The following is a 135071-nucleotide window of genomic DNA, read 5'->3' as shown; positions in this document are numbered from 1 at the left end:
GGATAGATCAGATGCTGGTTAAAAAATCGACATCAGTGAAAGTGGAAAAAAAATATTAATAAATGATATTTTTATGGCAGTTTTTGGACATGGCCATTTTTGTCCATTTTGCACCTATGTGTAACTTTTTTTTTGAACGCACAAGGGTTAATGTTATAGAGAGATGTTTGTCACATGACTATGATCAAATGACTTAATAAATGACACTGCTTTCGCCTGTGCTAAATTTATTATTTCCTGAGAGAGATGGAGAGTTTTTAGACTTTTTGGTTGTAGCCATCTGATAATAAATGCTTTTTTAATCTGCAAGAGTGCCATGGTCATTCTAAAGGTTTCTTTGAGAGCTGGGTAGCTTTCATACATCTCATTAAATTGTGTATATAAGATGTATACACGCAGTCAGACGGTTGCAGCACAGAGATGAGGCGAGAGTATAAATAAGGCCTTAACTAGTCTTCAGATCTTTGGTTAAACATCTGGGGCCTCATTTATAAAACTTTCTTACGCACTGATTTGATCTTAGAGTGTTCATACGATCAAATCCACGTCAAAGTACAGATTTATAAAAACCGTCTTTGACGTGGAAAAGTACTTATCTCCATGTCAGATTCCAGCTTGGCGTACGACCGTTTCCTTGTGGTAATGCCTGGTATTGCAGATAGTTCAGCCTCACTATAATTTGATTTCTTGCGCTCCTTTTTACTTGCCATTGTCACAGAGTTTTTGCTTTAGGAATGAGCTCATTTTATATGTTAATTAATTAAGCAGGGGCGTTTCGACGGCGGAACATTCAGCTGCACACAATTCCACGATCATTTGTGATTTATAACCGAATGACTGGCGTACGCATGGATTTCGTGGTACGTTCGTTTCTCTGAATCGCTCTTACGATCAAATCAGAAAAGTTCTTAGATAAAATCAAGGATGGTTTCTACGCAAGTCTTTATAAATGAGGCCCCTGATGGATAGCTATGTATACACATATCTATGGTCTGATGCATATGGCACACAAAATAAGAAACACTTCAGGAATTTCAAAGTTGTCATCTGATCGAATTGTACTGGAAAAATGATGACCCATGTGCTTTTTCCTCACAGCAAATTTTTTAATTGTATGTGGTTATTTTTCCATAGTATTATAAAATGAAAACATCTTTCAGTGACTCATTTTGTCATACAGTAACAGCATCACACATACCTCATATTAAACGAATCCAGTCAGAGTAAACCATAAGTATACAACTGTACATTCACGTATACAATGAGCAACAAATATAGGGATTCAAATTAAACTTAAAATGTAAATCTGGATATACAGTTTGAGAAGTTTCAAAACATGCAAGGCATAAACGAAATATTAGATTCTGCATTTCAGTCACATTAACTAGGCAAAATCAGCAGACATATACATGTTGACATTGTACAGATGGTCACAAGATGCTATTTGGCTCATTCTTGGATTATGCTGAAGAACATGATCAAAAGGTTTGACACAAAATTGTGGGGTTCATGACAGAAATATCATTAGTAAACCTGGTAAATTCATGAAATAAGCAGCTGGATCTCTCTTATATACATGTAAAAAAGCTGTAGCTGCTGTTTATGTCTCAAACTGACTGAAGTTCCTCTCAGCATTACTGTGGTCTACTGGCTTCAGAATCCAGTTCATCTACTAGACGAGGTTCATTCTCCTTCAGCAATCTGTAGAATTCTGCTTTTACAGAATCTCCTCCAGAGTCAAGAGCTTTAAACAAGAGTCTTATTTGCTTTTGGTGTGGTTCTTTAACTTCAACTTCACTGTACAGTTCATCTGTAATCATGTTTTTGGCCAACAGACCATCAGCAATCGCCATCACAGATGAAACTTTCTGAATGAGGTGATGTCTGTGTTTTTTCACAAATTCAGATTCTGATTTAAAAAAAAAAAGATTAAACGTTTTAGAAAGTTTTGTGTGTGACAGAAAAAAAAAAATGAAGAACTACTGCACAAGTTCATACCTGTGAGCTGTCTGTGAGCTGGACGATCTACCTCTTGGTCTGATGTTGCTAACAAAATAGAAAAATCAGTCATGAAAATCTTATTCAACTAGGAACTGATCAACAGGACAATCCAGTCACTTTTTAATATATTTTAATTAAGAACCATTAGAAACATCAACACCAATAATAATAATAATAATAATAATAATAATAAAGTACATCATAGATCACAATATTATATTTAGTTTAAGTCAAAATGTAAAAATTATCATTCGGAATAAAACATTAATCATCTGTATGTCAAATAAAAGTGGAACCCAGGAATGAACAACCCAGGAAAGAAATGATAACTTTAATTCTTATTAGTATTACTGGATGTGTTTTTTACTTTTACATGGCACTAATTATTTTAGCTGTACGGAATAATGTGTCTGAAGCTAAAGCCTACATATACAGTAATTATGTGATATGGGTTAAATCCATTTTTAAGTTAAAGAGATAGTTCACCCAAAAATGAAAATCTGTTATTAATTACTTACCCTTATGTTGTTTCAAACCTGTAAGACCTTTGTTCATCTTCAGAACACAAATTAAGATGTTTTCGATGAAATCCAAGAGCTTTCTGACTCTGCATATACAGCAACACAACTGACACATTCAAGGTAGTAAGGACAATGTTAAAATTTATGAGACATCAGTGGGTCAACCCTGAAGCTAAGAAGCTAAGAGAATGTTTTTTTTTCTTTTCTTTTCTTTTTTTTTTGGTGCACAAGGAAAACATAATAATGACAAAATAATGGCTTTATTCAAGAATTTCTTCTTTTCCATGTCAGTCTTCCGTCTCTGTCTGTGCATTGTCAGAAGCTTTCAGATTTCATCAAAAATATCTGAATTTGTGTTTCAGAGATGAACAAAGGTCTTACGGGGTTTGAAATTAAAGAGTGAGTAATTAAAGAAGTTTACTTCCAGTACAAAAATTTACAGATGATTTACTCCCCCTTGTCATTCAAGATGTTCATGTCTTTCTTTCTTCAGTCATGAAGAAATTATGTTTTTTTTTTAAGAAAAACATTTCAGGATTTCTCTTCATATAATGGACTTCAATGGTGCCCCCGAGGTTGAACTTCCAAAATTCATGCAGAACTAGACAAGACGAGCATTTGAGGTTAAAATGTATATAAATTGTCAACATTTTTTAGAAAATAACCGTTTTGCTAGATAAGACACTTCTTCCTTGGTTAGGATTGTTTAGAGCCCTTAGAAGCTGCATTTAAACTACATTTTGGAAGTTCAAACTCAGGGGCACCATAGCAGTCCACTATATGGAGAGAAATCCTGAAATGATTCCCTCAAAAAACTTAATTTCTTTCCAACTGAAGTAAGACAGTATGACAGTGGGGTGAGTACATTATCTGTAAATTTTTGTTCTGGAAGTAAACTACTCCTTTAAATCTTCCATTATTTATGTTATTTTTATTTCATAACTGGTGTTATAATTATACCCAACTTCATATCCATGATAAATTCTAGCATTGCTAGCAACAATTATTTGTGTCATTCATTACCTGTGAGAAGGATTCGCCTGGGACGCCACACTTGCCTTCTTATAGTGTTATCCATAAGACTTAGCGTGACCTCCGTATTTCTGACATTCACAAACACTTCAAATGTGGGATGATAATTTGGACCAAAATGAAACTCAAACACCTCAGTCTGAAAAAAAAAGAACAAGACTATGAAGGTGATTCTTGGGAAAATAAATTAAAAGACCTGATAAACTAGCGCTAAACTTTGTACTAAAATAATTAGAAATCAGGAAATCATATCAAGAAAAAAGAAAAAAAAACTGAAAAAATGAAAATTTAGTAATTATTTACTCAACCTGATGCTGATTTGTGTGGTATTGCCTTTATTTATTTATTTTTTACTGAACCATGAAAACAGAAATTAATTTTCTCCTTAATTGTGATTTTAGGGTGAACTCTTTAATTATAACAGAATATATTGTAGAGTTTTTATTGCAACTAAATATAATGAATAATGTTTAAATTAAATATGATGTTACCTCTGGCTGCACTATAGCTCTCTCTGGTTGACAACACAGATGGTAATCTGTTCCTGGGGTGAGACAACACTTTGAACTGGTTTTAATATGTTTATTCTCTGCATGCTGGTCCTTAACCTTAAGAAGAAGTTGGGGTTAGAAAGAGGCTGTAGACTAACCAGAGCCTATGGTAACAAAAAATTGTCCCTTCCAACATAATGAGATGATGGCTTCTCATTACTAAACATAATAACTACTAGACAGCCTTTATTTTAACACAATTAAGAAATTTCACTTTAGCCAGGGGCGTTTTCCAAGTTCCAAAATGAAAAAAAAAAAAAAAAAAAAAAAAAAATTGTAGTACAAAAAAAACAACACCAATTTGACAAAAAATAACATTACAAAGTGTCTAAATCACTCTTCTTTCTAAAGAAATACTGTCCTACAGTGACACCAGCAGGTAAAGTTACAGTGGAATTCCGCGTCTCTCTCACCTCCCCTGAGCCCGTTAAGTTTTAACAGATCCTCTAAATCGTGCCGTGAGTTTGGTGGGGGGCAATTAAGAATGAATGGGAGAAAGTCACATGAGAGGAGGCAATGCTTCCATCGTGATATGGTTGGATATGACCGGTTATAACTGGTTATAATCGGTTGTAATTGGTTCATGTAATAAGTGCCGCCTAAAAATAAAGGTACTTTATAGGCATCAATGGTTCCATGAAGAACTGTGAACATCCATGGAACCTTTCAAATGCAGAAAAGGTTCTTTAAAGGTTTTTTAAAATGTTCTTCAAAATGGTTCTTTTAAGAACTGTTCACTGAAAGGTTCTTCTATGGCATCACTGCAAAAACACCCATTTGGAACCTTTGGAGTGTAATGTGTTTGGGCACATTCACAAATCAGTCTGAATGAACAATATAATGGCATTAATGGGAAGACTTATTAAAAAAGTAAATAAACAACTCAGATATAGATATAGCCACTTTGTTACGTCAAAACAAGGCTTAAAATAGCATGAAAACATGAGCTGTGGGAGTTTTTAGTGAGTAATCAGCATGAAGCTCATGGATTTCAAGTAAAATATCTTATCCTATTTGTTTTCTGAAGATGACTGAAGGTCTTACAGTATTATATTATCATTTAAACAAAAAATATTAATACCTCTGACAGTGGAACATTCCATGGAAGCAAATGGACATCCAGTATATTTTCTCTCTGTCTCTCAGTTAGTGGTCGCAGAAAGACAAGTACTTGGGCAATGACAGGGGAAGGAGGAAAGATCATCCTTTTTATGACCCCAAAGATGGAGAGATGTTTGATGTCCATCTTCACATGAGTTTCAGTCACTTTGCGAGGATTCATTATTGCTACGTTACCATCAGTGAAATGTGCTACAGCTAAACAATCCGTGTCTCCCTCTGTCAAACACATAAAAAATATATACATAATTATATTTTATTATTTAATACACAGATGGTGTCTTAATTTTCCAACAGAGCTGATCATTTATACTAATTTAGCATGTAGAAATGACCATACCAGAGAATATTTCACAGTGTGGAAGGTGCAGTCCTGAGATTGACTCATCAAAACAGTCAATGTCATACAAGGGTCCTGCAGGACTCATCTCACCCAAACCATCTAACAGACGAGGATCCCATGAGACAGTTTTATAAGACACCTTTCCTTCACGCTTCATCACAAACACAAGGCTGGTCAGACTGCAACGAAACTGACCAGCATATGGACACTCAAACCTGGAGAACAGAGCATTTTCATGTTATTAAATAATCTTTTATTATGTGACAATGCGGAGTATGGATCAGGGTTTTTTAGTCAATAAACATACTGCATTTGATGACTGAAGTTAACACATAAAAAGAAATATATATATTTTCAATGTTCAATACCTGTATACATTTTTGTGTTTGTCCTTATCATTTCCCTTAAGTATTTTAGGAGTGAAAACTTCTGTATTTTCTGAGGATTGAAGTAAAGAAAAACAAAACACTGGCAGTGTCCAAAATATTCACATACTCAAAAAAAAAGAAAAAAAGATCAAGAGTAAAAACTGGTATTAGAGCGCTACATACAACACTTTACTATTTGGGGTAAATATATAAATATAATGCAGAAATACATAAAGTTATAAGTTCTTCTACTTCTCCAGATACAGACAGGCTCAGTTCCAGAATTTGTGAGGGCACTCTAGCCTTAAAGGTGTCCTATTATGCTCTTTTACAAAGTCTTTATTTTGTTTAGGGGGTGCACTATAACATGCTCTCATGCTTGGTGGTTCGAAAAACGCATTATTTTTCAAACAATTTACATTATTACAATGGATTTCTTCCCAGGCTGGCACAAATGGCTCGATTAGTTCCAGGTTCCACCTTACAAAAAAAACAAATGTTTTGTGATTGGTTAGCAGTTTCACTGTGTTGCAACTGGCGAACAGCTTCAGTACTGCCATGTCCCTTCCCAAAACAGCAAGCTAGATTACAGTGATTCTTACATTTTAAATATGGATATTTTTCTTACAAAAGCACATCGGATCGCTGAAGGAGGTTTTTACTGACTCCCCGGAGCCACGTGAGAAACTTTTTATTATGGATCGACTTATTTTGGACTGATGGAGAGAAACACTTGCCTATGCCGTTCAGTCTATGCCGTTGTAAAGCTTGGGAGTGCCAGGATTATTTTTAATATAACTCCGATTGCATTCGTCTGAAAGAACAAAGTCAAATACACCTCGGATGCATGGAGAGTGAGTAAAAAAAAAGATACAGTATTGTCGGTCCTATCGTCAGCCTGCAAGATCGTCGATACATGATATTATCATTATTGTGCTACTGTATTTAACTATTTACATGCCTGAAACCAGCTCCAGCATAAGGCTAGTGAAGCTATCCACACTGTAAGATGAATAAATCTCTTACCAGACACTGCACGTCTATGGCGCGGCTCTGACGCGTCCACAGATGATCGTCACTATAGTTAATGTTCGTGTTTACAGCACCCGCGGCTCTGCGTGTGTTTCGACCCTCTATACCACACACGTCAATGGTGCGAATCCAGCACGGAATTTCCATAGGCGGGATTTCCCTTGTGACATAATAGCGTCTGGAAACAAACACTGTAGTCCAAAGAAGCCGTTCGTTGTACTTCTTGAAAAGGGTTTTTTTTTAAAACAAAATATCTCCCTTTGGAGTGGACTTTGAGATTTGTAACTTTTTAGATGTTTATGCCCAAACATACACACCACACACTGGCTAAAGTTGTGACAAAAGTGAAAAAGCATATTAGGACCCCTTTAGTGTACATCTATTTTGACATCTTTTTGATATGTCTATTGTTATGGTTATCACTATCATTACACATCCGCATATAAATGTTGCATTCATATGTGGATTTCACTCACTTTGAAAATAGAAACCATAATTTTTCTGATTTTAAATGAAATATGTTTAATAATAATAATAATAATAAGGTTTAATAATGAAAATTTGTTTACGTCAGCTTATTCTTTTCATCAGTGTTTGAACCATTTTAAAAGAAACCACATTTTCTGTATTTCATTTCTGAGTTAAAAAAATGAATGGACATTTTCTGCATTGGAAAGATGGCATTACAAAAATGCGGTAAAGTCAGGTATCGCATCCATCCATTCTCCAACCTGCTTGTCCTTTGCAGGACTGCAGAATTAAAATATTCAGACATCTTAAATACATTATAAGGAGATTTAATAAATATTTAAACTATCGAAATCTTAATTTTACTTTACAAATCTAGCAAAAGCTGTTATTGGATACTGATACTGAAGATTTTCTGGAACTCCTCCTCAAACATTTTCTTCAGCCTGGCACCCATTTGGCCAAATTTATTGTCCTTTAAAGAGCAAGAGAAAAAAAATTAAAGAACAAAATCTGTCTCAACTACGATCATTAATAACGTCCAAGATACGTGTCCACGTATAAGACACTGCAAAACAACTTCACTTCTTTTTAGAGTTTTGGTGATTTTTTTATTATGTAACGTGTTTCAGTGAATCTTACCCCATTGAACTTGCGGCAGTTGCTGAAAATGAGCTGAAAGTCTGAGAAGAATGCTCCTACCGTCTGATACGTACCACTTTCCAACTTCTGCTTTATTTTGTCCAGCCACATTGGCTGAGTTATGAACTCAGAGTATCTGCGCACCTGGAAGTCATTTTATTTCTGGTTTTTAATGCATTATAATCTTTAAGTCATATTTTTCATCACATTTATTCTATTTATTAACAATTTTAAATTTAACTAAGTCATGAAAAGAGCAAAAATCCCCCCTGCCATGCTCCTTCCAAAAGCAGCAAACTAGATTGAAGTGATTTTTAAGTTTTAAATATGGATATTTTTCTTACAAAACCACATCAGATCGCTAAAGGAGGCTTTAATTGACTGCCCCGGAGTCATGTGAGACACTTTTTAGGGTTTCTGCAGATATGAACAAGTGAAATTTAAGACTTTTTAAGACCTTTTTAATACCACCTTATTTGAAAACTAAGTCATGAAAAGAGCAAAATTCTAAAGTCAAGGAAGATGTAAAAGACAGCAAGAAGAAAAAACAAGACAATCTCACCGTTTTGCGTGGATCCTTAACAAACACCCTCTGGATGTCCTCTCTGTACACACACAACAGGAGGTAGCGGCAGTGCTAAAGATGACAAACAACACACATATCCACAATTAGGCCCATAAATAATTATTCTGTTTCTAAACCGGCTGAGCAGCATATGTACTTTAAGGCACTGAATTCTGTTACAGAATGTGAGCACCTTAAAGGTGTCCCATTATGCTCTTTTACAAAGTCTTTATTTTGTTTTGGGGATGCACTAGACTAGAACATGCTCTCATGCTTGGTGGTTCAGAAAACACATAATTTTTCACATAATTTACATTATTGCAATGGATTTCTCCCCAGGCTGGCACAAATGGCTGGATTAGTTCCGGGTTCCACCTTCCGAAAAACCAAATTTATTGTGATTGGTTAGCAGTCCCACTGCGTTGCGATTGGCGAACAGCTTAGACCACCTTCAGCACTGCCATGCCCCTTTCAAAAGCAGCAAACTAGATTGAAGTGATTGTTAAGTTTTAAATATGGATATTTTTCTTACAAAACCACATCAGATCGCTAAAGGAGGCTTTTATTGACTGCCCCGGAGCCATGTGAGGCACTTTTTAGGGTTTCTGCAGATATGAACAAGTGAAATTTAAGACTTTTAAAGACCTTTTTAATACCACCTTATTTGAAATTTAAGACCTAAACCTGTAATGGAAATACACACTATATTATATACATATATGTTATATTTAATGTGTTTAATGTAAAAAGTAAAAAAAAAAAAAAAAAAATATGGCTGTATAAAATTATATTAATTACTATGATATACAGTGAACTTTTCATATAAGCAGATACTATTTCACACAAAACATCCCCATAAAAGTACCACTAAATAATCACTGCGGTCATACCAGTTGCATCTTGAAAATACACGGTCACGCCAGCCGCACTTTTTTTTCCTGCGAGTCTAATCGCGCACTTACGGTATGGCTGATCTGATAGGAACGGTCAAAATGGATGTAAAGAATCTGTTAGAACGGTGTTTTCTTTATGTTTTAACAGATATTTTTCATCAGAACATAAATAAAGTAATGAAGACTGAAGATGTTTTAGCGGAAATGTGACCAAAACTATTCAAGACCTATCGAAACAGAATTTAAGACTTTTTAAGGCCTTTTTAGGAAAACGTTATTTAAGACTTTTTAAGGATCCGCAGACACCCTGTTTTTATTATGGATTGACTTGTTTTGGACTGATGGAGAAAAACACTCGTCTATGCAGTTCAGTTCTAAAGCTTGGGAGAGCCAGCATTATTTTTTACTATAACTCCGATTGCATTCGTCTGAAAGAAGGAAGTCATATACATATAGGATGCATGAAGGGTGAGTAAATAAAACACTACAGTAGGCTATTGTTGGTCCTATTGTCAGCCCACGAGATCGCTGATACATGTTATTATCATTATTGTCCTAATGTATTTATTATTTAGATGCCCAAAAACCATAAGGCTAGTGAAGCTATCTACACCAGGGCTATTCAATTAGATTAATCCGAGGGCCGGATTATCGAACCGAAAATTTAAAGGGGGCCAAGGGGGTGGTGGCTGTCCTGATCTCTTTCTAGGGGGGCCTATACAATTAAACTGAAATGCATATTCACTAAAATGAACTAATATCACCAACACCAACATCTATAAAAGGTTAATATTAGTGCTGTCTGTCAATCAATTTAAAAAAATAAAATAAATAAATAAAAAAATCACACATTTTTCTGTAATTAATCATGATTAATCGCATATTCATATATGAATTTTGTTATAATTTCACACTGAACCTCCAAATTAAGGTAGAAACAACATAAATTTTAAATATGTGTTTAATGGCATCTTTTTACTAAGTAGCCTATTATTAAAGAAGTATTGATATCAATACTGCTACTGGGGTCTCTATTAAATGAATTTTCTCTCAGTTTTACATATTGGCCCGGTTTCACAGACAGGGTTTAGGTTAAGCCAGGATTAGGCCATTGTTCAATTAGGACATTTATGTAGTTTTTAGAAATATTCCTTAGGTAAAAACATTACTGTTGTGCATCTTGAGACAAAACTAAAAATCTGACATATTTTAAGATCAGTCAGTGCAAGTTTCTTTCAGCTGAAACAGCTCAGACTTACATTTTAGTCTAGGACTAGGCTTAAGCCTTGTCTGTGAAACCGGGGGATTATGTCCATTCAACATTCATGTATAATTAAAAGCCAACATTTAATAGGCTCTGAAATATAAAACTACTTTTAATTTAAGAGATTTTAAAACATCTTCACATAAACTATAAATTGTTTATGCATAAACTACAGATTATTATTGCCATATACTGGTTAAAATTGTGATTTGATGTTATTTTAAATTTTACATAAGTGTTTGTTTACCACAAAGTATATTTTGGCCATCAAAAAACACTCAAATTAGATCAGAGCTTTAAAGTGCTGGAAATGGTTGTGCAAAATGCTTGAAAGTCATTGAAAAGTGCTTGAATTTCTCTCTCAAAAGGTTGTACAAACCCTGAAATGAATACTGTAATAACATTCGACTTTGCTTAAGTTGGTGTTACTTCTGGTTATCTGACATACCTCAGCGCTGTTTATAACAGAATTCTGAGCAGAATTTAAACGATTCTCACTAGATTTTGCAGCACCCTTAATTCATTCTGTTCGAATTCAAACACCTCTCACTGGATCTCGCAGCACTGTGCAGTTACAGTTTCGTGAAATCAGCTTTGGTTCCCGAGTAAAGGCTGTTCTGAGCTCGGACAAGTGTGCTTGCGTTGCGGTCTGAGCTGATAAACGTTTGGCTACTCTTTCGTTTCGTTTGCCGTTTAAGTTTTTCATACAAATCAGAAATAGCAGCGCTTATGAGCTGAATAACGCGGTGGTCGCGCCAGTGAGACCGCTCACAAAATGTATTCGCACAGGCAGAAAAAATGCGACTATTTGGTCGCAGTCTGGAGCCCTACCAGCGCTTGTTAAATCTGCCGTTGATGTTGCGGTCTCCGTTAGATTGTTGTTGTTTGTTGGCTCTCTTGCTTTTCTTTTTTGGCTGGCCCGGGTCAATGTTGCCGCCTAGTCGACAAATAAAAAAACAATTCAAGCCACCTGCGCATACTTCTCCCTCGGGCCGGACGAAGATGATTGGTGGGCCGCCAATTGAATAGCCCTGATCTACACTGTATGATGAATAAATCTCTTACCACACACTGCACACGTCTACGGCACGGACCCGACGCATCCACGGATGATCATTCACTAGTTAATGATACATTTACATGTGCACGAATAATGCGATTATTTCCAATAATCATAGTAAGGACTTAATCGCATTATGATGTTTACATGTCAAGAGCAAAGCTCTTCACTCCATTTTACATGGAATTTCCATTATTCCTATTTTTCTTTGGATTATGATCATGTCGTGCAATGTCCACAACATAAACTCAGTGTTTATTCACCGCCATCGTTTCTAATCTGCAGGCAGGCACGGCACCAGAATATTTTCTCTAACGGGGCTAATGGGGGGCTAGACCAATATGTGAGGCTGCAAAGAAAATAATCGATATTCATGATGTTAAAGTTACTTAATGAAGAAATTGTGGTTTTTTTTTTTAAAGAAAAGCAGCTCTGGTACACACCACATTTAACAGAAGTATTAATACAAGTGACCAGAGCCCTGCATTCCAGCCCGAGCCCGACGGGCAGCAGCGAGCATTTTAGGATTGCCTAAAGATTCCTGTTCCTGACCAAGAGCGCCCATCCTCTTTGTTTTTTTTATAGTAAAAGTAGATATTGTTTGTGAGTGCACACAAATAAACATAGACCCTTTAGTTACGAATAATGTATTACTCTTACCTTTACGAGCAAAAAAGTCGGCGTATTTTAAGATGTTTGCAATGCAAGTGATCGCGATGGCTCCTCCATTCCTGCAAAGCTCGCGTTAGCCTCCACTCTCCGCACAAACGATAAGATATAAGTCTTACAGCGCACATATAGGTTAAACATTCAAACTAACATTTTGATATGCTTGAACTGTTTAATATCTATAGATTTTATTTTTGGCAAGTCGTGATGATTTTAAAAAGGCTAAATTGATCAAGCATGTCAACTCATAATCTGCCGCTGGCTGCTTGGTCATTAAAAAAAACCTTATATTTATCAGAAAAAAAAATGCTCCAAATGTTTTTCTAAATTAACTTAATAAAAAACTGAAACGAAATATAATTACATTGCCATTTGGCCTATAACTGAACTAATTTAATAGCTAAAAAAAAAAAAGCTGTTTTGGAAGAAGTGGCCAAAAAGGATCAGCTGTTCGGCAGGGGCGCCGCTAAGGGGGGGGGGGAGTTAGGACAATTCTAAGGGCCCACGCACTTTAGGGCCCCCAGAGATCTGCTTTGGTGTGGTAGGAGGGGCCCAATCTCATATTTTGTCATAGGGCCCAAAATTGCGAGCGGCGCCCCTGTCGGCAAGAGCTGATCTAGGGCCTATATTTCAGGCCTATTCAGGGCTCTACATAAGACGACGAAAAAACCTTTTTACATGCAAAGGAAAGACTGCAAAACTGGACAGCACCACGCGCTCCGTGAGACTGGGTTGTGCGCTCAACATTAACACAGTTCATATGAATGCGTAATCGGAACTGTGCATACTTTACACTTAAACATTAAAGGTGCTATAGAATGCATTGAGAGAATATTTTAAATTGTTCTCTGATATCTACATAGAAGGTATATGGCATAGGAAAGTGCAAAAAATTGGTTTTACAGGTCCATTTACAACCCTAGGATTTGTACATAGAATGAAACAGTCTGTTTTGGCCTTATTTGGGAGCTTCATGAATATTAATGAGCTCTGCTCTGACTGGATGTTTCACAGACAGGCTCGTCTATAGCTCGCACATGGATAAAAATATATATTTAATTAGGAGCTCTAGCCGCTTTTAATATGCGGTTTGTTGAATCTGCCATTTTGAATCGCGGATATTTTAGTTTCATTACTGTGATCGCTCTGTGTAAAGTTATAATGCAGAGGGAGTGCTTCTTACCACACAAGTTGAGCAGCTTGACATTGATTCTCCAGATCTGTAAATCATTAGCCATCATCAGTGCAGTCATCTCTCTGTTTATGTGGTAAGTGAAATCCTATGTATTGTATAGCGCTAGCATTAAGCTAACCGTGTCCCTTCTGTGACTCACGTTGTTTTACTGATGTGCTGATGTTAGTCATGATTGGGCGATGCAAATGTTGGAGGCGTAACTATTAACGATCCCAGGAAAGTTTCGTAACAGTCGGTGTTATGTTGGAATTGACCTATTTTTCGGTGATCTTTTGCAAACACTAGATTTATATAAGAAGTAGGAAACGATGGTGTTTGAGACTCATGGTATGTCATGTCCATGTACTGAACTGTTATTATTCAACTATGCCAAGGTAAATACAGTTTTCCATTCTATGGCACCTTTAAATGAATGCCACATCTCAATCTCAGTGATGATGTAATGGATTAAATGTAGCCTAATGCAGGAAACTGCGCTCACATGACGCGTGTGGCAGATTACTGTGACAGATATGTGCTAACAGCATGGAACAGCACTCTTCTATCTCAGCTGCTTGGGTGGCTATTCAAAATTCTGATGGTGCTATAGCCCCCCCCTAGCCCCTGTGTAGCACCCTCCCTGTCTGCAGGTGCGTGGCACGTCAATCGTGTAAGTCACGAGCACATGCGCACTCTGGTCAAAGCGACAATACTGCGATTAAGGTGTTTACATGCCTGTATATTTCGATTAAAATCGGCATGCGCCACCTATGTTAATACGATTATGCTTGCTGCGATTACGAGCTTAATCGCAATATTGCCAAAATCTCATTATAATTGCATTAAGAGGGTCCATGTAAACGCACTCAATGTTCGTGCTTACATCAGCTTTGAGATTTGTAACTTTGTAGATGTTTTTTATGCCCAAACATACACACCATACACTGGCTAAAGTTCAAAAAGTGAAAAAGCATAATAGGACCCCTTTAAATATGTGTGTTCATCTTCTATATTAAGGTGCAAAATTTGTGTGTGTGTGTGTGTGTGTGTGTGTTTACCAATATGTATTGAGACACTGGGGCATTGAAAGCTTCTTCTTGTTCAGACATGTTACTGGGGCCATGCTGCTGTTGACTGTTTTTTAACATGCAGAAGGTACACATCCATTGCCTACAAGCGAACATGGACATATACAAAATGAATTTACAGCACACTTGCTGATTTAATGATTTCTGTTCTGTTTGTCTCTCTCACCCAGGTGAGTCTCCATCTACAGCTGGTATGTGACAGAGTGAATGAAAAGCTCGTGGACACTGGTCACAACACACAAGATCTTCCTCAGAGTCACACATAAAACACTCGTCGTCATTGTTCTGGTCCATCTAGTCAGAGGATGACGACATAACACGATATAACATATTATCATAATCACAGAAACAAGCTAAAATGCATTTTGCTCTATTTTACAGTCTTGTTTTGATATATAGGAATCTAACCATGTCTAAGTCATATTTCACTTCAAATGAAAAAAAAAAAACGCATTTTGCATCAAGAAAATTAAGCTAATTAAGATTAAGATTTTTTACATGTATTTTTACATTATTTTCATAACCATAAAGGGAACAGAAGAAAGAAACTCATCAATAAAGGTTTAGAACAAGTGGAGGGTGAATAAATGATGACAGAATGTTTGGGTGGACTATCCCTTTCAACTATTATTTTAAGCACTTTTCTTCCCAAATTCTCAGTACTGTAATTCCTAATATTCTCAATAGGCTTTAGATCATTATCACTGTAATGTAGATTTTTTTTTTACTGCATTCCATTAAAATTGCTAAAAAATATTACAATGATCTAAAGAAATACTTACACATATACAGATTGAATATGAATATAAATAGTTTTTTTTTTCACATTAAAATAATGAAAAGGAGTTGTTTTGTGCATATGGTAATGGAATTGCTGAAAACAATGCAAAAAATGTAATTCATACTAAAATAGTCTTAGTTTTCTTCAAGTAGAAAAAGTAAATTTAATCAAATAAAATATAATCATACACATTAATCTACACATTTAAAAGACTGTTAAGATTTTAAGTTAATATCATAAATTATTTTTTACGAAGACTGCTTGTGATTAACTATGTCAGGTAGAGATGTTTCTTACCATGTCTTTTTGAGTCCTGCATTTTACACATTTACACAAAAGGTAATGGATGCGCAGGATTTCTTTCTAGAAATTACAAACAAACAATAAACAAACAAACAAAAAATCGAATACTCATGGTTTTGATATGCTATCTCTCCCATTTGTTACCTCGAGCAAATAATTGAGTGTTTTTCCATGGCACAGTATATCTTTGTTCCAGTGTCCATCAGTGAGAGTCGGTTCCTGCTTTACAAATTCCTCCGGAGTGAACCATCTTTCCTCAGTACGTATACACTTCCCACGCCACCCTGCAACATAAAATAAACATTAACACTTTCCACTCAAACCTTCAACACAGACAAAACAAACTGAGGTCTACTCACAAATATGTGGAATAGCATACCTGACTTAAACCTGTCTTTGTACAAAGTCCCAGTAAGTGAAACACAGGTGACTGCTAAAGAAGGAGCCTGGAAAACAGAAAGATCTGCCATGTCTTCTTCCTCCTCTTCCTCAACTCTCCCTCTAAACTCTGTTCCTCCTCCTCTCCCTCCCTGAAAATCTTCAGGATCACTTTCCTCCACCAAACTGAAGTCTGAGTCTTGAGAAATAAAACACATTACTGCATTTAGACAGACAGCAGAGAGCCCGTAAATGAGTGTAAAAGATCATTACTCACCTTCACTGGAGCTCTCAGATGAGCTGACAGGAAACTGCTCATTCATGTTCTGCAGGAAGGAACAAAGTCACTTCAATGAATGTCAAATGAAAAAAGAGGAAAAGCAAAACCTGACATTGCACATAGAGAGGCAACGTACTTTTTGGACACATGTTCTCTTTTTTCTCACAATTGGTGGACACTGAAGATGGCCTTCCTAAAAAAAAAATTAGAAAGGAAGTGATCACACATGTATAAGAGGAGTCTGCTGTATTTAATGTAACTACATATTTATCTCAAATGTTACACACACATATATATATACAGTGTGTGTGCGTGTGTGTGTGTTTGCATACTTTATCAAAACAGTAAAAATTAATTTTAAAATATCTAAATAAAAAGTATTTTTGCAGTGTACGATTAGATTACAGCACAACCAAGCACAATTTCCAAATCCTTGTTTTTAACAAAGATCCCAGTAATCCCAACAATCTGTAAGTGCTTGCATCAATTACTTCTATGAGTTTCTTAAGTGGTGTGTTTCTGCAGCGGATGCTGGATTTCCAGTTTTTGCACCTTTCCTTTCCTCCAAACTTCTCAAAATCATCTGGGGTGAACCAGTGTCCCTTGGACAAAATACACTTCCCCCCTACAGGAGACAAGGATATAGAATGCATTCAGACGGAACGTTACACCCATAGAAAGTATAATAAATGCATACTGTCATTAGAATTAAGAGAAATGACAGCAAAAACTCAGTGATCGAACCTCCGGGCAGTTTGTCTCGATAGAGAGTGCCTTCTTTGTCCCCACAGGTTACAGGCAGCTGAGTTTTATAAATAGGCCAAATCCAAATCTCCTGCTCGTCTCCTTTCTTCACAGAAGATGCTGAGAAAGAGAGAGTGAAAATACAGAAACAGCACTTTAGGCACCAAGAAACAGTGTTATTTTAATATCACTGAGAAAATATTAACATTTGTATTAAAATTTTGAATAAAGTTTTATTTAATGTAAAAGTATTTATTTTATGTAGAAGTCAGGATAATTATATCCTACTCTATAATTATTTTTCTTTCAGTATACAAATTACATATAAATATTTAATCACAGTATATAAAATACACACACACACACACACACACACACACACACACACACACATATAAAAGTTTAGGCAAATTTTCCTATAACTTAAAAGCCCTGGCCAAAAAGAGGTGTTTAAGTTGAAATCCAATCATCAATCATAGCCCCAATTTTTGTTCAGAGCCGAGTGAATTTAAAAAATAAAAAAGACAAAAAAAGTCTCTCTTAAATAAGTGTGAAAACCAAAAGCTAATTAAAATTTTATTGGTTATGAATAAACTCATCTACGATTAGTCAATAACATTCAGCAGCCGTGAAAATTTTTTTTTTTTTTTTTTTTTAAACCATTGAAGCGCTGCTATAAATGGATCCCCAGTGCATCTACCAACCCCCCAAAAAGTGAAAAAGGACAACCCAGTAACTTTGCTTGGTAAGACTTTCTCTGCAAGCATGCAAAACATTTCCATCTATAGTGCCTGCCATTAACATAAACTTGTGTGTATTTGACAGTTTAAGCGTAATAAGACATGAAAGAGAACTTAGTTTAGCAGTCACATGCAGTGTGACAGTCACTTTCTGTGTGTGCTTTAAATACTGTATATATCAAGTTTAAACTAATATGGTTTTATGGTATTAAAATCAAATGTCCTCTTGTAATCATCTCCACAATAATCATCAATAACGTCCAAGATATGTGTCCACGTATAAGACATTGCAAATCAAAACGCATGATTTCAGCATGATAAACATGATCGAAATGCTACAATTAAAAATTGTATACATCTTATATACATTATAATGAGACCTAATGAATATTTTAAAGCTACTCGGATCTTAGTTGTATCTTTGAAAGATTAGTAAAAGCTGTGATTGTATACTGATACTGAAGATTTTCTGGAACTCTTCCTCAAACATTGCCTTCAGCCTGGCACCCATTCGGCCAAATTCATTGTCCTTTAAAAGAGAACAAAAATGGAGAACAAAATACCAAACATATCTGTCAAAAATCAAATGTCCTCTCGTAAAGTTAATCATCTCAACAATAATCATCAATAATGTCCATGTATAAGACACTGCAAAACAACATTTTCTTTTAGGGTTTTTTTTTTGTTTTGGTGATTTATTTATTATGTAACGTGTTTCAGTGAATCTTACCCTGCTGTAGTTTCTGAAAATGAGCTGACAGTCAGAGACGAACGCTCCTACCATCTGATACGCACCACTTTCCAACTTCTGCTTTATTTTGTCCAACCACATTGGCTGAGTTATGAACTTAGAGTATTTGGGCTCCTGGAAATCATTTTATTTCTGTTTTTAATGCATTAACAATTTCAAGTCATATTGTTTATTACTTTTATTTTATTTATTAACTATTTTTAATCAAACTAAGTCATGAAAAGAGTAAAATTCTGAAGTTAATTGACATGTAAAAGACAGCAAGAAAAAAAACGAGACGATCTCACCATTTTGCGTGGATCCTCAACAAACACCTTCTGGATGTCTCTGTACACACACAACAGGAGGTAGCGGCAGTGCTAAAGATGACAAACACCACACATATCCACAGTTAGGCCCATAAATAATTATTCTGTTTTTAAACTTGCTGAGCAGCCTAGGCAGCACTTTAAGACATTTAAGGCTGTTAAAATATGTGAGCACCTTAAATGTTTATGTTTATCTTCTATATTAAGATGTTGAATTTGTGTGTGTGTGTGTGTGTGTGTGTGTGTGTGTGTGTTTGTTTACCAATATGTATTGAGACACTGGGGCATTGAAAGCCTCTTGTTCAGACATGTTAATGGGGTCACGCCATTGTTGACTGTTTCTTAACACACAATAGGTACAAATCCATTCCCTACAAGCAAACACACATATATAATGAAGGTACAGTACACTTGCTGATTTAATGATTTCTGTTCTGTTTGTCTCTCTCTTACCCAGGTGAGTCTTCATCTACAGCTGGTAGGTGACAATCTGAATGAAAAGCTCGTGGACACTCATCACAGCACACAAGATCTTTCTCAGAGCGACAAACATAACACTCGTCATCATTGTTCTGGTCCATCTAGTCACATGACACAACATAACATTTTATCATCACAGAAATAAACGCAAATGTATTTTGATTTTCTATCTTACAATCTTGTTTTGATTTATAGGAATCTAACCAAAACAAATCATATTTGGGTGGACTATCCCTTTCAACTACTATTCCTAAATTCTCAGTACTGTAATTCCTTATATTCTTAATAGGTTTTAGATTATTTTCACTGTTATGTAGTTTTTTTTTTACTGCATTCCATTTTTTATATAAGAATAAAATGCTACAAATATTACAATAATCCATTAATTCTTACATGAAAGCCAACTGACTATTTTTCCTAAATAAAAAAAATGAAAAGGAGTTGTTTTTGTGCATATGGTAATGAAATTGCCAAATATTTGGTTAACTGACATAAAACTAATGTCACGACGCAAAAAAATAATTATTATATCATATCTAAAATAGGCGTAGTTTTCTTTAGGCAAAAAAAGTTAAATGTAAAAAATATAACAAGACAATTTAACACATAAATATACATATGTACACTTTAATGTACACATTTAAAAGTATTTAAGTTAAAATCATTATTTATTTCAAGCAAGAATGTGTTTATGTTTCTCACCACGTCTTCCTCTTCAGTACTGCAGTTTACACATTCACATAGAAGAGAATGGATGAGCAGGATTTCTTTCTAGAAATTACAAACAATAAATCAACAAACAAATAAATACATACTCGTACTTTTTGTGTGTGCTCTCCCATTTGTTACTTTGTTTAAAAAGTTGAGCGTCTTTCCATGGCACAGTATATATTTCTTCCAGTGTCCACCAGTGAGAGTCTGTTCCTGCTTTACAAATTCCTCCGGAGTGAACCATCTTTCCTCAGTACGTATACACTTCCCACGACTCCCTGCAACACAACATAAAAATAAAAACTTCCCACTCAAACCTTTGACACAAAACAAAACAAAGGAGTTCTGCACACAAATCAGTGCAATAACGTACCTGACGCAAACCTGTATTTGTAGAGAGTCCCAGTAAGTGAAACACAGGTGACTGGTAAAGAGGGAGCCTCAAAAACAGACAGATCGGCCATGTCTTCTTCTTCCTCCTCCTCTTCTTCCTCAACTCTCCCTCTAATTTCTGTTTCTCCTCCTCTCCCTCCATGTTCCTGGAAATGTTTAGGATCACTTTCCTCCACCAAACTGAAATTTGTTTCTGAGTCTTGAGAAATAAAACACATTACTACATTCAGACAGACAGCAGAGAGCATGTGAATAAGCGAGGATGATGGGTACTCACCTTTACTGGAGCTCTTGTTTGAGCTGATACAAAACTGCTTATTAATGTTCTGCAGGAAGGAACAAAGTTACTTAATACATGTCAAATGAAAAGCAGAGGAAAAGCAAAACCTGATATTGCACATAGACATTGACAAAGTATTGACAAAATACTTTTTGGACAAATGTTTTCTTTCTTCGCTTCTTCTGTGGACACTCAAGATACCCATCCTGAAAAAAAATGAGAAAGGAAGTGATCACACATGTATATAAGGGTTCTGCTGTATTTAATAAAAGTTTGCTGTGTGTAACTCTCGTTCCTTGAAGGAGGGAAAGGAGACATCACAGCGGTGACCGATGAATTTTGATCTTGCTTAGAGAGACTAATTCACTTTAAGTGTAAATTAAATGAGCCAATGCACATTGGCATGAGATGATTGCATCCTGCTGCTGATCGTAGGCAGCAGGTGCAGCGCTTAATCAAGTTTTTGCTGAGGGGTCGAGCCAGCAACCTGGCCCCTCAGCAGTGGTTACAGCAGCTGTGGCGACGAGACATTGCGTCTCCATTCCCACCTTCAGGGAACAAGCGTTGCATACGTAACCAAGATGTTCCCTTTTAGTCGGTCATTCTCGACATCACATCTGTGACCGACTGATGCCCCTTCAAGTGTCCTGAGCAAGCCTCCTGCACCCCCTTTCTGGCCTAGGCCGGAGGTTACATCAAGAAGACCAGTCACTGTATACCAGTGTATACCTTCAGTGAGACTGGAACACTGGGAACGTGTGGAAGCCCCATGAAACCATGAAGAAAATGAAAGAAAAGGCTAAGATCCCAGTAATCTGTAAGTGCTTGCATTATTTACTTCTATGAGTTTCTTAAGCGGAGTTTTTTTTTCGCAGCGGATGCTGAGTTTCCAGTTTTTCCACCTTTCCTTCCCCCCAAACTTCTCAAAATCACTGGGGGTGAACGAGCGTCCCTGGGAAAAAATACACTTCTCCCCTACAGGAGAGAAGGATAGGATGCATTCAGACCAAACAATCTACCCATAAAAAGTATAATAAATACATACTGTAATAAAATTAAGAGAAATTATAGCAAAAACTGATGGTGAACCTCTAAGCAGTTTGTCCCGATACAAAGTGCCTTCTTTATTCCCACAGGTTACAGGCAGCTGAGTTTCATAAAACTTCCACTTCCTAATCTCCTGCTTGTCTCCTTTCTTCACAGGAGATGCTGAGGAATAATGACACAGATCAGGATAGAGTGAAAGTACAGAAACAAGACATCAGGCACCAGGAAACACTGTTATTTTAGAATCACTGAAATAATATGATTGTTTTATTATTATTTCTTATTATAATTTCTATCTTTAGATCAATTGTGGGCCCTATGTCTCACCTGGTTGCCTGCTGACAGCAACACTGTCAAGCAACATTGCTCAAAAAGCTGCCCCATGTACTGTATCATCACCTTTATTTATTATTTCAGCTTCGGTTATTTTAGCACAAATAAGAAATGTTTTCTCTGCAACTATCTGAAATAAAATGTTTATATACAGTATCTCGCAAAAGTGAGTACACCCCTCACATTTCAACAACCATTTTAGAATATCTTCTCAAGGGACAATACAATAGAAATGAAACTTGGATATATTTTTGAGTAGTTAATGTGCAGCTTGTATAGCAGTATAGATTTATTGTCCCCTGAAAATTACTCAACATACAGCCATTATTGTCAAAATAGCTGGAAAAAATTTAGTACACCCTAAGTGATAACAGCAGTATGTTGTTTAACCATGCAAAGCCACATGTCCTATTCATCATGTTTATGTTTTTGTCTGCTTGACAGGACCATACAAAATTAGAGCAGTTAAAATTTGATGATTTAAGTACAATTCTCTCATACTGACCATTGGACGTTCAACATGGCATCTCATGGCAAAGAACTCTGTGAGGATTTAAGAAATTGGAATTGTTGCTCTCCACAAAGATGGCCAAGGCTATTAGAGGTTCAGTAACACCCTGAAACAGGCCTTGCAAGGGTAAATCAATGAAGTTGAGCACTCGTTCTGTGCAGGTGCAGAAGCTGGCTTTAAAAAAAAAAAAACTGATTCATGAGTGCTGCCAGAATTGCTTTAGAAGTTGCAGAAGTAGAAGGTCAGCTTGTCAGTGCTCAGACCATACACCGCACACTGCAACAAGTTGGTTTGCATAGGCGTTGTCCTAGAAGGAAGCCGGCTCAAAAACAGTTTGCTGAAGACAACCTGTCCAAGAGCATGAATTACTGGAACCATGTCCTGTGGTCTGATGATACCATAAGATAAACTTGTTTGGCTCAGATGGTGTCCAGCGTGTGTGGCGATGCCCTGGTGAGGAGTACCAAAAAAATTGTGTCTTGCCTACAGTCAAGCAAGGTTGGTCACGGTAGCATCATGGTCTGGGGCTGCATGAATGCTGCTGGTACTGGAGAGCGGTAGTTTATTGAGGGAAACATGGATTCCATTATGATATATTATATCCATTATACTGTACATTCTGAAGGAGAACGTGATGCCTTTCCTCCAGAAACTAGGCCAAATAGCAGTTTTCCAACTTGATAACGACCCCAAACACACCATCAAGATGATAACTGCTTTGCTGAGGAAGCTGAAGGTGAAGGTGATGGGGTGGCCAAGTATGTCTCCAGACCTGAACCCTATTAAGCACCTGTGGGGCATCCTCATGCATAAGGTAGACATGCACCATGTGTCTAACATCCAGCAGCTAAGTGATGTCATTATAGAGAAGTGGAAGAGGATCCCAGCAACAACCTGTCATTCCATCAGTCCATCCAGGATGATTAAGGCAGTGCCAGATAACAATGGTGCTAACACAATATATTGACAATTAAGACAAGTTCACTTAGGGTGTACTGGCTTTTGTTGCCAGCTATTTTGACAATAATGGCTGTATGTTGAGTAATTTTCAGGGGACAATAAATCTGTACTACTATAAGAGCTGCACATTGACTACGTTTCATTTCTATAGTATTGTCCCTTGAGAAATGTGAGGGGTGTACTCACTTTTGTGACATACTGTGTGTGTGTGTGTGTATATATACACACACACACACACACACACACACACACACACACACACACACACACACACACACACACACATGTTGGGTTTACATGTTTTATGGGGACATTCCATAGGCGTAATGGTTTTCATACTGTACAAACCGTATTTTATATGGCCCTACACCTACCCTACACCTAAACCTAGCCCTCACAGGAGATTGTGCATACTTTTACTTCATCAAAAAAACTCATTGTGCATGATTTATAAGCCTGTTTCCTCATGGGGACCTGAGAAATGTCCCCACAAGGTCAAAATCTACTGGTATTCCTATCCTTGTGGGGACATTTGGTCCCCACAACGTGATGAATACCAGGTACACACACACACACACACACACACACACACACTAAAGATTAGGCCTGTCAAATGATTAATCACGATTGATCACATCCAAAATAAAAGTTTGTTTACATACTAAATGTGTGTTTACTGTGTATATTTATTATGTATATATAAATACACACACTTACATGTATATTAAAGAAAAATGTTTTAGATTTATATGGGAAATATTTATAATTCTATATATAGTCTAAATTAAATAGAAGCATACATAATAAATATACACAGTAAACACACATTTGTTATGTAAACATAAACTTTTATTTTTGGATGTGATATAAATATTGTATGAGTGATCATTAATCAGTGAAGCTACATATCATTTCTACATGACTCCGGGTTCTCTAATAGGAACACTGTAGTGCAGGGGTGCTCAACCCTGTTCCTGGAGAGCTACCTACCTGCAGACTTTTGTTCCAGCCCTGTTCCAACACAGCTGTCTGTAATTATCAAGTGCTACTTAAGAGATTAAGAGGTTTAGAGGTTGGAGCTGAACTCTGTAGGATAGTAGATCTCCAGGAACAGGGTTGGGCACCCCTGCTGTAGTGGTTAGCTCACTCCAAACCAGCATTATGTTTAGTTCCCCAGTTCCCCAAGCTCCACCCATCCAATCTCAAGCCAATCAGGACTGTCTCACAGGCTTTATTAGTTGCACCTGTGCCCTCCGTTTGATCTTTTGCGGCATGGCTGAACAGTAAAGAGGACTGAGTTTTGTTCTCTTCATTGTATTTTTCCTGCGTGTGCGTACTTGCGTTCTTTTGTAGAAACCACACGCACAAATGCACACCCCTTTCCACACAAATCCTCCCTGCTTGTGTAATAAAGACAATTAAACTGGATGTGACTAGACCTCTGCTCTTATCGACAGCCCCACTGGCTTCAAGCTATCTCCCTAAGCATTCTTGCTACCTCCTTTTCATTTTAACAAAATTGATATATCCAGTTTAAATTTTTTGCTTCCCAAACTAAAATGGAACACACAGAAGCTTATTTTTCTAGTCAGCATTTATCCAGCTGCTAAGGCATAGGCTACAACATGTATATTATTGTCATCATTTCAAAAAACTGCTATATCCAGCAAAGGGAACCTTCAGAACAGTTTCAATTTCAATTTAATAAAAAATATATATAGAAGCTTTTTAAAATTTAGAATTGAAACAAGTACAATAAGTTACCAATCAAATTACATCAGTATTAACAAAATTTATTTGTACCACAGAGGGGGCACAGAAAAACACAAAAGTGGCTTGTAGGTATATTTTTATGCGGCATGAGTGCAATCAAATTCTTAAATGCATGTTTAGATTGATGTTTTAAATATAAACTAATGAATATAGAAACGTTACATTATTTAAATAACTTAAAAGATAGGCTACTTTAAAAGCTACTTTAAGGCTACTTTTTGACTGTCTTCATGAATGGGAATTTAAATCGTTGACTCTCTAGATTCCTTTAAAAATGCATTTTGATTTATAACGCTGTTTGAATGGAGATGCACAGCGGTGCAGTGGTGACTTGTTTCAAACTATTTTTGATGACGAAATAGAGCAAAATCAGGTAATAGACATTGTAAGTCACTTAATATTAACTTTTTGCTTGTTTAACTGTTGTATTAAATCAATATATTACAAACTCCCTTAAAATCATTAAAAGCTGTCACTCATCTCAGTTCAAGGCAATCTCACAAAGTTTCATTATAATCAACGAAGCTCTCTACACTGCATAATGAATCCCTTATGTACACTCTCTCTACACAATGTTTATGAAAGGATTCATGAGATATTTCCATGATAAATTACTCAACGCTGCAAAAATGCGTAGAAAGCTTTGAAGCTCCCCTCAGTGCAACTGCGGTAGTTCAGAGGGACTTACAGAATGAGTTTTTTTTTTTGTTTTTTTGCCTGGTTTCAGTTGACTGGGTGTAAAAGCAGAGACAAGATCAGGATTATCACTATCGTCACTACTTCTATCATCTTTACCTCTTATACTTTTGTAGCTCTTCTTCTTCCCTTTCTCTACCTTTCCTTCACTTTCCTCCTCTGTCGCGGTCTCAACATCAGGAGGTTTGTCACAGAGTTTGATAGGGCCTGGGACAAAGAAAAGAATAAAAAGATACTGTACATATACACTGCTCAAAAAAATAAAGGGAACACTAAAATAACATCCTATATCTGAATGAATGAAATATTCTTATTAAATACTTTGTTAGCTGAATGTGCTGACCACAAAATCACACAAAAATTATCAATGAAAATCAAATTTATTAACCCATGGAGGTCTGGATTTGGAATCACACTCAAAATTGAAGTGGTAAAACACACTACAGGCTGATCCAACTTTGATGTAATGTCCTTAAAACAAGTCAAAATGAGGCTCAGTAGTGTGTGTGGCCTCCACATGTCTGTATGACCTCCCTACAACACCTGGCCATGCTCCTGATGAGGTGGCGGATAGTCTCCTGAGGGATCTCCTCCCAGACCTGGACTAAAGCATCTGCCAACTCCCGGACAGTCTGTGGTGCAACGTGGTGTTGGTGGATGGACCGAGACATGATGTCCCAGATGTGCTCCAATGGATTCAGGTCTGGGGAACAGGTGGGCCAGTCCATAGCATCAATGCCTTCGTCTTGGGTCTGGGTCTGAGGATCTCATCTTGGTACCTAGTGGCAGTCAGGCTACCTCTGGTGAGCACATGGAGGGCTGTGCGGCCCTCCAAAGAAATGCCACCCCACACCATTACTGACCCACTGCCAAACCAGTCATGCTGGAGGATGTTGTAGGCAGCAGGAAGTTCTCCATGGCGTCTCTAGACTTTGTCACATCTATCACATGCTCAGTGTGAACCTGCTTTCATCTGTGAAGAGCACAGGGCGCCAGTGGCGAATTTTCCAGTCTTGGTGTTCTCTGGCAAATGCCAAACGTCCTGCACGGAGTTGAGCTGTAAGCACAACCCCCACCTGTGGACATCGGGTCCTCATACCACCATCATGGAGCCTGTTTCTGACCGTTTGAGCAGACACATGCACATTTGTGGCCTGCTGGAGGTCATTTTGCAGGGCTCTGGCAGTGCTCCTCCTGTTCCTCCTTGCACAAAGGTGGAGGTAGCGGTCCTGCTGCCGGGTTGTTGCTCTCCTACAGCCTCCTCCACGTCTCCTGATGTACTAGCCTGTCTCCTGGTAGCGCCTCCATGCTCTGGACACGACGCTGACAGACATTCTTGCCACATGTCGCATTGATGTGCCATCCTAGATGAGCTGCACTACCTGAGCCACTTGTGTGGGATGTAGACTCCGTCTCATGCTACCACTAGACTGAAAGCACCGCCAGCATTCAAAAGTGACCAAAACATCAGCCAGAAAGCATAGGAACTGAGAGGTGGTCTGTGGTCACCACCTGCAGAACCACTCTTTTATCAGGGTGTCTTGCTAATTGCCTATAATTTCCACCTGTTGTCTATTTCATTTGCACAACAGCATGTAAAATTGATTGTCAATCAGCGTTGCTTCCTAAATGGGCAGTTTGATTTCACAGAAGTGTGATTGACTTGGAGTTACATTGTGTTGTTTAAGTGTTCCCTTTATTTTTTTGAGCAGTGTACATGAACCAATTCTTGCTCTGTCATTGCATAGTAACACGGTGTGAGCCTCTAGATAACAAAACATAAAGCTGATAATAATCAAAAGTATTGATTGTCCAGCAGACTGCTACTGCGTTGTTGTTGTTTTTTTTAGTTAAGGTTTACTTATAACAAGTAAAAAAAAATGTTTTTTTTTTTTTTTTTTTTTTTTTTACTGGTACTCATGGAATAAGGGTTTTTGTCTGGTTTCTTCAGACTGGGTGTGAAAGCAGAGAAAAAAAATCAGGATCATCACTTTACTCACTACTTCTATCATCTTCACTTTTCTTTCTTTTGTTGTTCATCTCCTTTCCTTTCTCTGCCTTTCCTTTACTTTTCTCCTCCTCTGTCGGTGTTGAAACATCTGGAGGTTTCTCATAGAGTTCGATAGGGCCTGGGACAAAGAAAAAAAGAAAAAGATACTGTACATATATATGAACCCATTCTTGCTCTGTCATTGCATAGTAACACAGTGTGAGCCTCTATATAACAAAACATAAAGCTGATAATAATCAAAACTACTGACTGTCCAGCAGACTGCTACTGAGTTTTATTTTAGTTAAGGTTTACTTTATTACAAGTAACACACAATGTTTTTTTTTTTCCTCTGGTAGTCATAGAATAAGTTTTTTTTCACTACTTCTATCATCTTTACTTTTCTTTTTTTTGTAGTTCATTTCCTTTCCTTTCTCTGCCTTTCCTTTCCTTTTCTCCTCATCTGTCAGTGTTGAAACATCTAGAACTTTCCCACAGAGTTTGATAGTGCCTGGGACAAAGAAAAGAATAAAGAGATACTGTACATTTATATGAAAATACTTGCTCTATCACAGCATAGTAACACAGTGTGAGCCTCCAGATAACAAAACATAAAGCTGATAATAATCAAAACTACTGACAGTCCAGCAGACTGCTAGAGTATTTTTTTTTTGTTACGGTTAACTTTATTACAAGTAACACAAAATGTTTTTTGTTTTTTTTTTCTCTAAAGAATACCTTTTGTTTTGTCTGGTTTCTTCAGACTTGGTGTGAAAGCAGAGAAAAGATCAGGATCATCACTATACTCACTACTTCTATCATCTTGACTTCGCTTTCTGTTGTAGTTCATCTCCTTTCCTTTCTCTGCCTTTTCTTTAATTTTCTCCTCATCTGTCAGTGTTGAAACATATAGAACTTTCTCACGGAGTTTGATAGGGCCTGGGAAAAAGAAAAGAATAAAGAGATACTGTACATTTATATGAAAATACTTGCTTTATCATAGCACAGTAACACAGTGTGAGGCTCTAGATGACAAAACATAAAGCTGTCAATAATCAAAACTACTGAAAGTCCAGCAGACTGCTACTGAGTTTTTTTTTTTACGGAACCTATTATGCTGTCTACACTGGATGCGGCGCGACACGGCAAATCCTCGCCAGTAATCTGCTGCCGCGTTCTATTTATGACATGCTCACACAAAGTTTAAATGTTTTGTAACACTCGCTTTGTCGCGTCCAGTGTAGACAGACTTTAGCTGTTGCGGCGCGACAACTGTTGCGTCCGGGGTAGACACGATGTAAGTCGAGTTGCAAGTCCCCGAATTTAAGCTTCAAGTCCTAAACAAGTCATTAGTGCTGTTTGCCCAAATGAGTGTCTCTGCATTAAATACTACAGTAAATTTAAAGTCAATAATAGTCTATAGTAGGTATAATTATAAAAGATATAATAATTAATGATGTTTCATTGAGGAATTAATCATTGTTTGTGAAAAATATAAGCCTAATTGAATGAATAATTTATTTTAAGTCCACTGTTTCATTTGTTAAGAATTCAGTGATTTTAATGAATCAATTGAGTCAAATATTTAATAACTTGCTCATACGTAATACAGGCATTAATTTATCACCACCTACTGAAACGGCTTTACTGACATAGTATTTACAAAAAATGTATGGTACTTGACACATTGATACAGAGCGTTAATTGGGCAAAGAGATACATTAAATGAAACTGAAAAGTAAATATATAACAATAGCTATCATGTATACAAATGTTAAATAAAAATAAGAAACCATCAGTAAGACCATAAAGACTTGCTGAGCCATAGGGTTCAAGTCCAAGTTGAGTCACAAGTCATCAAATTTTGGACTCGAGTTTGAGTCAAATCTCGAGTCATGTGACTCAAGTCCACAACTCTGCTTGCTTTATCATAGCACAGTAACACAGTGTGAGCCTCCAGATAACAAAACATAAAGCTGATAATTATCAAGACTACTGACTGTCCAGCAGACTTTTTTTTAGTTAAGGTTTACTTTATTACAAGTAACAAAAAATTTTTTCTCTGGTACTCAAAGAGTATGTTTTGTTTTTTGTTTTTTTGTCTTGTTTCTTCAGACTGAGTGTGGAAGCAGAGAAAAGATCAGGATCATCACTATACTCACTACTTCTATAATCCTTACTTTTCTTTCTTTTGTAGTTCATCTCCTTTCCTTTCTCTGCCTTTCCTTTACTTTTCTCCTCCTCTGTTGGTGTTGAAACATCTAGAGGTTTCTCACAGAGTTTGATAGTGCCTGGGACAAAGAAAAGATTAAAGAGATACTGTACATGTATATGAACATACTTTATCATAGCATAATAACACAGCGTGAGCCTCTAGATGACAAAACATAAAGGTGATAATAATCAAAACTACTGAATGTCCAGCAAACTGCTACTGAGTTTTGTAGCTGTTGTTGTGGTTGTTACAGTTTATTTTATTACAATTAACACAAAATGTTTTTTTTTTTTTTTCTCTCTGGTACTCATAGAATAAGTTTTGTTGTTTTTTTTTGTTTTTTTTTTTGTCTGGTTTCTTCAGACTGAGTGTGAAAGCAGAGAAAAGATCAGGATCATCACTATACTCTATTTCTCTCATCTTTACTTCTCTTTCTTTTGTAGTTCATCTGCTTTCCTTTCTCTGCTTTTCCTTTACTTTTCTTCTCCTCTGTCGGTGCTGAAACATCTGGAGGTTTCTCATAGAGTTTGATAGGGCATAGGACAAAGAAAAAAATAAAGAGATACTGTACATATTTATACACATACTTGCTTCATCATAGCACAGTAACATAAATTAGCCTCAAAATGACAAAACATAAAGCTGATAATAATCAAAACTACTGACCATCCAGCAGACTGTTTTTGAGCAAGCGTAGCTTTGGATACAGCTGCAGGATATGATCTTCAAACACACAGCGCCAAAACTGTCGTATGTCCTGAGGTCTATCTTTCTCCAGCGAGTCCAGAACGTCATAGAAGCCCTTCTCCTTCTGTTTACGAGTATGCATGTTTTTCACATTCTACACACAAAAACAGAAAGGAAGATATAAAGGAAGATGGAAGTACAGTATGATCAGACATCTTATGCCTAAATATGCAAAATGATGAACCAACACACTTTGTCACAAAACTTTTCTAAAAAGTATAGTGGAAATACCACAGTAAAGTGATGGTAGTACATGTCTCAAAACATGATTACTATGGTTAAATGCCCCAAAACAATATTATAATGATACCACACCAAAAATATTAGGGTATTACCATACTATATATGCTCCAAAACATATGGTTGAATGTCCAAAAACAGTATTATTATAGTGCCTTGTTCAAAATAAATAAAAAATTACTCAATAAACATCTATTAAATTGCCATAGTACATTCCCCAAAACATTGTATAGCTCTGGTTGAATGCCCAAAAATAATTTTATTATAGTACCATGGCGAAAACAAAACAAAACATGGTATTGCCATGGTACATGCCTCCAAAATATGTACTAAGTTACATAAAACCATGGTAGTGGAACAACATAAAGGTGGGTGTGCTGCCTTCTACCTCAAAATGTTTCTCCGGCACCAGGTCGTGGTCGCGCAGTTGAGTGAGGAGTCTGTGCGGCTGTTCTATGCAGGAAATCTCGGTCTTTTTCCGGTGAAAGAAAAACAGCAACTCTTCATTCGTTTTCAAATCTAACGAGTCCATTTGCCCGCTGACTTTATAGTGCGATCTACAGTGCGACATGAAATCGTTTTAGCTAATTTACACAACAGCATATATTAATACAATGCAACAGTTACAATTGTGTTTTAAATACATAATTCTAAAGCAATGTACTGTATAACACTCGATCGTACCAAATGAATAGGTTGCATTTTGCATGCATATTTGACGTTACCTGTCTCCGACTGAACTCTCTGGAAGAATTTGTGTATTTCTGTAGGGGACTACAGAAACATTGTTGTTTCCAAAATTCCTGCCTATATCTTCTAACCTGTTTAATAAAAGTAAATGCAGAATGTGCGGAAGTGGTGTAGAAAAAAACGAATATAAACCTGTTACAACCCGGATCTTACGTCTGGTTTCTTTTAAAACAATTACAAAGGGCAGGGCGTATATATTACGCAGTACGCACACCGTTTCGACGTTTTATTAGGTTGTTAATCGTAATTTCATGTGTCCCAGTTCGGTAAATTACACAAATACGAATGCTGAAATTAAGTTTAACTTCCTGAATGAAGACCCTGCTAATATTAACCCTTTTACTGCCCCACCAAGAAAAAGGCAATGGAAAAAAAATTTGTTTGCATTTTTTATCTCTTTATGTCACTAACCACACTCAATGTTTTTTTTCTCTATAAATCCCATCATTTTTTAAATATTGACCTCTACCAAACGGTTGATATGTCACTTAATGGTAAAAGTACTGGAATTCAATCTGAAAATATGAACTATAACACTAATTTATTTAAAATTATAATCAAAAAAAAATTTTTTGTATATTGAATCTTCTTTATTTATTGAAGTATGCCATAAAATATTTCAGGTTTTCATTTTATCACGGAAATTATGTTTTCTTGTTTTTAATACAAAAAAAAAAAGAACTCAAATAACTAAAAGTAACAAAACAAAAGACATTCTTTCTGCATTGAAATAAATAAATAAGTAATAATAATAATAAAATAAAATAAAAACAGCAAAAGACAATAATATAATGGCATTTTAGGCTTTTATGTTTCAAGAAACACGCCGGCAAGTGTGGCAGTGCAACAGAATTTTTGTTTCTAGATAAATGAACATTTCTTTGTAAACCAGCAATGTTGTGTAGTGTAAACCAACATTAGAAACAATCCTTCAAACAATATAAAAAACTAGTGATTGTAAAACTTTTCAGCAAACATCTCTTGACAGTGAGAGTGCGCATTCTTTTACCATAGAAACTGTTGTAAAACAATAAAAAAATAAAAAAACACAAACAACAACAAACAAATAAATAACAATCTTAAAATTTTAATGTTAATACACCATTATTTGTCATTTAAGAAGTATCTGCAACTGATCATTATGTTTTTCAAACATTAATTCTATGATTTCATTATATGTAGGCCTACTTAAAAAATATCCAAAAGTGGCAAAAAAGACATACTTAAGAAATGATCTAAGTATATTCATGAGGAAATAACAATAGCAGTGTCATATTCATAACTATATGATCAGAAGTTTATATTTATCAGCAAATAGTCCATTCTGACTGCAGAAATGGATGATTTGAAAACATTAGCTTAGCATTTCTACCTTTACGATAAAGTGAGAAATCAACCGTTTGGTTGAGCACATTTATGAAAAATTATTGAAAACATACTGAAGTTTTTTTTTTTTTTTTTGGCAACAAGCAACGTAATTTTGTAAAGTTAGGGCTCCTACAGTGAAATATGTCAAAAAAAAAATATGCTTAGCTTGCAAAATTTCACCAAAAACAGTTCACATGGCAGGAGTGATTTCTTTGATTCTGACATCCATGAGAGAAGAAGTGTTGTCACAAGTAGGCCTACTGCTGATTGACAAAATGACATCTAGTGGATTTTTTTGGCATAACATAGCTCAACCAGATGGTAGAGATGGCTCAATCAGCATAAGTTAAGTTAGGTACTCCTCTTAATAAAATTTTGTGACTCAAAATGTGCTCAACCATTTGGTCGAGCGGGCAGTTAAAGGGATAATAAAAAAAATAATAATAAAAAAAAAAAAAACATTTTATTAAATGGATCAACCATGATAAAACTCCCATACATGTTAAAAACAAGTTTTCAGTACGTTTTTTTTTTTTAAATTACTGGATTATATACATTTGTAAACACTGATTCAGTTACACGCAACTCAAGTCCAGTTACACAACAGATGCAATGAACCCTAAAGCACAAACATACCAAATTACAGAGATGTAATTAATTGCACTCTGAAAGCATCAAAAGAGTAAAGTTAGCTGAAATATTAGGCTAATATCTTAATTCCCTGGTGAAAAAACAGCTAAAACCAGCCTAGGCTGGTTGGCTGGTTTTAGCTGGTCAACCAGCCTGGTTTTAGAGGGGTTTTGGCCATTTTTCCAGCCTGGCCAGGCTGGTCAGGCTGGTCTTAGCTGGTCAGGCTGGAAAACCACCAGCTAAAACCAGCCTGACCAGCTAAAACCAGCTACTTCCAGCTTAAACCAGCTAATACCAGCCAACCAGCCTAGGCTGGTTTTAGCTGTTTTTTTCAGCAGGGAATTAATACTGCTTGTATGTATCTTTACCACCTATTAACTTTAATTTGTCAAAATATTGCGCCCTTTTCTGCTTACTAAGTCCTTATATGATTTAGCAGCTTCCACACATTTTTCCCGCAATTTAGACAGCATAAAATAGCAGAACAACGTTGTAAACACTGTTCAACCAATTCATATAGGCTAGATCTTATTCAAAAGTACAAATCCGACCACAGTTGAACCGAGACCAGACAGAGTTTTCAGTAAATAGCCTACTCCTTGTTATTAATGCGCCAACTGATATACTACTTAAAATGTTTTATTTATTTTTTTGTGGAGTTTCTATTCATACAGTTGTTCTTTTGTCCACCAGAGTGCGCAAATTATCCAGAATAAAAATGTTAAGAATAACATCATAACTCGACTGTCGAGACACCAGTGCTAAAGGAAAAAGAATGTATAAATACAAAAGGTTACGTTTTTAAAACATAACTTTTAAAATGCACACATTTACAGTAAAATGTTGTTAAAATGAAGCTTTGAGAAAAAAAAGTAGTAAGGAAACTCGTAGTTAGATTCCTTTATTTTTGTTATCAGTTATGTCTATTTTAGTGTCTTTTTTATTGATATTTCTTATGTACCATTTAGTCCATGTGTTATTATCAGTGCATTTTATAATATCAGGTTATATGGAAATGTTTGTCGAAGGATTTACTCACTCTCATGTCGTTCCAAACCTGCATGACTTCTTTCTTCTAACACAAAAGTTTTGAAGAACTCGCTGAAAAAAATGCATTTAAAAAAGCTCAAAAATACTTTGTGTAAGGCTGAAATTACCTCACAAACTATGAATACATCGCTCTTCATATCCTTCCCGTCTTTCTTCTCTTTACCCTGTCTTAAAGCACTCAAATTAACTCAGAATAATTAAATATTACAATGTTAATTTAAGAAAAAGATATTTAGCTCTTAAAAGCTCATGCATACTTTTTGTGCAGATATCATAATGATATGACAACACAACACAGCAATCACTATCTAAAGTCAGACCTGACAGACGTATGTGGGCTCAAAAATAAGCACCATAAGATATACTAACAAACACCTTCTGGAATGATGTATACGCATCTATGAACAAAACCCTGCATTGTTGGCAGATGCCGCATTTTTTCTGTCTGTTTTGGTCTTTACATGTGTTTATTACTCACGGTCTTGTGTCTTATGTAAGCAATTCCCATGTGCAGCACTGTATTCCCAGTCTTCTCAAGCTACTTGGCAACAACAGTTTCTTGCAAGATGTCTTAGACATTACCACTGTTAGTTCTCATCTCATCAAATGGCACGTGATAACCAAAGATACATTTCATTATCATTTTCTGAATATACACTGTTCAAAAGTCTTGGATCAGTAAGATTTAAACAAACAAACAAACAAACAAACAAACAAACAAACAAACAAACAAACAAAAAACAGTTCATGGTAGCAATTGACTTCCATTGTATTTTTTTCCATACTATGTAAGTCAATGGCTACCGTCAACAACTTGGCTACCAACAGGGTGAGTAAATGATGACAGAATTTATTTTTGGCCAAACTATCCCTTTAAGTGAACTGTCCCTGATAGCACACATCCATCTTGGAGACGTCTATTTGACGTCTGCATTCACATCTGCAAGACATCTGAAAGATGTAGTTACCCCTTCAGTCGAATCACTTCGACGTTACATTGGGATCTCGCTTGAGAGACCGATCATCTCTGAGCCTTATTAAAAAAGGCCAATTCAAAAATTGGCGAGTGGACGTGCACGCCGGCCACGCCCCCGTACATACGGGTATATAAGATGTGCACAGTGGTGCCGCGGTTTCCTCCCTGGGCAGACCGGGACTAAAAGAGCAATTTCTCACGGCTGTGTAAAAATGTTCTTTTCAGAATGGCTTTCCGGCCGTGCGCTTCTGGGTGCGGCAGTTACCTCACCTCTCTGGACGGACATGAAAGCTGCTTCACATGTCTGGGCCTCGAACATGCTGAAGCAGCTTTCACGGATGGTTCGTGCGTCCACTGTGAACGCATGACCATGGGGATGTTGAAGACTCGCCGCTCGCTCGCGGGTAGGCCCCCCTCGCGCCCCAAAAGCCCTACGGTCTTCCGCCCGTCAGCATACCCCCGTCGAGATGCCAGAGCAGTACGCCTCCCCGCCATTCGGGCTGGGCGTCTCCTTTGGCGCTCCACAGGAGGAAGAGATATCGGTCGCTGCATCAGAGGGAGAGTCAGGGAGTGAGGACGCTCTTCCGGCGGCGCAGCACCCCTCCGTGGTTGTTGCTCCGTCGGAAATAGACTCCGAGCTCTCGGCTATGCTCCTCCGAGCCGCCAGGGGGATCGGCCTGGAGGTTACTCCATCGCCTGCGGCCGATCCTTCTCGGCTGGACGACTGGTTCCTGGGGAGGGCTCCGGCAGTCAGATTTGACAGCAGTCCCGACTTCACGTGTCCAGTTAGAGTGGTGGGTTAACATCCGCCCTGGATGGAGCTCTGTTCCGATCCCTTCTTAGGCTGTCGGCACACATGCTCACGACGAAGCACATACAAGTATGTTTCCGTCTCCAGGGCTGGGTCGAAGCCATCTACCTGAAGGGCACCCGCTGTCGCGTCTCGATCTTTCCCCGGCGCACACCCCTTCTGCGGTCTGCCCCGGGGATCGAGAGCTTCAGCGCGAGGTGCTTCCATTTGGCCAGTCCCCCTCCTTCCTGCCTTCTTTAGGCCATGGGAGCTCCCCTGTCCCCTCTTCGGCAGACAGGAATTCGCGTCTTCAACCGTCTCTTCGACTGGTGCTTTACCAGCCCACTCGTGAGTTCCGTTGTGCGAATACAGGGACCTGGTGCTTCGGCACCCCCGCCATCTGGTCCTTCAGGCCAACTGAGGGAATCCTTTTCCTCGGTCGGGAGCCCGACTCGGTCCACAAGACGGCCCGCCTTGCTACCAAGAGTGCGCAGTCAGTGCTGTAGTCCCTGAGCTAATCAGGCACAATACAGCGGTCCTCTCAAAATCAGAGGCTCCTGGGGCACATGACAGCTCTAGCCGCTTGCCGCTAAGCTTGTTTCATGTGAGACCGCTTCAGCACGATCGACTCCCATGATGGGCATGGCATCTTGTCTCACTCCGGACTGGCGTTTTCCCGCAGTATTGCCGACAAGTCAGCCCGTGGCTTACCACGGGTTGGGTTGCCATGTACGACAGAGGCTTACAGCTCCTCCCCATCTGCTCCCATGGAGTCCAACGTGGCAGATTTTGCTACTTGCCATTCACTTGAAGCAGGGAAACTCAACCGTGCAGCCGGTCGGTTCCCACGGCAGTCCACCCACCTGCAGAATGGCGACTCCACCCCGTGACGCAGCTAGTTGGAGTTATATCGGCAAGGCCTAGCCACATCTGCTCGCCCTTCCGATTCCTCCCATTGCCAGAGTAACACTGGCACACAGCTGACCTCCGGGGCCCAAGTACGCCCTTCCCCAGCGAGCCTCCTTGCGCAGACTCTGTGCGAGTCCAGGGAGGACGAGGAGTAAGTCTGTAGGTTGCGCTACAAGGATGGCCCACCCGGACTTGGGTCTTAGTAACCATTCCCTCGCGGCAGTCCCTCCCTGTAAGGGCACGGTTTGACACCGTAGACCTCTCCGGCCTTCCACAAGCCGTGATACAAACTATCACTCAGTACTGAGCTCCCTTGACACAGGCAGGCTTACGCACTGAGATGAGGTCTATTTGCTGGCATTTGCAGGCACAGAGATACACGATTGCAGTAGTGCTTCCTTTCCTGCAGGAGAGTTGGAGCGCAGGCTGTCCCCTCGACTCTCGGAATATATGCCGCCGCTTAGCCGCATATCACATGCAGTAGATGGAGCAAAGTAGGTAAGCACCCACTGGTCGTGAGGTCCCTCAGAGGTGCCCAGACCGCACCTCATACCCTCTTGGACCCCCCCGTCGCCCTTCAGGGCCGCGGGGCGCTCCATTTGAGCCACTGGCCTCAGTCGAGCTAGAATTCCTGTCATTAAGACAGCGCTCCTGACTGCCCTGGCTTCCATCAAGAGGGTAGGAGACCTACAACCTTTCTCTGTCAGTGAAGCGTGTCTAGAAATCGGGCCCGGCGACTCTCACGTTACAACCTGAGACCCCGGCCCGTTTATTGTGCCCAAGGTTCCCCACCACGCCTTTCCGTGATCAGGTGGTGAACCTGCAAGCTCTGCCCTGGAGGAGGCAGACCCAGCCTTGCGATGTTGTGTCTATAAATATGTGAAAATGGAATCACTCGGCACTTCAGGCGCACCGAGCACCTTATCTGCTTCGGGATTCAGCAGAAAGGGAATGCTGTCCCCAAACTGAGGTTGGCTCATTGGGTGGTAGATGCCATCTCCCTGTTATATCCAGGGACAGCCATGAGCCTTGCTCATGGCACCTCACTAGCAGATGTTGAGAAGCTGCGGGCTGGGCGACACCAAGTACCTTCGCCAGGTTCTACAACCTTTGCGTAGAGGCCGTTTCTCCCGTGTCCTAACATAAGGACTTACAGGTGAGCGGGAGACCGGCTGGTGTCAGTTTGCTGCGCCATTCCCACGAGGATCTGTGCGCTATTCCCCAGGATGTAGCCCCTTGGTGAACCCTGGGTCCTCCATGCCCCGCAGTCAGGGCTAGATGCGGAGTAGTTCTGACTGTGCTCCTGCCAGGGTCTCCTTCGCCCCGCAGGTTGTGGCTATACCTTTCAATATTTCCACCGGAGGATCCCGCTGTTTCCCTCGTGTATCCCTAAAAACCTTTATGGATATATTGAATTATTCTCATTTCCACATGTAAAATTTTCATGTGCTCCGCCCCCCCAACCCATGCTTCAGTACAACTGGCATCCCTGGAAAGGCCCCCTTATTGGGCCTCAGGGCGTTGGGAAGGTTACGTTACACTCCGCCTGCCGGCACGTATACTTGTCGGCACGTGAAGTTGTGTGTAACGCGGTGCCAGGGTCGTGGCCTGTTCCATGGGTGTCACAGTTATGTCTGTTTATGTATTTGGTTTCGCCCATTGTCTCCCCCTGTTGATCTATGTCTTTTGGTTTAGCCCATCGTGTGTGTGATTTCCGGCACCTGTCTTGGTAATTAGTCACCCTTTATAAGTCTGTTTGGTTCTTGAGTTCTCTGTCGGTCTTTGCAAATGTTTGATGTCGATCGTGTGTGGATGTATTTTTGTTCCTGCCTGTTTCTGCTTGTGATTCTAAAGACTTTATTAAATGTAATAGTGTTTATAGTATACCTCGTCTCGTCTCGTCTTCTCCAGCACGCTAACTCATAACAGAAAGACCGACCTACAACAGTTTACCCGGCACCTTCTCCTGCGTTTATTTTTCCGTTTTCATTTTTCTCAGTGTTTTGTTTTTTGATTTAAATGGACACTACAGTGCAACTTCTCCTCCTGAGGCAGGGGGAATGCTCCCTTGAGGACCACACACGTGAGTTTCTCCTCCTGGCAAACCAGTCTCATTCCCCGCATAGCAGCCTTATCGTCTACTATCACGTTGGACTAAATTCCACCACCAAAGCGCTGCTATCCGGGAAGGGTCCTCTTGGGAGCTTGCCGGACTACATCGAGTGGGTGTTGGCGTCCTGTCAATCATCCTGGACTATCGACTTCGTCGAAGAGGACGTCAGCCACACTCCAGACCCAGAACCCAGCCCAACATCACCCCGACAGGCGGAGTGGCAGCCCGAGCCCACCGACGATGGAGAGCCAGAGCCGAGAGCGACAGAGCCAGAGCCTGAGCCATCGGACCAGGTGCGAGAGCCGGCTGTAACATCCGGGACGGTGGAATGTCAAGTGGAGCAAGAGAGGGCGATAGAGAGCCCTGCCCACTGCACCACCACTGGGGGTGAGCTTGAGTATCATTCTGGGGACTTAATTGACTTTTTCTCCGAAGTGTCTGTGCATGAATCATGTGATTTAATAGACTTTTTCACGGAACCACTGGCAGACATAAACTTCCCACCCACCCACCCACCCTCTTCAGCCCACACCCATGTCTGTCTGCACACCGCTGTCCCCTGACAGCCCCTCAGCTCACCCTCAGTTCACCACCTGTGCAGTGGGCTCGCCGCGGGGCTGCCGGTTTCCATCGGCGTCTAGGTTGGAGGATCCCTCTGCTCCGCCTCCAGCCTCCGAGTCCAGGACTCCGCCTCGGCCCTTCGACCCTGCGGTTCCACCACGGCTCTCGACACCCTCCTCTCCACCATCGTCCGTCGATCCACCAGCTCCACCGGGCTCCATCGTCTTTCCGGCTCCGCCCTGGTCAGTCGTCACCCCATCAGCTCCTCAGGACTCTGCTCCTCCGGCTGCGCCTCGTCACGCCGTCCCACCGGCTCCTTGGGACTCCTCCTTCCTGCGGGCACAGCCTCCATCCTCTGTCGCTCCGGCTCCGCCGCGGACCTCCGGATCTCCGCCTCCGCATCGGCCGCCAGAGCCTCCTGTTCCACCTTGGCCCTCCGGAGCCTCGGCGTCACCCTGGATCTTCGGCTCTCCGTCTCTGCCTCGGGCTCCTCCTCCACCGGCTCCGCCTCCGTCGGTCGGCCCCATGGAGCCGGCATGCATTCTTCCACCATGGTTCCTCCCTCCGTCGGCTCCTCCGTGGGCCGTCATCCTGGCTGTGGTCTGGGTCTGTTCCTCCTGCCCTGGATCCCTCCTGTCTCCTCCCTGGCTCCTCCCACCATCGTCGCCCCCTTGGACTGTCTGTCTTCTCACCTGGACTTTTGTTTTGGTCCCCCTCCTGGGGTGGCGTCCTCCGCCGAAGCCCCCTCCATTATGGACTCTGGTTTTCTGTTTTTTCGCCCTTCTTTTTTGTTTTGTCTTTCTTTTTCTACGGCGCGAGGACGCGCCTATTCGGAGGGGGGCGTAATGTCACAGTTATGTCTGTTTATGTATTTGGTTTCGCCCATTGTCTCCCCCTGTTGATCTGTGTCTTTTGGTTTAGCCCATCGTGTGTGTGATTCCCGGCACCTGTCTTGGTAATTAGTCACCCTTTATAAGTCTGTTTGGTTCTTGAGTTCTCTGTCGGTCTTTGCAAATGTTTGATGTCGATCGTGTGTGGATGTATTTTTGTTCCTGCCTGTTCCTGCTTGTGATTCTAAAGACTTTATTAAATGTAATAGTGTTTATAGTATACCTCGTCTCGTCTCGTCTTCTCCAGCACGCTAACTCATAACAATGGGTCAGTTCCCAATGTAACGTCGAAGTGATTCGACTGAAGGGGTAACTTCTAGGTTACGAAGGTAACCCACGTTCCCCGAAGGAGGGAACGGAGACGTTACATTCCCCTGCCACGCCCCTGGCGTCGCGTTGACGCCGGGTTGATCGGCTCTTCAGCGAAAACCTGTTTGAGTCCACGTCCACTCGCCAATTTTCAATTGGCCTTTTTTAATAAGGCTCAGAGATGATCGGTCTCTCAAGCGAGATCCCAATGTAACGTCTCCGTTCCCTCCTTCGGGGAACGTGGGTTACCTTCGTAACCTAGGCGTTTCCTCACCTGCAATACGTCTATTAGACGTTTCCCATCAGATGTCAAATAGACGTCTATTATATGTCTTTAAGATGTTTATAAATTAGAATGTATGTAAAACTGACATCTTACAGACGTCTGTAAGTGTTTTATCTCAGTTGCAATATGTATTTTATAAGATAATACTTCATGATATTCATAAGTTATGCTGTTCGTGCCTAAATGAGCCTTAACGTTTCTCACAAATTTGAATTGCGATGGGGTGCTGACGCAGAGGTCGCTTTTAACAGGGAAACGTAAGAAGTAAGTTTTTTACTTAATTTAAAATATGTATTTTATGACGTCATATTTATTTATGATATTTATGTGTTGTGCACTTATGAACTTTCTCAGAGCTATATTTTCTTTCACTCCCAATGCGGAGCAGACGGGGAAGCTGGTTTTATTCCAAGTAGGGATAACTGCAGCCTGGAGCAATGGGCGTGCCGAAAGGTGAGGACAATTTTATGTGTCACATACACAGTTATGCACTGTATGTTATGAAGTGAAATGCTTATGACTGCTAATAACCTATGAAATTTAGAATTTAGAGAAGGAAATTCCAGTATAGAAACAGAGAATAAGACAATTTTACAAATTAGAAAAAATAGAGAAATATGGATTAATTTACATTATGTACAATATAGAATAAAATAACAATAACAACAATAAAATAGTAGAAAAAAGTAACAATGGATATAATAAATATACAGAAAATGGAATGTGCAGTTATGGGCAAGACAATGTGCAAATGTATAGATATGTGCAATATCACAGTCACAGTTGAAGTACACAGTACAGATGGGGTACTCGGACTCGAGTCCGGTCTCGAGTACAATTTTTAGCGGACTCGGACTTGTCACGGACTCGGATGCATTTTGACTCGGACTTGACTCGGACTCGAGCTTTTCGTACTCTGGAATTATTGCCGAGTCCAGGGACAGTTGATGGAAATTTTTTACTGACTCGATACATTATTACGAAAGTGACATTCAGTACGTGTTTAAAAGTCTTGCCAGTACTTAAAAGCCTGCTGGTTTCTTTGCATACACAAACACCCAAAGCAGGCTCACCAAAAGCGCCCCTCAGTCAGCATGTGAATGTTGAAATAAGCATTCTTTTGCATGTTATTGCTACACGTTTACACGAAAAGTAATATCAAAAAGTACATCCGGTCTTAAAGCGACAGCAGCGTAAACCTGCAGGAGCAGACTGCGTCATATCACATTTACCTATTTTATCTCACAATCCAGAATTTTTTTATATGTCGTTTATATGTTGTATTTCGGACTTTATAACTCAATTTACCTCAACAGTAGTGAGTTTGTCAGCTATAAGGGAAAAAAATGCCAGAAGTGTGGGATTCATTTATTCATTAATTCTCATTAATTTTGTGCTGAAAAGGGAAAAGGGAGGATGACTTTTCTTATCAGAATTGTGAGATATAATCTTGGAATTGTGAAATTTTTAAATATAAACTCAAATTTACTTTTTTTACTCTTTTATTCTCTGGCTTCCATAGACTTCTACTTAAAAACTGTCATTAACCCTCACAGCCTCATTTTCATCCAAGAAAAAAATAAATAAATGCCATCTACCCTATCTAAGGTCTAACCATTCATCATATAAAACCCAAAACACAACCACAGAGATAAGAGGTTCCTACCCACCCCGTTGAATTTATACATTTACTATATAACAACAAATAAAGTCAAGTCCTGTCCTGCCCTTTAATTTTTCACATTCTGAAAGCTATTTCACTCTGAAATATGTCACAATACATAAGCTATAACTTCTGTTACATGAATTTTTAGTTTGCTAAGCAGGACACTAATTATTATTTCCTCGCTTCTGGACTGACAGATTTCCAGTCAACAATACCTACACAAGTAAAAAAAAAATAAATAATAATAATAATAATAATAATAAACACTCTGAATTAATGCAATAAACTTTATATTTATTTTTAAAAACCTTGTTTAGTTAATAAAATAGTTAAATATATTTAGACAGCTCTTTTTACCATATAAGTTGTGTCAAAGCAACCTTACAGTATTAAAATATCAAAGTAGGACAATAGTGTGTCAATAATGCAAAAGTTGCAAAGTCACATTGAAGAGGACTCATCTGGACTCACCTTCCCATGGCCTTGCACCAGCGGTTGTTTAGGTCAGTGTTAACGATGTTAAATATAAAAATATAAATATAAAAACAATGTAAATGTATATATATATATATATGTGTGTGTGTGTGTGTGTGTGTGTGTGTGTGTGTGTGTGTGTGTGTGTGTGCACATTTACATTGTTTTTATATTTAACATTGTGGTAACCTACTGTACTTGCCATTTAACGAGTCTTTAACCTTATATTGATCAACAACAGTAACGTTAAACTGATTCCTAAAAGCTGCAAGATATAACATAAAGTAAGTTGCATTAGAACAAGCTATCGTAATATAGATAATTACGTTATATAAATCAGAATCAGAATCAGAATGAGCTTTATTGCCAGGTACGTTTACACATACTAGGAATTCGTTTTTGTGACAGAGCTCCACAGTGCTACAGAATGACAGTGACAAGACGATACATATTATAAAAAGAACAATATACAAGTATACAAGACAGACAATGTGCAAAAACAGCGAAGACATTTGAATGGAAGTAAGTATGTGCATTAAATAAATAACTGAAAAATGAATAAAGAGTGTATAGTGTTGTATGTTCCACGATCAAGTGTTCATGAGATGGATTGCCTGAGGAAAGAAACTGTTTCGGTGTCTGGTCGTTCTAGTGCTCAGTGCTCTGTAGTGCCGACCAGATGGTAACAGTTCAAAGAGCGAGTGTGCTGGATATGAGGGGTCCAGAGTAATTTTGGCAGCCCGTTTTCGTACTTTGGATAAGTATAGATCTTGAAGGGTAGGGAGGGTTGTACCAATGATTCGCTCAGCAGTCCGGACTATTCGACGTAGTCTTCTGGGATCAGAATTGGTAGCTGAGCTGAACCAGATGGTAATTGAAGTGCAGAGGACGGATTCAATGATGGCAGAGTAAAACTGTTTCAGCAGTTCCTGTGGCAGGTTGAGCTTCCTCAGCTGGCGGTGGAAGTACAGTCTCTGCTGGGCCTTTTTCACAATGGAGTCTATGTGAATGTCCCACTTCAGGTCCTGAGAGATGGTATTTCCAAGGAACCTGAATGACTCCACTGTGTTTACAGTGCTGTTCATGATGGTGAGTGGGGGGAGAGCAGGGGGGGTTTTCCTGAAGTCTATGATCATCTTCACAGTTTTGAGCGTGTTGAGCTCCAGGTTGTTATGACTGCACCAGACAGCCAGCTCTTTTACCTCCTGTCTGTAAGCAGACTCGTCACCGTCCTGAATGAGGCCGATAAGTGTGGTGTCGTCTGCGAACTTCAGGAGCTTGACAGAGGGGTCTTTGTAGGTACAATCATTAGTATACAGGGAGAAGAGCAGTGGGGAGAGGACACAGCCCTGAGGGGCGCCAGTGCTGATTGTACGGGTACTGGATGAGAATTTTCCCAGCCTCACTAGCTGCTGCCTGTCTGTCAGGAAGCTGTTGATCCACTGACAGACCGACGTGGGCACAGAGAGCTGAGTTAGTTTGGGCAGGAGGAGGTTTGGGATGATGGTGTTAAAGGCTGAACTGAAGTCTACAAACAGGATCCTCACATAAGTCCCTGATTTGTCCAGATGCTGCAGTATGAAATGTAGACTCATGTTCACTGCATCATCTACGGACCTGTTTGCTCGATAAGCAAACTGCAGGGGGTCCAGTAAGGGTCCGGTGATGTCCTTCAGATAAGCCAGAACCAGTTTTTCAAACGACTTCATGACGACAGATGTTAGCGCCACAAGTCTGTAGTCGTTAAGTCCTGTTATTTTGGGTTTCTTTGGAATGGGGGTGATTTCAGAGCGTTTCAGAGAGGCGGGGACTTCACACAACTCCAAAGACCTATTGAAGATCTGTGAGAAGATGGGCGCCAGCTGATCTGCACAGGTTTTCAGACAGGCTGGTGTCACACCGTCAGGGCCTGGTGCCTTTCTTCTTTTGTTCTTTTTGAAGACCTGGCGCACCTCATCTTCACTGATTTGAATGGGAGTTGCAGGAGTGGGGGAGAGGGGTGACGTTGGAGGTGTGAATGGTGTTTTTTAAAGCATAGATAAAAATGATGAATTACACCATATCTTACCGCCGCCATCTTCTCTTGTCTAAATGAAATTACTTACTGGTATGTTTAACGCTAATTGGCCTTCTTCTTCTTAAAGTTTGTTTGACGGTTTGCAAACCAACTGATAAGTGCTTTACCGCCACCTGCTGGTCTGGAGTGTAAAACAAAAGTTTAACGCTGATTGGCCAGTACACTAAAACTCCTTTCACCAATCAGAAACCTTTTGGCACGCCCATAGACCTTTCTCACAACTTCCATATTTTGCACCGGAAATACGCAATTGCTGTGTAAACCTATTTCCGCCGGTATGTCGGTTAAACAACAAAGATGGCGCAAACATCAAACAAGAGTTGTTGTAGCGTACCGGGATGTTCTTGTAATGCCCAAAAGCAACCTTATTTATCTTTTCACTCCTTCCCTGCTAACGAAGCAGTTAAACGAAAATGCGTTCAAACTATTCGGTGGGATGAAGGACCAACTTTTTCAATTAAAAGGAGGAGTACTCATGTCTGCAGCATGAAAACCTGCCCGTCTACTATTACATTTGATACTATGACAAGCAAACACATGAACATAAACACAGACATTGCCAGAGAAAATAAAATGTTAACTGATGATGACAGTATTCGGCTAATGTTAATATTAGGCTATCGTCGCTAGCTGCTACACACAAGACGTTCACTTAGACCAAAGGCAGACAGTAGGTGCGTTCCATTCGACCATAAGTGGACTGCGAAGTGGTCTTCACAGGGTATTCCATCATCTTAAAGGGATAGTTCACCCAAAAATGAAAATTTGATGTTTATCTGCTTACCCCCAGATAATTTTAAATTACCCGGCTTTCTGCTGTGTTGACATTACACAGGAAGTCTGCATACCCTGCGATTGCGTATTTCCGGTTTCTGTGAGAAAGGTCTACTGCTCCAGGCTGCAGCTACCCGTCTCTAAACACTGGGCAATTTGCTGTGTATGGATTAGTTTAATATGAGGTATGTGTGTTGCTGTTACTGTATGACAAAATGACTCATTATGAAAGATGTTTTCATTTTATAATACTGTAAAAAAATCAACCACATACAATTGAACAAAATATTTGTTATATTTTTCTTTAAAAATTTTATCAGATGAATAAACAAAGTTCATCATAAAATGAAGTACAGGTTATTTTTTTTCTTCTTTTAATGGGAGCATGAGGAAATGGATCTCATCTCATGTACATTGACACACTATAAACACACATTGCACGTTCTCTGATAGGTATGTGAAATTGAGTCGTCATTCATTGCCCCTTATGTCATACATAAAGTAGGCATTAAATCATGTGACATTAATGAAAATACATTTTGTAAATGTGTGGCAGCAAAGAGAGCAGCTCATATAACCAATTCAGTGTTGACTGTGAAAATGTGATATTTTGATACCACACAGGATATAGGATATATACTATTAAAAACATTTTTTTTTTTGGTCAATTCGTGAATTACGTAGGCCTAATGCAAGCACATTTTATGTGGCAACTGCAGCCTGTATCATACCTGTTTTTTTCCTGGGATTCTCCCGTATCTTAGGCCTAAAATAGGCCCGTGCTAACATAGCATTTATTATGCTACAGTAGCCTATAGAAACTATAAAATATATTTTCAGCCTTATTCTGTGATAAAGATGTTAAATAAAATGTGTATAATTTTTAACAAATCATAAACTTGCCATTAGGGAAATATAGCAAAAATACTACAGAATACAAATGGTTGTCATCAGTGTATTTTAGGCTATTTCTTAACAAAGTAAAAGAGATAAGAAAAAATAAAAAAACCTGTCAGACCTGACCTTGACTGTGAGTAATAAATGCATATAATACCAAAACAGAGAGGAAATGCAGCACCTGTCAATAATGTAGGGTTTTGTTCATAGATACATATAACATAATTCCAGAAGGTGCTTATTATTGAGCCCACATGCATCTGTCAGGTCTGTCTTTAGATACTGATTGACATGTTGTCTTGTCATATCATTGTAGATATAAAATATTAAACCAAGTGATATCTGCACAAATATTATGTAGGCCTTTCCAAGAACTAGCTAGAAAAGCTTTTTCCTATAAATTAACATTGTCTAACTATTCTGAATTAAATTGAGTGATTTAAGACAGGGTAAAGAGAAGAAAGAGAGGAAGGATGTGGGGACAGATGTATTCATGTTTGATATGTGTTATTGTTTCCTGTTTGAGTTCATAGTTTCTAAGGTAATGTCAGCCATTACAGAAAGTACTGAGCTCTTTTTTTTGTGAGTTCTTCAAAACTTATTTTGTGTTAGAAGAAAGAAGTCAAGCAGTTTGGAACGACATGAGAGTGAGTAAACTATCTCTTCAACACACTGCTTAATTTTTTTATATTTTTGTTTGTCATTCTCCAAAAACAGCCATTTTGGGTTCTATGAAGAGAGATGGGCAAGTAAGGTTGTATGTCATAATTCTTCTTGATGGAACTCATTGCATCCCAGAGGATTGTCCAAAAAGGTTTTGTATAGAAACTTCCAGATGAAAATGGCATAGCCTGTGGGCCATGTGACTGTATATTTTACAGCTATATATTAGGCCTATATATATTTGAGCTAAGTTTGCCATAGCCCTGTAAGTAATCAACAATTAGCTCGCTAACCTTCTACAAATAAACAGAACTTTTATGTCAGGTATGTTTTAATTGTTTTAAACAACCACAACCACAAAGACAACCGTCATGGTCACTGACAACAGTAAGTTCTTAATTGTTCAGGTGTGTCGTCTTAGTTATCCTAGTTTGGTCTGTGTATTTAAGTTCCTGTCTGTTCAGTTTGAGTTTGTCGGGTCTTATACATCAATGTTATATGTCTTTCTCCTTTATGTGCAGTATATGTGTGGATGTGTGTGGATCTATTACAGACTGTTAACCTGGAACTTTAAGAGTGTGGCAAGGATAACATTTAAAAAACTAAAAAAGGTAGGAGTGAGGGCTGTTGAATTCCAGCAGGAGAAATAAACAATGGAATGGATATCTATTTTGGAAAGCAAGACAGCACATACTAAAAGTGTTGAAGATAACTTGGGGACTATATTTATAACATAACATCATTGAAAAATGTTTTGAGGTTTTTATAATGTCATGGTTGATATTTCTTGTGGAAGCTGATTACTATGCACAGAGGACATGATAAAATTGATTGTATGAAAATGTGTGTAAAATACAAAGCAGTATTTTTATAGTATCAGTATATGCTATAGTAGCAGTATTTGTGTCTATTATCTCAGTTTAAGTGATGAAGAATATATAATTCAAGCCATTTCCTTTAAATATGTGACTCGTTCTACAGAAAATATGAGTAAGCATATCAATAGAGACTGAAAAGTCCCACATAACATTGCTTTTTAATAATGTATTTGAAATAGAGCTGCATCTGTTGCATTGCATTAATCTACATGCTGTACAATAGCTAAAATGATTACATGTCGCACTGTAGATCGCACCATAAAGTCAGCAACCCAATGGACCCGTTAGATTTGAAAACGAATGAAGAGTTGCTGTTTTTCTTTCACCGGAAAAAGGCAGAGATGTCCTGCATACAACAGCCGCACAAACTCCTCACTCAGCTGCGCGACCACGATCTGGTGCCGGAGAAACTTTTTGAGGTAGAAGCACACCCACCTTTACACATCCTCTCTCTCATCCACCCCGTCTGATATAGCAAACTCACGCTAAACAATAGGTTCCATACCCTGGTGTTAGTAACTTAGTAATTTTACATACATGTATAGCCTACATATTTTGGGGGCATGCATGTACCACCATGGCAATTTTTTTTTTTTTTTTTTGTACATGGTACCATAATAATACTATTTAGGGCATTCAACCATATTTCTGGGGGCATGTACTATGGCAATTTGGCAATTTCATTGTTTTGTTTTTTTTTTGGAACATGGTACCATAATAATAGTATTTTTGGACATTCAACTATAGTAACAACGTTTTGGGGCATATAGTATGATAATACCCTGATATTTTTGGTGGTATGGTGGTATCATGATAATATTGTTTTTGCATTTAACCATATTAATCCCATGTTTTGGGGCATACCATTTTGTTTGTCATCGTACCCTAGAAACTTCCATCTTCCTTTATATCTTCCTCTCTTTTCTTGTGTGTAGAATGTGAAAAACATGCATACTCGTAAGCAGAAGGAGAAGGTCGTCTATGAGGTTCTGGACTGGCTGGAGAAAGATAGATCTCAGGACATACGACAGTTCTGGCGCTGTGTGTTTGAAGATCATATCCTGCAGCTGTATCCGACACTACGCATGCTCAGAAACAGTCTGCTGGACAGTCAGTAGTTTTGATTATTATCAGCTTTGTTATCTAGAGGCTCACACCATGTTACTATGCTGTGATAGAGCAAGAACGGCTTAATTTATATATACAGCATCTTTTTATTCTTCTTTTTTTGACCCAGGCCCTATCAAACTCTCTGAGAAACTTCCAGATGTTGAGACAGTGACAGAGAAGGAGAGTGAAGGAAAGTCAGAGAAAGGGAAGAAGAGGAACTACAAAAGAAAGAGAAGTCAAGATGATAGAAATCGTGAGGATAAAGCTTCATCACCCAGTCGGGAGAAACCAGCTAAAAAACCCACATCCCGTGAGTGCCTGAACTGCAGCGGTTTTCTTCAGGGTTATAGTTAACACTGTCTGAAAGCAGTAATGTGTTTTATTCCTTAAGACTCAAAAACAAGCTTTGGTTTTGTGGAGGAAAGTGATCCTGAAGATATCCAGGAACAGAGAGGGAGAGTTGAGGAAGAGGAGAAGGAAGAAGAAGACATGGCCGATCTGTCTGTTTTTGAGGCTCCCTCTTTACCAGTCACCTGTGTTTCACTTACTGGGACTCTCGACAAATACAGGTTTGCGTCAGGTACGTTATTGCACTGATTTTTGTGTAGAACTTTGTTTTGTCTGTGTTGAAGGATTGAGTGAGAAGTGTTTCTGTTGTGTTGCAGGGAGTCGTGGGAAGTGTATACGTACTGAGGAAAGATGGTTCACTCCGGAGGAATTTGTAAAGCAGGAACAGACTCTCACTGGTGGACACTGGAAGAAAGATATTCTGTGCCATGGAAAAACACTCAACTTTTTACTTCAGGTAACAAATTGGAGAGCGCATACAAAAAGCATAAGTATTTATTCATTTGCTTGTTTATTTATTGTTTGTTTGTAATTTCTAGAAAAAGGTCCTGCGCATCCATTCCCTTCTGTGTGAATGTGAAAAATGCAGTACTCAAGAGGAAGATGTGGTGAGAAACATCGTTACCTGACATATTAAATCAAAAGCAGTCAACATAAAAATAATTAATGATATTAACTTAAATTCTTAACAGTCTTTTAAATGTGTACATTAAAGTGTATATGATCATTAAAATAATTTTCATAGAATAAAGTCGTGAAAATCACTAACCATTTTATGTAACATTTTCATTTTATTGTTTATTTTTATATTGTCTTTATATTTTCATTTTACATTTTCTGCTTAAAGAAAACTAAGCCTATCTTAGTAAGATTATAATTTTATTTTGCGTAGTGACAACTCCTTTTCATTATTTTTCATACTTTCCATCACTTGTTCTAAACCTGTATTGATGAGTTTCTTTCTTCTGTTCCCATTATGGTTATGGAAATAATGTCAAAACACATGCAAAAATCTACATTACACATACTTAATATCGAATGCCCATTTTCCACAAGTTGATATGATTCTTTAGGGTCTTAATGAAAAGTCTCTAATATACTTTGGTTAAAAAATCTCGATAGTAGTGAAAATCAGCTCTGCAAAATATCAGCTCATTTTACACATGGACCCTTCAAAGATGCATAAAAAACCTTTATACTCACTTCTGCTGTGGGTGAAGCTGCATTACGAACAATTTGCATGAACTAGACGCTTATGTAGATAGGGATCGGTATCCTTTTAAAAATTAATGTAATATTGTCCTTTGACTTTATTTCTGTGATGATAGAATGTTATGTTGTGTCATGTCCTCTGACTAGATGGACCAGAACAATGATGACGAGTGTTACGTGTGTCGCTCTGAGGAAGATCTCGCATGTTGTGACGAGTGTCCACGAGCTTTTCATTCAGACTGTCACCTACCAGCTGTAGATGAAGACTCACCTGGGTGAGAGAGACAAACAGAACAGAAATCATTAAATCAGCAAGTGTACTGTACATTCATTATATATGTGTGTGTTTGCTTGTAGGGAATGGATTTGTACCTATTGTGTGTTAAGAAACAGTCAACAATGGCGTGACCCCATTAACATGTCTGAACAAGAGGTTTTCAATGCCCCAGTGTCTCAATACATATTGGTAAACACACACACAAATTCAACATCTTTATATAGGTGCTCATATTTTGTAACAGCCTTCAATGCCTTAAAGTACTGCCTACATAGGCTGCTCATCAGGTTTAGAAACAGAACAAATATTTATGGGCCTAATTATGGATATGTGTGTTGTTTGTCATCTTTAGCACTGCCGCTGCCTCCTGTTGTGTGTGTACAGAGACATCCAGAAGGTGTTTGTCAAGGATCCACGCAAAATGGTGAGATTCTTGTTTTTTTCTTGCTGTCTTTTACATGTCAATTAACTTCAGAATTTTACTCTTTTCATGAAATAGTTTATAATAGAATAGAAATGATGAAAAATATAACATGAATTTACAATGCATTAAAACCAGAAATAAAATGACTTCCAGGAGCCCAGATACTCTGAGTTCATAACTCAGCCGATGTGGCTGGACAAAATAAAGCAGAAGTTGGAAAGTAAAGAGTATGAGACGGTAGGAGCGTTCGTCTCAGACTTTCAGCTCATTTTCAACAACTGTCGTACGTTCAATAGGGTAAGATTGGAACAGGTTACATAATACATACAACACCAAAAGACAAATCAAAAGTTTGTTAAAAATTAAATTGTTTTTAATGTGTTATACGTGGATACATATCTTGGACATTATTGATGATTATTGTTGAGATGATTAACTTTACAAGAGGACATTTGATTTTTGACAGATTGTTTTGTGTTTTGTTCTCTTGCTCTTTAAAGGACAATGAGCTTAGCCGAATGGGTGCCAAGCTAAAGGAAATATTCGAGGAAGAGTTCAAGAAAATCTTCTGCAACAAATAAGTCTTTCAAAGATACAGTTGAGATCTGGGTTTTAAATGTCATCATTGTAAACATTGCGATAATGTGGTATAAGGTAAAAATATTTTATTAGACATTTTATTAACTGTCAAACTACTCATGTTATTAATAGACTAGAATGTCCTCAATGTAAGGTGTTTTACATTGGAAGAACTAAAAGGACACACAAAGAACACATATATGTGTCACGACGCGTGTAGGGAAGCGCAACGTGTTGTTTTTGGAGGCTATTTTAATTTTAGTTTTAGTCTAGTCTTTGTGTGAAGCTGTCATTTTAGTTTTTATTAGTTTTAGTCACGTTCATACTCTTTTTAGTCTAGTCAAGTTTTAGTCAACTAAAAGTCTGAGCATTTTAGTCTTATTTTAGTCAGAATTAGCCATGACTATTTTCGTCTAGTTTTAGTCGACGAAAACTGATGACATTTAGTCTAATTTAATCAATAAAACTTGTAATTTGTCTCTTTTTTCTCTTTTATTTACCGATTAATTGATTTATTCCTTATGTAAGTAAAAAAAAAAAAAAATATATATATATATATATATATATATATATATATATATATATATATATATATATTTCTTATGGTTTTTGTAGCACAAGTTGATTTATTTTATGAAACAAATTAAATGCTAATACGGATCCAGGATTAAATGAGGACTTGGACTTTTCTCCTTTTTTATAATGTTTTATTATGATTTGTTTTATATTTGAAGTCATATTTCTTGAGTATGAAAATATGCTGTTTTTGTGACTGTTTAATGTTATAGACAGTTGTTTGTCACGTGACTATGATCAGATGACTTCATGACACTGCTTTTGCCTGTGCCAAGTTTGTTGTTTGCTCTCCCTGAAGAAGGCATGTGCTAAAATGCGTTGGAGTGTTTTTAGATCTTTTTTGGATGTAGCCATCTGATAATAAATGCTTTTTTAATCTGCAAGAGTGCCATGGTCATTCTAAAGTTTTCTTTGTGAGCTGGGTAGCTTTGAATATTCATTAGATCTCATTATATTGTATATAAGATATATATGCACAGTCAGCAGGCTTGCAGCACAGAGATGAGGCGAGAGTATAAATAAGGCTTTAACTAGTCTGAGTCTAAGATGTCAAGCCCACAGATCTTTGGTTGAACATCTGATGAATAGATAGATATGTATACACATTTCTATGGTCTGATGCATATGGCACACAAAATTAGAAACACTTCAGGAATTTCAAAGTCGTCTGATTGGTCGCATTCTACTGGGTTTCTTTAACATTTCACCTGGAAACAAAGATGCTGTGAAGACAAACCCCCTCACTGAAGAAGAAAGTCATCAGGTTTACAACTGAAAATGAGCGCTTATCAGGATCAACTAAATGCTGGATTTTTCAAAATATGTAAATTATGCAGTATAGACTCTCTAAAATAAGTCCTACACACCGGTCTGTTAATTTGGGGACATTTTAACACCCCAAACATGACATGACACAAAATGATTGGTTGCTTTACCTGTCAATCATATGGCCTCTTGGGCGGTCCTTGTCATTCAAAGCGGCCAAGGTTCCCAGACCTTCTGCCATTTTTCTGAAGGTACTGTACTTTGTTATTAGAGAAACATTTTGTTTGTTTGTTCTGCTAGAAATGTAAAATGCAAACGAAAAATGATGACCCATGTACTTTTTCCTCACAGCAACTTTTTTTAAACGTATGTGTATTATTTTTCCATAGTATTATAAAATGAAAACATCTTTCATAGTGACTCATTTTGTCATACAGTAACAGCATCACACATACCTCATATTAAACTAATCCAGTCAGAGTAAACCATAAGCATATAACTGTAAATTCACGTATACAATGAGCACCAAATATAGGGATTCAAATTAAATCTAAAATGTAAATCTAGATATACAGTTTGAGAACTTTGAATCAAACATTAATGCATGGCATAAATGAAATATTAGATTCTGCATTTCAGTCACATTAAGTAGGCAAAATCAGCAGACATATACATGTTGACATTGTACAGATGGTCACAAGATGCTATTTGGCTCATTCTCAGATTATGCTGAAGAACATGATCAAAAGGTTTGACACAAACTTGTGGGATTCATGCAAGAAATATCATTTGTAAAACAAGTAAATTCATCAAATAAGCACCTGGATCTCTCTTATATACATATTAAGAAGCTGTAGCTGTTGTTAATGTCTCAAACTGACTGAAGGTCCTCTGTAATGTTTAGTCAGCACTACTGTGGTCAACTGGCTTCAGAATCCAGATCATCTACTAGACGAGGTTCATTCTCCTTCAGCAATCTGTAGAATTCTGCTTTTACAATATCTCCTCCAGATTCAAGATAATCCAACAACTGTCTTGTTTTTTTTTTGGTGTGGTTTTATAACACGAATTTCACTGTACATTTCCTCTGTAATCATGTTTTTTCCCCTCAGACCATCTGCAATGTCCATCACTGATAAAACTCCATGAATAAGTTGACGTCTGTGTTTCTTCACAAATTCAGATTCTGATTAAAACAAACAAAAAAGATTCAACTTATCAGGAATTTTTGTGCGTAACAGAAAAAAATGATCAACAACTGAGTTTGTACCTGTGAGCCTTCTCTGAGCTGGGAGTTCCGCCTCTTGGCCTGATGTTACTAACAAAACAGAAAAATCTGTCATGAAAACCTTATCCAATTAGGAACTGATCAACAGGACAATCCAGTGACTATTTAATATATTTTAATTCCGAACCATTAGAAACATATCAACAGCACTAGTAATAATAAAGTACTTCACAGATCACAATATTCTATTTAGTTCCAGTCAAAATGTAAAAATAATTTTGAAACAACTGGGAAAAAACACTAATAAACCAAATGTCAAATAAAAGTATATCAAATACAAGTGCACAACTCAGGAAAGAAATGATAATTTAAATCTTATTAATATTACTGAATATGTATTTCACCTTTATATGGCACTAATTCATTTAGCTGTAAGAAATACTGTGTCTGAAGCAAAAGCTTACATAGAATCATATGATTTGGGTCAAATCTATTTTAAGTTAAAAGGATAGTTCAGCCAAAAATGAAAATTCTGTCATTAATTACTCACCCTCACATCATTCCAAACCCATAAAATCTTTGTCATCTTTAGAACAAAAATTAATATATTTTTGATGAAATCCAAGAGCTTTCTGACCCTGCATAGAAGACAACTCAACTGACACATTCAAGGCCCAGAAAGGTATAAGAACAATGATAAATAGTCCATGTGACATCAGTGGGTCAACCTTATTTTTATGGAGCTAAAAGAATACTTTTTGTGCACAAAGAAAACTAAAATAATGGCTTTATTCAACAATTCCTTCTCTTCCATGTCAGTCTTTTCAAACACGTTCACATGAGTACCACGACACGTTTCTTCTTTGTCTATGCAGGGTCAGAGAGATGAACGAAGATCTTACGAGTTTGAAACAACATGGAGGTGAGTAATGAATTTACATTTTTGGGTGAACTATCCTTTTAAGTCTATTTTAAAGCTTCCATTATATCATACTTTTTATTTCATAACTAGTGTTATAATTACACCCAACTTCATATCCATGATAAATTCTAACATTGCTAGCAACACTTATTTGTGTCGTTCATTACCTGCGAGAAGGATTTGTCTGGGAGGCCACACTTCCCTTCTTTCAGTGTTGTCCATAAGACTTAGCTTGACCTTCTCTGTTTTCTGACATTCACAAACACTTCAAATGTGGGATGATAGTTTGGACCCAAATTAAACTCAAACACCTCAGTCTGAAAAAAGAACAAGACTATAAAGGCGATTCTTGGGCAGAAAAAACAAAGGCCTGATAAAACCAGTGCTAATCTTTGTGCTAAAATAACTAGAAATAAATCAGGAAATTATATAGAGAAGAAAAAAAACTAAATCTATACTTCACTGGCATTGTTAGTGACATTAAAGAGATGAAAAAATGAAAATGCAGTAATTATTTACTCGAGCCAATGTTGATTCGGTGCGGTATTGCCTTTATTTATTTTTTAGTGAACCATGATAGCAGAAATTAATTTTCTCCTTAATTGTGATTTTTGGGTGAACTAACTCTTTATATAATATTGTATAATAATTATACTGTAAATATAGTGTAGAGACCTATGCGACTAAATATAATTAATAATGTTTAAATTGAATATGATATTACCTCTGGCTGCACTTTAAATTTCTTTGGTTGACAACACAGATGGTATTCTGTTCCTGGGGTGAGTTGACAATTGAACCTGGTTTTAATATCCGTATTCTCCACATGCTGGTCCTTGACCTTAAGAAGAGGTTGGGGTAACACTTTATAATAACGTTCCGTTGTAACTCTTTTATAACTGATTAGTTAATGATGAAATTGTCATTTACAAAACATTCACAAATGATTAATAAGTGATATGCTAACAATTTGTGTGTTTTGTTAATTCATTTACAAGTCATTTACAAGTAATTAGTTAATGATGAACTAATTATTTACAAAACATGACTATGTGTTTATAAATGATTAATAAGTTATATGTTCATTTTATTGTAAGTAATATGCTAACGATTTACCAATCTGTCCTAAATTATCTTAAAAAATGGCATATCATAAAATAATCAAACAGATCATTGTAAATGGTTAAAAAATTACTAGTTAACCCCTTAACTGTCACCCCATTTTTTAAAATAGGCTTGAAAGTGCACTATCCAAACTTAAATTGTTGTAATTCATGAACACTTAGGAATACAGATCTAAGGTAGGTCTCTTTATAAAGAAAACAATCAGCAGATTATTGCAGAAGCGGAATTAAAAAAAAGTATTAACAAATTACAGAAGTTTAAATTTACTGTAAAGAAAATACACTGTATTTACACTGTACCATTTTTACTATATTTTATATAAAATACATATTTTACATAACAGGTTTTATGCTAAAGTTGATATCATATTGAAGCCTTACATCTAAATAAGTTATTCCAAATTTGAAGTTGATATGAAAAAAAGAGGTTCCTGTGAAAGCTTGTTTAGGGCGTTATAAAATACTAAATAACCTTATATAAATGATACACTACATTGTGCAAAGTGCATTAGTGCATAAGTACATAGTGAATAAGAGCAGAGTGTATAGTGCGTCATTTGGGGTGCAGCTCATGTTTGCCAAAGAAGACATTTTTACCCTCACCAGTCAGCCCTCACATTGCAGTACACACTACAAAGTATTCAAAAGCTGTTGTGTAAACACATGAATAAATAATTTACACATCTTTCTGCATCCCCTAATCGAAAGTGTAAACAATTCATTATGTAAGGGATAATCAACGGTTTGCCGTGCGTTAAAGGATTTTAAATGCACGACGTGGAGGCTAATAACCGCCCGACGCGAAGTGCATTTTAAATCCTTTAACGCACGGCAAGCCGTTGATTATCCCGCTTATTCCATGGTTATAGACAAATTAAAACTAGGATTGATATTTGCAGCGCAAAATTTGACTGAATGGATTAAAAAAAGACGGTTATTTTCGTCAGTTATGACACGCAGCTCTAGCATTCTGCCCGCTTCAAATCAGACTCAGAGATTAAATAGTCTGTTAAAATCACATTTATTTGAATGAAATATAGCATTTGTTTCAGTAGATTATCGATCGACCAAGAGTGAGTGTGAAGGCAAGAGAGATGACAGTTGTGTGTGTGTGTGTGTGTGTGTGTGTGTGTGTGTGTGTGCGTACCTGCCTGCTTGCTGTGCATCTCTCTCTACAAACAACGATTAATTCAAAAACAGCAGTTTTACCACCACGTTGCTGAGGAATATAATGTAGCGATCTAGTTTCTAGGCTATTTTAATAAGGATTGCAGGCAAGCGCTGACAAGAAGTTTATGTATGTGCGCAGCACAATGCGATCTCCGACCTCTCTCTCTCTCTCTCTCTCTCTCTCTCTCTCTCTCTCTCTGTGCTTCTGCGTGCATCAATTAAAGCAGCGCATTAATATAGAACGGTGATTAAACTGACTTGGAACTACCTGTGCATTAAACGGTTTTACTGCACACCTGCCAGCCAATTAGAATCCAGTATCTAGACATTCCATGGAATAAATCTTTTTATATGGCTCTGGTTCTTTTCAAATAATCACCGCTCCAAAGTAATAACGCATAGCCGGTACTACTTGTTTAAAATCCCTCCGTGCCAACAAAGATCACCGTTTGGCGCCATCTTGTGACAAACACTGGACAACCACAATTAACAATGGAAAATTTCGACATTAATCTATTTAAATTGTCTTTCTAAAGTACATAGTTTGAATGTTAGTCACGTGGTACTATATCGTTTCGCGGAAGGATAAAAGTGCTAATTTAAAACAAAGATGCCAATAAAAGATTTCAAATTCATATTCATGTCCAGTTTTCTTCCTTACGTGGCAAGTAGCCGTGTAATAAGCGGGATAATGTACAGGCAGCCTGTAGTTATCGCGAAATAAGCCCCTTCAGTGTGATACAAGACCCTCGATCCGCTTCGCGTAGGGTCCTGATCACACCGTCGGGGCTTATTTCTGCGATAACTACCGGCTGCCTGTACATTATCCCTTACATAACCCTGAAGTAGTGTTAATTTCGTCACCTATTTTTAATTTAGTCTTAGTCTTAGTCTTGTGCCAAATGTCCTTGTTAGTTTTAGTCATATTTAGTCATTCACATATCTTTTTTTGTTAGTCAAGTTTTAGTCGACTAAAAGTCTCGTCATTTTAGTCTAGTTTTAGTCAAAAGAAAACTCAAGGTATCTTAGTCAAGTTTTAGTCGACTAAAAGTCTTTTAATTTTAGTCTAGTTTTAGTCAAAAAAGAACTCAATATATTTTAGTCTAGGTTTAGTCAAAAAATTATAGTCTTTTTTAAAAATAACACATTATTACTGAGATTATTACTGATACACATTTCAGTAAAAAAAGTGTTTCACATATCTCAAACATTGGTTAAATGTCATAATTACCTGACAAAATACACTTGTTGAATGATTTTTGTTGAATGCAAATGTTAAACGTGTCTGGTTTTCAATTTCTGATTTAGGAGACACATTCACAAATGATTAACCCTTTCAGTGGTGAGTTTAAAATATTCTAGCGGACCTAGGGCTGTTCGATTCCGAAAATTTTGGAATCGATTCCGATTCCGATTCCTGGTTCTGGAATCGATTGGATTCGATTCCAGAATCGATTCCTCACTGTTGTTTCGATTCTTTTTCGATTCTTGTTTTTTAGATTGGAGGAAGCTAATTTCGCAATGTATGCAGGATGTAAAGGTTGTATAAAGTTACCTTCTCATAATATTAAGCTTCATTTGTAAAAAAAAAAAAAAAAAAAAAAAAAAAAAAGAAGATATATATATACTATTTTTCTGTAGCTCTGACTGATTTCAAATTGTAATTCGTTGCCCAGGAAATTAGTCATAACCCACAGCTCAGCGGTGGACATGCATTTATTGCATGAATAAAACAAGATGTGACGTGTATAAAATGACAAAACTATACACTGAAACAAAATAAACAGAACTTTAACAACAACACTGATATGAGAGCTCGTGGCGAGAACTGTCAATCAGATGCGCTCTTGGCCACTGATACGTGCTCTCTGCGTTTTCTTTCAGAGTTATCATTTGGCTGATAGATTAAAAATAGCATTTATTTAAGATGTAAATAAGATCAAGACACGTCATGATCTATTCTGTCGTCTAAATTGTGGACATCATGAGCCAGTTTTCCCGTAAAATAACATCTGAATCGTTTTTTGAACTGGTTCATTTAAATAATCTATCCGAACGAATCTTTTTGTGGAAATGTATCAGACTATAATAACTATTAGTGAGCAAGAGGCAAATTAATGGGTGCTTCTCAAACTGAAGGCTGCGTCCTTAAACTCATTTTTATTACGTTTATTTTCGTCAATCGACGTTTGATGACTTGCAGCCGAAATATGCAGCCTTCATGGAATGCAGCCTTCCGTTTAAGAGGTAAGTTTTGTTGAACTGAAAACGGCTCTGAATGAGGAGTCGATTCCCCTTGAGAGGATCGATTCCAAACGTTGGAATCGACTCTCGATTCCCAATGCCTCGGAATCGAGGAATCGATTCTTTTTGGAATCGATTCCCAGCCCTAAGCGGACCCCTGAGAGTGATTTTTTTTTAAGCGACCGTTATTTTAGAACGTTCGTCCTTACTGTTTCCATGGCGACGCATCAAGCTTGTCACGTGACACAACACAGACACAATAACAATGTATGACAGATAGATCGCTTTTATTTCGTTTTTCCTTTTTTATCCAGAATACTCACACACTTGCTTACCATGCCATGAACTATCTAATATTCCGATTCACAAATATGTGTGAATTAGTATGTTTCGTCGTTTAAAACCCTATATAAATGATCTAGATCGTAATCTGTAACGTGAGATGGGCGCGGCCATGTTTGTTCGCGCTGCTGTTCAGAGAGTCCTGTCAGCCGTATTTACAGCACATATACATTCATCCGTTTCTCCCGAAATACATGCAAGTACGTTGCTGGTGAACTAGAAGAGGAATAGAGTGAACTTTTTAGTTACTAAGCCTATGTGTATGTGACATGAATAAAACACATCGGCAAATTATATTTGAATAGATTGTTATTTGCTGCTTCCATAGACCTATGTGTGTATTTTACAAACTCTAAATGTCTCCTTTTACTAGTACTTATGTGTATTTAAATGTCTGAAACCTAAAATAAGCGTTATGTGGTTAAAAACACTGCATAGTTGTGATTAAATGACAAGTGCAGAGCTCGTCCGTCTCTGGCTCAGCGCCAGCCAGCGCGCCAAAGCGCAGTTTGAATATTTTAAAGCCGTAACAGCTGATGAAAAAGCAGAGACGATTGTAGACGAAAATGAAGAGCGATTTTATCTTAGTTTTTATTTTATGCAAAACATTTTCGTCTCGTCTTTTTTCGTCAACAATAATGCATGTTAATTTAGTCTTAGTCAGCGTTTTTGGACAGTGGTGCAGTCTTGTCATCGTCTCGTCTTAGTCATGAAAAAAAAGGTCGTTGACGAACATATTTCGTCTCGTCTCGTCTGACGAAATTAAACTGTTGCAGTTCAGGCACTCACATCTGGGTTTTTTAGCTGGTTTCTCCGGACTGGGTGATGAAGCATTATCCTCACTTCTATCATTTTGACTTCTTTTTCTTTTGTAGCTCCTCCCCTTCCCTTTCTCTGTCTTTCCTTCACTTTCCTCCTCTGTTGCTGTCTCAATATCCAGAGGTTTCTCATTGAGTTTGATAGGGCCTGGGTCAAAGAAAATAATAAAAATATACTGTATACAGTATATCAATGAACCCATTCTTGCTCAATCACAGCATAGTAACACATTGTGGGACTCTAGATAACAAAACATAAAGCTGATAATAATCAAAACTACTGACTGTCCAGTAGACTGTTTTTGAGCATGCGTAGTGTCGGATACAGCTGCAGTAGATGATCTTCAAACACACAGCACCAGAACTGTCGTATTTCCTGAGGTCTATCTTTCTCCAGCCAGTCCAGAACCTCATAGACGCCCTTCTCCTTCTGCTTACGAGTATGTATGTTTTTCACATTCTACAGACAAAAACAGAGAGGAAGACAAAGTAAGATGGAAGTTTCTATGGTACAATGACGAACAATATGTTATCGCCATACATGCCCCAAAACATGGGATTAATATAGTTAAATGCAAAAACAGTCATGATACCACCATACCACACCAAAAATATCAGGGTATTATCATACTATATGCTCCATAACATTGTTACTATGGTTGAATGTTCAAAAATAGTATTATGTTACCCTGTTCCAAAAAAAATATATATATATGAAATTGCCATAGTACATGCCCCCGAAGATTGTATTCCTATGGTTGAATGCCCTAAATAGTATTATTATCAGTGTTGCTACTTTAACACTGTTGCCGCAGGTGGCTTGTCATGTCCGCGGGTTGAAACGACCCCAATTATGTTATCTTTATCCCCTGGAATGCAAACTGTACCCCTCCAAAAAACATGTATTTTACTTCCTCAATGTCATAGGTTGACGTGCAGGATGAGACGAGACGATATACACAATAAACACTATTTAATATAATTCTCAAAGATGAACAAGGCAGGAACACAGATGATAGTCCTCACACGAGTTACATATAACAATAACAAAGACCGACAGTGAACTCAAGAAACAGACAGACTTTTAAAGACAAACTAATCATTAGACACAGGTGTCGGGGATCAGGGTAAACGAGGGCAAAACCAAGTCACACAGAATCAACAGGGGGAGACAACGGGCGAAACCAAAGACATAAACAGACAGAACTGTGACATTACGCCCCCCTCCGAATAGGCGCGTCCTCGCTCCATAGAAAAAGAAAAAGAAAACAGAAAAGAGGGGCGAAAAAACAGAAAACTAGAGTCCATGGAGGAGGCTTAGGTGGAGGACGCAACCCCGGGAGGGGGACCAAGACAAGAGTCCAAGGGTTAGACAAGACAGTCCAGGGGGGTGACGACGGAGGGAGGAGCCAGGGAGGAAACAGGAGGAATCCGGGGCAGGAGGAACCGACCCAGACCGCAGCCATGATGACGGCCCACTGTGGAGCCGACGGAGGGAGGAACCATGGTGGACGAAGGCGTGCCGACTCCATGGGGCCGACCGACAGAGGCGGAGCAGATGGAGAAGGAGCCCGAGGCCGAGACAGAGAGCCGATGATCCGGGGTGACGCCGAGGATCCGGAGGGCCAAGGTGGAACAGGCTCTGGCGCCCGAGGCGGAGGCGGAGTCCCGGAGATCCGTGGCGGAGCCGGAGCGACAGAGGATGGAGGCTGTGCCCGCAGGAAGGAGGAGTCCCAAGGAGCCGGTGGGACGGAGGAGCAGAGTCCTGAGGTGACGATGGGGTGACGACTGACCAGGGCTAAGCCGAAAAGACGGAGCCCGGTGGAGCTGGTGGATTGATGGGCGACGGTGGAGAGGAGGGCGTCGAGAGCCGTGGTGGAACCGCAGGGTCGGAGGGCCGAGGCGGAGTCCTGGACTCGGAGGCTGGAGGCGGAGCTGAGGGATCCTCCAGCCAAGACGCCGATGGAAGCTGGCAGCCCCGAGGCGAGCCCACTGCACAGGTGTTGGGCTGAGGGTGAGCTGAGGGGCTGTCAGGGGACAGCGGCGGCCAGACAAACATGGCATCGGATGACAGAGGGTGAGTGGGTGGGAATTCCGGGCAGACAGGACAGACGGATATTTCTGTATTGAAGTCTATTAAATCACAAGAGTTATCTTCGGCGAGATCCGAGTAAAAGTCTATCAAATCCCCAGAATGATGTCCAAGCTCACCCTCAGTGGTGGTGCAGTGGGCAGGGCTCTCTATCGCCCTCTCTCGCTCCACGTAGCAATCCACCGTCGCAGATGTTGCAGTTGGCTCTCGCACCTGGTCAGATGGCTCAGGCTCTGTCGCTCTCGGCTCTGGCTCTCCATCTGCGGTGGGCTCGGGCTGCAACTCCGCATGTCGGGGTGATGTTTGGCTGGGTTCTAGGTCTGGAGTGGGGCTGACGTCCTCCTTGACGATGTCGACAGTCCAGGATGATTGGCAGGACGCCAGCACCCACTCGATGAAATCCGGCAGGCTCTCTAGAGGACCCTCGCCGGATAGCAGCGCCTTGGTGGTGGAATTCAGTCCTATCTTGTAGTGGACGCATAGGCTGCTATCTGGGAAGTGTGACTGGACTGGTTTGCCAGGAAGAGAAACTCACGTGTGTGGTCCTCAAGAGAGCGTCCCCCCTGCCTCAGGTGGATCAGGAGAACAGTAGGATCCATGACTAAACTGAAAAAACAAACACTGAGAAAAAACTGAAAAAATAAACGCAGGGAAAAAGTGCCGGGTAAACTGTATTGGTCGGTCTTTCTGTCATAGGTTGACGTGCAGGATGAGACGAGACGAGACGATATACACAATAAACACTATTTAATATAATTCTCAAAGATGAACAAGGCAGGAACAGGCAGGAACACAGATGATAGTCCTCACACGAGTTACATATAACAATAACAAAGACCGACAGTGAACTCAAGAAACAGACAGACTTTTAAAGACAAACTAATCATTAGACACAGATGACGGGGATCAGGGTAAACGAGGGCAAAACCAAATCACACAGAATCAACGGGGGGAGACAACGGGCGAAACCAAAGACATAAACAGACAGAACTGTGACACTCAATTGAGTATAAATTGGGTGGGATTTGTTGTAAAAACCTGGCAACCCTGATTTTTATAGTACAATGACCAAAAAAACACAGCAACAACATTGTATTGCCATGCTGGAACATGCAAGTTACTTAAACCAGGGTAGTGCAACCTTTTGTTTAGTGTGAGTTACTATACAAGGCTATAAGGCTTACTGCAGTAAAGTGGATGAGAGAGAGGATGTGTAAAGGTGGGTGTTCTTGTACCTCAAAAAGTTTCTCCGGAACTAGGTTATGGTCGCGCAGCTGAGTGAGGAGTCTGTGCGGTTGTTCTATGCAGGAAATCTCTGTCTTTTTCCGGTTGAAGAAAAACAGCAACTCTTCATTCGTTTTCAAATCTAACGGGTCCATTTTGCCACTGACTCTATAGTGTGATCTACACTGTGACATGTAATCATTTTAGCTATTGTACAGCATGTACAGTCGTGGCCAAAAGTTTTGAGAATGACACAAATATTAGTTTTTACAAAGTTTGCTGCTAAACTGCTTTTAGATCTTTGTTTCAGTTGTTTCTGTGACCCAAAATTTCAACGTTTTGGTCCCCGAGCCACTTAGTTATCACTTTTGCCTTATGGCACGGTGCTGCATCGTGCTGGAAAATGCATAGTTCTTCACCAAACTGTTGTTGGATTGTTGGAAGAAGTTGCTGTTGGAGGGTGTTTTGGTACCATTCTTTATTCATGGCTGTGTTTTTGGGCAAAATTGTGAGTGAGCCCACTCCCTTGGATGAGAAGCAACCCCACACATGAATGGTCTCAGGATGCTTTCCTGTTGGCATGACACAGGACTGATGGTAGCGCTCACCTTTTCTTCTCCGGACAAGCCTTTTTCCAGATGCCTCAAACAATCGGAAAGAGGCTTCATCTGAGAATATGACTTTGCCCCAGTCCTCAGCAGTCCATTCGCCATACTTTTTGCAGAAGATCAATCTGTCCCTGATGTTTTTTTTTTTTTTTTGGAGAGAAGTGGCTTCTTTGCTGCCCTTCTTGACACCAGGCCATCTTCCAAAAGTCTTGGCCTCACTGTGCGTGCAGATGCGCTCACACCTGCCTGCTGCCATTCCTGAGCAAGCTCTGCACTGGTGGCACTCCGATCCCGCAGCTGAATCCTCTTTAGGAGACCATCCTGGCGCTTGCTGGACTTTCTTGGACGCCCAGAAGCCTTCTTAACAAGAATTGAACCTCTTTCCTTGAAGTTCTTGATGATCCTATAAATTGTTGATTTAGGTGCAATCTTAGTAGCCACAATATCCTTGCCTGTGAAGCCATTTTTATGCAACGCAATGATGGCTGCAGGCGTTTCTTTGCAGGTCACCATGGTTAACACTGGAAGAACAATGATTTCAAGCATCACCCTCCTTTTAACATGTCAAGTCTGCCATTCTAACCCAATCAGCCTGACATAATGATCTCCAGCCTTGTGCTCGTCAACATTCTCACCTGAGTTAACAAGAAGATTACTGAAATGATCTCAGCAGGTCCTTTAATTACAGCAATGAAGTGCAGTGGAAAGTTCGGGATTAAGTTAATTTTCATGGCAAAGAAGGACTATGCAATTTATCTGATTACTCTTCATAACATTCTGGAGTATATTCAAATTGCTATTATAAAAACTTGAGCAGCAACTTTTCCAATTTCCAATATTTATGTATTTCTCAAAACTTTTGGCCACGACTGTAGATTAATACAATGCAACAGATGCAGTTCTGTTTCAAATACATTGTTAAATCAATGTTATGTGGGACATCTCTGCTATCCAGTGAGTTTCTGTCTTTATGATATGCTTACCCATGTTTTCTCTAAAATGATTCAATAATGATGATAATATAAGAAATGGCTATATATTTTAGATATTTAGGTATTCTTCATCACTTAAACTGAGACAATGAACATTAAAAATACTGCTTTGTATTTTACACACCTTTTCATTGATATATGCAATCAATTTGACCATGTCCACAGTGCAAAGTAATCAACTTCCACAAGAAATATAAACCATGCAATTATAAAAAACCTCAAAATGTTTTTTAATTATGTTGTGTTATAAATATAGTCCCCAAGTCATCTTCCACACTGTTAGTATGTACTTTCTGGCTTTCCAAAATAGATAACAATTCCATTGTTTATTTTTCCAGCTGTAATTCAGCATCCCTCACTCCTACCTTTTTTAGTTTTTGAAATTTTATCCTACTTGTCACATCCAGGTTAAGACTCTGTGACAGATCCACACACCGGTATACTGCACGCAAAGGAGGAAGACAGACGTAACATTGACATATAAAACCCGACAAACACAAACACAAACTAAATTGGTTATATGAGCTGCTCTCTTTGCTGCCACACATTTACAAAATGTATTTTCATTAACATAAATGTCACATGATTTAATGACTGAGACTTATTTGACATAGCCTACTTTATGTACTACAAGAGAACAATGAATGACGAATCAATTTGACATACGTATCAGAGAACATGCAATGTGTGTTTTAAGTGCGTCAATGTACATGTGATTAGATCCATTTCCTCATGCTCCCATTAAAAAAACCTGCACTTCATTTTATGATGAACTATGTTTATTCATCTGATAAAATTTTAAAAGAAAAATATTAAAAATATTTTTTCACAGTATTATAAATTGAAAACATCTTACATAATGAAAACATAATGACTCATATTGCCATACAGTAACAGCATCACACATACCTCATATTAAACTAATCCATAAGCATATAGTTAATTCAACATACGACGAGCACCAAATATAAGGATTCAAATTGAAACTAAAATGTAAATCTGCATATATAGTTTGAGAATTTTGTAAACAAACATTAAAGCATGACATAAATGAAGAAATATTTTAGATTCTGCATTTCACAGGTACATTAGATAAGCAAAATCAGCAGACAAACACATGTTGACATTGTTCAGATGGTCACAAGATGTTATTTGGTTATTTCTCAGAACATGATCTTAAGGTTTGACACAAACTTGTGGTGTATGTTCATGCCAGAAATATCATTTGTAAATCTTGTACTGAATTTATTAAAAAAGCACCTGGATCTCTCTTATATACATATTAAGAAGCTGTAGCTGCATGTCTCAAACTGACTGAATGTCCTCTCTAATGTTTAGTCAGCATTACTGTGGTCTATTGGCTTCTGGGTCCAGATCATCTACTAGACGAGGTTCATTCTCATTCAGCAATCTGTAGAATTCTGCTTTTACAATATCTCCTCCAGAGTCAAGAGCAACCAACAACAGTCTTGTTTTGTCTGGACATGACTCTCTAGCAAGAACTTCCCTGTACATTTCACCTGTAATCATGTTTTGGGCCATCAGACCATCAGCAATCGCCATCACTGATGAAACTCTCTGTTGTTGTCCACAAATTCAGCTTCTGATTAAAACAAACAAAAAAAAGATTCAACTTTTTTAGAAAGTTTTGTGTGGAACAGAAAAAATGATCAACTACTGCAACTGAGTTCGTACCCCTGAGCCGTCTGTGAGCTGGACGATCTACCTCTTGGCCTGATGTTAGTAACAAAATAGAAAAATCAGTCATGAAAACCTTATCCAATTAGGAACTGATCAACAGGACAATCCAGTCACTTTTTAATATATTTTAATTAAGAAACCATTAGAAACATGTCAACAGCACTAGTAATAATAAAGTACTTCACAGATCACAATATCCTAGTTTAGGTCAAAATCTAAAAATCATCTTGAAACTTTTTGGGGAAAACACTAATCAGCTTACTAAGTTCACAACTGTGGAAATAAATTATTACTTTACTTCTTATTAATATTACTGAATATGTGTTTCACCATTATGGCACTAATTCATTTAGCTGTAAGGAATAATGTGTCTGAATCAAAAGCTTACATATAATCATTTGATATGGGTTAAATCTGTTTTTGATCACATCTATTTTAAAGCTTCCATTATTTAAATGCGTTTTAACTGGTGTTATAATTACACCCAACTTCATATCCATGATAAATTCTAGCATTGCTAGCAACAATTAATTGTGTCGTTCATTACCTGCGAGACGGATTCGTCGGGGAGGCCACACTTCCCTTCCTTCATTGTTGTCCATAAGACTTAGCGTGACCTCCATATTTCTGACATTCACAAACACTTCAAATGTGGGATGATAGTTCGGAGAAAAATGAAACTCAAACACCTTAGTCTGAAAAAAGAACAAGACTATGAAAGCGGTTCTTGGGCAGAAAAAAATTAAAAGACCTGATAAACCAGTGCTAATCTTTGTGCTAAAATAACTAGAAATCAATCAGGACAGTTAAATGGAGAAAAAAATAAAATAAAATCTATACTTCAGTAACATTGTTAGTGACAATAAAGACTTTTTTTTTTTTTTTTTTTTTCTCGCCCTGATGTTGATTCAGTGCTGTATTACCTTTTTTTTTTTTTTTTTTTTTTTACTGAACCATGAAAGCAGAAATTCAATTTCTCTATTTTCATTTTTGGGTAAACTAACTCTTTAATTATAACAGAATATATTGTAGAGATTTTTGCAACTAAATATAATGAATAATGTTACCTCTGGCTGCACTCTAGCTCTCTCTGCTTGACAACACAGACGGTAATATGTTCCTGGAGTGAGCCTACACTGTGAACTGGTATTAATATGCATATTCTCCATGTGCTGGTTCTTGACCTTAAGAAAAAGTTGGGGTTAGGAAGAGGCTGTGAAGGCCGTAACAAAATGTAGGTGTAACAAAAATGGTCCCTTCCAACATAATGAGACGATGACACCCTAAATAATTACTAAACAGCTTTTTTTTTTAACACAATTAAAAATTTAACTTTTAGGCAGGGGCGTTTCCTCCAAGGAGTCAAGGGAGGCATGTGCTTCCTCAAAATATTGGATGGGGGAAAAAACAACACCAGTATTACAAAATATAATATTAGAAAGTGTACAAATCACTTGTTTTTGTCCAACATTAAACACCAGCAGGTAAAGTTACAGCAGAGGTCCACAGCTCTTGCCTCCCATGAGCCCATTGAGTTTCAACAGACCTCCTAAAGCATGCCGTGAGTTTGGTGGGGGGTGATTGAGAATTAATGAGGGAAAGTCATGTGAGAGGAGTCAATGCCTCCATCAATAGGATATGACTGGTTATCACACTGACACAAGAAATAAACAAATGAAATGCGAACCCAGGGGTTTGGGAATGTACAGTGTTAACCCAAGGTAATTTATGAGCATGAAATGATAAGCAAGATTTATTCCATATTTCCTTTTGATATGGATCAGAGTGTGTTTATACAAACCCACCCAAATGTCAGGACCAATTTTCAGTATTATCATTTAAACAAAAAATAATAATACCTCTGACAGTGGAACATTCGACGGGAGCAAATGGACATCCAGTACGTTTTCTCTCTGTCTCTCAGTTAGTGGTCGCTGAAAGACAAGTACTTGGGCAATGATAGGGGAAGGAGGAAAGAACATCCTTTTTATGAGCCCAAATAAGGAGAGATGTTTGATGTCAATCATCACATGAGCTTCAGTCACTTTAAGAGGATTCATTTTTTCTACGTTACCATCAGTGAAATGTGCAACAGCTAAACAATCCATGTCTCCCTCTGTCAAACATATAAAAATATATTTATTATTTAATACACAGAAGGTGTATTAATTTTACAATAAAGCTATTCATTTTAAACCAATTTAGCATGTAGAAATGACCATACCAGAGAATATTTCACAGTGTGGAAGGTGCAGTCCTGAGATTGACCCATCAAAACAGTCAATGTCATACAAGGGTCCTGCAGGACTCATCTCACCCAAACCATCTAACAGACGAGGATCCCATGAGACAGTTTTATAAGACACCTCTCCTTTACCCTTCATCACAAACACAAGGCTGGTCAAACTGCAACGAAACTGACCAGCATATGGACACTCAAACCTGGAGGACAGAGCATTTTCATATTAATAAATAATAATGGCTTCCATCTTTTATTATGTGACAATACAGGGTGTGGATCTGAGTTTTAGTAAAATAAACCCAAATAAATCTGCAACAGCAACTTCCCAGAAACAGGAAAGTAGATGACTGAGGTAAAAAAAAAGTTAAAAACAGTTTAATACCTGTATATATTTTTGTGTTTGTCCTTATCAATTCCCTTAAGTATTGTAGGTGTGAAAACTTCTGTATTTTCTGAGGGCTGAAGTAAAGAAAAACAAAACACTGACACCTAAAGTTTTCAAACTGGGTCCAAAATAATCACACACTAAAGCATAGATTAAGAGTAAAACTGGCTTTGGTAAATGCAATAAATAAATAAATAAACACAAAACAGCAGTTTAGCCTCTATGATCATCATGATTATGCTTTCAGCTTTCTAAGATCACATTAAAGAAAGGGCCATGCATGGTTGCTCAAAGCACACAAAGTACAGGCCCAGTTCCAGAAACAAATCACTGAGTGCGCTTCTGAAATTAGTATAATTGACCTATTTTGACATATTTTTTGCTATGTGCATTGTTAATGTTATCATTATCATTGCACATCCATATGCTGCATTCACACGTGGATGTCACTCACAACGAAACCACATTTTTTGTATTTAATTTCCGGGTTAAAAAATGAAAAATGGACGCAAAAGTACACAGACCCTTGCTGCATTGGAAAGATGGAAGTCGTAAAGGAAAGGATTGCATTCATTCATTTTTCAAACTGCTTGTCCTTTGCAGGACTGCAAAATTAAAATATTTATACATCTTATATACATTATAATAAAGCTACCCAAATCTCAACTGTATCTTTGAAAGTCTAGCAAAAGCTATTATTGCATAGCGGATACTGAAGATTTTCTGGAACTCTTCCTCAAACTTTTCTTTCAGCCTGTCACCCATTTGGTCGAACTCAACATTCTCCTTTAAAGAGCAAGAGAACAAAATACAAAAAACAATCTGTCAAAAATCAAATGTCCACTTGTAAAGTTAATCATCTCAACAACAATTATCAATAATGTCCAGGATACGTGTCCACGTATAACACATTGCAAAACAACTTCATTTTAACATGCTCTTGATTTGTTTTTGTTGGTGATTCATTTATTAAACACGTGTTTTAGTGAATCTTACCCTATTGAACCTGCTGCAGTTGTTGAAAATGAGCCGAAAGTCAGAGATGAACGCTCCTACCGTCCGATACACACCACTTTCCAACTTCTGCTTTATTTTGTCCAGCCACATCGGCTGAGTTATGAACTCAGAGTATCTGGGCTCCTGGAAGTCATTTTATTTCTGGCTTTTAATGCATTATAAATTTCAAGTCATGTTTTTCATCACTTTTATTCTATGGGTGACATGTAAAAGACAGCAAGAAGAAAAAATGAAAAAATGAGATAATCTCACCTTTTTGCATGGATCCTCAACAAACACCTTCTGAATGTCCTTTCTGCACACACACAACAGGAGGCAGCGGCAGTGCTAAAGATGACAAACAACACACATATCCACAGTTAGGCCCATAAATAATTATTCTGTTTCTAAACCTGCTGAGCAGCCTATGTAGGCAGCACATTAAGGCACTGAACTCTGTTACAGAATGTGAGCACCTTAAATCTTTGTGTTAATCTTCTATATTAATATGCTGAATTTATGTTTGTGTGTGTGTGTGTGTGTGTGTGTGTGTACCTGGTATTCATCACGTTGTGGGGACCAAATGTCCCCACAAGGATAGGAATACCAGTAAATTTTGACCTTGTGGGGACATTTCTCAGGTCCCCATGAGGAAACAGGCTTATAAATCATGCACAATGAGTTTTTTTGAGGAAGTAAAAGTGTGCACAATCTCCTGTGAGGGCTAGGTTTAGGTGTAGGGTAGGGTTAGGGCGATAGAAAATACGGTTTGTACAGTATAAAAACCATTACGCCTATGGAATGTCCCCATAAAACATGTAAACCAGTGTGTGTGTGTGTGTGTGTGTGTGTGTGTGTGTGTGTGTGTGTGTGTGTGTGTGTGTGTGTGTGTGTTTACCAATATGTATTGAGACACTGGGGCTTTGAAAGCTTCTTGTTCAGACATGTTAGTGGGGTCACTCCACTGTTTACTGTTTTTTAACATGCAAAAGGTACAAATCCATTCCCTACAAGCAAACACACACATATGCAAAATTAATGTATAGTTTACTTGCTGATTTTCTGATTTAATGATTTCTGTTCTGTTTGTCTCTCTCACCCAGGTGAGTCTTCATCTACAGCTGGTATGTGACAATCTGAATGAAAAGCTCGTGGACATTTGTCACAACACACAAGATCTTCCTCAGAGTCACACACAAAACACTCGTCATCATTGTTCTGGGCCATCTAGTCAGAGGACATGACACAACATAACAATCTTGTTTTGAGATATAGGAATCTAACCACAACAAGTTGTATTTCACTGCTAAAGTGAAATACATTATTCATAATAATACATAAATTCATAATTATAAAGGGAACAGAAGAAAGTGGACTGGGAGTAAATAATGACACAAATGACTATCTTGAACTACTCATTTAAAGCACATTTCTTCCTGAATTCTTAGTACTGTACTTCTTAATATTCTCAATAGGTTTTAGATTATTATCAATGAAATGTAGATTTTTTACTGCATTTTTTAAATCAAAATATGCTTGCACTATAATACTTACATGAAGACAAACTGATAATGAATGCTTACATGTATACCAACTGTCATAAAATTAATGCCACAATGCAAAAAATAATAACCATACTAAAATAGGATTAGCTTTCTTTAAGCAGAAAATGTAAAACGTAAAGACAATATAAAAAAAGTAAAAATAAAATATAATTATATAAATATAAAATGTTTAGCGATGTTCACAACTTTATTCTATGAAAATTATTTTAATGATCATACACACTTTAATGTACACATTTAAAAGACTGTTAAGAATTTAAGTTAATATCCTAAATCATTTTAATGATGACAGTTTATGATTAAATATGTCAGGTAGAGATGTTTCTCACCACATCTTCCTCTTGAGTACTGCATTTTCCACATTCACACAGAAGGGAATGGATGCGCAGGACCTTTTTCTAGAAATTACATACAAACAATAAATAAACAAACAAATAAAAAAATAAATACTCATGATGTTTGTATATATCTTTAATTTGTTACTTGGTGTAAAAAGTTGAGCGTCTTTCCATGGCACAGTATATCTTTCTTCCAGTGTCCACCAGTGAGAGTCTGTTCCTGCTTTACAAATTCCTCCGGAGTGAACCATCTTTCCTCAGTACGTATACACTTCCCACGACTCCCTGCAACACAACAGAAACACTTCTCACTCAATCCTTCGACACAGACAAAAGCAACCAAGTTCTACACAAAAATCAGTGCAATAACGTACCTGACGCAAACCTGTATTTGTACAGAGTCCCAGTAAGTGAAACACAGGTGACTGGTAAAGAGGGAGCCTCGAAAACAGACAGATCTGCCATGTCTTCTTCCTCCTCTTCCTCAACTCTCCCTCTAAACTCTGTTCCTCCTCTTTTCCCTCCCTGTTTCTGGAAATCTTCAGCATCACTTTCCTCCACCAAACCAAAGTTTGTTTTTGAGTCTTGAGAAATAAAACATATTATTGCAGTCAGACAGACAGCAGAGAGCATGTAAATGAGCAAGGATGATGGCTACTCACCTTTACTGGATCTCTTGTTTGTGCTGATAGAAAAATGCTCATTCATGTTCTGCAGGAAGGAACAATGTCACTTAATGAATGTCACATGATAAGCAGAAAAAAAGCAAAACCTGATATTGCACATGGAGAGACAAAGTACTTTTTGGACACAGGTTTTCTTTCTTCTCTTACTCTGTGGACACTGAAGATGCCCATCCTAAAAAAATGAGAAAGGAAATGATCACACATGTAAATGAGGGGTCTTCTGTAATTAATATAACTACATATTTACCTTATAAACTTAAAGGGTCAATCCTAGAAAAATCTCTCAACTAAATCTCCAAAATATACATGAGAGTCAGCTGGTACCACATTATAATATTATTTCAGTAAAATTAACTGAATTGTATACAAACTCAAATTACAATCAATTTTTTTTTATAATAATAAACATATAATACTAGCTTTACAATTACATAATTATATTTTCACCCTAATTCGTTTTTTGAAATATAAAATGTAAATGGTGGCTGTCATACAAACTTGATGGATTTATTCAAACAAAGTAGGCCCAAAATTCAAATCAAGAAACATATATTTTTACCCAGCCCAAGCAAATACAAAAACATGTGCTGTACATCTGTTGCGCTAGAGTTGTATAAAATATATATTTTTTTAAATTAGGAAAAGGTGCAGTTTTGTTTCAAAACAGTGATGGGTGTACAGATTAAGGAATAAAATAAAAATGTCTCAAAATAGTTAATTTGTGCATGCAAATGTTATGCATCAAGTTAACTTAAAAATATCTAAATAAAAAGTATTTTTGCAGTGTGTGACAAGTTTACAGCAAAACCCAGGACAATTTTTTAAATCCTTGTTTTTAACAAAGATCCCAAGAATCCCAACAATCTGTTGGTGCTTGCGTTATTTACTTGTATGAGTTTCTTAAGTGGTATGCTTTCGCAGAGGATGCTGAATTTCCAGTTTTTGCACTTTTCCTTCCCCCCAAACTTCTCAAACTCAGTGGGGGTGAACCAGCGTTCCTTGGAAAAAATACACTTCTCCCCTACAGGAGACAAGAATAAGATGCATTACCAAACAATCCACACATAAAAACATAATAAATACTGTAATAAAAGTAAGAGTAATTATAGCAAAATAATGGTGAACCTCTCAGCAGTTTATCCCGATAGAGAGTGCCTTCCTTATTCCCACAGGTTACAGTCAGCTCATCATCATTAATCCACGTCAAAATGCCCTGCTCGTCACCTTTCTTCGCAGGAGATGCTGAGAAAGAGAAAGAAGATCACACAGATCAGGAGAGAGTGATAATACAAAAATAGGACATCAGGCACCTAGAAACAGTGTTATTTTAGTATCCATTAGATCAGTGGTTCTCAACTTCAGTCCTCTGGGCCCACTGCTCTGCACATTTTGCATGTTTCCTTTATTTAACACACCTAATTCAGATAATCAGCTCATTAGGAGAGAGATCCATGAACTGCACTGAGTGTGTAAGATTCAGAAACATAAACAGTTTTTATTATTATTTTAAATTCATTTTAATTTCAGGTAAAATTTCAGTAATTTTGTGTTTTGTCAGTTTCATCTTGGACTCATCCTGAGGGTGAGTTCATTTTCAGAACATTTTCATTTCTGGGCAAACTTTCCTTTAAGGTGGTGATAAACTTCTATCTGGATACTGTACTTCAGATCAGTCGTGGGCCATGTGTCTCATCTAGTTGTCTGTTGACAGCAACATTGCTCAAAATGTTGCCCCTTGTATCATGGCCTTTAATAATTATTTCAGTTTTAGTTATTTTAACACAAGTAGAACTAAATAAAAATAAGAAAGGTTTCCTCTGCAACTATCTAAAAATAACATGTTTAGATCAGGATCATCACTATCCTCACTACTTCTATCATCTTTACTTCTCTTTCTTTTGTAGCTCTTCTCCTTACATTTCTCTGCTTCTCCTTTACTCTCTTCCTCTTCTGTCAGTGTCTCAACATCAACAACAGATTTTTTTTTTATTTCAATATTATTTTAGTTGAGGCTTGTTTTATTGCAAGTAACAAAAATGTTTTAAATGGCTTTAGTTTTAGTATTAAATTAACCATAACCCTAATGAAACTTCGAACTGTTGTAGTTCAGGGACTCACAGAATGAGGGTTTTTTGCCTGGTTTCTTCTGACTGCGTGTAGAAGCAGAGAAAAGATCAGGATCATCACTATCCTCACTACTTGTATCATCTTTACTCCTCTTTCTTTTGTAGCTCTTCTCCTTCCGTTTCTCTGCTTCTCCTTTACTCTCTTCCTCCTCTGTCAGTGTCTCAACATCCGAAGAGTTCTCGTAGAGATCTGGGACAAAGAAAATAATAAAAAGATACTGTACATATATATGAAAGCCCCCTTGCTCTATCATAGCATAGTAGAACAACGTGAGCCTGAGCCTCTAGATAAATATTGTCCAGCAGACTGCTTCTGAGATTTTTTTATTTTTATTTCAATATTATTTTAGTTGAGGTTTGTTTTATTGCAAGTAACAAAAATGTTTTAAATGGCTTTAGTTTTAGTATTAAATTAACCATAACCCTAATGAAACTTCGAACTGTTGTAGTTCAGGGACTCACAGAATGAGGGTTTTTTGCCTGGTTTCTTCTGACTGCATGTGGAACCAGAGAAAAGATCAGGATCATCACTATCCTCACTACTTCGATCAACTTTACTCATCTTTCTTTTGTAGCTCTTCTCCTTCCGTTTCTCTGCTTCTCCTTTACTCTCTTCCTCCTCTGTCAGTGTCTGAACATCCGGTGATTTATCATAGAGATTGGAAGTGCCTTTGACAAAGAAAAAATTTTAATAAAAAGATAATGTACATGTATATAGAAACCCATTCTTTCTCTATAGCTTTGTGAGCCTCTAGATAACAAAACATAAAGCTGATAACAATGAAAACCACTGATTGTCCAGTTTTTTTATTCTTTACATTATTTTTGTTAAGATTGCACAATCAGAAATTTTTTATTTATTTATTTTAGTTTTAGTGTTATTTAACTGTAACCCTGAAGAGAACTACTGTAGTTCATGGACTGAATGAGTTTTTTTTTTTTGCTTGGTTTCTCAGGGCTGGTTGTGAAAGCAGAGAAAACATCAAGAAGATCAGGATCATCATTATTCTCTCTACTTCCGTCCTCTTTACTTCTCTTTCTAGTGTAGTCCTTCCCTTTCTCTGTCAGTGTCTTAACATCCGAAGGTTTCTCATTGAGTTTGACAGGGCCTGGGACAAAAAAATAATAATAAAAAGATACTGCATATATATACATGAACGCAATCTTGCTTTATCATAGCTTAGTAACACAATGTGAGCCTCTAGATAACAAAACATAAAGCTGATAATAATCAAAACTACTGACCATCCATCAGACTGTTTCTGAGCATACATAGTGTCGGATACAGCTTCAGGATATGATCTTCAAACACACAGCGCCAGAACTGTTCTATGTCCTGAGGTCTATTTTTTTCTAGCCAGTCCAAAACCTCATAGAAGGCCTTCTCCTTCTGCTTACGAGTACGCATCTTTTTCACATTCTACCAGAGGAAGACATAAAGAAAGATAGAAGTACAGTATGATCAGACGTCTTATGCCTAAATATGCTAAACGATGAACTGACACACTTTGACACAAAACTTTTCTAAAAAGTATAATGGAGGTACCATGGTAAAGTGATGGTAGAACATGCCCCAAAACATGATATTACATGGTTAAATACCCAAAAACAATATTATAGTGATGAACAATATTATAATATTGATATTAAAAATATTAAGGTAAAATTCGGTGGCCGAGAGAGCTCAACGTGCTGCAACTTAAGAAAACACATGCAAACAGGAAAAAACGACAACAAATTAAGAAAACATCTTCATCAGTTTGAGAACACAGGCGCTGCAAATCCTCGCAACGCAAACACAAATACGGAAACGCAATGCAAACTCAGAAACGCGCCGCAAACACAGGAACGCGCTGCAAATAGCATATAAAGTATAAAGTATAAGAGACTTATGTAATCGGAAATAAAGACAAAACAAGACAATTTGGTCAAATGCATGCTAAAAAGTCAGCGTTGAATTACGATTGATAAATAATTTATGAAGCATCAGGTCCCAGATGGGTTTGTCACTTTTCGAGGTCCCCCTGAAACATTTCCGTTGTGGTCCGTGCTATTTGCAGTGCGTTCGTGTGTTAACAGCACGTTTCTGAGTTTGCAGCGTGTTTCTGTATTTGTGCTTGCGTTGCGAGGATTTGCAGCGCCTGTGTTGTCAAACTGATGAAGATGTTTTCTTAATTTGTTGTCGTTTTTATCTGTTTGCATGTGTTTTCTTAAGTTGCAGCACATTGAGCTCTCTCGTACGGAGCCCCTAAAAGGTCATGGTGGTGGAAAAAATGTAGGGGTGGGTGGAGAAAAAAAATCGAGGTGGTGGAAAAAATATATTTTACTTTTTTTTTGCGTTCCCTCGCAAAACCAGTTAAGTTCGGACAAATAATAAATTCATACAGCTCTAAATGTTCACAATGGAGCGGTTCATAGAGCTTTATTTTGAACTTGGACTCAAGCAGGGGTTTGGGATTTGGTTTTGGTTCATGTTTATGTTTGCATGTCTTTTATTTTGTATTTGTTTCATGCTGTTGAGTCTTACTTCCCTTTCCCTTGTGTATTCCTGCCATTGGTCCCTTAGTTCCATGGGTCATGTCCCCATTGGTTGCCATGTGCTGTTCCTTGTTTTTCATTGGTTGGTTTCTGTCATGTGCTCTCTTTTGTCTAGTATAAATAGCCCTTGAGTTTGAATGGTTCCCTGTTGCGTAATGAAGTTGTAAACCTGCTGTCCGGTGAGTGTTTGTTCAAGTCAAGTCTGTTTTAAGTCAAGTCAAGTCAAGTCAAATCACGTCAAGTCTGTTCATGCCAAGCCAAGTCTGTCAAGTCAAGTCTGTTTCATGTCAAGTCTTTGTCTGTTTCAGATTATGTCATTGTTTGGATTGCACACTTGGAAATAAAACTGCACTTGGGTTCACTTCACATCTCATCGTTCAGTGGACTACTTGTTACAGAATACGCGACCACCAAAATGAACCCAGCAGTTTCTCGCCTCCTCTGCCTTTTTCAAGGTGACAGGGCGATAGAGGAATTTTTTGTGAACTGTGCTCGCAGGTGGATTTTAATGACACTGCTCTAAAGGGTAGTTTCAGGAATGGACTTGTGGACTCTTTAAATTTTCTAATTCCCAACAGCAATGGCCCTGCTACCCTTGAGCAGTATATTGACTTTGCCTTATTGTTGAGTGGCTCTGCTTTCACTATTGGTGTCATGAAGGAGGAACATGTCACGTCTGCTGCATCAGGGCCTGCTCACGTCATGTCTGCTGCTCCAAAGCCTGCTCACGTCATATCTGCTGCAACAAAGCCTGCTCATGTCATGTCTGCTGCTCCAAGGCCCGCTCCAGGACCTGCTCACGCCATGCCTGTCACTCCAGGGCCTGCTTACAAGATGGCCACCATCCCAAAGCCTGTTCACAAGATGGCTGCCGCTCCAGAGTCTGCACCTATCATGGTCGTCGCTCCAGAGTCTGCTAACAAGATGGCCGCCACGCCAGAGTCCCCGGCCAAGATGGACGCCACGCCAGAATCAAGCCAATCCACGGTCCCTATGCCAGAGACACGCCATACCTCATCTTATCCTTCAGAGCCTTGTCATGTCATGATTGCCAGTGTGATGGACCCACCACTGCTATCAGTGAGAGCTGCTGGCATTCCAGTGGTCCCTACACCCACTAGCCCGGTGGGCCTCCCTCTATCCACTGCGCTGCATGTGATGGCCATCGCCATTTTGATTGTGTGGGCTGCACATTGTTCTCCAAAGGCCTCATCTGTCCACGAGTCTGCTCCAGAGGCCTCATCTGTCCATGAGTCTGCTGCGCCAGTGCCTACTGAGGTGGTAGCTCCAACTGCAGAACCTCTCAAGGAGGCGGCGTACACGGCATAACCTCCCAAGGGGGAGACACCCTTTCATGAACTCACTGCCTGTCCTATCACAGCCATGAAAGACATTTATAAACTCACAGCCTGCTCTGCCACGGTTAAGTGGTCTACCAATGTTCCTGCTCTGCCTGCACCAGCAAGGCTTCCTGCTCTGCCTGCACTGCCACGGTTAAGTGGTCTACCCATGTTCCTGCTCTGCCTGCACCAGCAAGGCTTCCTGCTCTGCCTGCTCTGCCACGGTTAAGTGGTCTACCCATGTTCCTGCTCTGCCTGCACCAGCAAGGCTTCCTGCTCTGCCACGGTTAAGTGGTCTACCCATGTTCCTGCTCTGCCTGCACCAGCAAGGCTTCCTGCTCTGCCTGCACTGCCACAGTTAAGTGATCTACCCATGTTCCTGCTCTGCCTGCACCAGCAAGGCTTCCTGCTCTGCCTGCTCTGCCACAGTTAAGTGGTCTACCCATGTTCCTGCTCTGCCTGCACCAGCAAGGCTTCCTGCTCTGCCTGCACTGCCACAGTTAAGTGATCTACCCATGTTCCTGCTCTGCCTGCACCAGCAAGGCTTCCTGCTCTGCCTGCTCTGCCACAGTTAAGTGGTCTACCCATGTTCCTGCTCTGCCTGCACCAGCAAGGCTTCCTGCACTGCCACAGTTAAGTGGTCTACCCATGTTCCTGCTCTGCCTGCACCAGCAAGGCTTCCTGCTCTGCCTGCACTTCCACAGTTAAGTGGTCTACCCATGTTCCTGCTCTGCCTGCACCAGCAAGGCTTCCTGCTCTGCCTGCACTTCCACAGTTAAGTGGTCTACCCATGTTCCTGCTCTGCCTGCACCAGCAAAGCTTCCTGCTCTGCCTGCACTTCCACAGTTAAGTGGTCTACCCATGTTCCTGCACCAGCAAGGCTTCCTGCTCTGCCTGCACTTCCACAGTTAAGTGGTCTACCCATGTTCCTGCTCTGCCTGCACCAGCAAGGCTTCCTGCTCTGCCTGCACTTCCACAGTTAAGTGGTCTACCCATGTTCCTGCTCTGCCTGCATCAGCAAGGCTTCCTGCTCTGCCACGGTTAAGTGGTCTACCCATGTTCCTGCTCTGCCTGCACCAGCAAGGCTTCCTGCTCTGCCTGCACCGCCATGGCTTCCTGCTCTACCGATTCCACCCTGGCTTCCACTGCTCCATAGCCCAGCTCCTCCAGTGCTTAACTGTCTGCCAGATGTTTTCACGGTCCAGGCCCACCTCTACTTCATGATCCAGGTCTGCCATTACTCCATGCACCAGGCCCTCAACTGTTTCACAGTCTGCCACTGTTTCATGGTCCTGGTCCTCCTCTGTTCCACAGTCTGCCACTGCTTCATGGCCCAGGACCTCCATTGAGCCACAGTCTGCCACTGCTCCATGGCTCAGGTCCTCCAGTGTTTCACCGTCTGCCACTGCTCCATGACCCAGGTCCTCCAGTTTCCCACTGTCTGCCACTGCACCACGGCCCAGGTCCCCCAGTGTTTCACGGTCTCTCAATGCTTCACGGCCTAGGCCCGCCAATGCTCCATGGTCCAGGCCCACCTGTGCTCCGTTGTTTAGACCTTCCCTTGCATCAGGGTCCAGGTCCACCACCTTCCCATGATTCATGCCATTGCCCTGTCTTCCATGATCCATGCCATGATCCCAGTCGTGTTCCCCTCCATGGATCTGGCCCTCCATCCCTCCCCCATAAACTGTCTCTGCTCCACAACCCTTCTGGACTTTTTGGGGTTTTGTTTTGTTTTGGGTGGTGTGTTTTGGGCGTCTGGAGCTGCCCTTAGAGGGGGGAATATGTAACGTGGGGTTTGGGATTTTGTTTTGGTTCATGTTCATGTTTGCATGTCTTTTATTTTGTATTTGTTTCATGCTGTTGAGTCTTACTTCCCTTGCCTTTGTGTATTCCTGCCATTGGTCCCTTAGTTCCATGTGTCATGTCCCCATTGGTTGCCATGTGCTGTTCCTTGTTTTTCATTGGTTGGTTTCTGTCATGTGATCTCTTTTGTCTAGTATAAATAGCCCTTGTGTTTGAATTGTTTCCTGTCACGTATTGAAGTTGTAAACCTGCTGTCCGGTGAGTGTTTGTTCAAGTCAAGTCTGTTTCAAGTCACGTCAAGTCTGTTCATGCCAAGCCAAGCTAAGTCTGTTTCATGTCAAGTCTTCGTCTGTTTTGGATTATGTCATTGTTTGGATTGAGCACTTGGAAATAAAACTGCACTTAGGTTCACTTCACATCTCATCATTCAGTGGACTACTTGTTACAGATGTATATTTGCAAGAAATATAGCCTATGCAACAGCTAAACAGTATAAAGGAACTTTATTGTGACTAATTTGACAGACTGGAGATTAATCCTAAACATGCCGCTACAATAAAAACCAAAAATACATTTAAAACAGTGTATTTATATTATCCCTCCTTCAAAATAGGATATGAAAAATCTGGCTTAATTTTAGGTTTTTTTTCCGTTTGTCAGACAAAATAAAATAATAATAAGCGTTTTAGAATGTCCCAGAGCTGTGCCTTGAACAAAAAATTGGCTGTATTTCTTTATACTTGAGTCCAAGTTCAAAATACAGCAAGCTGTAAAGTAAACAGGAAGTGTTTGTCCGAACTTAACTGCGAGAGAATACAAAACATCTTTGCCAGGGAACGCAAAAAAAAAAGTAAAATATATTTTTTCCACCACCCGATTTTTTTCTTTCCCCCCCCAAAAAACATTTCCACCATCCCAATTTTTTTTCTACCCACCCCAAAAAAATCTTCCACCACCCCGATTTTTTTCTACCCACCCTGATTTTTTTTCAGCACCCCAATTTTTTTTTTCTTCCCACCCTTAATTTTTTTTCACCAGCCCGATTTTTTTCCACCCACCCCTAAATTTTTTCCACCACCATGACCTTTTAGGGGCTCCATACACTCGGCCACCGTAGTATTACCATAGTATATGATCCAAAACATGGTATTAGTATGTAATTACTAAAACTGAGTAGTGGAACATTTAGTTTAGCGTCAGTTACTATATAAAACTTTCTGCTAGTCAGATAGTAAAATGCAGAGGCTGGGTAAGAGAGAGAGAGAGAGAGAGAGAGAGAGAGAGAGAGAGAGAGAGAGAGAGAGAGAGAGAGAGAGAGAGAGAGATTATAGTGGGTGTGCTTCTACCTCAAAAAGGTTTTCCGGAACCAGGTCGTGGTCGCGCAGTTGAGTGAGGAGTCTGTGTGGTTGTTCTATGCACGAAATTTCTGTCTTTTTCCGGTGGAAGAAAAACAGCAGCTCTTCATCTGTTTTCAAATCTAACGGGTCCATTTGGCCGCTGACTTTATAGTGCGATCTACAGTGCGACCTGTAATCATTTAGCCATTTTAAAACAGCACGTAGATTAGGTAATGCAACAGATGCAGTTCTGTTTCAAATACATAGTTATAAAGCAATGCCTAACACTTGTAGCAACTGAATAGACCAAATGTGATGTACAGATATTTTGCTTGCCTTAAACGCAACAGCCGCATATTGACTTTAACTTTTAAAACACTTTAATTAACATTTAAGACCTAAAAATGAAAAAAATAATACCAAAAACCACTATTACAAATCACCAAACCAATTCAATGATACCGTCCCCTCTTCACAAAGTATAAAAATAAAGCTTCATTTACGCAATATTCACATTCAAATTCAAGTAATTTGCCTGTGATTTGACATTTATATTCCATTCTAATTCTGGACTCAACCAAGGCAGTAAAAAAATATCAATAAATCTACGAGTTTTCTAAATGGCTAATTTAGCTTGACCAACTATAAAATAGCTGCATATTTGACTCTTGCGTAAAGTTACCTGTCACCGGCTGAGCTTGGAAGAATTTGTATCTGGTAGGCTACTTGACACGGGGACTACAGAAACAGAAATATGTTTTTCCAAGTTTCCCGCCTGTATTTGATAACCTAATAAAGTAAATGCAGAAGAATGCGGAAGTGGTGTACACAAAGCGAATGTTAACCTGTTACAGTGCTGGATTTCCGCCAACCGGATCTTTCGACCGGTTTCATTGTAAACAATTACAAACTGCAGGGCGCGTATCACCGTTTCGACGTTTTATTAGGATGTTAATCATAACACAGATGCGAACGGTGAAATTAAGTTTACCTTCCTGGCTGAAGAGATTTTATTGTACTACATTAAACGATGGTTTCATCAACCATGCGTGTTGATAAAACTGCCATACAAGTTTAAAATAATTTTTCAAGCATAACATTTTTGCTAAACGGTAAGGTTTTTTCTCAAGTTTGTTAATTAAATGTTTCCCCGTCAGTCAAATTTTCACATTTGTGTTCAACCAGTTTCATATCCTATTAAAAAAAACGAATACGACATCACCACAGTTGAACCGAAACCAGACATAAATTCATGCAGAGCTCACACCTAAACGTGAGTTTTCAGTAAATATTAGGCTAATTGTTAATCCCCAAACTGATCTACTTCTTAACATATTTTGTTGTGGGATTTGTATTATGTCATAGTTATTTTGTCCACCAGAGGGCGCAAACTATCCAGAATAAAACATTTTGAAAATAAAATCCTGAATCGACTGGCCAGACAGCAGTACACAAGAGCTTGTTCTTTTGCAGCGTAAAAATATTCAAGGAAAAATAATATATGAATAGAAAAGTTACGTTTTTAAAACATAACTTTTTAAAGACACACATTGTTAAAAGGAAGGCACACATTGTTAAAGGCACATATTGTTAAAAGGAAGCTTTGGGAAATAAGTAGTAAGAAACCTCATAGTTAGATTCCTTTTTTTGTTATCAGTTATATCTATTGGTTTAGTGTCTCTTTTATTGATGTTTCCTATATTAATAGTGTTAAACAAGGTACCATTCAATCAATAATGTGTTATTATCAGTGCATTTTATAATAACAGGTTATATGATTTATTACATGAAATCATTGGATATTATAATCATAAAATATATTAACAATATATTAATATTGAGCCGTAAAATATACAGTCTCCTTTTTGTTTTGTTTTTATTTAAAACCTAAAAGACTTATGATATTCATCCTTATTGCCTTCATAGAATCTCTCTTCATAGAACCCAAAATGGCTGTTTTAGAGAATGACAAACTAAAATATTAAAAATGAATAAGGGAAAAGTAGCACATCTGAGTCACTGTCAGTCCCCCTGGAAATGTGTGTTGAAGAAATTTACTCACTCTCATGTCGTTCCAAACCTGCATGACTTCTTTCTTCTAACACAAAAGTAGCTTTGAAGAACTCTGACAAATTCTGGAAAAAATCAAATAAAAATTCAATTAGAAAAAGCTCCAAATTTACTTTTTGTACAGCTGAAATTACCTCAGAAACTATGAACTCACATGGAACAATAACACATATCAACATGAATACATCTGTCTCCACATCCTTCCCCTCTTTCTTCTCTTTACCCTGTCTTAAATCACTCGAATTAACTCAGAATAATTAAATATTACAATGTTAATTTAAGAAAAAGATATTTAGCTCTTAAAAGCTCATGCATACTTTTTGTGCAGATATCACAATGATATGACAACACAACACAGCAATCACTATCTAAAGTCAGATCTGACAGACGTATGTGGGCTCAATAATAAGCATCATAAGATGTGCTAACAAACACCTTCTGGAATGATGTATACGCATCTATGAACAAAACCCTGCATTGTTGGCAGGTGCCATATTTTTTCTGTCTGTTTTGGTCTTTACATGTGTTTATTACTCACGGTCTTGTGTCTTATGTAAGCAATTCCCATGTGCAGCACTGTATTCCCAGTCTTCTCAAGCTACTTGGCAACAACAGTTTCTTGCAAGATGTCTTAGACATTACCACTGTTAGTTCTCATCTCATCAAATGGCACGTGATAACCAAAGATACATTTCATTACCATTTTCTGAATATACACCGTTCAAAAGTCTTAGATCAGTAAGATAAAAAAATAATAATAATAAGTTCATGGTAGCCATTGACTTCCATTGTATTTTTTTCCATACTACACCGCGTTCCAAATTATTATGCAAATGATATCTTTCTCTGGTTTTCATAATTAGTCAATGCAAATGACAGTCAGTATAATTTTTAAGTCATCAACCATTAGGGTATAATTCGAATTTTATTGAACAAACCTCCTGATGATAACAGTATTTATTTCAAAAATAAAAAACTGAAAATGCACTGTTCCACATTATTATGCACAACAGAGTTAAAACATTGTATAGGTTGTAAAGAACTGAAAATGGGCATTTGCTGAATTTGCAGCATTAGGTGGTCATATTTACTGAAATCTAAATCTATTTCAATCAAAAACATCCTAACTGGGCAAGTTACATCTTACCATAGGACCCCTTCTTTGATATCACTATCACAATTCTTGCATCCATTGAACTTGTGAGTTTTTGGAGAGTTTCTGATTGAATTTGTTTGCAGGATGCCAGAATAGCCTCCCAGAGCTGCTGTTTTGATGTGAACTGCCTCCCACCCTCATAGATCTTTTGCTTGAGGATGCTCCAAAGGTTCTCAATCTGGTTGAGGTCAGGGGAGGATGGTGGCCACACAATGAGTTTCTCATCTTTTATGCAGATAGCAGCCAATGGCACAGAGGTATTATTTGCAGCATGAGATGGTGCATTGTCATGCATGAAGATGATTTTGCTACGGAAGGCACAGTTCTTCATTTTGTACCATGAAAGAAAGTGGTAAGTCAAAAACTCGACATACTTTGCCGAGGTCATTTTATTACCTTTAGGGATCCTAAAGGGGCCAACCAGCTCTCTCCCTATGATTCCGGCCAAAAACGCCACCTCCTTGTTGTGGTCGCAGCCTTGTTGGGACATGTTCCATCCACTACTCCATCAATCTGGACCATCCAAGGATGCACAACACTCATCAGTAAACAAGACTGTTTGAAAATGAGTCTTCATGTATGTCTGGGCCCACTGCAACCGTTTCTGCTTGTGAGCATTAGTTAGGAGTGGCCGAATAGTAGGTTTATGCTCAACTGCAAGCGTCTGGAGGATCCTACACCTTGATGTTCGCGGGACTCAAGAGGCACCAGCAGCTTCAAAAACCTGTTTGCTACTTTGTAATGGCATTTTAGTAGCTGCTCTCTTAATCTGATGAATTTGTCTGGCAGAAACCTTCCTCATTCTGCCTTTACCTGCACGAACCTGTCTGTGCTCTGAATCAGCCTCAAATCTCTTCACAGTACAATGATCACGCTTACGTTTTCGTGAAATATCTAATGTTTTCATACCTTGTCCAAAGCATTGCACTATTTGACGCTTTTCGGCAGCAGAGAGACCTTTTTCTTTCCCATATTGCTTGAAACCTGTGGCCTGCTTAATAATGTGGAACATCCTTCTTAAGTACTTTTCCTTTAATTGGGCTCATTTGGCAAACTATTTATCACAGGTGTCTGAGATTCATTTCAGTGATCCAAAGAGCCATGAGACACAATACCATCCATGAGTTTAATTGAAAAACAAAAAACTGTGTGTTTATGACACTTACATACAATTTGCATAATAATTTGGAACGCGGTGTATGTAAGTCAATGGCTACCGCCAACCACTTGGCTACCAACAGGGTGAGTAAATGATGACAGAATTCATTTTTGGCCAAACTATCCCTTTAAGTGAACTGTCCCTTTAAATGCAAATATTAATTCCTCTGGTAACATCATAAGAACCAAACCAAAGACGTCAGGCATCCTCTAAAGGAAGCATGAGCATACACAACTGCAAGTTTGACGTCAGAAATCCTGGAATTAGGGAAACACACGCACATGCTCAGGCCATACACGCAGACCAGCACCAGCCTTAAACCAGACCTCTGCTTATCTCCAAAGATCCTTTACATAACATGCAGCGGTTGTAAACTGGCAGGAGTGGATTTGACATGTCTTTATCCTCAAAGTGCGGAGCGCTGCCGCAGACACCATCCATCGCATCATTAATTCAGAAGCTCGCTGCCGTACACAGAGAGGCTGATCCCCAGCGTAAAATCAGTTACACGTGGCGTTTGCATTTCCAAATACACAGCTCAAGTTCAGTTTCACAACAAATGCAAATGAATACTAAATTACTACTTAGTGTATACATACAGGTCCTTTTCAAAAAATTAGCATATTGTGATAAAGTTCATTATTTTCTGTAATGTACTGATAAACATTAGACTTTAATATATTTTAGATTCATTACTACACAACTGAAGTAGTTCAAGCCTTTTATTGTTTTAATATTGATGATTTTGGCATACAGCTCATGAAAACCCAAAATTCCTATCTCAAACAATTAGCATATTTCATCCGACCAATAAAAGAAAAGTGTTTTTAATACAAAAAAAGTCAACCTTCAAATAATTATGTTCAGTTATGCACTTCAGTCGTGTGTAATGAATCTAAAATATATGAAAGTCTAATGTTTATCAGTACATTACAGAAAATAATGAACTTTATCACAATATGCTAATTTTTTTGAGAAGGACCTGTACATTTTGATGATTATTGCTGCTGAAAATCATCAATTATTGTCATGTTTGGGGCTGTATCATTCAGAGTGGGAAAAACCATAGACGACCATAGTACTATAGACGACCAAAAGTTATAACAAATTAAGAAGAGTGCAAAAAAAAAACTGTCTGAGGAACAAAAGGCATTTGTGGTTGGCCAAACTAAACCTAGATTTCCAAGGCAAGAATCTTGACAACATTTGGGTTTGTTCTTAACATTTCTAGTCAGGTTGGTGAAATATTAGGCTAATATCTTAATTAATGCTGCTGGTACGTATATTTTTTTTCCCACCCATTAACTTTAGTTTGTCAAAATATTTTTATTTTTCGTAATTTAGACATCATAAATTAGCAGAACAACGTATTTAGTAGTACATTATCCATGCTGCCGTTTAGATCTGAGTATCGCCACATACCACATTCAGGTAACACACCAAATCGTGCAAAAGTGCAAACCCTCTATACATAGAGTACGTGTGATCTTGAATCTCGAAAGTGAAAGTAAAAAGCGAGTGCGCATTCAAAAGCAAATTCAGTTCCCGCAATTAATATAGAGTATAATTACCCAACAATATATTTGCAAGAGGAAGTATTAAAATACATTTTTAAGAGGAAGTATTAAAATACATTAGAGCTCCATTGTACAGGTAATTTCCTATCCAAACATGGTATTCGGCCAGATTCAGTGGGTTTTGGGAGGTGGGGTGGGGGAGGAATCATGGGCTCAAAATCTTGATAAATGATGGCATCATCGGCCCAACTCTACAAGCTACTATTTAATAAGATAATGCATAATTTCCACAAAATAGTAAGCAACATTCAATGTACCACACAGAATCCAGTTAATACGCTAGTAACCTATTTAAAACACAGCCAAACATTTCACACAGAAGTATGCAACATTTTTGTTACCTGCCGTGTTTAGTAGTAGTAGTAGTAGCTTCTCCAAAGTAGTTTCTCCAAGTAGTAGTAGTACATACAGATCGTTTTCATACTGTACACAGCATACAGTGAGGGAAAAATGATTTGATCCCCTGCTAATTTTGTACGTTGCCCACTGACAAAGAAACGATCAGGTCTATAATTTTAATGGTAGGTTTATTTTAACAATGACAGACAGGATAACAGCAAAATAATCCAGAAAAAATGCATTTCAAAAAAAGTTAGAAATTGATTTGCATTTGAAATAAGTATTTGATCCATTATCAGTCACCAAGATTTCTGGCTCCCATGTGTATTTTATACAGGTAACAAGCTGAGATTAGGAGCACTTTCTTAAAGGGAGTCTCAGTAAAAAACACCTGAACACAGAAGCAATCAATCAATCAGATTCCAAGTTCTCCACCATGGACAAGACCAAAGAGCTGTTCAAGGATGTCAGGGACAATATTGTAGACCTACACAAGGCTGGAATGGGCTACAAGACCATCGCCAAGCAGCTTGGTGAGAAGGTGACAACAGTTGGTGTGATTATTTGCAAATGGAAGTAACACAAAATAACTGTCAATCTCCCTCGGTCTGGGGCTCCATGCAAGATCTCATCTCGTGGAGTTGATCATGATCATGAGAACGGTGAGGTATCAGCCCAGAACTACACGGGAGGATCTTGTCAATGATCTCAAGGCAGCTGGGACCATAGTCACCAAAAAAACAATTGGTAACACACTACGCCATGAAGGACTGAAATTCTGCAGTCGCCCTGCTGAAGAAAGCACATGTACAGGCCCATCTGAAGTTTGCAAATGAACAACTGAATGATTCAGAGGAGAACTGGGTGAAAGTGTTGTGGTCAGATGAGACCAAAAATCCTCCTGAGATGTGTGCGAACCTGGTGGCCAACTACAAGAAACATCTGACCTCTGTGATTGCCAACAAGGGTTTTGCCACCAAGTACTAAGTCATGGTTTGCGAAGGGGTCAAATACTTATTTCATACATAAAAATGCAAATCAACTTTTTTGAAACACATTTTTCTGGATTTTTGTCTCACTGTTCAAATAAACCTACCATTAAAATGCTAATGGATTAGAAGTACCAGTCACCTCATATTTGACACTATTTTTATACAGGCTAAAAGACACAAAACTGAAAAAAAAAGGGGTGGTTTGTTGATGACACTTGCTGTAACACACAAAATCTTGATCAAAATGATGCATATTACTGGTTTAAATGTTTATAAGTGGCACAGCTTCACATATTTTTTTTTATAAATAGCAGGCATAATTTAGTGTATCGTTATGCCGTTCCACTGCAAACACTGCCAGAGCATTCGATTATGCATGCAAATAAATTAGGAACAAAATGGCTTGTTGAAATTCACTAAAATATGACACATTTCCATATTTATCTGTTGCGCAAACCCATTTTATTTGCATATTATTTACCTCAATGTGACATAGCATCACCCTTTGCAATCCTTTGCAGCATCTTCAAGACAACAGCCTGCTGTTTCACTCATAAATACACAAGAGCATCCTGCCATCCTGTTTATTAATACTGTATGTGTCAAGAGGCTAGACGTCAAGCTGAGGGACAGACTATTAAATATTCATCCCCTTCCATTTTTATACTCTTTTTCTTGTGCATTACCTTCCTAATTCTTCTTGTCTGTCAATACCACGTCCATTTATACATCTTCAACATGAACTGTTGATTTGTTATTTGGAATTCAGACAGAACTACTTAGGGTGAGGAAGCATCTATCTGACATTCTTCTAATTCCTGTCTGAATAAGAAATTTATGGATGAAAACTCAACGCACACAAATAAAAACATTGTGTGAGTGGCATATCTCCACATGTGAAGGAGGGAACTCTGCTGGTGCTCTCACTCGCTTACTCTCACTGCCAAGTTATCAATATTTCATTTACCCCCAAGTGAAAAAGAAAGAGATTGAGAGAGATGAGAAGTTAAGAGAGGAGTCACAACTATCATCAACAGTTGTTAATATATAATTAGGCAATGAGACCAATGGCGGATGGGGAGCGGATGGAAAACCTGTTCAAATACAGTCATTTTTGCGATTCAATTTGGTGCTACTAATGGAGCAGAAATGACCCACTTAAGAGGTTTTCATTTTCTCCATGGAGAAATCGATTTTTAATGATTCTGTATAAACCTTTCAAGACAGACCTCTAAGATTAATCGATATATGCTTCAACTGAAACCATGAGACAGCATGAAATAGCCAAATTCTAGATTAAAAACGAAAATATCTGAAAAGAAAAATCCAACAATCAGATAATCGATGCAAACAAATAGAGACAAACAAAACTTTTTTTATTTTTAATACTCTTTTAAAGGAGTCTCTTGCTTATCAAGGCTGTATTTATTTGTTCAAAAATACAGAAAAAAAGTATTAATGCAATTTCTAACAGTGGTTTCAGCCATTACTCCAGTCTTCAGTGTCCCATGATCCTTCAGAAATTCATTCTAATATGATGATTTATTATCAATGCTAAAACAGCTGTGCTGCTTAATATTTTTTTGGAAACTCTAATACGTTTTTAAATTCTTTGATTATTAAAAAGTAAAAAAAAACAGCATTTATTAAAAATATAAATCCTTTTTAACAACTTTACTATCACTTTTTATCTATTTAACACATCCTTATAAAAGTATTCATTTCTTAAAAAAAAAAAAAAAATGTACTGATCCTGAAAAAAGTATCACATGTCCTAAAAAAAATTAAGCAGCACAACCGTTTCCAGCACTGATTATAAATCAGCAATTTAGAATGATTTCTGAAGGATCATATGACACTGAAGACTGGAGTAATGATGCTGAAAATTCAGCTTTGCATCACAGGAATAAATTATTCTTTAAAGTATTTTAGTTTAATTAATTATTTTTAATTTGCAATAGTATTTCACAAAATTTTAGTTTTTTTCTGTATTTTTGATCAAATAAATGCAGCCTTGATGAGCATAAGAAACTACTTTAAAATATTACACACATAAAATGCAAATATAAATATAATTTAATGATAAGTTAGAAATAAATATTTATACATTAAAATAATTAATTTTTCAGTATGGATTAAATTGATCAAAATTTATAGTAAACGAGACTTTTTTTCAGATTAAAAGAATATTTTGCAGTTTTATGCCTATATATCGACTGAATATGATTCAGTAATTTTATATTCTATTATATCATACTGCCTCATAATTATATAAGACATTAGAAAAGATATTAAGTATCTTTTTCTCTGATTTGAAAGTACTTTATTAAAGGATTAGTTTAATTTCCTATGGAGAAAAGAAACGGAAATAATACTTCCCAAACCAATGCTGCTGAGGTGATTACCATTTCATTCCATAATGTCTTAGTTATGCTGTATTGTGAATAAAATCATGGTTAATAGTCACCGTTAGTCACTACTACTGACTAAAACAAACGTACATTGATGGGTATTGACCAATTAGCACCCGGGACTGGAACTATGTGTATTATAAAAAGTAGACAGGAAGGAAAAAATGAAAACTGATTTGTATTCATCCCTCAAACCCACTCTCATCCCCTCACTGACGCTCTCCTCACATCCCGTTCACTTTCAACACATACACAGTTATGTAATCAGTGTAATCCCTCTTCTGCTTCATCTGAACATTCATGATCTACAAATCACTGTGATGATCTTCCTCAACCGCTGCTCTGTCCTTTCATCAATCACTCTACATCTCTCTACCATTCAATCTGCACTTCTCTTCTCCAGGAAGGTTCTACAGCGAATGACAAATTCATTTCAGCTCTTTTCTCTTCCATCTTTACCCCCCTGTGTATTAGTGCATATTTTACCATAGTATAAAGCCTCAGGCGTGATACATACTTTCTATCTAATGATCTCGTTTCGAATCTGATTTTTGGCTCGCATTCTTCTTCCCGCCGTGTCTCTCTGCGGTATGTTCCTGGTCAGCAAAATGTCAGGCAGATTCTGCAGTCCCCCAGAGAGAGCCAAGCTGTTAATGAGGAGTGTGAGCCAGAGACACACAGCACCAGCCCACCATCTGATCTGGGTTCAGTTCAGCTGAAATACAGAGAGAGAGGAGAACAGAAAGAGAAGAGACTGGGAGATGCCAGCACGTCTGGGCAAGAAATGATCGAAAAACAAAAAACACAAATAGAAGGTGGATAAGGTGGACGGAAAAGAACATGGACATTAGGAGGGGCTAGTCAATAAAGCCTATAAATGTAAAACAAGATACTGGATTTCTAAGGACAAGAACATCGGTGGCACAAAGGCTAATTGGAAATTAGAAATTCTCATTGGAAATTTCATTAAACTGCAACAGACTTCACAAATTAGTACTTATGCACAGTTGTAAATGGAAAAAAAAATCTTGAGACATAAGGGTAAATTATCTGACATAACTTAATACTTCATACTGATTCAAATGTATATTAAATATGTAAAGGATTAGTTCACTTCCAGAATAGAAATTTCCTGATAATTTACTCACCCCCATGTCATCCAAGATGCTCATTGTCTTTCTTTCTTCAGTCAAAAAGAAATAAAGTTTTTTTGAGGAAAACATTCCAGGTTTTTTTCCATATAGTGGACTTCAATAGGGGTTCAAGGGTTGAAGGTCCAAATTGCAGTTTCAATGCAGCTTCAAAGGGCTCTACACAAAACAGAACACAGAATCTCTTGTATTGCAATTTGCAAGATGGATGTACTGTTATTTCCTCTACAGTCAAAAATCTGGGTGTTATATTAGACAGCAACTTGTCTTTTGAAAATCATATTTCTTATGTAACAAAAACAGCACTCTTCCATCTTAGAAATATTGCCAAGCTACGGAACACGTTACTTGTTTCTGATGTAGAAAAGTTAGTTCATGCATTCATGACGTCTAGACTGGACTACTGTAACGCACTACTAGGTGGTTGTCCTGCATCTTCACTAAACAAGCTACAGGTAGTCCAAAATGCAGCTGCTAGAGTCCTTACCAGGTCAAGAAAATATGATCATATTACACTAATTTTACAGTCTCTGCACTGGCTACCTATTAGGTTCTGTATAAGTTACGAAATATTACTTCTTACCTATAAGGCCCTTAATGGTTCAGCTCCTACATACCTAACTAGTCTCCTACCACGCTACAATCCATCACGCTCTCTAAGGTCGCAAAACTCTGGACTTTTGGTATTACCTAGCATAGCAAAGTCCACTATAAAGGAGGGACAGCTTTTTTACATTTGGCTCCCAAACTATGGAATAGCCTTCCTGATAATGTTCAGGGTTCAGACAAACTCTCCATGTTTAAATCTAGATAAAAGACTCATCTCTTTAGCCAAGCACTCACATAATGTATCTCACAAGCTTCAGTTACATCTGATCAAATGCACATCAACATTCTTCAGCTTGGGCTAAACACATCATTTTTGCTTGGTTGGAACAGCAGCTACGCTTATTATTTCTCTATTTGTTTCCCTGTTTCTGCCACAGGATTGACATCCCATGGTAACTAGGAATTACACAAGCTTCAGTCTAGATTCAGAATACCAGAGAAGAGATGATGCCAACTTCTCACGGGACCTCTGATGATGCCAGCCCTGAAACAACATACAGCACTACGAAATTTTGCAACAAGTTAAGTTACTGTTAATAGTGTTCATCGTCATCCCATATGTATATCCACTTGACGTACAGTAGTCACCACTAGTAAGCTACAAAATATATTGTAGATACCTAAATTTTCTGTACAGCTACTTTGCAACAATTTGTATCGTGAAAAGCGCTATACAAATAAACCTGAATTGAATCCTAGCTGAGGAATAAGGGTCTTATCTTGTGAAACGTCATTTTTGGAAAAAAAAAATCATGGTTAAGTAGTCGCTACTACTGACTAAAACAAATTTAGACTAAAAACAAAAACCTGCTGTAGCTCAATCACAACTATGTATGTATTGTAATGTATTGACCAATGAGCACCCAGGACTAGAACTATGCATATTACAAAAAATTGCGTATTATGCGTATTATAAACATTAAAACAGACAGCTGAAAAACTATAGAGCTAGACAAAACAAGCATTTGTGGTTAAAAAGTACATACATTTTAATTTTTTACAAAATGGCAGATCATTTCGCTATATAAGATTCGTATTCCTCGGCTGGGATCGTGTAGAGCCCTTTGAAGCTGCACTGAAACTGCAATTTAGACCTTCAACCTGCTGATCCTCATTGAAGTCAACTATGGTGGAAAATCCTGGAATGTTTTCCTCAAAAACCTTGTTTCTTTTCGACTGAAGAAAGAGAGACATGAACATCTTGGATGACATGGGGGTGAGTAAATTATCAGGACATTTTTATTCTGGAAGTGAACTAATAGTGTAAGGAATAGCTGAATGAGAAATGAAAAAATTGCTGAAAATGTACTCACCCTCAGGTCATCCAAGAAGTAGATGAGTTTATTTCTTCATTGGAACAGATTTGGAGAAATATAGCATTACATCACTCGCTCACTGCAGTGAATAGGTGCCATCAGAATGAGAGTTGAGAATAACAAACATTACTGAAATTACTGTAATAATTGCCATTTTGTAATAACATACATTTTCTGGGACACTGAAGCAGGAGATGCACCCAAACAAAGGCGAATCTCTCTTATTAAAGGGGTCCTATTATGCTCTTTTACAAAGTCTTGATTTAGTTATGGGGGTGCACTAGACTAGAACATGCTCTCATGCTTGGTGGTTCAAAAAACGCATTATTTTCACATAATTTACAATAGCTTTCTTCCTAGCCTGGCACAAATGGCTCGATTAGTTCTGGGTTTGATGAAGGCCCGCCTTCCGGAAAACTAAATGTTTTGTGATTGATTAGCAGTCCCGTTGCGTTTTGTGAACAGCTTAGACAGCGTTTCAGTCCTTCCCAAAGCAGCAAGCTCTGTGTACAACTGTTAGCGCATTCTAGATTAAAGTGATTCTTACATTTTAAATATGGATATTTTTATTTTCTTCTTATTTTTCTTCAAAAACAAATCAGTTCACTACAGGAGGCTGCCGGAGCAGTTCGCGGCCACTTAGACAATGCTTGCGTTTATACCAAGGGGCAACCCTTCCGCTCTCTCTATTGAAGTAAATTATTATCAACTGGTCACTAGAGACTGGCTCCAAAAGGGAGTCAATCCCATAGACTCCCCATGTTAAAATGCCCAACTTTACCGCAGAAAAAATATGTTTACAGCCTGGTAAAAAAGTGGTTTTGATCTATATAGCTAATTTTGCCCTTCATGTTAACTGTGAGGGGGTGAATTTTTTTTATAACTCATCCGTTTAGGTTATATTAAGCCTTAAAGTTCTGCATAATTAAGTGCAAGGCCACTCGAGTGACAGGTGGATTGCTGCTGCTGTCACCACTGTCACGTTAAGTGGGCATGGTTTTAGCAACCAGCTCCACCCACGTCCCGCTTAATGCCTATTTTTTCAATTATCCGGGAGTGACTCGCAATGGCGCTATTCTTTGTTTTTTTAATGCCCAAACATACACACCAAACTGACTAAAATTAAAATAGTAAAAAAGCATAATAGAACCCTCTTTAATTCAAAATAAATCCTTAGTATAATCAGCTAAAAATTCTTCTGTTTTCAATTTTGTCTCAGTACTAAAGAATCTCTTAATACATATTCAAACTCAATTTTTGCACTTGCTGACCAGACAGTAGACTCGCATGTTCTTTTATAAAATTTTATTTATCTAAACAGAGCAATTATTGCACAGAGTTGACATAAAAATGTACTTTAAAAGATCATAATAAAGTCATTAAAGTTTTTTTTTTACTGCATTTAAACAGTTAAACATTGCAGGAACAAGGGTGGAACATTCTGATCAAATATTGCAGCATATAACCTCGGATGAAATCAAAAGCACCATTTGCACTGGTAATTGTTTCTCAGGATCATGACTGTGACATATTTGCATGCCGCCTCTCTGATCAAACTCATGAATTTGACAGCAAGTTAAGTTTTAAGTATCAAAAGTGTCAAACAGGAACCATTCAAGTTAGCAGAGGTAAAAAAAAAAGATTAAAAAACATTTTTAAAATAACATTTGCATTTGTTTATCCATGTAAACTATAACACTTACACCATAGCTGTTCGCAATTGACCTTTCGCAAAGACCTGCCCTTTTTGTTACGCTTGCTATGTCCGACAACCAAGGCGCTCCATTGTCACACATCATATTCTCACGCAGTGAAAAATCATCTGAGAATGCGCCAACATACAAGCAAAGCAGGTAACTTTAGGTCTCAGCTTTTAAAAGTGGTCATTTTTAAAGAAATTCAAACAATAATTAAAGTTTTGTGGCTGTTTAATGTGTACAGATTGCTGTAGTGCCTTAGTTTAAGCAGCACGTGAACCGATCACCTCTTCCTCTTTACTAGTTATAGCACAAAATAAACATAAATGAGCATCATAGACATTAAAATACACACAAATTTTCAAGTTAAAATCCACTGAGGTTAATTTACTCTCCTGTCTGGTTTGTTTGTCGGACAAAAACGGTGTATTCAGCGTTATGATTGGTCAAACTCCCTGCGAAGGGTCAATTGCAATCAGTGGCCTGACTGGGCTAGACACAATAACATTGGCTCAAACAATGAGTTAGCCAACCAGTGGATGAAATTCCAATTTCAATTGCAATTTCATTTAACAACACAAGTGGCACAGAAATTGCTCCCATAATTAAACCACAAACAAGCACCATTAATTTCTGTAATTAGATAACCATGTGAAATGTACCATCCAAATAATTGCAAGTTATGCTAGTGAATGACTGGTTTCAGCATTTATGAAATTCAGGGCTGTGAAATGCTACCAAAAACGAAAAAGGAGAGAGAGTAAAAATTGTATTATTGCATGGCTACAGAAACCTTCAGAAACCAAGTTTTAAAAATCTGAAAATCTTCATATCACATTCAAGTATTCACACTCTACAAATGCTGGTTATGTAAAGAGGGGAAAGTACAGAGCACAAGATTTCTGGGATGACAATGAAAGGATAGAACAAAAGAGTGAAAGAGGAATCTGAAACAGGTGGCAGAGCAGCCCACGGAGAAAGAGACACACTGCTGGACAGGAAACAGAATGAAAGAGACAGACAGAGAGAGAGGGAGAGAGAGAGAAAGAAAGAAGGACAGAGAGAGGGAATGAATTTTTAAAATGGCACATGAAATGGAGTGCAACGACACTCATTCTGTCCTCAACAGCCTCACACAGCAAACACACTCCTACGACAACCTGCCAGACGAATACAAGTGAGTCTTCTGAGCCTCAAAGAGACCAAAACGCAGACTGACACTTCAGTTGTTACAAGCACATTACTGTATGTTCACTCACAAATGCACTGAAATCATAGGGATTACACAACTTAACTACATATTGCCACTTACAGTCCATTTTACCTCTGTAATGTGACATACACTACTGTTCAAATGCTTGAAGCAAGAGGATTTTTATTCAACAAGAGCACATTAAAGATTTATTTTGTTAGAAACGATGCATGTTTAAAATAACTGTTCTTTCAAAGAATCCTGAAACTTATCAAAGAATCCTGAAAACAAAATGTATTGCTGTTTCCACTGCAGTGTCCAACTGTTTCAGCACTGATAATAGTAACAAAAAGTTTTTGAATGATTTCTAGAATCTTTCTGAAGGATCATGAAGAGTGTTCTTATAACTGCTGAAAATTCAGCTTTGACCTCACAGGAATAATTTATATTAAATTACAAAACAGCTATTCTAAAATTGTAATAATATTTGAGAATATTGGTGTTTTGACTATTTTAATCAAATAAACAAAACCTTGGTAAACTAATGAAATCTTACTGACCTCAAACTTAACAGTAGTGTATAGGGATGTAACAATATCAAAATCTCACAATACAATAATATCTCGATATGAAGCCCACAAAAAAAAAGACGCATGAAGACTTGGGGAAAAAAAAACAGTTTTGCACATTTTAAATTTAAATTATTCTAATGCACTTTGAGAGTTCAAAATTAAGAGCTCTAGGCCATGTTCTTAACTAAGAAAGCATAAGTCAGAAGAAACTGTCTTGTACATGAACTTTAATGGGGACTCAACCTTCTTTTTATTTGTGGTATACTGTCTCAGTCTAAATTACATTCACGCTGGTGTTTTAGGAAGCCAAACAAATTAGAATAATATAATAATAATAATAACAGTTTTATTTTATTGTTATTCCTATGACAGTAATAGTTGCACTGTAAGATAGGTATATTATTTTGCTTTATGCTACGGTATTGAAATTTCAATACTTCTTTCCTAATTTCTACACTTGAAAGAGATATTTTGAATTTGGACTGCAGTAATATTACCCATTTAAGCCGCTAGTTGTCAGAAATTAATACTGCACTTTTAAGCTTCCTTTTGACGGAAACAGCAGTGGAGCTTTTATTTGGACAGAAAACATCTAGGTTACGTAGGTAACCCTCGTTCCCTGAAGGAGGGAACGGAGACGTTACATGGGAATTCGCTTAGAATCCAATCATCTCTGAGCCTTATAAAAAAGGCCAATGAAAATTGGCGAGTGGCATTTGCATGACGCGCCACGCCCCGTACATACGGGTATAAATAGCGACGTCATGCGCCAGTCAGACAGGTTCTTCGCTGAGGAGCCGGATTGAGCCGGCGTCAGCGCGACGACAGGGACGTGGCAGGGGATGTAACGTCTCCGTTCCCTCCTTCAGGGAACGAGGGTTACCTACGTAACCTAGACGTTCCCCTTCAGTCGAATCACTTCGACGTTACATGGGAACTGACCCTATGGAACAAGCCACGTCCCTGCGCCGCGTTACACAACGACCACGTGCCGGCAGGCGGACGTGTCAACAGGCGGACGTTAACGTAACCTTCCCAACGCCCTGGGGCCCGAGAAGGGGGGTCCCCAGGGATGCCAGAAACTGAAGCAGGGGTTGGGGGGGCGGAGACATGAATTCTGTTCATGTGAAAATAAGAAATTCAATATATCCATAAGGGGGTTTTAGGGATATACGAGGAAAACAGAGGCCTTCTGGTTGACCCCTGGAAAAATATAGAGAAAAATAGCCACAACCTGCGGGGCGAAGGAGACCCGGCAGGAGCACAGTCAGGAGCTACTCCGCGTCTAGCCCGGACTGAGGGGCATGGAGGACCCAGGTTCGCCGGAGGGAACAACTGGGAGATAGCGCACGGATCCACGTGGGAATGGCGCAGCAAGCCGACACTAGCCGTCCTCCCGGTCACCTGTCAGAACTCGGGAGGACACGGCCTCTAAGCGAAGGTTGTAAAACCTGGCAAAGGTATTTGGTGTCGCCCAGCCGGCAGCTCTGCAGATGTCCGCTAATGAGGCGCCATGTGCCAACGCATAGGAAGATGCAACACTCCGTGTGGAGTGGGCATGCAAGCCTAAGGGGCAAGGCTCTCCCTGATACAAGTAAGACAGGGAGATGGCTTCTACCACCCAATGCGCCAACCTCTGTTTGGAGACAGCATTCCCTTTCTGCTGACCTCCGAAGCAGACAAAGAGCTGCTCAGTGCGTCTGAAGTGCCGAGTGCGGTCTACGTAAGTGCGCAGAGCACGGACTGGACACAACGATGCTAAAGCTGGGTCTGCCTCCTCCAAGGGCAGAGCTTGCAGGTTCACCACCTGATCGCGGAAAGGCGTGGTGGGAACCTTGGGCACATAGCCGGACCGGGGTCTCAGGATGACGTGAGAATCGCCGGGCCCGAACTCCAGGCACGCTTCGTCGACAGAGAAAGCTTGCAGATCCCCCACCCTCTTGATGGAGGCCAACGCAGTCAGGAGCGCTGTCTTTAATGACAGAAACTTAAGCTCAACTGAGGCGAGGGGCTCGAAGGGAGGTCCCCGCAGGCCCTGGAGGGCGACGGAGAGGTCCCAAGAGGGTACGAGGCGCGGTCTGGGAGGATTGATCCTCCTAGCGCCTCTGAGGAATCTCACGACCAGAGGGTGCTTACCTAGGGATGATCCATCCACTGCATCGTGATGTGCGGCAATAGCGGCAACATACACTTTGAGAGTCGAAGGGGACAGCCTGCGCTCCAACTTCTCTTGCAGGAAGGAAAGCACTACTGCAATCGTGCATCTCTGTGGGTCCTGTTCTCGTGAGGAACACCAGTCGACGAATAGACCCCACCTCAGTGCGTACGCCTGCCTTGTAGAGGGGGCTCGGGACTGAGTGATGGTTTCTACCACGGCCTGTGGAAGGCCGGCGAGGTCTGAAGCGTCCCGTCCAGGAGCCAAACGTGCAAGTTCCATAGATCGGGACGTGGGTGCCAGATAGTGCCCAACCCCTGAGAAAGAAGGTCCTTCCTCAAGGGGATTTTCCAGGGAGGGGCTGCCGTGAGGGAAATGAGTTCTGGGAACCAGGTCCTGGCAGGCCAGTATGGGGCGACCAGGAGAACCTGCTCCTCGTCCTCCCTGATCTTGCACAGGGTCTGTGCAAGGAGGCTCACTGGGGGAAAGGCGTACTTGGGCCCCGGAGGCCAGCTGTGGGCCAGAGCGTCCCTGCCGAGGGATACCTCGTTGAGGGAGAAGAACTGCTGGCAGTGGGAGGATTCGGGGGAGGCAAACAGATCTATCTGGGCCTCCCCGAAATGCCTCCAAATCAGCTGGACTGTCTCGGGGTGGAGTCGCCATTCTCCAGGGAGGGTGGACTGCCGTGAGAGCTGATCGGCTGCACGGTTGAGTTCCCCCGGAATGTGAATGGCTCGTAGCGATTTCAGCCACGTTTGACTCCAGAGGAGCAGACGGCGGGCGAGTTGTGACATGCGACGGGAGCGGAGGCCGCCCTGGCGGTTGATATAAGCCACAGTCGCAGTGCTGTCGGTACGCACAAGTACGTGCTTCTGACGCCACGTCGGTCGGAAGCGACGAAGGGCCAGAAGCACAGCCAGCAACTCGAGGCAATTGATGTGCCACTGCAGTCGAGGTCCTGTCCAGGAGCCCGAAGCTGCTTGCCCGTTGCACACAGCACCCCAACCCGTGGTGGAGGCATCCGTGTAAACCACGATGTGCCTGGACACCTGCCCCAGGGGTACTCCGGCCTGGAGAAAGGCAGGGTCTGACCACGGGCTGAATAGGCGGCGACACTGCGGGGAAACGCCAATCCGGAGTGTGCCACGGTGCCATGCCCGTCTCGGGACTCGGTCGTGTAGCCAGTGCTGAAGCGGTCTCATATGAAGCAAGCCCAGCGGCGTGACCGCGGCCGCAGCTGCCATATGCCCCAGGAGCCTCTGAAAAGTTTTTAGAGGAACCGCTGTCTTGTGCCTGAATAAATCTAGACATCTCAGCACCGACTGAGCGCGCTCGTTGGTGAGACGGGCTGTCATGGAGACCGAGTCCAGCTCCACACCGAGAAAAGAGATCCTCTGCACTGGGGAGAGTTTGCTCTTTTCTCGGTTGACCTGAAGGCCCAGACGGCTGAGGTGCTGAAGCACCAGGTCCCTCTGGTCGCATAGCACCTCTCGAGAGTGGGCTATCAGAAGCCAGTCGTCGAGATAGTTGAGGATGCGGAAACCTGACAGCCAAAGAGGGGCCAGGGCCGCTTCCGCAACCTTGGTGAAAACGCGAGGAGAGAGGGACAGGCCGAATGGGAGAACCTTGTACTGGTATGCTCGACCCTCGAACGCAAACCGAAGAAAGGGCCTGTGGCAAGGAAGAATCGAGACATGAAAGTACGCGTCCTTCAGGTCGACGGCTGCAAACCAATCCTGGGGACGAATGCATGAGAGCATGCGCTTCGTCGTAAGCATCTTGAACGGCAGCCTGAGAAGGGACCGATTCAGGACTCTGAGATCCAGGATGGGTCTTAACCCACCACTCTTTTTGGGCACGATGAAGTAGGGACTGTAAAACCCTGACCTCATCTCGGCTGGAGGGACAAGCTCGATCGCATCCTTCGCCAGTAGGACTGCGACCTCTGCACGCAGGACAGCGGCGTGGGTGTCTGAGTGGACACGAGTGTGAAGGACACCTCTGTACCTGGGCGGAGCTTTGGCGAACTGAATCGCATAGCCGAGACGTACCGTCCGTATCAACCACCGCGAGGGGCTGGGGAGCTGAAGCCAGGCCCCCAAGCGCCTCGACAGGGGTGTCAAGGGAACGTTGACCGACGTGACCGTGGTGGGGCAGCCTGGGGGGGGGGAACAGGGAGGGGAGACAAGCTGCTCTGAGCAGGGCCTACCTTCTTCCCAGGTTCCCGCGCTGGCGACAGACAGCTCCGTATCCGGCTCCGAGAGGGCATCCTGGTGCCGCCCGGAACGGGAACACGGAGCCGGCCCCGGAGGTGAAGGAAATTGCTCTTTTATTGAAGTTGTGGGTACCGCCGACCCGTAGGCCGGCGGCAGCGTTAGAGTGCACAACAACCCCCGGCCCTCCACCGGGAGCGGGGACGTAGATGTTCTCGTCCCCTGAAGAACAAACTTCTCCACCTCCGGGTTGCCCGCGTCAGGGACGTTTCGCGGCTCTTTTGCGGGTGTTCTTCGCAGGTCCCTGAGAGGCGGGCGGCGGGGGCGCCCTCGGCGACGAGCGGGGGGAGGCTGGGCCACCGGCGGCGGGATGGGTTTGGACTCGCGGCGGGGCAGGATGTGTTGGATGGCCTCCCTCTGCTTCTGGACCGCCGAGAACTGCTGGGCAAAGTCCTCGACAGAGCCTTGTCGACGTCTGCCATCTGGGCCAGAGTGAGCCATAGGTGTCGCTCCTGGACCACGGCTGTGGACATCACCTGACCAAGGGAACGCGCCGTGACCTTCGTCACCCGTAGGGCGAAGTCGGTGGCGGCGCGGAGTTCTTCCATAACCCCCTGGTCGGGACCACCCTCGTGCAGCTGTTTCAGGGCCTGGGCCTGATAAACTTGTAAAATCGCCATAGCATGCAGGGCGGTGGCGGCCTGTCCAGCGGCGTGATAAACGCGGCCCGCAAGAGCGGACGAACGCTCACACGCCCTGGACGGGAGATGCGGACGATCCCGCCAGGTGGCAGCGCCGCGCGGGCACAAGTGCACCGCTACAGCGCGCTCGACCCGGGGAATCGCTGCATACCCCCTGGCCGCCCCGCCATCGAGGGTGGCGAGGGGAGAGGAGCTGGGGCGGGGCCGTGATGAAAAAGGGGCCCGCCAAGATCTTGTCAGCTCCTCGTGCACCTCCGGGAAGAATGGGACCGAGGGAGGGCGAGGTGGAGCCGCGGGGGCCCTCCCCAGGAACCAATCATCCAGCCTAGAAGGATCGGCCGGGGGCGCCTGGGGCACCTCCAAACCGATCCCCCTGGCGGCCCGGAGAAGCATAGTCGACAGCTCGACGTCCACCTCAGACGGAGCGGCCACCTCAGCAGGGGGTCGCGCCGCCGAAGCGTCCGCCTCACCGACCGACTCTCCCTCTGATGCTGCGATCGGCATCTCATCCTCCGCAGGAGCACCGAAGGAGACGCTCAGCCCGCTGGGCGGGGAAGCGTACTGCTCCGGGAACTCGACGGGACCACGCTGTGTGACAGAAGACCGCAGGGCTTTCTGGGCCGGCGGTGCGTTCTGCACGGTGACTGTTAAGTCCCCCCCGCGCCTGGCCGCGGTGGCCGAAAAGCATTGACGGCTTAACGACGGACCGCGGGAGGAAGACGGGGGGAGCCGCCTCGCGAACGAGCGGCGGGACTTCAGCGTGGTCATGGTCATGCATTCGCAATGAATGCATTCACCATCCGTGAACGCTGCCTCAGCGTGCTCTTTCCCCAAACACGTGAGGCAGTGATCATGTCCGTCCGCAGGAGGGAGGAAACTACCGCATCCTGAAGCGCACGGCCGAAAAGCCATTCTGAAAAGAACGTCTTAACAGCCGTGAGAAATTGCTCTTTTAGCTCCCGGTCTGCCCAGGGAAAAAGCCGCGGGGCGGCTGTGCACTCAACGGGACTTTCTCGCTGGAATGCAGTGCGGCTGTAATGGCCGTGAAAACGGCAGCCCGCGGGAGATCGCTGACGATTGCAACGGTAAGCTCTTTTAGATTGTTGCAGAACGCCAGAAGAGAGAGCAGGAACTCTGGAAGAACTCTTGAAGATGAAAACTCTTTAGCAGAGAGAACAGCAGGCTCAATCATTCAGACGGATCTGAAGCGAAGAAGCTGTCTGACTGGCGCATGACGTCGCTATTTATACCCGTATGTACGGGGCGTGGCGCGTCATGCAAATGCCACTCGCCAATTTTCATTGGCCTTTTTTATAAGGCTCAGAGATGATTGGATTCTAAGCGAATTCCCATGTAACGTCGAAGTGATTCGACTGAAGGGGAACTCCAGCTTCAATGAAAAAAGACTTACTAAAGCGCGTCTCACAACAAATCTAGTAATTATCTGCCACAAAAAATAAAGCATAACTAGTGGCCACTGCATTCCCAAATGTGCGCTAAACTCACAGCACATGCAATAAACAAGTTCACTGCATTCACTGTGAACCGAGCCGTTCTGACGTGCGGAAAACACTGGATCACGAACTGAACGAAGTGCAAGCTTCGCTTTGAAACTGGAAGCGACTTGATGAAGTGATTAACCCATATTTTGTTTTTAGTTTTAGTTTGTTTGACGAATACTGTGACAAAGCATAATGGCTCAAAACACAACTTTGAAGACCTTTTATGATAGAATAAGACAATAAAATATATTTGAACAAATACACTTTATGCCTGGAAGACCTATTGTTTCATATCGTATGTGATCATGATAATATCGAGAAAGTTTTGCTATCGCAATACCACAATATTGATTATACCGTTACAGTATTGATAATAGTAAAAAATGTTTTTTGAGCACTAAATCAGCATATTTTTGTGAATGATTTCTTTCTGATGGATCATGAAGACTGTTCTAATGACTGCTGAAAATAATATTATTTCACAATATTAGTGTTTTTACCTATTATTTTAACCAAATAAATATAACCTTAGTCAACTAATAAAATCCTATTAACCTCAAACTTTTTAACAGTAGTGTATTTCTGAATGGAACAGGATATTCATCATCAAGAGCAGAACTTAACAATAAAGTGAGCATTACAAACCTGATGAATGAAATTGATGGATGAGCCAAGCCAAAAGTTATATATGTGACCCTGGACCACAAAACCAGTCATAAGGGTCAGTTTTTTTGAAATTGAGATTACTACATAAATAAATAAGCTTTCCATCGATGTATGGTTTGTTATGTTAGGGCAATATTTGAGTGAGATACAACTATTTGAAAATCTGGAATATCAGGGTGCAAAAAATCGAAATATTGATAAAATCGCCTTTAAAGTTGTCCAAATGAAGTTCTTAGCAATGCATATTACTAATCAAAAATTAAGTTTTGATATGTTTATGGTAGGAAATTTACTAAATATCTTCATGGAACATGACCTTTACTTAATATCCCAATGATTTTTGGCATAAAATAAAAATTGACAATATTGAAACATACAGTGTATTTTTGGCTATTGCTACAAATATACCCGTGCTACTTAAAACTTGTTTTGTGGTCCAGGGTTACATATTGCAAAAACTATGACTAATAGCTATTTGGCTATTAGTAACAGACAAAGGCACATATATTTTTGGAATAATGTACACAATGCAAACTGTAACATAAAACCGAGTTCAAAACCCATTTGACTCCTGTAATACAATGCATTTCTGAATGAAAAATAACATTCAATTTAAAAAAAAAGAAAAAAGGTAGGACTGCATTTTTATCCACTTGGAACTGATTGGCCATTAAATTGGGTGTTGCATACCAGAATTCATTCATTCATTATTCATAAAGAATAGTGATGGATGCTTGATGGGAAGGGATTTGAAAATAAGTTGGATTAAAAATGAATCAGACATTTGAGAACAGCGGCAAGTTAATATGTTTTGATGAAATATTACAAAGGCAAAAGTTTTCTTTGGAATAATGTGCTATAATGAATTGTACACAATAAGACCAACATGTTTTAAGAAAGTAAATCGCATAGGAAGAGGACAAAAACAAAACATTTTCATAATTAGGTCCTGCAGTCAGTTGCAATAAACTCCGTAGGTTCAATAAAAATGTTTAAAAAAGTTAATCAAATTTCTTAAAATCTATTTAGTAAAATGTAAGAGTGATTTGGAGAAGTGCACAAGAATCTGTATTCTTTTTCCCCCTCCATTTTCGCACATTTGCACACACACACACACACACACACACACACACACACACACACACACATCTCAAGTCAAATAGGGCTGCATAGTTAGGACAGATCCGTGAGTATAAATATCTCACAGTGGCGATTGTGTGGGCAGGAAGCGACATCACGAGCATTTCCAAACGCACACGGCCAGACTTCCCCCAAAGAACATGTAGAGCAGGTTCCTGACTTCATGGCTCACCTCGAACCCAAACCCCTCACCGATCACCACATGCCACGAACTGCCAAACTTCTTATCCATGGACTCCTTGATCATCTTGGCAGCACTCTGAAAATAGAGTGAACCAGCGAGAAGGAGAACGAGATGAAAGCATGTAGGCTACTAGGGCAGTCCAGATGGCCAGACTGTGAGCGTGTGAAGCGGCCTGACTCAGTACTAGACGGAAACACAGAGCCCACCCCCACCTGTGTGACCTGGGGAGCACATACATCTGAAAGCCTACGCTTCGTAGCACAAGCACACGCTCACATGCACACTCAAACCTGACTAACCTCATTGTTGGAGGCAAATTTCTCGCAGGCTGTGACACAAAGCTCCATAGTCTCCACACGCATCTCCTCTGGCATATCTGTGTGCTGTAGATAAAACCAACAAAACACAGTCTAGTCAAGCTCTTACAGGTGTAATAAGCTCATTTTTGAGGTCACTGCATTACATTCAAATATATGGCATTAGCATCGATACACTCAGGCAAAACTTTTTGCACAGTAAGATTTTTAATGTTTTTTTGAAAGAAGTCTCTTCTGCTCACCAAGCCTGCATATATTTGACCTAAAATACAGCAAAACAGTAACATTTTAATTTTTTTTTACTATTTAAAATAACTGTATTATATTTTAAAATGTAATTTATTCCTGTGATTTAAACGCTGAATTTTTAGCATCATTACTCCAGTCACATGATCCTTCAGAAATCTTTTTAATATTCTGATTTGCTGCTCACAAAACATTTATAATTATTATTATGTTGAAAACAGCTGAGCAGAATATTTTTAGTTTTTTTTTTTTGTTCAGAAGAACAGCATTTATCTGAAATAGTAATTTTTTGTAACATTACAAATGTCTTTATCATCACTTCTGATCAATTTAAAGCAGCCTTGCTAAACAAAAGCATTATTGTCTATCATTACGTTCCCAAAGTTGTTTTAAAGTAGTACAAATATTTGACCATGGTACTGTTTTTGCTGTACTTCAGATCAAAAAAAATGCAGGCTTGGTGAGCAGAGGAGTCTTCTTTAAAAAAAATATTAAAAATCATACTGTTCAAAAACTTTTGACTGGTATATGAAGTATAAAACACTGCCATTCAAATGTTTGTGGCCAGTAACATTTTGACTTTTTTATTCATTAAGGATACAATAAATTGAACAAAAGAGACAAAGACTTTTACACTGTTACAAAGAAATTTAATGTTAAAAAAATGTATACAGATTTACTAAAATGAGGGAACTAATTAACAAGTTGTGGGAACTTATTCTTAATGTGTGGACACGACTGAACTAACGAGGGAATGATTTAATAAAACGCTAAATTAAACAAATTATGGATAAATACATTTTTGTCCGTAAATTATGTGCAGGACTCATATTGCTTTTTTAATTTTTAAGAATAAGAATCCTAAAATAGATGTATCACTGTTTACACAAAAAATATTAGGCAGCCCAACTGTTTTTAAGACAATAATAATAATATTATTAAGACAATAATAATAAATGTTTCTTGAACAGCAAATCAGAATATTAGAATGATTTCTGAAGGATCATGTGACACTGAAGCCTGGAGTAATGATACTGAAAATTCAGCTTTTTAATCACAGGAATAAATTATGTTTAAAAAAATATTCAAATAGAAAACAGTTATTTTAAACTGTAATAATATTTCACAATTTTTGATCAAACAAATGCAGCCTTGTTGAGCATAAGAGACCCAAACCTTGAACAGTAGTGTATAGAAGGTATTGTAAATTATTATAAATTAAAATAACATGCACTACTACCAGTCAAAAGTTTTTGAACAGTAAGATTTGTTTTTTAAAAGACATCACTTCTGCTCACCAAGCCTGAATTTATTTGATCCAAAGTACAGCAAAAACAGTAAAATTCTGAAATATTTTTACTAATATTTTTCTAGTTGAATACATTTTGAAATGTAATTTTTTTTGTGATTTCGAAGCTGAATTTTAAGCATCATTACTCCAGTCACATGATCCTTCAGAAATCATTTTAATATGCTGATCTGCTGTTCAAAAAATGTATTATTCATTTATTATTATTAATATGTTGACAAACAGCCGAGTAGAATTTGTTCAGGTTTTTCGGGTTCTTTGATTAACAGAACAGCATTTGTCTGAAATAGAAATATTTTGTAACATTATAAATGTCTTTATCACTTTTTGATCACTTTTGATCAATTTAAAGCATCCTTGCTAAATAAAAGTATTCATTTCTGATCTTTAGATATTTCTATTCAAATTAAAGAATCCTAAAAATGTACTCAGCTGTTTTAAATATTGATAAGCAGAAAAGCAGCATATTAGAATGATTTCTGAAGGATCATGTGACACTAAAGACTGGAGTAATGATGCTGAAAATTTAGCTTTCACCACAGGAATACATTACATTTTAAAAAATATTTAAATAGAAAACAGTTATTTTAAATTGTAAAAAAAAAAAATTCCCAATTTTACCGCTTTTGTTGTAATTTGGATCAAATCAATGCAGCCTTGGTGAGCAGAAGAGACTTCTTTAAAAAACATGAAATATCTTACTGTCCAAAAACGTTTGACTGGTAGTGTATATGTATTAAACATATTAAATACATAAACTTTGTTGAGTTGACCAAAGCCGTGCAAACTATTAAAACAGTAAAAAGTCGATCAACCATGCTATATAAAGAAGAGAAAAAAACATAAATAGACATTTAAAATCTCATGATTTGATAAAGATGGAAAAGGGACCCATTTGAGAGATCTAAAACAGACAAACAGACACATCCATAACTGGTTATTTCTATCTAGGTCACAGCATCAGTATTCGAGCTGCACCCACCCTGATGAGCGGAAAGCTTTGCAGTCTTTTGTAGTCGGCATCCTCTTTTTTACCATCACCGGTTTCTGCCATCCTTTTCTTCACTAAAAAGAGAGAGAGACAGACAGATTAGACATGTCTGATGAAAAGGAAAATCAGAACATTAGGTCAAACTTCTCACCCACAAAATATGTTATCCAGCGCAGTGGATAACATATCTCAAATTTTCAGTATTTGTACAAAGAATGAAGAACACATTTGTTTATAGATAATCAAAGGTAAATGTGGGTGACTGTCCTCATGAAATATATAAAAATGCCAAAATGAACACAAAGGAAAAGAGTAGTCTTGCAATGAATTTACACATTATATTTCCGTGATTCTTGATAATGATTCTTGAAAATCGGAACCTCAACAAGAAGCAAATACAAAACTTTAAAGCTTTAAAACTATGTTGGGAAAGTGGAAGAGTTTAATAACTATACTAAAATGATTTCTAAAGGATCACGTGACACTGAAGACTGGAGTAATGATGCTGAAACTTTAGCTTTCATCACAGGAATAAATTACATTTTAAAACATGCTAAAATAGAAAAGAGTTATTTTATAAATCGTAATAATATTTAACAACATTACTGCATTTATGATTAAATTATTAAAATTAAAAATTATTATTTAATTTCAATAAGTTATGATACATATAAACCTGCGCGAATCCGTTTTTATAATAGGTAAGTTACTAAGATAATAAAAGATCTTAGTATCTTTTATAATGTCTGAACCAGAAAGTTGGAATGACATGCTACACTTAATCGAAAAAGATATTTTTTTCTAATTTCTAACTTTAAACATGTAAACATTACATTTGCAATATTTGTATTAAAAAATGTGCGAATCTTGATGTTAAAGCCTGTCATTAACGTTACATTGTGTCAATAACTGTAAAAGCATTTATTAAACACAGCCAGATTTATATAAAATAAACCCTGTTGTTCAAAATAAATCTGTAGCACATCGTTATCTAAAAGGAATTGATAAACCGATCAATTAAAGTGAAGATAAACAAACGTGTCGAGTAAGCGTTTGTTTTTAGCATCACTGGGCTAACGTTAGCTTGCTAGCTCGACTCCCATTAAGCCTGGACTTAAAACGCTAGGACTGATAAACAGCTGAAAGCAACGGAGAAACATAAACATGTAAATCATTTAAAGCTCGTAATATTTCACATCCACATAGGCTAATTACCTACCGCTCTGTACTGCTGTACACAGACACGCTCCTCTACTAGTGTTGTCATGGAGACACACCGGCCTTGGCAACCTCCGACCCACGTGACCTGTTTATTTCCGCCTCCGTCCACTTTGATACAATGCCATGATTTTGACTTATCACGTTTCTTCTTTTTTTTCTTCTTCTCCAAGGCATTTCTAAATACCATGATATATCATATTACTTTTTGTCAGTGAAAAGCCTGAAAGTGTGTTTTTGTGTTAAAATAAGGTCAGTCGTTTGGTGTGACATACAAATCTGCCAGTAAGCCTTTGTTTTTAGATTATAATGGCATTAAAGCCTTTCATTTTCCTTCCTGGATGGTCAGAGAAAGAGGGTCGGAAAGGTAATCCCAGTGGGAATTATGACATTTTGGAGATTAAGGAAACTACCAGGAAATGTGGGCCATCCACATTAGCGTCTCATCCCGGGGCAAGGCATCTAAAAAGCTGACAGCTTATTTAACACATTCTAGAATATTAATTCAACCAAAATTCTTGTTGAAAATGGCGTTACAATTATTATTATTATTATTATTATTATTATTATTATTTTTGGTCCACGTGCAGATGTTATTGAGCGGGCTGCCATCAGCGCCCACACCACCAACACAGATAACAGTCTTTCATAACAGAGACTAGAGGTTAAAAGACCTCCCACACATCTTTCCCAAGCATCATTCACTTCTCCACAGGGGGATGATGGTTTGTCTGTTCTTTGTCAGTTTTTAGAGCTTTTTCTGCACCTTCAAATACTTTCATGGCACCTATAAAGCTGTATAAACTTCAAAGTAGCAAACAGAGCTGGAGTTTCTCAGCTGAACATCTGAATTTTCAGATAAGGAAAAGGCATCTTAAAGGAATAGCTCACCCCAAAATGAAAATTCTGTCATTAATTAGTCACCCTTTTGTCTTTACAAATTAATAAGACCTTTGTTTATCTTCGGAACACAAATTAAGATATTTTAGATGAAATTCGAAAGCTTTCTGACCCTGCATAGACCGCAAGGGTCCTACTACTCAAGGCACAGGAACATAGTAAGGTAAGGACATTGTTAAAAAAAAAAAAAAAGTCCATGTGACATCAGTGGATCAACCGTAATGTTATGAAGCACAAAATGTATGAATAAAAAAATAATGACTTTATTCAACAATTCTTCTCCTCTATCACCTCTACGTTAAAGGTCCACCGAAGTGCCTTGAAACACGCAGCGTTATTCTATGTGGTGACGTGCTTTTAACTGAAACAAAAACATATCACTAAGCCCCGCCCACTTATTTTGAAGAGCCAATAGCGTTCCATTAATATCTGCTCGGGCCAGAGCCGTGAGCTCGGTAAAGCCGCATTTGTAAGCTTATGACAGCAGTCTAATAAATTACCCCATAGATTCAATATGAAACTCTTGCTAAAACAAAATAGTGATCTCTGTGTTATTGTGTCTCTGTGTAGGGGGCGGGACGCTACGGACTCTAGAAAGCATTTGATTGGTCAGAACGTTTGATGAGAAACTGAAGTGCACGGTGATATCATCAAAATCGTTGATATTGGCGGAAGTGACGAGACTGTAAGTTTTGAATGCCCATATCTTGTAAAAGCGAATTTTGTCATTGTTTTGAAGCACACTAGCTTATAGATAATCTTATGGCTAATATATTCATACTAAAAGCCCAAAAAACTTTAATTTTGATTTCAGGAGGACTTTAACAGCACCAAATGCATGCGTCATGATACTCTCCGCAATGGCGCTATGGTGACTGGAAGGAGAGGAATTGCTAAATAAAGTTGTTATTTTTGTTTTCTTTGCAAACTAATGTATTCTCGTAGCTTTGTAAAATTACGGTTGAACCACTGATCACATGGACTATTTTAATGATGTCCTTACTACCTTTCTGAGCCTTGAAAGTGTCAGTTGTGTTGTTGTCTATGCAGGGTAAGAAAGCTCAAAAATATCTTTATTTGTGTTCCAAAGATGACTGAAAGTCGTACGGGTTTGGACTGACATGAGGGTGAATAATTAATGACAGAATCTTCATTTTGGGGTGAACTATCCCTTTAACTGATCTCTATTAGAGGGGTTTTTCAAAAATAAACATTACATCATTATTTACTTACCTGTTGAGCATAAAATAGGATATATTAAATAATATTTTGAAAACCAAACACTCCACTATAGTATGGAAGAAAAATTACTAGTCAATGAGAAGCATCAAAATGTATGTGTTCAGCAAAGAAAAGGTAGTTTATTTGGAAGACCGTGAGGGTGAGTAAATGATGACAGAATTTTCATTTTAAGTAAACTATCACTTTAACTATCCTAGTAAAAAAAAGTAATAGATTTATAATGCACCTATTTTATACTAAGTATAGTCTGTTAGCATATTTTCTGATATATCGCTTGAGACTTACTGATAAAAAAAAAGTTATAAAAAAAAGTTGTAATTAAACTTTATTTGAAGTATTACTTGTGCACAATGCACATTTCTTAATGTCAAGCCTAAATTTTATTTTGATGTCACTATTGATGAGGATTGTATGATCTTTAAATAATATCAGTCTTTAAATGCAAAATATTTAAAGTGTACCTTAAGTATACTTGCAATAGTTCCACTTTAACACAATCAAATATACTTTAGTTGGACTTCAGCGTTATTTCCGCACAATTAAAGTGCATAGCAAGTGCTTACCCCCAGGCCATCCAAGATGTAGGTGACTTTGTTTCTTCAGTAGAACACAAACGAAGATTTTTAACTCAAAGTGTTGCAGTCTGTCAGTCATATAATGACAGTCAATGGGACCCACGGCTTTGAGAGTCAAAAACACACACAGACAAAACCAAATTAAACCCTGCAGCTTGTGACGATACATTGAGGTCTTAACACACAAAACAATTGGTCTGTGTTCAGAGGTAATTTTTTTTACCTCTGATCCACCGCAATTCCAACTGTCCCGAGCGCATCAACGTGCTCTGGCATATGCATGTGCAGAAACGATTTGTTGTGCGTATACGCAGGGGCGTCGTAGTTGGGGGGAAAGGGGGACTAAATTACCAGGGCCCCAAGTGTGGGGAGGGCCCCCGAGGATCAACCCCCCCCCCCGGAACGTAGTACAGCGGGGGCCCCTTAGCTGAGTCAGTGCACAGGGCCCAGAACGACGCATCGACGCCCCTGCGTATACGTCACTCTACAGATCGCTTCTGTGAATTTGTGCATTAAGACCTCAATGTATTGTCACGAGCCGCAGGGTTTAATTTGTTTTGTCTGTGTATGTTTTTTGACTCTCAAAGCTGTTGACTGCCATTATGTGACTGACAGACTGCAACAGTTTGAGTTAAAAAAAAATCTTTGTTTCTCTTGTACTAAAGAAACAAAGTCAACTACATCTTGGATTCTCTGGGGGTAAGCAGATAAATATCAAATTTTCATTTTTGGGTGAACTATCCCTTTAAGTACAAAAATAGTTGTCCCAATTTAGCAGACTTCAAATATACCAGTTTAGTACACTGAAAGTACAATTGCGGGATATTTTTATCAAGTAGATAATATGTAAATGTATTTGTAGTATACTTAGCACGAAATAAATGTATTTTAAATTCAATTTAGTATATTTATTTTTCTTTGTAAATGAGGATTTCACAAAGAAACACAACTCAAACTTTGTTTGTCCTGTCTTAGAAGAACAAAGCAACTATTCGGAGAATAGGGGGAAAAAGCACAGGAAAAAATAAATGCTTGAGGAGCAATTAGATGAATAGAAAACGTCTAGACCTCCTTTCAAAAACACATCCAGGCTTATTGATCTGTGCTTCTTGGGTACAGGGTTTAGTTAAATCGTGCTGGGATTCTTTTAGACTCTGAGACAGCAAAAATAAAAGCAGACAGAGACAGATGTACGTGTACTCAGAGAGCTGGGTCAGTTGAATTTGTTGGCTGGGGCACAGATGATGGAAGATCTACTACTCCCTGTCTAATCCACTCATACAATAAATACACTGCAAGAGACAAAACATACTGATACAGACAGAGAGGATTCAGAATGGTTAAATATCACAAAGACAGGTGGGCGATACTAAATTAGGACATACTCGTAGACGAACCTTTTTTCTGGTCCAAGGCCAATGACCAAGCTTTCATAATCAAACATATTTTACAAATTTTCTCCAGAATCAAATTACATCTTAAGGGGAGACACTGCAGGCAAAAACACAGTTTTTTCATGCACCTATCAAGTTTGAGATTTTGGGCTTTTTGGTTTTTCATAAATTGTTTTTTCAGACTAGTGGAAAGAAAACATCCAAAAAAACACTGTTAAATGTTTCTTTTATAGCACTTTCAATTACAATGCATAGTTTTGAAGGCCGTTTTCTCAAAATGAGTTTTTTCTCCTATACTGAGCCATAAACCTCCACTTCAGTAACACTTACACACACCAAACTTTGCATTTGTTATTCCTGTCGATATCCTGAAGGTTTTTACAGAGGGATTTGTTTATATATAATTTGCTTGATTTTATACAACATTTTATTCCCCCAGAAATGGTAATACATATATATATATATATATATATATATATATATATATAGTTTCCTGTCTGTTCTAAGTTTTTTCTGAATTATGGATTGACAAAATGAGATACCCCAAATTCCCTCTGTAAAAACATTTGACTCTAATATGTCAAAAAAATGAAACCATAATTTTGAAACTGACTTCATCCAGTGTTTAGATTTTTGCACTAGAAACGTATTCAAATTAGCTCATATTTAATTAAACAATGCCATATTTAAACATAACATTTTACAAAATTTCTAATACAATAAAATGTTTGCAAATATCAAAGTAATCAATCGACTGGGTAAGTACGGTATTAACTATTAGTTTTTTTTACCCTATTCACCTGCAGTGTCTCGCCTTAAATAAATAAAGACATGCGCACAATATTGTGTTCTTGCCTGAAATCTGTTACCTACCTAATGCATTTATGCAATTACCTTTAGATGTACAAGGATAAAAGGAAATAATAAACAGAAATAGTGCACAGCCTCTTGAGAGACATTTTATATTCTTTCACATCTTGGATTTTTGTTCATCTTGTGCTCCAGTAAAACACAAATGGAACAAAAACACCTAAAGAGAGAGAGAAATGAAAGAGAGCTCTGGTGTTTGTTGTGCGATATATTTTAATTCTCATTTCATCTTAGATTTGAATACATTTGATCTCTATTTCAATACAGACAAAGACAGACAGAATGCAGGAAATGAACATTACAGGATAGAAGATTTGAAAAAAAAAAAATGCAAATGAGTAAATCCTCAGAGTGTAGAAAAACGTTCAAGCAAAATGAGAGAACTTTATATCCAACTTCAACAAGATATTTCTTCATTCCAAAACAAATATATTCCTGAAAAGGTAACATTTCAATACAACTTTCTGAATACAATTTAAAGCTTGTTCAATGTACATTAAGAGAATCAAACATCACAAAATGACCACTGAATGCAAACAAACAGGCATTGCCACATGCTTGTAAAACAACTATTTGCACCAAAATGAAACCATATCCATAGTAATCTCAGTTCTGTTCATCTGTGTCTATATATATATATATATATATATATATATATATATATATATATATATATATATATATATATATATATATTGATATCTTATGATTGAGCATTTTGGAACAACATTCTTGTGTTTGACAAGGCCACGAAACAGGCTTTTCCAGCCTGCTGCATTTTACATATAAATAACACACTGAGTATAATCCACATAAAGCATTTCATATGTGCGGCGTAATTTACAAAAGCTACAGTCACAGTTATGAAGAGCGATAGATAGACGGTGGAATGTACATATAATGGTGCAAGTATTATTCATTCTTCATACGGAATGTTTGGTGCTTATTTTACAAATATAATTTTTGTGGAGTAGATTTTTGTATAAATCTGTATAGGCTATACATGCTAATTTCTCAGCATGAGAAGATTTGTATGAAGATATTTGCAGATTACGTTTAACACTCAGAAAGCATGTTAGATGCCACATTGTAAAGGGTTTCAAAACCATGGCTTTAGAGGTTAATGTAGTTATACTATGAAATATTGCTGAAGTATTCATCTGGCCAAATGCCTCCTCCGACTGCTCCCTTTTCGCTCTAATTCGATGTGATTCTGATGGTGTTAAAGGGATTTTAATGGAGAAGAATTCAACCGGGACTGGTCTGACCAATAGGATTCAGTCAGCTGGAGTGATCACCATAGAAACAGTGTGATTCAAAAACAGCTAAAAAAAAACTTGAAGAGATCAAACATACAAGAAAAACCTAGTATACAAAAACGGCAGACTAAAAGCAAACAAATTCCCAGCTGTGTGAGTGTGTTTCAATTAAATACACTGTATAAATAACAACAAATCTGAATGAGTATGCAAATATTTGCTTTGAACTTTGAGAAAAAATAAATCCTTTCATCAAGCACAGAGCCTGAAGATCCCACATCAAATGTTTACATCGATATTTGCCACTCTGATGTTCAACAAGGTAGAACTAGTATATAAGATGTAAGTAATGTAAACAGAGAGATGCTCTCCCGCGCAAAACTCGTCCCTGTGATGCAAAAGAGTTGTGGTTTGTTTTCAGGGCATTGCATTCAATTCTGTGATACTGGATATGATTAGATATGATATTCTGAACCCTAGATGTGGTCACATTAAAGAAGTAGTTCACTTCCAGAACAACAATTAACAGACATCTTGTCATCCATCTTTCTTTAGTCGTAAAGAAATTATGTTTTTTTTCAGGAAAAAATTTCAGGATTTCTCTCTATATAATGGACTTCTATGGTGCCCCCGAGTTTCCAAAATGCAGCTTTAAAGGGCTCTAAACGATCCCAGACAAGGAAGAAGGATCTTATCTAGCAAAATGATGTCGAAAAACTTCCATCTCATCTTCTCCTCCAAATTCAAAAGCACCCTACATCGCTGCAGAAGTACCAACCCAGAGTTTACAAAGTAAACATGCAAAGAAGGTCGAACGTCTTTTTACAAAAAAAAATGGTAAAACAGCAATGTAGGACGATTTTGTCCTATTTTGTCAGATTTTGAAGTAGATTTGTTTTTAGAAAATAACTTGTTTCGCTAGATAAGACCCTTTTTCCTCGGCTGGGATCATTTAGAGTCTTTTGAAGCTGCATTTAAACAGCATTTTGGAATTTTAAACTCAGGGGCACCATAGAAGTCCATTATATGGAGAGAAATCCTGAAATGTTTTCCTTAAAAAATAAAAATGAAAATTAAAAACAATTTCTATACGACTGAAGAAAGACAGACATCAATCAAATAAATCCTTTGTCAACAATGTAGCAATGTATGTCTCACACAAAAGTCACTTTGTCCACATGGCGATTCCACATGACCAATTTGTACTCACTGAAAAATCTGTTTGAAAATGTTTTGCCCTGTCATGAAACTTTCTGTTGTGTGGATTCTTCTATTTCACTCAAAGAAATTCTCCAAGTAATGGTAAATGGGTCTGTATCTTAAAGGATTAGTTCACCCAAAAATGAAAAATCTGTCATTTGGCCATCCTTAAAGGAGTAGTTCACTTTCAGAACAAAAATTTACAGATAATGTACTCACCCCCTTGTCATCCAAGATGTTCATGTCTTTCTTTCTTCAGTCGTGAGGAAATTATGTTTTTGAGTAAAACATTTCAGGATTTCTCTCCATATAATGGACTTCTATGGTGCCCCCAAGTTTGAACTTCCAAAATGCAGTTTTAAAGAGCTGTAATGATTACAGCTGAGGAAAGAACGGTTTTATCTAGCAAAACGATGGGTTATTTAAAAAAAAATATATAATAAATACAATTTATATACTTTTTAACCTCATTTTATGTAGCTCGGCAAGATGAGCATTTGAGATTAAAAAGTATATAAATTGTATTTTTTTTTTAAATAACAGATCATTTCGCTAGATAAGACCCTTCTTCATTGGCTGGGATCATTTAGAGCACTTTGAAGCTGCATTTTGAAAGTTCAAACTCGGGGGCACCATTGAAGTTCATTATATGGAGAGAAATCCTAAAATGTTTTCCTCAAAAAACACCATTTCTTTACGATTGAAGAAAGAAAGACATAAACATCTTGGACGAAAAGGGGGTGAGTACATTATCTGTAAATTTTTGTTTTGAAAGTGAACTACTCCTTTAAATTGTTCCACACCAAGCCATGTTCAGACTGTCAGCCCAAATTTTTATGCAAATCAGATTGAAATCCAATCATATTTAGGTAGTCTGAACAACAACGAACTACATAAAATCCGATCTGTGCAAATCTGTTTCAAGATAAATTCATATGTGGTTTGAAATCTTGAAATTTATGGAAATCCACTTCAGTCTGACCGCCACGTAAAACGCAAACACGTCAGACGTTTTTGAGGAAAATATAATAAACGTCTTTGCAGAAAAAGCTTGTGTTGTTGCGAACTGCAAGTCATGCAGGAAAACACAGTATACGGCTAGTATGCGCACCTCTGAGTTTTGAAACCAGCGGAGACAGCAGCACAGAACAGTTGCACATTCCAGCTTTCTTCACACAAATTGGATATGAACAGTTGTGATCTGCTGTGTGGACAGTCAGTTATTCAAATCAGATTCTATCCGGATATAGACAAAATCAGATTTGGGCTGACAGTCTGAACTAGGCTTGAGTTTCTTTCTACCATTCAACAAAATATGATATTCTGAAAAATGTTGGCAAACACACAGTTGAGTATATCCACGAAAGTCCGTGGTTACTTTTAATGGTTTGTTTACCAGCATTCTTAAAATATCTTATTTTGTGTTCAACAGAAAAAAGAAACTCATACAGGTTTGGAACAACTTGAGGGTGAGTAAATGATGACAGAATTTTCATTTTTGAATGAACTATCCTAAGTCTAGAATATTTGTAACCATTTCATCATCTGCCAAGTGAAAATCACAGGTTTGATTGCTTAGAAAAATAAGAGCACACTTCTCCTCAACGAGCCGCTTGATTTGAGGTATTATTCTTGTCTGTAGCACAAATGGTGTGGGACGAGTTACAGTATGCGCTGTTGTTTAATACTTAGCGGTGTTTGAACAAACCCCTAACCCTAACAAAAAACTTTGCCTTAAAGAAATCAACACGGTGTTTTGCTCTCTGATGAATCTTTGCTATCTCTAAACACCCTGTCTTTGACTCTCTGACCCTTAAATGAGCCCTCAGGAGCCCATCACTGTCTGGCGCTGGTGCGATGCTCACAATGATCGGCCGGTAGCTTGGTGACTCCTCCGAAAACCTCCACTTCACGGCTGGTCCACGGGACTAAGTTACCAAGCATCCCTGTGCTGCAGTGGGCAAGAGCATAGAGCTCCGTGTGAGAGAGCGGCCGGTCCCACATATTAAAGTCAGACAGCTCTCCCACCATAGCCCGTGATGCCTCGAAACGAAGACCGCCCATTGAGCTCTGCAGGAGACAGGAAATACAATGTAAAATGTATACAATACAATACAATATATATATATTTGTTTTCAAAATATTTCAGTTTTTCTATTCTACACTGTTTCTGTTTTCTAATTCAAAATTTCACCTAAATAATAAAATTTACTCACCCTCAATCCATCCTAGGTGTATACAACTTTCTTCTTTCAGACAAATACAATTGGATTCTTATTAAAAAAATGTCCTGGCTCTTCCAAGCTTTATAATGGAAGTAAATGAATGTTGAGATTTTGAAGACCAATAAAGTGCATCCATCCATCATAAAAATTACTCCACATGGCTCTGGGTGAATAAGGGTCTTCTAAAGTGAATCAATGCGTTTGTGTAAGAAAAATACACATGTACTTCTAATTCATGGCCGGTGTTTTGTTTTGCATGCGCTGGAATGCCACTCTCTCGTAAATGCGCGTACGAGCTAGAGATTACGGTTTATAAAGTTTAAAATATGGATATTTTTCTTACAAAAATGCAATCAATTAACTTCAGATTACTTTTATTAACTCCGCGGAGCTGTGTGCAGCACTTGTTATGATGGATGAATGCACTTTTTTGGGCTTCAAAATTTCAACACCCATTCACTGCCATTATAAAACTTGGAGGGGCCAGGACTTTTTTTTTTTATTTTTTTTTTAACAACAACTGTATTCGTCTGAAAGAAGAAAGTCATATATACACCTAGGATGGCTTGAGAGTGAGTAAATAATGGGCTCATTTTCATTTTTGGGTGAACTAACCCTTTAAACTTTAAACAACAATAAAACCGTTTCTTAAATAGTGAAACATTTTTCCATATTAAATAAAAAAAATGGTCCCAGAAACAGCTAGTGGTAGTACAATGTAGTATGTACCAGCTCAGGGAATTCCTAGAAAATTTATTTACAAAATGAAACATCATTGGAAACACGGTTTTCCTTATAATTTTGTTTATCATAGCCAGTCCACAGCTTAAAAGCACAACCTCAGACTACAACAGAACAGAACAAAGATTGACTTTAAGCCCTACTAGGTCTAATGAAAGGATAAGTACACTGGAGTTTAACAAGAGAGGGATGAAAAGGGCAGGGAAAGGTAAAGGAAAGGAAGGGATAAACAAAAGGGTGTGTTTCGGATTTGCTTTGTTTTGATGGTGACTTTTACATGCTGTGTGAATACCAAAAGCTGCTCATCTTGACCTACCACCGTCTGGCAACCTGTTACAACGGCCAAAACATGACGTACCTGTTCTTGGCCAAGTATGAGAGTTCCTCCCGGTCGGATGCTGTGACGGGTTGCCAGGTCACTTCCTTCAAGCTTTAGTTTGCCCCCTAAGTAGGCATGCCACGCTCCAGCTCTCCGGTTCCAGCTCACGCACATATGCTGCCATCTGCCCACTGTTAAGTTCAGAGGTAACGGCGCCACCTACAGGATGGAGGATCAAAAAATATTCACATTACAATCCAAAAACTGATCCCGAGATCCATGAGCCTGGGAGATTATCTTACTGTCCACTATTACATCTCTGGAAAACACGAACACACGCAAAACAATTCAATCGCTTTAGCAGACAATAAGAGCAGTCAGAGGTCAAGCTAAGCATCTGTTCACCTCTTACTAAAAACATCTGTTACAAATCCTAATAGAACGTATCCTAACAATTCTCTTTTCTTTTAAGGGCTGTTCACACCATAGACATTAACTATAATGATATCAATTCAGTTTTTTTAATCATTACATTGTTTTTATTTTATAAAGGGGCATCTCATGCAAAACTCGCATGGTGTTTGCAGGTAAATGTGTCAGTGTGTGGACACAACCACCCTACAATAATAAAAAATCCATTCACTCCTTTTTTTTAATCCCTAGAAACCTAAACAGATTTCAGTTATCAATCTCAGTTATCATACTGCTCAAACCCCACCTATAACCACTAACAGACTGTCCTGTATTAGCATATTTCCACCCTCAGCCAGTTGTATGCTGTCCGCCATTTTCTCTGAGGATGCAGTGGATTTGTTTTGTTTTTGATAGTAACGCACCACCAAATACACAAAAAATGGAAGAGAGGGGCGAGGTGAGCAGTCGGTCATTATCATTTAAAGAGATATGCACTGAGCTGTTTTTGACAAGGTAAAAGGGGTGTTGTTTTACACGATCATTGAAGAATTTTAACCAAAGTATGTTGCAGACATTTCATAAAGACCCTAAAGAATCATATCAACTTATATAATCATACTAAAATGGGCATCCACTGTTCCCTTTAAGCAGCGTACAACATAACTGAAGCATTAAACAGTTAATATTAACACTACCATCCGGTGCAACACAGAAACTGCATCTATAGCTCAACCAGTTCAGTTTGACTGCAAAACGACTCCATTCATTTCATTGACTCAACAACAAATGTGACCCTGGACCACAAAACCAGTCTTAAGTCACTGGGGTATATTTGTAGCAATAGCCAAAAATACACTGTATGGGTCAGAATTATTGATTTTTCTTTTATGTCAAAAATCATTAGGAAATTAAGTAAAGATCATGTTCCATGAAGATTTTTTTGTAAAATTCCTACTGTAAACCTATCAAAATAATTTTTGATTAGTAATATGCATTGCTAAGAACTTAATTTGGACAACTTTAAAGGTGTTTTTCTCAGTATTTTGATTTTTTGCACCTTTAGATTTCAGATTTTCAAATCGATGTATCTCGGCCAAATATTGTCCTATCCTAACAAACCATACATCAATAAAAAGCTTATTTATTGAGCTTTCATATGATGTATATATCTCAGTTTTGTAAAATTTAACCTTATGACTGGTTTTGTGGTCCAGGGTCACAAATAGCACAAACAATACAGTCCGAACCTTGGGTGAATGCCTCTTAAGAGCCAGCTCTTTTTAGTGTATCAAAAACAAACAGCACAAACAGTGTAGTCCAACTCTCGGATGAATGGTCTACAAGCCAGTTCTTGTAAATGTATCTAAAACAACAGCACAACCAGTGTATTCTGACTCTTTAACAAATGGCTTTTATGAGCTGGTCCTTTTGAACAGTTCCTGAACAGTTAAACTGCCCGCTGTTGTTTAGAAAAAACCTTTAGGTGCCACAAATTCTTTGTTTTTTGTTTTTTTGTTTGTTTTTTAGCATTTTTGTGTATTTGAACCCTTTCCAACAATGACTGTATGATTTTGAGATCCATTTTTTCACACTGAGGACACCTGAGGGAGTATGCAACTATTACAAAAGGTTCCAAGGCTCACTGATGCTTCAGAAAGAAAAACAATGCATCGAAAACCAGGGGTGTAAACTTTTGAACGGAATAAAGATATGTAAATTTTTCTTGTTTTGCCTAAATATATATATATATATTTTTTTTTTCCCATTTAGTACAGCAGTTCAGAAGCTACAGAAGATGCTTACATATTTCCCAGAAGACAAAATAAGTGATATTTAACCTGATCTTCAAATTCAAAAGTTTTCAAGTATCAGTGAGCATTTGAATAGTTGCATATGAGTCCCTCAGTTGTCCTCAGTGTGAAAAGATGGATCTCAAAATCATAGTCATTGTTGGACAGGACTCAAATACACAAAAATGCTGAAAAACCAAAGAATTTGTGTGACCTGAAGGATTTTTCTGAAGAACAGCAGGCAGTTTAACTGTTCAGGACAAACAAGGGACTCTATCACTAAACAAAACAAAAAACACAGTTTCATTCAGGTAACAACACAGTATTAAGAATCAAGTGTATGTAAACTTTTGAACAAGGTCATTTGTATAAATTCAACTATTATTTTCTCTTGTGGACTATATGTAAACATCTTTTATAGGAAAAATCTTATTCAGGTCAGTACTAAATAAAAAACAACATGCATTTTGTATAATCCCTCTGTAAAATAAATAACATTTTGTAGATTCTGCATGGTGTATTAAAACTTTTGACTTCAACTCTAAGTTAAATTACTAAGAAGAACTAGAATCATTCATTCCTTCACAACTCCCTGTCTGTCAAAGTTGATTCTGTGATGCTGTACCTCATTATTAATGATGAGCTCAATGGGCCCATGAACCAACTGCTGAAGCACAAATTCGTGGCTTTGGCTAGAAACAGCATAAGAAACTACTGTTCCCAAGATGCTCTTTGCAGGTTTGATCCACATGCAGGCAGTCAGAGTGTGGAGGGCTGGGATTTCCTGCTTTATGATAGCATACATTGAAGTGCTGCGTACAGGGAACGAGAGCCTGTAACCCTCTGGGAACTTGTTCTCGGAGACACCTGTGAGAATAATGTAAGAAACAGGAAGACAGAGAAACACAGAGAGAATGAATGACAAAAAATGGATTAATTAAACCTAAGCACATAGAAGACAACACTGGATAATGCTCTAAAAGCATGTTCCAGGTTCAATACAAGTTAAGCTCTATCGACAGCATCTCTAAACAGCTGTCGGTTACAACAGAATTCATTCTGACTTATTGTAAAACCAAACAAAAATGTGCCTAAAGTATTACACTTAAAATGGAAATCTATTTTAGCCATAGGATTTACTTTGATAATTAGGGGTTCAAGTGCATAGCGCTGAAACTATTGTAACTGATAGAATGGTCACGGATCAGCGATCTCCACGTAGCCTAAAACTGATCATGCAGACCAAACCGTAAGTCATAGAGACTTGAAACTTGGAGGTATGGTAGTACTCACACCTCTGACAATGTCACCAAGGTTCACCCCAATCGGCCTGACAGGGACGCTACAGCAATCAAAAGTACGAAATCGCTCATAACTCCTAAAACTGTCAGTCGCAGGCTTAAGTGTCTTATGTTTTTGAAATCCTTGGCTCATGCCGGACAAAAAGCAAACCTCAGATTTGACCGTGAGCCTGGCAAAACCACCGAGTGGTCAAGCTCCGCAATTTTTTTCCTGCAACCTCAGATTGAGTTCTTATGTAAGTGTCCTGAGTTTGGCAAAGATATCTCATTTCGTTCAGGACAGGCATTACAGGCATTTTACTAAAAGTGGCCCTGCCCCTTTTGAACGTTTTGGCATCCCTTTGCGAACTAGTCCTAGGTTTTTCGCGTGATCAGTACCAAACCAATCGGATGCCAAAACGTTCAAAAGGGGCAGAGCCACTTTTAGTAAAATGCCTATAACTCTTGTTCTGAATGGAATGAGATGTCTTCGTCAAACTCAGGAGACTTGTGTAAGAGCTCAATCTGAGGTTGCAGGAGAAAAAAAAAATCACGGAGCTTGGCCACTTGGTGAAAAAAAAACATTTGTCCTATCAATGTGAAAATCTCAGTGCACGGTCGTGGCACAAAGTGCCACACGTGTCTACAAGGACATTTGCATATCTAACAAAAAATGGCCGCCATTGGCCGATGAAGTTTGAGCACCTATTAGACATGGTTAATAAAGGCCGATCAGAACGAAACTCGTTAGGCCTGTTTGACTCACAGCCACAAAGGTCTGTGAGAAATTTGAAAGAAATCGGCCTCTGGGGGGCAATATCGCATTTTTCGAGAGCATAAATGATGTGCATTGTGCTGTTTTTCCACACTTAAAAGCTAAATTCTTATCATATGATAGAACTCCCCCTTCCAGACACTTTGCCTCTAGAACCACTGCTGTCAATTAAATCTTTTGTTAAATGATTGAGGAGATGTAAAAAACCTACTTTTGCGAACTAGTCCTAGGTTTTTCGCTCAATCTGGAAAAAAACACTGCATTTACCCTTTGGGAAGCTATAACAGGGTTGTTGAGAAAATGGACCTGTCTGAAAAATCCCATAAAGCCTATAGGAAAACTCAAAACTTCTAAACAAGTTCTAAACAAGCATGCAAAGTTTTAAGGAGATCAGACCGCAGCTGGCGCTATAACAGTCATTAACGTTGCAAAACATAATATTTCTGTGGTAAATTACCTGTATTTGCAAAAAAAAAAAAAAAGGCTTGCTACATAATGTCTTTTTTTATATGTGCTTAAATGCCTTAAAATGTTAAAATGCTTGAACTCCAGTAATGCTTGCAGCTGTATTGTATAACTGAATTCATCAGGTAGACCCACTTTTACAAGAACAATTTAACAACAGCTCAAATAATAAATATTTACAGAACATCAAAAATACTTAACTTGTTTTGAACTCAGAACATTCCTGTAATGAATTATCATAATTTGTTTATATTATACATTCCTTTGTCCACCCACAAAAGGAAAGTTTTCTCATCATTTACATAGTCCCATGTTGTTTCAAAACTGTAAAGAAGATATTCTGGAGAATGCTGGGAATCAAACCAAAATGGAGCCCACTGATTTCCATTGTATAGACAATAAATACAGTACATACAAAAAACACTGCAGCATTTACTTAACACTCAAAATATCTCCTTTATTCCCCAAAGTCATACAGTTTTACAACAAAACCTGAGGATGAGTAAACACTGATAAGGTTTTTTCATTTTTGGTTGAACTACCCCTTTAAGAAGCTCTTGGTAATATATCTCTTTTTAATCAATATAACTTCCGGCAGTAAATTCGACCTCTGCCTCACCTTTCTCCAAGCTGCTTATCCGTTGGTGTACAGTGTCCAGTCCAAAGTCAATATGCTCTTGGTGTTTCTGTGTCTCTTTCCGCAGTGCTTTCCTCTCTTCCTCCAGCAGTTTTATCTTTCTCTTCAGTTCCCCTTCCAGATCCTCCACTCGTCTCTGTGCAGCTGCCATTGGCATACGAGCAGCACCTGCTGCTTTCTGTGAGCTTGTGTCTGTGTGATTGAATGCTGGTGATGCCATTTCAGACTGCAAACAAAACAGTAATCAAATGAAATTTAACTTTAATAGCATGAGAAGTCAATATTTTATGAGTATTGGATGTTCTGGCCCATTGGCATATTTAAGATTTCATGATGCATCATATCAGGCTGGATATTTAAAGGGATAGTTCACCCAAAATGCAAATTCTGTCATCATTTACTCACCCTCAAGTTGTTCCAAGCCTGTCTTAATTATTTCTTCTGCTACAATGTTTTTGAAAAATATAGGCCCAAAGAGTTTCTGGACCCCATTGACATCCATACTATGGAAGTCAGTGGGGACCAGAAATGTTTGGTTTCAAAATATCCTCTTTTGTGTTTAGACGAAGAAAGAAACGCACAGATTTGGAACATTCATGACAGAATTTGCATTTTGAGTGAACTATCCCTTTAATAAGGTGACTAATTACAAATCATCACAATACAGTACTTCTCCAGTTGCATGCAATAACGAATTCTATTCTATTCTGTGGTAAAGTCAAAGTCATCTGTGCCAGCTATAGCTTGCAGAGCTGCCATTCACAGCTGCAGGTTTCCATAATATGCTTTCAGTGGAGTGTGTCATGTTTCTCATCTCTCCCCTGCTGTCAAACATGCTGTAGTTACTGATTGGAGAATACTAAAAATAGGCTATTCTTGGTTTACACTCTGAAATATAATAATAATATAATATAGTATTAACCATTTCATTTTCTTTTGATGCAAAGAACAGGTTATTTACTACTGTTATGCTCTATTTACCTTCTAGTACTACATGCAGATTAATATTAGATTGATAGATTTGGGTTAGATGGAGGTTAATCAGATGCGCTAGAGGTGGTCCTGATGGAGATGTAATTTGTTCCTTCTATCGGCTCATAAACCATAAAAACTGCGCACGCAGCCTATATTTCCATGGAAACCCAATCAGGGACGCGCATCTAGCGCACAGCGATAAATCACTGCACTGGAGCGCGATCGTACGTGAGCTGAAACGCAAACGAACGGCTCACAGGAGAGATGAAGTTTACGAGCACACTGCAGCACAACGTGTTCAAAACAGCAAATATAAGGCTCCTATGATACTAATCGCGTCTATCAACAGGTCAGACAGTAATATATAGCACTTTATAAACAGGTCAATGATGTAGGCTACGCTGCGTAAGTGGATTTTTATTTATTTTTTTAATATCTTAAGGTGCTTAAAACTCAATAACTAATTGTTTTGTTCTTTAAAAAAATAAAATGTAAAAATGTAAGGAATTTTGGTAAAAAAATATTATCTATGTAGGTTAAAACAGTTATATGAAAAAACTTATCCGTCAAATAAAAGACATGACGTAACAAACATGCAGGGAGCCATTTTGCTGTCATGTGACTTATAATTACATTTTTATAAGACAAATTTACATATTTTGACGTTTTCCTAAAAAGCTATGATTAAGGACAAAAAACTGTAAGAAAATATTATTCACAATTTTAAAAACATTTATTGCATGCAAAACAATTCACAAATATGTTACTTTAAATGTTTTTAATTGGGTGTTTTTTTTATTTTTTTAGAAAAGTAGTATATGCTCACTGTTAAAACAAATGTGAAACCAACATGATTGCAAACATTTTTAATAGATTTTATAATCTCAGCCATCCTTATTTATTATCGACCCATAAAACTGTTGATTCTCTCCTGCACATATTTACGAGCACCTTGTTAAAATATCTCATGTATAGGTCTTGCGCCTTCCTTACCTCCAGTTTCTCAATGCGGTCTTTCATTTGAGTTATGGCATGCACCAGCTCCTCCATCGCATGAGTCGACCGCTTCGAGGACCCCGCATCGTCCCGCATCATGAGTTGCTCCTTATTCTCTTTTCGCGCGTCCCCAAGTGCCGCGCTCCGTTCCGGGACCTTTCGTCCCTTTAAGCCACTCTCGCATTCCGAAAGCTTTCCCGTTAGCTCCCGTATGGTTCTCTGATCCGTGAGGATCTCATCCTTCTGCTGTAGGACGGTCTGCCGGAGCTCCTCGGCGGTGGTGCGCAGGTACCCCCAGTCCTCTCCCGCGTACAACGACTGGTCGTCCGCTTGTTGCTGAAAGTTTTTCGGGTTGCACTTGCCGGCGGGCACAGGGGTGCAGATGAGTCGTGAGTACGTGACCTGCTGCTCGCTACCTCCGGTTCCTAGTCCCGTTAAACCGTAGAAGGTTGGCGCCTCCGGTCCTCCTCGTTCCCTACTGGAGGCATCAGTACCGTGAAGAGCGTCCAGCGGTCCTGCTCGGGCGACGGACCCGGTGGAAAAAGCTTTCCCGGTTGCGCCCGGAGAGAGTGAATGGTTGTCAGCCAGGGGCTGCGCTGCGGCAGCGGATGCCGGTGGAGATCCGCTGTGAACCGCGGCGATGATGCATATAACCGCTCCGATAAACGCCACCATCCCGGCGGCCAAAATGACAACGATGAACTTCAGGTTGGCGGTTAAAAAATCAGTAATGATAAGAAACAAAAGATAAAGGGGAGATGTAGACCTTAAGAATCAATTAAGTTCATCAATAAAGCCCTCGAAATGAACCGCTTTTCCTCTGTAATGTGCCTTTCCATCCGCAGGACGCGTCTCTCTATATCTCCATCTCGCTATTAACGTGGGGACAACAAGAGGTGGGGGTTTAGCCTACACAACAGGGGTGGGCTGCACTCATGCGAGGGAGGTGGAGACAACACCCGCCTCATGTCAAACCAATGTGAGCTAGACTTCATATAGCCTTGTCTGAAAAAATACCCGGAGTGCTTAGGTAAGCAAGTATGCAGGATACAAGATAGGGGGTCTGCGTCTAACTATATCTCTCATCCATATAACTCTTATCCATACTATAGGAAGACTGGGGGGAAAAAATTGCTTACATGATCTGTTTTTTTTTTTTTTTTTTTTTAGGTTTTAGACTAAAATTCTGTTATCATGCACTCAGCCTACATTCGTACCAAATCTGAGTTTCTTCTGTTAAACACAAAAGAAGATATTTTGAAGAATGTTGATAATCAAACATTTGACTGTAGCCATTGACTTCCATTGTATTTATTTTTTTTTTTCCTATATGGAAGTTAATGGCTACCGTCAGCAGTTTGGTTACCCGCATTCTTTAAAATGTCCTCTTTTGTATATGAAATAGGTCAGCACAAAAAATCCCCACAAAGTACATATCAATGTCGTTTCATATTGAATAGTGAATATTTTCACAATATATATGCCAATATCAGATTTTCAAACTTTTTGAAAATTTCTAAAAATGTATAGTTCACAAAAGTTTATAAAAAATAAAAAAATTATGGCACACATAAAAATCTTTAACTGATTTATGGAAGCATGTTCCCACCACCAGATAAAGAATAAAAGGCTTTTTATCTCAAACTTCTGAATTTATATCTCACAATTCTGTCCCTTTTCTCGCAATTTGGAGAAAAAGTCATATTTGCAAGGTATAAACTAAGACTGAGAAAAAAAGTAAGAATTATGAGAGAAAAAGTCACAATTACCCTTTTATTTTTTTATTGTGTGGTAGAAAAAAACTGAGTTGTGATGTTAACTAAAAAAAAAAAAACAGCAAGAATTGAGAATTGTGAGGTAAAATGTCTATATCTCTCAATAATAAGTGTAACGCTCATAATTCCAAGAAGAAAGTATAAATTGTGAGATTGTGTGTTTTTATTATAAAATGATTTTTATGATAAAACCAAGTTGTGGCAACATATTTGTTCACATTCCTCTCCTCATTTATGAGCATCCCGGACAGGTAAGTGTCGAAACCTTGGAATCCCCCTTGATCCCACACTGTCCCTGGTGAAGCGTGAAATCACCGGAGCACAGGGGGAGATTAGTGTCCTGGATAAGCATGAACTCATCATTTCGCAGCAAGTCTACAGGGTCACCCTTTTATGTGTAATCCACCTCCACACCTCCACACACACACACACACACACACACACACACACACACACTTATACGCCACGCGTGAGGAGGATGAGAAAAATCGTGTATAAGAGACCCAGGCCAACTCCTGAAGATTAACACAGATTTATATCAAATAATCCCTAACGATCATGTTTTATGTGGGGATTTCTGTCTTTCTGGAGGCTTTATGATATTTCAAACTTTAAGTAAAAACTGACTCCAATTTAGCTGTTTTTGCTTAGATCCCAAACACTCTGGATTAGAGATAGTTTGGATTAATTGATGGAAGACAGACTGTCTGATTTAAGGATTCTTTCCCATCTTTGAAGAGCAGTTTTTAAAAAGGCTCATTATTTCAAAGCCTCCTTGATTAAAATATCATTTTGTTGGTGTTATTGCATAATGAAGCCACATCCAATGAGTTCGGAGATGTTTGATTGGATCAAAGTGAACAGGAAATGTCTAAACGTGTAGCCTATGGATTCATCCTGTTATTGCTGTTACATAATCAGTAAAGATGATCTGGTCACCCTCTCCTCTCACTGCCACTGTAATTCTCATCTAGAAAATGAACATCCTTCAACATGTTCCCCGTTCTGTCACTTAAAACACTATCCATGATCATCCATAACTTTCTTAAATGGATTCCTGGTAAGTCGAGTGATTAAACTTCTATTATTGAGATTTATTGGCCACGGGTACAGCCTTATGGCCTGGAATTGATTCATTGTGTTCAGTGGAGCTTGTGGTTGCCAGCTGCTGTTTTGGACAAATGTGCAGGAGACGTAAGAGAGGAAGAGGAGAGGGAATACTATTCCTGATTTCATTAAAAGCTAAAGTGGGACAGCAGTCTAAGAATGGAGTGTGTCACTCTAAAACAGAAAGACTTGCTGTGCTATGTGAGAAAAGACTAAAGAAGGCCACTGCCTGGCATATAAAGCCTGCCTGAGGAAAGCGAAATTTCATTGTATTAAAATAACATTCAGCAGCATAGCCGACTATGCAGCACCTTGAAAACTGCCTTTTGTGATACAAGAAGTAATGTGTTCTCTATACTCACTCTTCTTGATGCTCAATGTGCAAATTAAATTTCTTCACGACTACTGGCAAGATAATAAAACCTTTTCCTGTCTCAGGGAGCACATTGTTGTTGTTTCTTTTAAAGTGTTTTAGTGCTGCCCTCTAGTGTAGAGTAACATTAGAGCTCTCTGGAAAACAGCTGAGACGCTTAAAAAGTTGACGCTTGGGTTGGTTTCCACACAGAACTAGCACATCGTAATCCAACAAACATGTAAAATCCACAGTAGATATTAAATTCTG

The 135071-nt window shown here is 38.7% G+C and overlaps 7 protein-coding genes across 7 annotated transcripts; 1 reads left to right on the top strand and 6 right to left on the bottom strand.

Moving 5' to 3' along the window:
• Window positions 1-1634: 1634 nt before the first annotated feature.
• Window positions 1635-7114, bottom strand: LOC141317316 (NACHT, LRR and PYD domains-containing protein 1a allele 5-like). The gene is made up of 8 exons (XM_073833086.1): window positions 7042-7114; window positions 5936-6005; window positions 5565-5782; window positions 5187-5443; window positions 4046-4162; window positions 3546-3693; window positions 1999-2046; window positions 1635-1909 (listed from the first exon to the last, which is right to left on the bottom strand). Exons 1-8 carry the CDS (start codon window positions 7112-7114, stop codon window positions 1635-1637), a joined length of 1206 nt encoding a protein of 401 aa, XP_073689187.1.
• Window positions 7115-7823: 709 nt separating this feature from the next.
• On the bottom strand, window positions 7824-26987 carry LOC141317196 (uncharacterized). The gene is made up of 26 exons (XM_073833004.1): window positions 26798-26987; window positions 26359-26466; window positions 22029-22148; window positions 21778-21914; window positions 21089-21145; window positions 20937-20985; window positions 20640-20858; window positions 20405-20544; window positions 20258-20326; window positions 19529-19656; window positions 19338-19446; window positions 19055-19126; window positions 18747-18881; window positions 18470-18545; window positions 17277-17396; window positions 17024-17157; window positions 16669-16725; window positions 16530-16578; window positions 16254-16451; window positions 16019-16158; window positions 15869-15934; window positions 14957-15084; window positions 14761-14872; window positions 8640-8714; window positions 8078-8221; window positions 7824-7910 (listed from the first exon to the last, which is right to left on the bottom strand). Exons 1-26 carry the CDS (start codon window positions 26985-26987, stop codon window positions 7824-7826), a joined length of 2919 nt encoding a protein of 972 aa, XP_073689105.1.
• Window positions 26988-36045: 9058 nt separating this feature from the next.
• LOC141317074 (autoimmune regulator-like) lies at window positions 36046-53464 on the top strand. The gene is made up of 14 exons (XM_073832925.1): window positions 36046-36078; window positions 40034-40254; window positions 42438-42536; window positions 49763-49931; window positions 50448-50622; window positions 50750-50932; window positions 51014-51202; window positions 51288-51427; window positions 51510-51578; window positions 52330-52457; window positions 52540-52648; window positions 52812-52883; window positions 53037-53180; window positions 53384-53464. The coding sequence occupies exons 1-14, from the start codon at window positions 36046-36048 to the stop codon at window positions 53462-53464; spliced, it is 1812 nt and encodes a 603-aa protein (XP_073689026.1).
• A 15665-nt stretch (window positions 53465-69129) lies between these two features.
• Window positions 69130-72473, bottom strand: LOC141316946 (NACHT, LRR and PYD domains-containing protein 1-like). The gene is made up of 6 exons (XM_073832861.1): window positions 72420-72473; window positions 71893-71969; window positions 71493-71710; window positions 71128-71384; window positions 69816-69963; window positions 69130-69170 (listed from the first exon to the last, which is right to left on the bottom strand). Exons 1-6 carry the CDS (start codon window positions 72471-72473, stop codon window positions 69130-69132), a joined length of 795 nt encoding a protein of 264 aa, XP_073688962.1.
• Window positions 72474-72546: 73 nt separating this feature from the next.
• LOC141316785 (uncharacterized) lies at window positions 72547-84780 on the bottom strand. Its single transcript, XM_073832843.1, has 17 exons — window positions 84637-84780; window positions 78852-79026; window positions 78551-78715; window positions 78069-78275; window positions 77599-77796; window positions 76606-76722; window positions 76368-76501; window positions 75596-75652; window positions 75457-75505; window positions 75169-75378; window positions 74940-75079; window positions 74786-74854; window positions 73991-74118; window positions 73790-73898; window positions 73165-73239; window positions 72892-73035; window positions 72547-72678 (listed from the first exon to the last, which is right to left on the bottom strand). The coding sequence occupies exons 1-17, from the start codon at window positions 84778-84780 to the stop codon at window positions 72547-72549; spliced, it is 2253 nt and encodes a 750-aa protein (XP_073688944.1).
• Window positions 84781-107714: 22934 nt separating this feature from the next.
• dnal4a (dynein, axonemal, light chain 4a) lies at window positions 107715-112361 on the bottom strand. Its single transcript, XM_073833525.1, has 3 exons — window positions 112284-112361; window positions 109729-109812; window positions 107715-109504 (listed from the first exon to the last, which is right to left on the bottom strand). Exons 1-3 carry the CDS (start codon window positions 112353-112355, stop codon window positions 109340-109342), a joined length of 321 nt encoding a protein of 106 aa, XP_073689626.1. The 5' UTR covers window positions 112356-112361; the 3' UTR covers window positions 107715-109339.
• A 6337-nt stretch (window positions 112362-118698) lies between these two features.
• Window positions 118699-132460, bottom strand: nptxra (neuronal pentraxin receptor a). The gene is made up of 5 exons (XM_073842486.1): window positions 131565-132460; window positions 129579-129822; window positions 127065-127306; window positions 124275-124454; window positions 118699-123020 (listed from the first exon to the last, which is right to left on the bottom strand). The coding sequence occupies exons 1-5, from the start codon at window positions 132240-132242 to the stop codon at window positions 122787-122789; spliced, it is 1578 nt and encodes a 525-aa protein (XP_073698587.1). The 5' UTR covers window positions 132243-132460; the 3' UTR covers window positions 118699-122786.
• Window positions 132461-135071: the final 2611 nt, after the last annotated feature.

Source organism: Garra rufa, chromosome 1 (assembly GCF_049309525.1).
Source record: "Garra rufa chromosome 1, GarRuf1.0, whole genome shotgun sequence".
Classification (NCBI taxonomy): Eukaryota; Metazoa; Chordata; class Actinopteri; order Cypriniformes; family Cyprinidae; genus Garra; species Garra rufa.
The sequence above is the reverse complement of the archived record's forward strand: the minus strand, read 5'-3'. Positions and strand labels throughout refer to the sequence as shown.

Coding starts and splice junctions, on each gene's coding strand:
- LOC141317316 (XM_073833086.1), bottom strand. CDS start 7,114: ATGGAAATTCCGTGCTGGATTCGCACCATTGACGTGTGTGGTATAGAG. Junction 6,006..7,041: donor AAACACACGCAGAGCCGCGG/GTGCTGTAAACA, acceptor TTCAATCCTCAG/AAAATACAGAAGTTTTCACT. Junction 5,444..5,564: donor ACACTGTGAAATATTCTCTG/GTATGGTCATTT, acceptor TGTGTTTGACAG/AGGGAGACACGGATTGTTTA.
- LOC141317196 (XM_073833004.1), bottom strand. CDS start 26,987: ATGGACTGGCCCACCTGTTCCCCAGACCTGAATCCATTGGAGCACATC. Junction 19,657..20,257: donor GTACTGAAGAGGAAGACGTG/GTGAGAAACATA, acceptor TCATGTGACTAG/ATGGACCAGAACAATGATGA. Junction 17,397..18,469: donor CCAGAAAATCTTCAGTATCA/GTATACAATCAC, acceptor TCTCTTTCTCAG/CATCTTCTGTGAAGAAAGGA.
- LOC141317074 (XM_073832925.1), top strand. CDS start 36,046: ATGGCTACCGTCAACAACTTGGCTACCAACAGG. Junction 42,537..49,762: donor AGCAATGGGCGTGCCGAAAG/GTGAGGACAATT, acceptor GTCGCACTGTAG/ATCGCACCATAAAGTCAGCA. Junction 49,932..50,447: donor TGCCGGAGAAACTTTTTGAG/GTAGAAGCACAC, acceptor TCTTGTGTGTAG/AATGTGAAAAACATGCATAC.
- LOC141316946 (XM_073832861.1), bottom strand. CDS start 72,473: ATGAATGAATGCAATCCTTTCCTTTACGACTTCCATCTTTCCAATGCA. Junction 71,970..72,419: donor ATCTTTCCAATGCAGCAAGG/GTCTGTGTACTT, acceptor TCTTTACTTCAG/CCCTCAGAAAATACAGAAGT. Junction 71,711..71,892: donor AAACACAAAAATATATACAG/GTATTAAACTGT, acceptor TCTGTCCTCCAG/GTTTGAGTGTCCATATGCTG.
- LOC141316785 (XM_073832843.1), bottom strand. CDS start 84,780: ATGGACCCGTTAGATTTGAAAACAGATGAAGAGCTGCTGTTTTTCTTC. Junction 75,506..75,595: donor AGAAAACCTGTGTCCAAAAA/GTACTTTGTCTC, acceptor TCCTTCCTGCAG/AACATGAATGAGCATTTTTC. Junction 73,036..73,164: donor TTGAGGATCCATGCAAAAAG/GTGAGATTATCT, acceptor AATGACTTCCAG/GAGCCCAGATACTCTGAGTT.
- dnal4a (XM_073833525.1), bottom strand. CDS start 112,355: ATGGCAGAAACCGGTGATGGTAAAAAAGAGGATGCCGACTACAAAAGA. Junction 109,813..112,283: donor AAAGCTTTCCGCTCATCAGG/GTGGGTGCAGCT, acceptor TTTTATCTACAG/CACACAGATATGCCAGAGGA. Junction 109,505..109,728: donor AATTTGCCTCCAACAATGAG/GTTAGTCAGGTT, acceptor CTCTATTTTCAG/AGTGCTGCCAAGATGATCAA.
- nptxra (XM_073842486.1), bottom strand. CDS start 132,242: ATGGTGGCGTTTATCGGAGCGGTTATATGCATCATCGCCGCGGTTCAC. Junction 129,823..131,564: donor ACCGCATTGAGAAACTGGAG/GTAAGGAAGGCG, acceptor TTTTGTTTGCAG/TCTGAAATGGCATCACCAGC. Junction 124,455..127,064: donor AGCTCATCATTAATAATGAG/GTACAGCATCAC, acceptor TCCATCCTGTAG/GTGGCGCCGTTACCTCTGAA.